We start from the raw sequence: 143,011 nt of genomic DNA on the forward strand, positions 1-143,011 counted from the left end.
ATAATCTTTTATCAGGGAGGTTGTTGCTTCATCTGCTCCATATTCTTTTAATTTCAAAACAATTAGTTCATGAGGTAAGGTGTCGAAAGCCTTGGACAAGTCCATGGAGACCAGACCGATCAATTTATTGTTATCAATTTCTTTTTTCCATTGTTCGGTTACACTAAGAGGTGCTAAGTCGCAGCCGTGATATTTCCTATAAGCAAACACATATCTGTGATAAATTTCTTCAAAATACGGGCTTATTCGGCAATGAACAATTTTTTCGAAAACCTTCGATAAAGCTGGCAGAATCGTTATCGGCCGATAGTTAGTTTTTAATTTTTAATAGGCTGCAGTCTTTTTTGAGAATTGGAGTGACCTCGCCAAGTTTTCACTGTTGTGGTATCTTAGTTGAAGTTAAAACATGATTAATCAGTGTACTAAGAGGGAAGCATAGGACATCCATCGATTCTTTAACTGCTAATGGAGGGATCCCATCACATCCAGAAGCCTTGTTTGGAGTAAGTTTCCTCATTACCTCGTAAACTTCTGTTGGATTAGTGTTGCTTAGCGACACATTCGGCCTGCTTATTAAGTTATTTGATATGTGCGATAAATCTACGGGATAGCCGTTTTGATTTTGTTCTTTGGTACTTTGAGTACAGCTTGTGAAGAAATTATTTAATGTCTCGGTCACCTCTTGAGGATTCCTGATGATTTTGTCACCCTCCTTTAATGTTATTCCGCTATTGTCTACATTCTTTCGGGAATTAACAGAAGGCTTGATGGCACGCCAAAACTTCTTTTGATCTGCATATTTTTCCGAACACAGCTTCTCAAAATGTCTACGTATGGATTTTCTTCTCATGCTAACTACTTTGTTGCGCACTAGACGGTAGCTCTCCCAATCACACTGATTACGTGATCTATTAAATTTTTTCTTAAGCCGTTTTCGTTCCACCATTTCTCCGAATTTCAGGAGTGATAAACTTCGATTCTACTGAAGATCGTCGTTTGAAAGATCGCATTGGTGCGTGGTCATCTAACACCTGATTATATAACGTCTCCCAGCACCAGTAAACATCGTCTATATCATCAAAAACGTATGCAGCATGAAAAGGAACTCGACTGAGATCTTTCTGAAAATCATCTCGGTTAAAGGTCTTGAATATCCGTTTCTTGACGACTTCGGCGTTAGCATGTAACATTGTAACATGAAATGTAAAGCTGTGGTCTAACAGGACGATTAACCCAAATAATTATGAATATTTTTTAACTTAGAGTCATTGAAATACCATACCACACAACCTTAAGAACATGCTAGGAACGTTTTCAGGCTCACATTGCAAAAAAATGAATAAATAAAAAAATAAGAATGTTTAGCCTCAGCCCCCAAATTAGACGTTCTTATATAAACAATTAAAGGGAACTCAATACCTTACGGCCAGTGATATTCTTCAAAGTCATCATATAGCGATTCGTTTTTGATGTTATTTGCAAAATTGCCTTCAATCCGACGGAGACTAAAACATGTCAGTAAAAATCTTAAAATGTTCAATCAATTGCAGAAATTGCAGTCCGATTGGCAACACAACGTGCGATCTATGGCGTGACAGATTGTTAGTAAAACGAGAGGCCAAAATAGCACAGTTTTTAACAAAATATTATTAAAACATGAACCGGTCTTATTGCTATTTTTGAAAGACTAATTAATTTACACCAAAATCACAAGAGGTTACTACCCCAAACTAAGTAGGGTGGCAGCGTCCAACTTCCCGTGGAAGGCTGAAGCCCATGTTTATCATACCCCTCGCTCATTTATGCTATTATTGTCATTATTACTGTCATTATTATTGTTATTATTGTTATCATTATCATTATTTTTATTATTATAATCATTATTATGGTTAAACAGGTGTTGCTTGCAGACAACTCTGCTGGAGGAGGGAGAATTGCGCAGTTGTAAGACTTTTACAAGTAATTGAGTAAAGAGGGAGAAAAGTTTGGATATCTCGTGAACGGGTCAAAGAGCTGGCTGATTGTTAAGTCTGAGGCACTTGCAGATGAAGCAATGAGGGTGTTTGGAAATGAAGTCAATATAACAACTGAAGGTCAGCGCCATCTAGGAGCAGTCATTGCGTCGCAAGAATAAAAAGATCAGTATTGTGAGGAGAAAACTCGCATATGGAAAGAGGAAATCGAACGGCTCTCCGAAATTGCAAAGAGTCAGCCTCACACAGCGTACATTGCCTTCACAAAAGGGTGCAAGTCAAAGTTCAGCTACTTCATGCGCTATATAGATTCGTTTGAGGATTACGTCGATCCAATCCAGGAGGCGATTGACGACCTACTTCTTCCAACTTTGTTCGGTCAATCAGAGCCTCTCCCTAACGAGGTGCGTCTACTTGTCACCTTAACAACGGCTTCAGGGGTCTGGGCATGCCAGATTTGAGAGCTGAGGCGCCACAACAGTTTGCTACCTCGAAGCCAATACTGCGCACGTAGATTCTATCACATCGCAGAGTACATTTATGGCGCCAGGCGAAAGCTCTACGGAGGAGCTTAAGAAACATCATCAGTCACTTAAGAGGGCGCGCGACAAAGAGAAAATGGAAAACATTGACTCAACTCTTTCCCCAGACCTGCTGCAACTAGTTAATCAATCGAGAGACAAGAGCGCAAGTTCTTGGTTAAATGCGATGCCTCTTGCAGATCAGGGTTTAGCCCTTAATAAGCAGGAGTTCAGAGACTCACTACGCATACGGTATAATTTGCCTCTAGTCGATCTACCAGGTCTATGTGTGTGTGGGGTTAAATTTACTGTAGGCCATACCCTCTCCTGTAAAAAGGGAGGCTTTATAGCGCAGAGAATGATGGTGTCCGTGATTTCTTAACGGCATTCATCAATAAGGTCTGCAACAATGTGGAAATTGAACCACGCCTTCAACCCCTCGACAACGAACGGCTATATTTGAGAAGTGCCGTCACAAGCTCTGAGGCAAGATTAGATATCAGGGCGGGAGGTTTCTGGTCAAGAGGAGTTACGGCATTTTTTGATGTAAGAGTTACGCACGTTAACTTCAAGTGTTACCAGAACAAGACAACATCTGAAGTATTCAAGGAGCAAGAGGACGAGAAGAAACGCAAGTACCAGCAGCGGGTGCTAGTTGTGGAGATGGGTTCATTCACACCTTATGTATTTGGAACCAATGGCGGAATGGGAAATGAGTGTCAGCGTTTTCTGAAGCATCTTGCAGATAAGATAGCTCAGAAGGACACCGAGCCGTAGAACACCGTTATCACATAGCTCAGGACACAAATCTCTTTCAAACTTCTAAGATCGGTTCACGCACGCGTGAGAGGTTCAAGAACGCCTTTTCACAGCAAGATAGAACACTCCTTAGACTGCAAAATAAACGTCGCCACTGCGGGAATCTAAAGTTTTTTTTTTTTAGGGCATTTTTCAAGCTAAATGCTTTTGTATTATACATGATTTTGAATTTTTTGAAATTTCGTATATTAATTTTATCAATTGTATTTTGTAAATAATCTTGAATTATTATCATTATTATTATTATCATTATTATTACTATTATTATTATTGTTATTATTATCATTATTGATATTATCAGTCAGGTTCACATTCTTAGCTTTGATGACAGGTCTTCCATTCTATTGACTATCCATCAGATCTCCGTGACCTCAGTTTAATTTCACCTTCCGTGAGATATCTGCGGCTTCGAGTAATGAAAATCTATGAAAGACCCCAATACTATACTTGGTCTTCAACTGATAAAAGAAACGTGGAATTTGGGAGAAATTGACCCTTATGCTCCTACTACTTCTGAGATTACAGGATTTTTTCCTGTTCACCATCCTTTCAATTTCCATCCTATTGCCCTATAATGATAACAATAATTATAATAATAATGATAATTATCATCATCATCAGAATCCTTATTATCACTATAATTATTAGATAGTATACTTTGAACAGTGTTTCATACTAGCTTCAACTATTGCTGCGAAGTCACCACTCACCAATGGAAATACGATTGTATGATAAATTTAATTCCTTAGGTTACCACTTGAAAACGCCAACTTTAAGATCGGTATAGTGAAGCTGCAACTCATAGCCAGGAAAGGTTTTTGAACAGTTAAAAATTGCTATTTCTGTTATTTTAAAACTACGTCGCGTTATCTGCGCGGTTTCATTTTAAGTGCTGAAGTTAAGAGTCGCATCAGCCCAACGGAGAAGATATCGTGATTTTCTAAAAAAGAAAACGCGGATCACTAAAAGTGCCAGGGCAACTTGAAGTTTGGTGTCCGAGTTACACTATAAACTCAAACTTACTTTAGCACTTCATAATTGCAGCGCTATTGAAGTGCATGCTTAAATACCTTTTCATGGATACAATTTTTGATACCTCTTAAACTAATGTCAAGTCGCTTGTGAAGTTTGGGGTTTCTTTGCGCAGCTCAACATAGCAGTTTAACATCGATAGCCCATACAAATGTTTCTCGTAACATTTTGCAGGTTTCAGCTATTTAACGAAAAACTAAAAAAGCTTATGAACATGAAGATCGCTACTATAATTTGTTCAATCGTTTAAGTGGCATTTCTAATTTTACTTTTTTTATCCCTTTGATACCATTGGATGATCGGATGACATAAAGTTTAATTTGTTTTGGTCAATATAGTGAGAGATAAGATCCATCTTAAAAAAAAAAAAACCAAAAGTGACCGTGCCGGAGTGTAAACACGTTAAAGGATATTACTAAGGTTAGTGGTTAACAAAATCAACTTTCACAGCCTTGATAAAAATCCAAATTATACGAGTACCTAAGAGTTGCTTTCTATTTTTTTAAATATCCTCCTTTTAGTCGTTTTGTTTGTTAAGTACGCCAGGTGCGCTTTGTTCTCAAATTTGAATGAAGAGCACAATTAATTTTTTTCCAACGGAGATCTCAGAGTGTCTACCAGGAAAGAGCAAGTTAAATTTCAAGAGATAAAATCCTCAGATCTTGGATGAAAAGGTATTTTTTTATCATGATGGCTTTTAACCTATGTACAGTTTTTATGCTTACAAATTCTCCGTCCACAATTGAACCTTTCTGAAACAGCTGATTCGACAAAACTGGCGCAAAAAATGTACTTCTAGAGGACTGTTTACATGGAGGAAGGTAAAGGTTGTTTTTAACTGATTTCAATTTCCCTGTTTGTGTAACCTAGCTTAGCAATAAACTACCTTACATGAAACAAGCAGATCCGAGAAACAATGATGTGAGAACTTAAATTCAATGAAGAAACCACGTGGTAAGTTCATGTAAGTAGCAAGTCAACGATGAATATAAATTTTTGTCGAAAACAGCTCAATCAAATCAACTCGAACATAATATGTGAGAAAACGTATCAGATAAGCTTTGGTACTCTCAGCTCGCCAATGGAAAGAAATCATGTACATAGTCTACAATCAGTCTTCACGTAACTTAACAGTTCCTGCACAGATCATTGGAACCAAAACCTGACCTGATTTGGTCTAGAATAATGTCATCGCGATATTTTTCGAAGAATGATGCAAAAATAACACTTTTCATTGAATACTGTAAAAGTGTTTGGATATTTTAAGTGTATGCCACTTATAATTATTACAGGGCAATCAGAACCCTCAGGTACATGTAACTGCAGACAATGCTACTTGATTACCTTAACCAGGCAACGAGTTAACGTTAAGAAGCTCGCGATTGTTTATTCAACCGGCCATGTTTGATTTGGAGATAGAGGCGGCGGTAGGGGAGGGTGCGGGGAAAGCCAAAAAAACCTTGCCCGAGGAGGCTGTTATCAAGCAAAACACCCCCAATCAATTGCCCGTCACTGCATTTCCGGAAATGAGAATGTTACCAATTAAAATGAGTTAAATTAAAAACCGGGGGTCTGTCATCCGACAAAGACAAACATACGTAGAGCCGATGAGTGAAACGGTGACGCAGTTTTTTCGGTTTTTTCTTCCATTTGATCGTAAACGATATTTTGAAGCAAACAAACAAATACGCTCACAGGTTTGCCTGCCATAATTTGTTTGATGCAAACCGGCATCTTCTGTTGAAGCGATGTGGCTGATGTGCTTCGCCAAAACCTCTCCTGCTGACGCAAATACATATATGTTATTCGCCAGCCGGGAGGTCCGTATCGAGACCTCTGGTACACTTTTTCCCAATACGGACCGACCTAGGCTGGTGAATGAAATTTTTATTTTTACCCTTAAACTTAATGGAATCCTTTCCATTTAGGGCTGTAACTACTTCAAGATCTTTCATAAACTGAACAATTCTTCGACGCCTAGGGACGTATAGCCCCAAAGGCAATTTCCGCCACAGATTTTCTCGTCCCAAGTCAAATTCGCCTCAGGTCGTCTCGCCTTGCAAGTCATTCTTGGGCAGTTTTGCCTCAAGTCGTCATGCCTCAGGTCAAATTCACCTCAGGTCGTCTCGCTTACCAAAAGAATATGCAAACAAAGGAATGAAAGCATACAACGTGAAGCAAATATAGTTTTACTCTTCTACTGTTCTTTATGTCTACACCGTAGTACAACAATGTTGAAATAACGGAACTGTGAGTTGAAAACTCAGACTCTGAGTTCAGCGCCGAGAGTCATTAAATATCCGCCCACGGTAAGACTAAGTAATAAGCCGTGAATGCTGCTTTAAGGCCAAAATTTAATAGAAATCAAAATCAAGAGAGTTTAATTTTGAAGCAAGCATCCCGTAGACGCAGATTAAAGGAAGCATGTTGAAAAGGTGCACAGATCGTAGACACCTCCAAAAGTCTACTATGATCTACTGATCTGCCAAAATCTTAAAATAGGGTTGTAATCATTCACATACACATTCCAAAATAAACTAACAAGGGGAAATCATTTCTCCTCTCTGTATACTCAGATTACAACCAGTTATGAACCAGTCTAATTTCAACGCAGAAGCTCATAGTATCATTCCACAGAGTTGCCTTTGACTCCATCCTGGGCTTATCACGAAGGCTATTTTGACAACTGCTTACGTCGTCTTATTAATCGCAGCCTGCACCGTAAATACCATAGTTATATACTTGGTGAGGACGTGCAAAGACTTACGACAATCTACATTCAATCATCTTATTATCAATATGGCTGTGGCAGACATTATGGATGTCTGTTTTTCAACGATCACGTCTCTTTTATTCATGTTTGTTGGTGTAAACTGGATTTCGGGCTACGGAGGTAAAATCTCTTGCAAACTTGTATGTTTCAGTGTGTCTGTTTCAATCGGTCTCTCAATCTCCACGCTCGTGATTATGTCAGTGGATCGATATATGGCAATTGTACACGTAATGACAAATCCAATATCCTCAGCAACAACGAAAAAATGTATAGCCTTGAGTTGGATAGTGTCAGTCCTAGTGGGTGTTCCCTGTCTCTACTAAATGGATACGACAGAGAGTGAGGGCGGAAGTACAATATGTCGGTCAGTATGTAGCCACGATCCAGAGGAGCATCTACTTTACAGCACGTTGGAGGAATGCGGCAAGGTTTTAATATTATATCTACTCCCTTTGATTTTGTTGGGAACGACAAGTGTTATGATCGGTCTTTCGCTTCGAAAAAGGAGACCGCTTGGTTACAGTGAGACACAAGAGAGGATTAGCGCGCAAAATCAAAGGATATTTAAATTTTTAGTTTCCATCGTTGTTCTGTTTACCTTCTGTTGGCTTTTCGCCCATGTAAACCATTTGATAAGCGTCCTTAGTCTCTCAAAGTATTGCGCTCTCCTAGCACCCGTTCCGCTCCTCTTCTTTTGGATCTCTCATACAAATGCTACGATTAATTCCATTATATATTTTATATTCAATAGCAAATTTCGGCAAGGACTGAGAGAAGTCTTTAGAGTAAGAGAAACAATACCCCTTCAAACAAGACACATTGTTCCTCACAAAAATTTTGCATTCGAAGGAATGGAGTTTGCAGAAAATATCGCCATCACGGAAATCCGTAGATTTGGAATTTGATAGAAAACTCTAGCTCAATAATCTGTAGCTTGAAACTAACATTGTCTTTTATGGCAATGTCTGTAAAAGCGTGTGGTGTTAGTTTCATATTCTTCTATATGTACATATAAATGTATGTGCTGTAGTTTTAGCTAGAGTCAACTGACGTCATCGTTCAATAATAATACTTAAAACATTCTTTAAAAAAAATGCGACGATTGCAACTCATTGGTTTAGCTAATTCCTCTTGACTCCTCTTTTAGCCATGACGTAAAAGAGAGAGACCCTTTTCAAAGACTCCGGGCCGACAATGAGACAGAGAACGCGTGGGAACGAGGCTTGGGCACGGGTTACACGATTTGTTAGAAATATCACAAAAACCTCCTTTGTATAAATCAGGTGCCAACTGGGCAAGAAACGATTGATTAGATTTGGTTCTTGGCATAAATAGAAGGTTAAATTTGGAACATTTAATGAACTAGCTGCGTTTAATACCTTGTTTTATTCTTGAAGTAAAATATGCTTCGATACTGAACTAAATTTTTACATGAGTTCTAAAACACAAACTGGCGCTAAGCATATGCAAGTCCATCGCCTTTATCATTAGCATAACTCACACTAGAGTGTAAAGAGTGACATTTACTAACTGATGAGTCATCACGTCACTAACCCTACAGGAAGTATTCTTTGTGTGACGTCATCATCTCGAGATTAGTCATCTTTTTGTTTATAAAATTGACTCGCACGCAATACACTCAAGGCTGAATAAATTACCCTAAAGAAATATAAACAAAAACAAAAAAATGCCTCGTCATGATTTTGCATCAGGACTTGGTTTGAAGGGCAGTTAGCATTATCGGTGCTGAATTTCGCAATTTTCGTTTCAGTCCTATATATGTTGCGCTAACCTCTGAACAAAAAATCTAACAAAAAGTGAAATAAGATATTGGACTTATAGACTGATAATGGCTTGAAATAGTAAAAGGAAGCGTGTGATGACAATGCTTTTGTTCGTTTGTTTTCGCTTCCATGACAATAGAAAATAATATAGGCATAGCCTTAAGACGGACTTATTTACGTTCAAAATAAATTCCTTGTACTTCGTCGTGAATGTGTTCGGCTGTTCGCACACAGTATACCGGAGGTATTTTTTTTTTGTGACTAGCTGGTGTCCTTAAAATCGCAGTACTAGAATAACAGAACTGTTCCGTTTCGAAGAAAGGCACGATCCCAAGAATGGTGATCTCAACCAAGGTAAGTAGAACAACACTTACATATTTCCAAGTGTTTTAAAGAGAAGGAAAGTTTTGCCGATCTCGATAATATAAAAAAAGTTCATCACCGACATTTGAATACGAGAAGTATTGAAGTCAATTCCAAACAGTAGTTTTCTTCGAATACGGTCATCAGATGTTACATGTCTTCAATCGCGTGATTTTCTCTTCGAAATAATTCTTAGCTTTATTAGTCATTGAAGTTGGGAAAAAATGTCAAATTTCAGTCCTTTAACGGTTTCGTGTTCACGGGTCAATATAAATATTTCCAAAGGAAAAAAATGCAAATTTTTCGACTTTATGCTCAACGAGCTTTGTCGACTAAACTTAATTTCATCATGCCACTTTCTTCAAAGTTTGATTGGGAAAACGAAGATGTTGGCACCTTTCAAAGATATCATATTTCAGTGTATGTAAATTGAAATTTGGATCGAAGATTTTAATTCACTCCCGGACAACAGTTGGATTGCCATAATTTTGACAGGATGAGCGCCGTAGTTTACATATACCGTAACTTTTAACGATTTTTAACGGTTCAGTGAATACGTTCCAGTTTTTGTTTCTTGTACCGACGCGATTTGAACGGAAAGTGAATAGCAACTCAGGGTAAGAACCTTCGCCAAACGAGATTTACTTCAAATATGGAGAATAGAACATTTTCACTCGCAGAGAGAATAATACATCCCTTCCCCATTGCCTAAAATTAATAAAAGTAAATAAATAGATAAAGTAACAAAGACTTTTTCTTTCAAAGTTACAGGGGCTTTCCTCTATTATTCTGTTTTCAAATGCGATCGAGCACTGCCATGAAAAACCATCAAAAGTTAATTAATTCGATCTCTTTAATCGCCAGCACCAGTTACTGATTTCGTCTCTACTCATTCTGCTGTCAAACAACCTGCATGCTCTGGAGGTAAGTAAATAAATATGCGTATATTCTAGTACACTTACTGATTATGATTAATGTGTACTCAAAGTAGCGTTAATTTGCTCGATATGGAAAATTTGTATTCGGAGGACATAACTGAGGGGAAACCCCTCTGATCCAGATAATGTGTATTCAGAATAGCGGCGTCCCTTCGCTGACTTTATAATATACTAAAGTTATAGTAGTATTGTTGCCCTCCGTCGGAACTGAAGGGGAGGTTACACTATTGTAAGGAAATGACTGTTGCGCGTGCTCTGGTACAGACGGTTCACTACAATTGCGGATAGGGAAAAATGTCTCCCGATTAATAACGGGTCCTTGTAATTGAAGAAAAAGATAAAGAGGTCATGTTAAATACATAAACCTGTTCCAATTTAAGAGGAGTCCTAAGTTAGAGTTGCTAAGCTCTTCAACACTATTGAGTGCATAGTCTGAGGCTAAACATACATTGATGCTCTCTCACTAGATTACCACAGATGACTGTGGATCTGGAAAAGGATGCTTTAGGTTTCCAGAATCCTGCACTGACGACTGTAACTTCCTTGTGACGTACAACGCAACGGGTGGGGATAAAGTGGAGTTCGAGCTGAGCGGCAAAGGGACCTGGGTGGCAGTTGGATTTAGTGATGACCGTGAAATGGTAATATTATCAGACAAGAGAGAATGGCTAGGATAAAAGTCCAGCGATAAACCAGCATAAGATACTGGACATAAGCGCCATGCAATCATGCGTGTTTCATTTATACTGAAAATTTTGAAAAAAAATGTTATGAAAGAAAATGAAAGGATGAGTTTTGCAAAGCTGCAATTAGAATGCATTGGAAGTCAGTCGTGAAATCTTGCAGCAAAATCATGACAACCACATATGTATCATATAGTTCATTGTGATTAATACGCCCAAAATTGTCATTGGTGTCATTGTCCGTCGTAAAGCCAAATCTTAACAAATAACTGAACCGAAAAGTTCAGTCAATCACAAGAGCAGGACAACACCGCTGGCCAAGTCAACGTATAACTGCGCTTAGTTTTGCCTATGATTGGCTTAGAGGATGGAGTAAGTTTTCTAATACAATCAAAGAGTCGGTGCCGAATAAGGAAACCCACAGAAACTCGAAATACTTTCGAAAATATTGAAAATCTTGCCAAAAGATTTCACAAGAATTACTGAGTAAACATCATTAAGAGTATCATTGAAATTAGCAAACGGAGAGTTCTGACGTGTGCATTCGCAATTCAGTGGTTCTTTTTTATTATTTTGACGCTTTGTACCTCTTCTTTTTTATATAGCCCGATACAGACATTCTTCTTTGCGAAAGTACTACTGCACTCAGTGGTCATTATTATGCTGAAGAGAAGAGTCGTCCTACAAAGACTAATCCAGTAAGTGCCAGCCTACACCTTATGCCTCTGTCGAATTTCAAAATGAATTCAAACACATAGAAATGGTTTTTGTTCCTCTAAATTGAATGTAGTTATTTTCTGCTGATGATACAATGAAATTTGCTCGTACTACAAATGACCATAAGATTCATCTCCAGATTATTCAGGAAAATTTTTGTTTCGTACAGGATCCTGCAGCAGTGACGTTTCTTGAACAAGCAAATGAAGGTGGAATGGTCAAGTGCAGGTAGCTCTTTCCTTTATTGATACTATAACGTTCAATTTTCTCGTTCGTATATTATTTAATTACGGTTTAATCTAGGTATCAAGAGACGTTTGAGAACAGAATAATTACCCGTCATAACGCATAAGAAAAAACTAGACAGTTTTGTTAAAAGTCTCTGCATGGTCGTAACAGTTTTTGTCTCCTAACACTTAAAGAAGACATCACGATAACGCCTGTTGCTTTAGTTTTGAATTACACCTCTTGAAATTTTTCGCAAACTATGTCTGCCTACAACCGGTTTAGACTAATCATAAAACAAACTTTATATGGATTGTAATATCTATGTCTGTAATCACTTTTGTTTTCCAGAATTTCCAGGGATATCAATCCAGGAATCGCAAACTTGAGAAATTTGACTCAGCTCTGGTTTCTTTTGGGAGCAGTTGGGGACGGCGGTAAGATCAAGCCCGGACTCTTATTTCACATTTGTAAATATAAGTTGGAAGCGGGTAGCAAACACTTCATTGAGCATAGTATGATAGTTTTATCCACGAAATAAAGAAAACGTGCGTATGGCTACGACAAAGTCCCCTGGCAAACAGTGATACTTGGTATGTGAAGCTACTTCATTCATTCATTCACTGTTTTCATGTTTTCCCTCTACCTTGCCCCGCTAAATTATTCGAAGTTTCCAAAACTGAGAATTTGTAGCCGTTGGGTAGTCATTAGTTGGTTACATTATCCAATCTTCTCTCACTCATTTAGATGGAGTAATTAACTATCATGGTACCTCTGCTAATGGTCGCCAGTCTACAGGTTCCAGGGTCAACGTCACAAGCTCATCTGCATCGGATGTATCAGGGGGGGATAGCGGCAGAAATAACTTAATTGTCCATGGTAAAGTACACAGTGAATGAGTCACTGAAAGTTAAGCAAAGATTGTTCACACCGTCCTGCCTTATTGCTTTGAAACTGATAAGCTTCTCGTGCCTGATTTGTTCGTTGAAAGTTGTGTCTTTAGTATAAAGTGTAATTTTTGTGTAACGTTTTAAATTATGATGGAATGAGTTCTAGATTAAAATGATAATTTACAACAGGTTAGCAATGGAATCCTGTATTTGAAAAGGATCTACTCCTATCTCAATGATCAAATCTGACGAAGAACCCTAAAGATAGAGTATATTTCGGTATCATTGAAGACAGGATTCATTGACTAATTTTAGTTAGAAGTAGACTTTCATTACCATTTTCCTCATTGTAGGCGCCCTCATGACACTTGCTTGGATTCTGTTTGCTTTTGTGGGTTTGTTCATCGCGCGATACATGCGACAGGCCTGGGAACCAAGGGAATTGTTAGGAAAGAAGGCTTGGTTTACGGTTGGTATACCACTCCATGCTTTTATATATGAAAAGGAAAATTTGAAATTTTTTAGGAATGAAACACTGAGCAAACTTCGAAGATCACTCAGCCTTTCTTCTCAGACTTAAAGTGACTCACTTCTCTCCAGAATGGTAAAGTCACATAGGGAATGATGTTGATTAATTGACAGCTACAATTTTCTAATGTTGAGAGTTCCCATTTACCTTTATAACACTTATAACTGCATGCCGCTTGATGTTAACCTTGTTGAGGCCCTTTTATATTCTGTAATCCGTTATTCAACTGATGAATGATCGGCTCTAAGTGCCAGTAACTTTGTAATGCAGCAGTGATAAGCCTTACAGATTCATCGGCATCGGAACAACTCTTATCTTGACCGAAAGTATAAAATATATTTCTAAACTTGTTGTGTTTTCCAGGCCGAAAATGCTATCGATTTCTTTTTCTTCCTCAACAGGTTCATCGAACACTGATGACGACAACAGTCCTGTTTACAATTGCGGGAATAATTGTCATATTTGTTCACAAAAAAGAGTGGTCTTCGGTAAGCAAAGTTATCAACTGCAAATCAAATTGTAATATTGATGTTATTAATCCATATAGATAGACCAGCTTAGTGAAAGCAGGTGTGCAAAAAAACATTTCGTTATTTGTTTTGAGCTCCATTTTGAAAATAACTCATGTAATAGTGCTGAAAGGAAAAATAGGACTGCATTGTAATCATGAGAGGATAAGATATGTAAACCATCTCTTCTTAGCACCTTAGCAAGCCCACAAAGCGAACACAATTTCAAATCAGGTGCGCCTCGATATGTCAGCTATTTCTAACCCTAACCCTAACCCTTAAGCAATTTTTTTAAAAATTTATTTTATGCTTGATTTTTTTCTTTTCATTTTTCTGTGTTTTAACAGACCGCTGGCGCACATCCATACCTTGGTATCATTGTCCTCGCTTTCGCAATTGCGCAGCCAATCATGGCAGCATTCAGACCACATCCTGGCGAGCCTAGGTACCTGTGTTCATCTTCAACTATTACATAAACAATCTGAATCCAAGGAAATTCATTCTGAAAAGCTGTAAATTATTTTTTGTTTTTAGCCTGAGACGCTACTATTTGACAAGCCAAAAGTAGTATACTCACGATACCTTTTCTTCAAAAATATTTGCGCGACTGTTAGCCAAGTCGACGGTCTCAATTGTTGTTTTTCAGGAAAAAGAGCCTACGTATGGTTATGCAGGCTCGGTAGTTTTATTGTTTTTTTAGTTAAGCGATCGAGAAACGTAAATATTATAACGAGTATCAGATAATCAAGCAATGTAATCGAAAATTTTGATATGTTAGACATTCTCGAAAAGTCGGGTCACCCACCGAAATTGCTGTGATTTGCAAACTTAAATCGTGTTCAGCTAATATCCCGTAGATATCTCAACTGAAATTTTACACAAAATATAATTTATGCCGATAAAGATGAAACATGACGTTTAATTTCTTAATTTTTTTTTAACGCAGGCGCAACATATTTAACTGGGCACATAGATGTGTTGGTTTCACTGCACTGATTCTTGGAGGTAATTTCCGGCTACACAGCTGTAAATCAGCTGTTGTAAATGATTTAACCAGTTCTTGAACATTAGAATTCTTTCCACGAATTCAGAAACTAGAGACGAAGAGACTGAGCAATATGCAGATGAGTTTTTAAGACAAAAAAATAATCGATAAGATAATTGTTAACGGTTTTTTTTAATGCAGTTGAAACTACCTAGTCAGAAATAAACAGCAACGTTTGCTCGATATATTGAACGTTACTGTCTCTGCAGGGTTTAAACGATCGGGACGTATCCAACTTTAATTTTCTGTTTGCAGTGGTTACCATTTATCTTGGATTAAAATTAGTCGACTTGGGTACGGAAGGACTCTATGCCGTGATTTCCTTCTACATTGGGGAGTTTCTTGTGTTCATGTTTGAGCTGTATCTCATACTGTCCAAAAGGAGTCGTGAAAAGAAGTCTGGCCCAATAAACAACGGAGGTGAGAATTTGCTCCCTTACCCTTCTTTTTCGGTCAGGGGGTAGTGATCTTAATGACAGGGTATCATTTGCACAAGGTTAATTAGAAGGGGTGGAGAAGGTGGAAGTAAAAAGTTGCTCTGAATTCATTTAATATGATTACAGGGAGGGGGGGGGGGAATTCGGGGTTCCGTTTAAGGATCGGACCTTATCATCTTCCGTAAAGCAGTCGCACATATGTTCTATACCCGTGGGTCAGGAAGGGACTATTGAAGGGCTGAAGGCCATGAACTACATTTTAAAGCAAAAAATTGTTAAGCTGGCATATACCTCTAGATAATGAATCAGCAATGTCAGAAGTTGAGTGTCCATAAAAATTTTAGCCTTGGTCGTTTAAAATTTAATTCATATTTGTGACAGCTTCCCACTTACCTACAAGCAGGTAATGTAATGATTTTTTTTTATTTTCAAACTACCCGGGAAAGTAACTCGTCAAACATATTTTAAACTTATTACATACAGATTTTCCCATGGACCAACCTGGACAAGCCAATCGAGCCCCACCCGAGCTTGAAATGCCAACCAAGGTGCGTGAGTTCTGTGCATCCTCATGATGGAACAGTCATTATTTGTCTCCTTGAACGGGGGGGGGGGCGGGGGGGCGGGCGGGTCACAAATGACAGGCACTAAGTAAGGGGGGAAGGAGGCATGAAAAATAAATAAATAAATAAAAATAAAAATATTTGAAGCGGTTGGATCATTTGATTACCGTTTTGATTATCTTGTACTTTCAGCTGAGTTTTCTTGTTCAAACAACAACAACAGAAGTAAGAAATATATCATATATCCACAAGAGTTTATTGTGACGGCTTCGTCCCCCAACGCGTCTTTAATTGGCATTCTCTTGGACGCATTCTTCCACCGACTCGTGAATAACATCCTCCAGTGACTCTGCTTTTTTCGTTTAAACTGGCTACTATTACCTGCACATTACGGGCACTGTTTGTATTAAAAAGGCCTTTGTCTAGCAGCCGTAGCAGAGGGTAGAGATGAAGAAGCCTGACCAATTTTCTGATTAACTCAGCATCTAATTGTGGTTGCGATGCTTGTAAAATTATTGTTATTTTTGATTGCAGCTAGCTCTCTTAGGGTGAGATTTTCGATAAGCAAGCATGCTCTCTGTTGTAAACTCTTCTCCTTTAATTTTTCACCTCTTTTTTTTCTCTTTTCTCCTGCACGATTGTAGATCTTTACAAATGCGTGATGGAGACTTCCTTTTCAGTTGTCAGCTTATTTGAGGCTTTTTGAAATTATTCGTGGAGCATCTTTTCTCGATCGTTCTTGAACTCCCTGAAAATATTTCACCTCGTCATTTCCAAAGGGTTTTGAACTATGGTCTTTTCTACAAAGGACTTTTCACTTGCTGTCGATGAATGATAACAAATCTGGAGTAATTTACAGTCATTTACAGTGGCCAAGCTGGACTCGCACTTGACAACGATATCACTACTTTTTCAACCATCCACGCCTACCATGAATTTTGTGGTGTTTTGGCAAACTCCCCACTTCTCGTTCCTCAGACGATTCTTTTCCCTATTTAACATATCTTTTATTTTTGTGTCTAACTGCCATCGTGTTTACTGCTTATAGGGAGATATCGTTTGAATCCGCCTCGTTTACTACAAAGTGCAGATTCATGAATCTGCTTAACAACACTGTAGTAAATTTTCAACCTATCGGTATGTGTGGATAGGGGGATAGGAATGAGATCGTGACATTGGCTTTTTGTAGTGGATGGGAGACAAGAAGAAGAAGGGGGCGGGGTTCATGAATTCCTCCTCATCCCCCCTTTCCCCCCCCCCCCCAGGCGATAGGTAATAAGTGGTCCCTAGTCCCTAAAAATTCCATGCAAGTGATTACAAAAAATTCATGTGCTTCCACTCACTGATGAAGACTATCAAACACGTGGCACGTGATGCTTTGTCCAAAGACTAAACCGTTTTTCCGTCGAGGTTTAGGGTATGGGAATCTACGGTCCAAGACCAGTGAGCCTACGAATTTTCCGACTGTCATTTTCCTCGAAAAATTGTCATTTGCTATCGATAGGCCTATTATCTATTTGCAGCTCTTGAAATTATAATAGAAATTAATGTCCATTTTTATCTATTTACAGGAAAAAATGATTCGTACCATGATGTTCGTTTTCGTTGTACTTCTTGGAATTAGCGTGGCATTAACCATAATCCTGCTCATGGTGCTTAAATAGTCTACATCACAGCTACTGTAAGTTTGCTTTCAATTATAAATAGCCATAATTTCAAGGTGTAGTAAGAGGATGATTCCTAGGAAGATAATTAGAATGCTGGAAAATTTCATTAAACTTTTATACTTATCAAGTAGTATAAACTCGTCATTCAATGCAATTACATAACTAATTTCGCGATTGGCACGACTTGGAACTCCGTTACGGGTCAACGGAGTAAAAGAGTGCCAACAAAAGTGTTAATAGCAATTGTGAGTGATGTAGATTTTTTCGCAGTTTACAGATCTGAAGACATATCTTTTCATCCAACCACAATACACGTCATGTTCCCTAATGAACCATTATCTGTTCTATCTTTTAAAATTTAATTTTGTTATACATGCACATATTTTTTGAGAAAAACAAAACTGCGATTTTATAACAAAGCTTTCCCTAAATCTAAAAGGAAGCACCAACACTAATAAAGAGTTAACAAAAATCGATTTAAAGAATTTCCTTAACGATGTTCATTACGTTTACTTTCCTTAGCGAAAGAGGTTTTCTGTCTTGATAGATGAACGCCTGAGCGACAAATAACGACGAAATTCTGTTGAAAATATGCATACAAATTATTACCACGGTTGGACTTTGTAACAGTTGTCGATCGAAAAGTAGTCAGTCTGTCTGAGTTCAGTTGCCTGTATAAATATCACAACAAATCTCTCCATGTCCTAATGAACCCGTGTCATCGACGATAAAAGATAAAAAAGCGCAGGGTAAACTTCACTTTGAATAAAACAAGATACAAAAAGATGTTGGCATATCATGTTTAAACAGGCGACTTCGAGTGAGTTAACCATGCTTTAATCACTAATCTTATCTTTTTCTTTTTTAACAGACTCTGAAAGCTTTATTTCGTGGACCTGGACGAAAACAAAAACCAGTCTCCTCATTTGAATGAATTTCAGACGCGAAAATTTACTTATTGTTGTAGAAATTAATTAAATTGGTTTGCCACCAAATTGTGAGATCATATTTTTTTCAGTCTTCATTTACCTCTGAATAATTGTGGGAAATCTAGTTTCAATACCTTTTTAAAGATTCACAGTTATATTTGCACTGCTGCCTTTCGCGCCTGACATCAACAGGTACCCAGACCACAACCAAATAATATTCCGTTAAAGTTTTTCCGCTCCGAAAGTTCTTCATTGACTGTTGATTGACAACAGGTATGAAATGAGGTCTACTTTTGCTAACTGGTATCGAACTAATACGTTGCAAAGGTAGTTTGCTGTAAATTTGAGCAAAGCAAAACTCTCCCCTGAATTCGAAGTCTGTCTAAAAGAAGTTTAGTTTTACATTTAATAGTTTTAATATAGACAGAACATCACATGAAAACATCTTAACGCCCGTGCTCAGTTTTTCTAAAGAAACGAAATCGCTCTCAACACATGCTCAGAGATCGCTTTTGATAAGTGAGAGCAGGTGTAGGTAAACAATTGTTTTCACATTGTCACGTCGTGTTCTTTATTTATTTTTACTTTTTTCAATTGTTAAGACTTGCTTCTTCGTGTAAAAATTAAATAATAGTAATTAAAAAGGACTTTACAGTTTCGTTTTCTTTACGTGTTGAACATAGGTTAATATACATTTGGTACCAGTACTAACAACGGAATCGAGAGGTTTCTGACGAATTCACTCTATAGTTCAACTTTACCGCACCGTGCTATGATTCAAATATGTTCCGCTAACATATTCGATTCTCGAACAGTCAAGCAGACTGACATAATATTCGAGTTGAGAGTTTGCCTCTACATTAGCGCTGTTTTTGAAGATTTCACCTGATAGGTGTCGTAACCTGCTAATCAATGGACCACCAAATTTCGCAGAACGACATGTCAGTAATAATTTTCTTATCTTTGGTCTTTTACCAATCCAATTTCACAAATTTTATTAATTAGTAGCATTGTGCATGGCTGATTTTAAATATGAGTAAACTGGAAGAGGACAGAACGTATTGTCAGATTGGTCTTGTTTAATAAAAAAAGCTTTTGATAAATGGCAAGTCCTTTTAGACGTCACACGATTTATTAATATTGTTTTGTTTTCCCGTGATAAATCGAATCTGCATTTATTTCCATTTAAAAGAAGATGCAAATATACACGCCCCAGTTTCACGATTTACTGGTGTACAATATAGTTATTAAGAGAACATTAGGCGACGAACTACTCGGGTCATGCTGAACGAAACTGTAAATAACGGTAAGTAAAACTTGGGATAAAAGAGAAATATTTAAGAAGGGAATTTCTATTTTTTTTGTGATTCTTTGGCGAGAAATCCCAAATACAAAATATAATCGGATAGGGAATGACACCTTAGACTCAAAAGATATCATAGCGCGTTTTAATTTTTGAAACTTATTTTGTTTTGAATCGTGGTTAATTTTACTTTCTAAAAAGGATGACCGTGGATGATGAATAACGCAGAGCTTTTTCGTCTCGCATAGTCACTTTATAGATATGTTACTAAAAACGCATGGTAACTCAGTGAGCCAGAACAACAAAATTTTAATTTAGTAAAATTAAATGATGATGGTCCAAGTTAATTTTTTTTCCAAAAAACTTTGGTTGAGCACTCTTCGTTTCCGGCTTTCAAGTTAAATCTGAATGAAAGCTGTGAGAAATTGTTTTGATCGGATATTTATCTTAGTCGGATCCTTTGAGGATAGCCAAGAAAACAGATTACTACGTAAGGAATGGAAAGGCTGTCAAGACATAAACATGGCTGTGAGAGTAAACATTGGGATGAAATTATATTTCCTCCATATAAACTGCACATGTACAATAATTCCCGTTGAAAGAGTTGCTTTGCATTTTACTCATTTTATTTATCTTTTTAGCGGATATTGTTTTCAAGATACGCGATTACCTTTTCTCAGTCAAGGATGTGTTAATTTCTAAAACAGGTTTTTGTAACTGAATTTATTCAATTCAGTACATTTAATTCTTTCATTACACTCTTCAGGGAGTCAAAATGCTTCCTTGGAGGCCCCTTGGTATGGATATGACGTTGGTGAAGTTCTACAGATAAGTCTCACGGTCGTGTATTCTGTCACGTTAATAACCGCTCTGCTGGGAAACCTGATTCTACTCCGCATAATTAGGTTGCGACGTCCTCCGACTACCGTATCGATTCTTTTATCCAGTATGGCAGTTTCGGATCTTCTTACCGCCCTATTTGTGATGCCCTATACCATCTGTTACTTATACGTGCAACAAGAATGGTTCCCAGGTGTCACTGGCGTTATAACTTGCAAATTTATTAATTTTGTCGTTGGTACTACAATTGCTGTATCCATATTTGCATTGTTGACGATTTCCTTGGAAAGATACATGGCTGTTGTGAGGCCCATGTTGTATCCGTCGTTCATAAAGAGACCTATTTTGTTATCCGCTGCCATATGGGTTTTCTCCGCCTTGTTCATGAGTTTTTATCTTTATATTCACGATACATACACTATAGACGGGGTTACTCTATGTGTCATGGACTGGGAACCTTTATTCAGCAACGAGTATGGTCCGAAATTCTTCTTCTCCTCAGTGGCCGCTATTCTTTATGTTGTTCCATTGTTTATCATTGCTATATTATCGTGCTTGATTATTAAAAAGCTCAACAGAACAAAGACAGCTCTTAGCAGTGATCAGCCGGCAGAACACCTGTCCGACACTTTCGGAAAGCGCCACCAGCGCGTCATGCGAATGTTAATCGTTATCGTAGTGCTGTTTATTGTGTGTTGGCTTCCGGTTCACGTAATACACATCTTGGTATACTTTTATGGAGAAATATACATGTCTCTGCCTCCATCTCTCCCACTATTCTTGTTTTGGGTCTCACATCTTAATAGTGCTCTAAATCCATGTGTGGTCATTCTGTTGAACGACTCATTTAGGAAATCTTTCTGGGTCATTTTTCACAGTCTGTGCAGAGGGAATCATATACCCTCTTCCAATATTAACAAGACCTGCAGGAATGGATGCTTACCACGCAGAAGGGCAAGGATGTACTCGGTTGTTCAGTGGAGCAAGAGGGATAACACGACGCCACTTACCGTTTTTGAGGTCAAACACGAATAGAATACTGTCAGTCAGGAACTTTATCACCTGAATGTATGGTTACCACTGAAATAAAAGCAACTCTCGAAATAGATAAAGTTATGAATCAAAATATATCAACGGAGATACAAATGGGTTAAATATAGGTTAAATTTAAAAAACTCTGTGAAAAAGCAAACAGTAAGTAGTACATTGGAGGGCAATGGAAATATTATTGATCACCCAGTTATCGTAGTTTCCACTAAATTTGTCAAGGGAGACGTGTGAATCGTAGCAACACAATTCGCTATTGATTTTCAACCATACCACTGAAAAAAATGACGGAAAAAAGACAACCAAACAACCCTACAAAACAATATCAGAGTTACACAATCTAGAAGAGAGTAGCTTTACCTCTCCTTTCGTTTTTCCACTTTAACTTTCGCATGGTCTTAGATAAAAGACGGCGATCAGAAATAAACCTCAAAGATAACATAGTTTGATATTAACAAACATGAAAATTGTACCATATTTAAATATACATCTATTAACTCTAGCGTAGGAATTACTTTTCGATGCATTTTTACATAATCTGTAAAGTTCTTGTACCAGATAAAGGTATGAGTGTATTTATCTGTATAGTAACTGAGTAGTAAGGGACCTCATCAGCGATGAACAATCAATTCGCACTTGATAATCAGCTTGGTTTTATTTACAGTTTCAATCACCTATTCTATAACATGTTTCAATAGATAATACTCATGTTTTTTTGTGCCTGACTCCTTATGAAACAGTTTTTTTTTTAAATTTACAATCAAGGTCCCTCGAGCATTTAACAATATATAATGAATCAGTATATGCTAATTAAACGGAAAAGTGTACAAATGCACTTATAGGTTACTGCTGTTAATTAGAAGCAAATCTGCTCATTCAATGTTCGAAAGAAAAAGCGAATAAAAAATTGAAATATGCTTCCACTTTACCCTTATTCTAGTCAATTAGGGGCAATGCTGGTGCTGAGTCAAACTAGAGTATCACTCTCATGATACATGTCCTCCCTTGTGCTTCCTCGTTTACTTCCAAGAAGTGTAATGCGAGAAGCGGTAGCACTTCCGCTTATGGCCTCTGCTCTTATGGAAGACAAGCGATCACTTCCACTTGAAAAACGTCCACTGAGCCTGTGATAAATCTGATGCTTAAATCCTTCACGAAAAATCTCATTGAATATGAAATAAAGGCACGGGTTGATAGCAGTGTTGGCATGCGTCATAAAAAAAAAGGTAAGAATCAACGAGGTCGGTAAACAACTGAAGGCTTCAAAGTTGAACGTCACCAGAAAGTGATTGACGTGCGCAGGAAGCCAACATAGGGCAAAAATTGTTACAATGGTGACCAACATAGAAATCACTTTGCGTTTCTGTATTTCGATTCGTTTTTGGTTTTTGTCGATGTGCTCGCCAGGTGCCTTTCTTCTCCACATATGCAGCACAATCTTTGAATAGAGTACGGCCATGGCGAGGAGTGGAATGAGGTAGAACAGGACAAACCGGACAATCATTTCGTACATTGTTATTTTATGAGAAGCGAGAAGATCTTCCACCCATCTTGGAGCACATATGACTTGACCTGACTCATTGTAAAGCTTGTACTTGTAAATTTCACTGGCAAACACCAAGCCCGAAATGAGCCAAGTCAAGGTAATCGCCACTAGAGTCAGTTTTAGAGACAATGGCCTCTTCATCACGTGCACAATCGCCAGATAGCGGTCAAAGGTCATAACTGTCAACGTAAGGACAGATGAACCAATAGAAATAAAGGCCAGGAATGGCAGACACTTGCAGAGGATAACACCAAATCTTCCTGGAAACCACTTTGCACTTTCATATAAGTACACTAGGGACAATGGGATAGCAGTAATGACGTCTAGAATGTCAGCGGCTGCCATGTTGACAATTAACATATTGAAGGTCGTTTTGCATTTTGGGTGACAGTGAATCACAAAAATTATCATTGAATTTCCTACCAACGCCACAAGGAACACGATGAAATAGGCGATGGTCAAACCAACCTGAGTTGAAAATGTGGCCGGTTTCGGAACACAGTGTAACATCGAGTCACCAGACCCGTTAAGTCTAGTTTCTAAAAAGATAGGAAATGGATCAGTTAGAGAGTATTAATGGGCATCTTTTTTCAGTTACGTTTGTGGTGAACGACATGTACCGGGACAATGAAGAAATAGTTAAACCTATCTTAACTTCACTTGTTATACTAAAGAATAACGCGCGACTTTAGTCATAAGTCACCAAAGGTCGCAACGTCCTCTTGAAGATAACGAAAGCGGTTAATCTTTTCGCCGAGCCTAGCAAGCAAGTGAAGCATATTGTGAGTAAGGGAGAGTAATAAATTACAAAAAAATGAGTTTCATTGAGTTTGTCCAAGGCCGCTTTCGAGGTCAGCAAAAAGAAGCTGCATTTCAACAAAAATCAATTAGCAAAATATCACTTTCAACGTAACGTCAGAATTATGAGGCGGCTTTTCTTTTCAAAGGGTGGCACTTCAATGGTCTTTATCTGAGCCTGTAAGCTAGTGTCTCGGTTTCTTTCTTTACAAAAGAGACATCCTGAGATCGATTATCACAGACTGACAGGTTGAATGAGATCTTATATTGTTCATTTGCTCTCAGCTGCGTAGCTTCGTCTTGATGAAAGTTTCTCTTTGTTAAGCTCTTAAGGGGCAATTCGAAATAGTAATCTACTCCGAACTGTTTTTAAAACAGTTCTTCCAAGTCTAACGACCGATCCAAAGAGGAGAGATTCCCACATGATATGCATTTATCAAAGGAGACGTCCACATTCTCAAAAACGAGCTATAAAGCTGTCTTATTGCACGATTCTGTTATATTTCCATTAAATACATACCAACAGAAATCTAATGAAAAACCCAAAATTTTACAAGAGATTGTAGTATAACCCCTTACATTTCGAACTCGATAAACACCTCATATGATTTTGCCTAGAAACAGAGATGCAATACATTTCACGCTCAATCCATTGCAACATCATTTTCTGTTAGTAAGTAATTCGGCGTTGTGATTCTCATTGCAGCAAAACTGAAAACAAAAAAAATTTGCTTCGTGTTCACAAAATAATATCTTCGGCCTACCGCTAACCCACAAAAAATTAATTCGATCCTAATTCTGCGGGAATGAAATTCATATCTGAAAGAGTGATATATTTATCGGCTGTTTAGATAAAAGATAAGGGATATCCACTTAAGTTGGTCTCTAGATGTGAAGGAGACAAACGTTCTGGAATACAACAACGGGAAAATCAACACGTAAGTGCTTACCAGTATAGTTGGTCGACATTGAGCGCTCGCTTACTTTCTTTGAAAAAGGAAGCTTTGCGTTTTGAAATGAAACACAAGGCAAATTGATTGGATTTTATATGCGTCGTAAACGTGATAAATGCTATCTTGGTACGTGTCACATTAAGTACTTAACTGTCAACAGCATCAGGATGCATCAGTGTTAGAAGTGTTTGGAAACAAAGGAGTAAAATATCAAAAAAGTAATTATTTCAGCCGGATTGTATCGGTTATTACTGCCAACAAAAGATTAAATTTTACGCCCTTAATTAAATTTTATTCAAACTGAAATGATGAATATGTCTCTTAAAAAAGAAAGGATACTGGTTCAAATGCTTTAACAATCTATGTCGTCCCTCTATGACTTGAAGCAGATTGTGAAAATACAAATGGCATCTGTGTAATGTTGAAAGTTTACTCTTCCTGTTCAATGTAGGTCGGTGACTTTTGAAAACGTAATTCATTATATTAAATATTTGTAAACTGTAGCAAAATTCAAAGGGCGGGAGTGTTGCCTGCAAGGCAAAATCTTTTTATCAATACAATGATAACTAATACCGCATTTATAAGAGGTCTTAAGGCACGACTTATTTCACAACTACTTACGCTGGTTTTCTTTTTAAGTGCAATGCTATTTATTAGACAACACTTTGGATGCAAAAGGAAAATTTGTATAAAAGGCAGAGCCAGGTTCTCTTGAAAGATCTCCCATGTACAAAAAGACGCAAAATTAGTTTTTCTTCATTTAATTCTAGAAGCAAATCCACGCATCAGCCTTTGAGAAATAATTGCTGTGTCTTGTTTTTGAAAATAGCCCAAAACTTTGAAGGGCGTAATTTAGTTTAGTGATTTTCGTTAGATCATTCCAAGTTTTCGAGGATTTCTTAACGTAGAAAACCACTAAAAGTTTACCGAAGAACGGCACATAAAAAAAGTAGATATTAAAATAGGTTAAAATGCATTATCTTTCTCTCGGAAATCTTTCACAATTTGCATTAATTTGTTCAACTTATGTATCACTTTAAAACATTGATAGTGCGGATGTCCTATAATTATTTCTTTTCAGTATCTACTTTTCGATTAAGGACACAATTGACTTCACGCTTCATTAAACTGATCCTTGACTAGAGAACTCGAGTATAAGACTGCTCAGTTGAAAGAGTTAAACTTCATATCTAAACGAAAATTATCGCAACTAAGTGTCACTCTAAGAATGTTAATGATTCTCTGAAAGTATTTTAATCATGGAGATAAAGCAATCACTGTGTTTTCTTAGGGTTTTCAACTTTATTACATTCTCGATATGTGAACATATTTACATTTGATTCAATGCTAGTTCTTTGAATACAAAATAAGATTATTGCATATATTTTAGAAGGTACAACGAAGTCAATTTTTTTATCACAAATTGGTCTCACTTAAACATAATGACAATGAAAAACGAAAACAGGTTTATAAGAGAGATCTTAAATATAAATTTATGCACGTAAGGCTTTTGCAACAAAAAAACAAATGCCTCTCATTGAGATTTCCTTCTATTTTTACTTAGCTGTGAAGTGCAGCCCACAAAATGGAAAGCTTTTGGTAAATTGCGACAGGATATTTTTTTTGAGTCAGGGAACAAACATTTTTACAAATATCGTCGAAAGCTTTCGGAAATGTGGCAGACCGCACTTAAGAAAGAATTTCTTGTTTAGGAAAACCCTAGCCTTGTAGGGACCAAAGTAAAAATGCTGATTATCAAATCATAAAGCAATAACCTCGGCTGTACTTAGCTCAATAGCCTTACAATAAGCAAGGGTCACTCATTAAAATTTTTCTTAGGATCCATTTCATTTCTTGCAATTTTTCACTAAAATATATATGTATGTGTAAATATATCAATTTCAACTTCATATTCTTCTCTTTCCTATTCTTTATTTCTTGATTTCCAAGTCATCTTAAATATCAGAATATCAGTGTTTTTTCACTGGTAAGGGCAATCTGGCCATGACATTTCCCGAAAAATCCGTCAGGGTTTTCATTTCTAGTTAGTTAAGAAGGCTTGAAAAAAAAAAAAACCAGGAGGGGAACTGGTAAAACACAAAACGTAAGGATTTCCTTCCAGAAGCCAATACCTGAACATGCTGCATTAACCCTTGGATCAAAGCGGCGTAGAAATGCTTTCCTTCGTAAGAATGCCCTAGATTTCCTTCCTTTCTATAGCTACCAAGATAAAGTAATGAAACTTTTTCGTTGAATGTGCGATGAGCATTGTCAGGAGCTATAACTGAGCCATCAGTATCCTGTTTTTATGCAAAACTGATGAAGGATACTTCAAACAAAGATCCTTTAGACATGTGCCTAAAAAAGGTGCCACTGGCGGAGAAGCAGTGTTAGTGTTTGAAAGTAATATTGAAATGATGATCACTTGAGCAGTCTTCGGAAAAGCCAGAGTACGATAATTTTACAAGAAATGGCTTCAATAATTGGACTCATCCAGGTCAGCCACACTAGTAACAGGTTACAGTAAGAATGAAATTATCCGGCAAATTCAGATCAGCCAATCACCCTTGGTCTTGTAAGATCGAAAGAGACTGCTGAAGCTACTTTGAACTGCGCACACGCTACAATTTCTTACTCATTGGCTATTAATGGAGGATATTATCAATGAACAAAAGGCTCACCCTTGGTACATGAGTATAGAGTACTTTGATAGTAAGATGGCTTGATCACCACAAACTGGCCGCTTAGATAATCCACCTGCAAGTTATACTGCAACATTCAATCACACGAATTTTCGGCCGCTGTTTGATGTTTTATTACATCCATCTTGAAATCACTAGCGATTCATTAAATCTGATTGGCTCTCATCGGTACGATTCATTCACGAATCGCACCATTTTTTTCTTTAAATGGCATCTTTGAAACCTTGATTAAACACAACATCCAATCATATTTCAAGACTTGTTTAAGGTAACCAATCAAATTAGAGGAAAATGAAAAACAACTTTCGCAACTTTTTATAAACAAGCTTAGTACTGGATCGATGAAACATTGACACAGACTAAAAAATACTATATTTGAGCTACAGGATTTTTGCGATTTCAAAATGGCTGTAAAAAAACTGGTAATTGAACTTCATGTTGTACAATTTTGGCCTGATTTCAAATCAAACTCGCACTGCGGTTTCGTTCAATTGTGAAATCACTCTTATGATTTCAGACCAAGATACACTCCACTCAGTTCAATTACCATTATGCGTGTGGTGTCTTAGCACGACTCCCTCTAAGGGGATGAATTCAAAACGTACGCGAGTGGTTTAAGAGCGAAGAAGTTACTCTTAACAATGTCTGTTCCAACTTACTCGCTCACCGCACGCGCGTTCTCGGCCATAGCTTGCTGATACGCATGCTCACAGGCTCCACTGGAAGTAAGCCGTTGATTGAGGACGAAAACTTACATTTCTCTTGTTTAAAGCGTTTTTCCTGAGGGACTTAATATTAGGAAAATTGAAAGGAAAACATTTAAATTTTCTCATTTAATGTAAAGTCAACAATTGACCTCCTGGCTAGCTTAATCGGTTTTTTTTTAAACAAACTAGCATAGAGAAAAGCAAACATTCTCTTATATTAAACGAGAAGAAGAATTTTGCTTAGCGGACAAAAGGTGAAATAACACACCAACATATAAAAAGTATGTAGAAAAAATGACAGGTCAGCTCTTAAATATTCACAATCGTCTTTTTCTGAACATTGGGATAAAGGTGTTTTTTTGCATCATATTTATTGCTCTATTGAGCCCTCTCACTTTCTGAACTGCGTTATTAGATTCTCAAAGGCGCTAATCTGTTGTCTCTCGAGCCAGGGGTCGTCACAAACAGGCAGCCGTCTATAATGGGATCATCGAAACTATGACAGAGCAGACTGAGAGTCGCCCGAGGTTAAAGCATTTGTTGTGGTTGTCCGAGAAACACAACTCGCCATCAAAGAATACTTTTAAATCGATAAGCATCTTTGACAACCATAGTTTGATTTTCTATAGATAAAAGATGAAAAGAAAAAATCAATGATCACTGCATTATGTCGTAATGTTAAAAACCATTTAATCCTTTGTATACATTATTTTCATCTTATTACAGCAGTCAGAAAGGAGGCTATTATTGAAGGCAGCTTAGGCACATTAAAGAGGAAACCCGACTGACCCCAGCGTCACTTACTTTCACAGTTAACAGTACTTTAACCTTGGTTCTGCCGCTTCAAAATCGTATCTCGTCGAAAATAACAGGTTAGTTTTTGAATAATCTGAAACATTTAATATCTGTGTTTGTTTGTTGCTTTAATTTTTTCCTTTTGTTTGTCGCTTTATTTCTTTGCCCTTCCCGCAAGAGAAGATATGTTCGCCATAAACTTACATCAATATCACCATCATCATCAGCTGTAGTCGTGGTATATATCTCATGACCAACAGTGTATTCTGAATCAAAGATCGATCTGTTTCGCTTTGGCTGGATAATGCAAATGTGGCGTAAAAGATATTCAGAGCCCGGCTGTCGACTACATTTCTCATTTCGTTTCGATTTAGCTAGTTGTAAAGTAGCTTAACTTCAAAAGTACCGCGTACATTGCACCCTCCAGTGACGTGTTTCGTTAACTTTTTTAATTTGGATCCAAACAAACTCGACCCGCCTATACCGGCCTCCTCACCCATCTTCATTTTCAAGTGAGCTTCTTTTTATTTTCTTTGAATTTCATTGACTCGGTACGAAGATGGAGAAAATTGTTTAATTCGCTGTTTACAATGTATTTCAGTTTAATAAAGTGGGGCATTTGAAAAATTGTGCCCCTGGAATATCTACCACTCAAACTCGGTTCAACGGATCACAGATATTGAACATTATCGTTTAAATTGTGCCTGGCTTCTGACATGATTTATGGAATTTGCACCTTGAAAAGAAGTAAAATATAAATATGTTGGAAGCAAGCATCGATGAACGACAGTGTTGTGATACCCTTCAATCTTCACTGTACTAAGACCCAATTATAACTAATTTACAGGTGTACAGCCAGTGCATTTATTTGGATTATCTTGAGACTAAGAAATTTAAAGGTAAATTAGTCAAGGTTAGGGTATGGACTCTGAGGTTTATAAAACGTCCCCGAAAGCAATAACTATGTGATATTATAAACATAAAAAAACATTGGTAATAGGATCTTGTATAATTTAGAGAAATTTATGATTAATAAGTAAGCAAATGGCTCCTCAATATAGAACGCAATACTTAAGATTAGCTTCCAGTTTTTTCCGCTTCGATCCCTTTTTGCCGGACTTGGCGGGCATGATAACAAACTTTACCGCTGCTTCAGATACGTCTGAGAGCTTTTTGTTTATGTAACCCTGCTTTAGGTACACTGCAGCAAATCGCATTTATTAATCTGTTTATCGTAACCATATTTTATTTTCTCTCAGTGATCACGTTGATTCAAATTGGATTTAAAATGGCTGAGGCATAGTTGGAGAATCAAAATTCAGCCTACATTTTTCAAGCTTACTATTTTCTTTCTTCTAAACTTTAATTTTTTTTAATCATCTGAGCTCCTTTTCGGTTTATTCATACCTAATTGACGTTTGCCGACCAAAGTGAAGGTTTTTATTTTAAGGTATTAACAAATACTGAAAAAAAATCTTGAATCGTGATTTGACTTTGACTTTGGCAAAGAGTCAAGTAGAGTTCAAAATGGAAGAGCCAGCTCCAATCAAACCGAGTGAGATAGGGAAGCAACCACACCATTTCAGACTGTCTCATACAACCACTTCCACAACGTGGCATTTTGCCAGTGTCCATGATGATGTCAGCAAAAGCTTTAAACCGTTCGACCATGGTACTATCCAGACCTAAAGCTTGAATTAGAGCTGAAGCTTTTGTTTCATTATATTTCCGCGATTAAAATATGCCTACTTCCTTGACTCTCCGTGAATTTATTTTTGGACATGTGATTTATAAAGTGGCTAACGTTCAGAAATAGCAGGATCACTGTTTTTCTTATCATGCTAACTTCCCCCCAACTCTTAATCTAATCTCAGTGCTAAGGAAATCCTGTTTTAGACGTGTTATAAGTTCGGACAACGGAGCAAGCTCAGCCTACTTGTCATGATTACGAACTCTGTCTTTGAGCGTTATAAAAATCAAAGTTCACCAGACACAGTCGTTAAGATAAGAATGTTCCTGACGAAAGTAGGACAATTTTCGCATGAAAACAAAATGGGGAAAGGCATACCACCAATGAGGCTCCAAATCGGATAGGAGTTACGAATATGTACAATGGAAGGTATCGTGTGTGATAAGCCTGAAGTAATCAACTCAAGGTATGGGCTCCATCTGTTTTTGTCACGTACGACCGTAAAAGCTGCGATACTCCCAGTTGTGGGTAACTATGCTGTGTGGCATTTCGAATTTACACCCACGCGAGAGTCAAATCTTTCAACCTGTCTACTTCCGATAACCCTTGCCAGATGCGAAAAAAACAGTTGTTTTCACAAAACTCCTATAAGCTTGGCAAGGAACTGAGGAAATATCTTAATGAAGAATCAAAACTGTCTCATGATTTTGGCCTGCACTTTAAGTAATCGTTTCGGAACCGGGAGCGTAATTTAGATGATGACTCATATTTCAGTATGATTGGTGGAAAGGCCTTTTAGCACTGCCTTAGATGAATCATCACTAGCTGTTGTCATCTATGGTTAAGCATGCGTTATTGAATTGTGTTGCTCAGTGTTATAGGTTGGAGGGAACAAGAAGTGTGAAAAACACGAGGTATCGGAGGTATAGCTTTTACTTAACATACATTTGTATAGCATCTATAATTTAAAGACAGATGAAATCTACTCGGTGAAGTGATTATAGTTAGCTACAGAACTTTAAGTTCATTGTCATGACATCAGTGAAGGACTGAGCATGTTTATAAATTCAAGACTGAAAGCCCACCGTACAGGCCCTCGCACAGGTGCATACAAGTAACTGGCACCGAATAATTTGAGCCTTATGTGACTCAAAACGATTTTTCAAAGTTTTTCTACCGATGGAAAAATATCTTTATTTCAGTTCAAGTTATGAAGAAAATTAAGCTCTCAAAATCACAAAATGCTCATAGGTTTAAGCGTAATTAAGTGTTCCGGATGTGGTTGCGTATTCTGGATGATGTGGGGATTAATATCAACCCAGACCGTGGTAAAAGTATTTTCGAATTGACGCGTACTTTATGAAACAAGTACGTTGAAGCTCCTTCTAGTAAAGAAAAATCCCGGTTTATATATATACTTATCTTTTAATCCACACTGGTTCAAAATATGTCTGTATTCGTTAAGTTGCCGATTACTTCTCATCGTCGGAATTGCTTGATAAGCTATTCAAAGATCCTAATCAAAATATAAATCCGCCACTTGTACCGGGTCACGCTATTTTGTTTAAATCAGGTCAGTTTTAGACGCAAAAATAAAGATTTACCTCAAAGATAAGGCGGGTGACAGGAACGAATACATTAGAAACCCTACTTTGGTAGGTCAGATAACAAATCAAAGCCAGTTTGTATGGCAGCTATGCTCATAAAAAGACGCAGAGTCACAAGTCGCACTTAAGTCATCTGGAGTATTTTATTGAATTTTTTTACTTTTCTTTGCATGCGGTAAATGTCGGAAATATCCACCGTCAGTTGTAAGAGCTTATTCTCCTAGCGTTACCCACGTGGAGTTTCCTAGAAATACGCGACAAATGAAAACTGGAGGTAGAACTGTAAACACGTTTGGGTCATTCCATCATGTCATTTTTGCGGTGCATTTTCTCTTTCGCCTTCGCTTGGGAAGAAAGCATAAAAGTTTAAAAAAAAATCTGCAAGTCAGTAGTTGATGTATTCAGACAATCTCAAGATGCTGAACGTTCAAAGCGGTGAGGCCAAATTGGCGCCCAAATTTTACAGGAAAACCTCTCTTATCGATTAAGTGCCCAACCAATTGATATTACTTCCTTACTAAATCTGCATCTCCGGTCTAGTTTCGCATGGCGGTTTAATCCTAATACATCAAAATTTGCATTACAAGGACAATTTCATTCCTCTGGTAGGATGAAGAAGTACCGCCTTCAACAGAAATCTTGTTTTCACAGCTCAGCAATCAACTTAGGACGTCCAACCCACATACTTGAATTGTTTATTCAGGAACGCTAGAAACTGGAATTTTGCATTTCGTGAGGTACAAAATGAAAGAAGCTTGATATGCGTGAATGGTCATAGCATGGAACGGTAGGAATTCACCTTGGAGATGCAAAACGATAACCCGAAGTAAATAGTTCCTAAAAGAGGGCTGTTAAGATCACGCATTCGTGTGTTATTCTTTAATACGATTATCACGTACATTGTACAAGATTATGGTTAGCTTCGCGCTTAGTACAAAGGCGAAACCATGATAGTTGATAATTCAGTGATTCGCGCGTCAATTTAAGTTCTTTTATATCTCCTAAACTCAATTTGAAAGGTTTTAAAAGAACAAAGCACCCTCTTTTTTTTAAAGCTTAGACGACCAAATGCGAGTGCCGCGAGAAAAAGAATTAACGTACGTCATTCAAATTTCGTTTGGTTTTGCTCAACTTCAAGAAAAGTTCGACTGCAAATGCATGAATCAGTTCATGGCTACCTACGTGATTACCTCTGTTTTGATAGTTCTGGCACGTGCGACCAACTGTTTGGATAAAAATTGAGGAAGAGTGTAAGCTCATTTCCGTTGGTTTTACTACAAAAAAAGATCACGTAAAAAAACTGAGGCAGCTCGCCCTGAGCTTTTGGAGTCTTATGTCAGTAGGCACTATGACGTCAGAGTGACATGGCTAGCGCCCGCAGTCGCCGAGGGCTTTTGAAAGAAAGTCTGGATGAGGCAAACAGAATTTGTTTTAGAATTCCGGGTATTCCCATACCATTTGTTAAAGAAGCTGCTTAGTTTAGTTTCCTTGTTAACTCCAATGGGAGTTAACAAGCCCCCCCCCCTCCCCACACACATACACACACACACACACCCCACTTGAAAACGCAGTGCCAGACCAACAACTGATGATACTTTTCCGTATTATCCTTTTCTGTTTTAGATTATTGAGACTAATTTCAGTGAACACGTAATTTTCTATGCAGAAATTCTTCTTACCATGTGTGATTTGAATTTATCTGAGTATTTTAGGACGTAATCTCTGAATTGCAGGTGCCTTTTCGGCAACACTTAACATACCTGCCTTGCGCTCTGTTGTTTCTAATTAGGGATCCTGAGCCTCTTACCATTGCTGAGACCACTAAACAAAAATAATAAACATGGTTTATTCTTTGGCTGTGCATTTGTGTGGTATGCTTTCCAAGTGAGGAAGACGATCTGCTTATTCAATAGCTAAATATGCATTTCTTGTTAGAAAGATCACGAAGGTAATGAGTCACGATGTCTGATGATGTCGTCACGTAAACACTCAATGTCTCGCACGTGTGATAATATTCAACATTATTAGCCTACGATAAGCTATCCGTAGATAAATCCTTTGAGTACCAATTGCTTGTTGTACATTAATTGTTGTAAATTAATTGTAATGTTCATCAAGTGTGTTCTTCCTCGACAAATTGCATATAACAATCACAAGCAGCGGTGAACTGAAAGGTTTTAACACCTTAAAACGTTTTCCACCTTTACGGTCGAGAGCCAAGGGGGCTTTTCAGGTACTTATTTTATATTGGCATTTTGATATCGAAGCATATTCTGTCGACAAAGGTCGTACTCAAGAACCTTAAACTTCTCTCTTAGTCAATACTGTTTGCTTAGTTAGAACGTTCTGATGGAAACAAAATCATTAAAACAAACATCAACTGAAATCGTTTACCTGAGAAACCCTACGCCTGAGGCTATAAATCATACCCTCGGATCAGAATTGACACTGCAGGTCACATTGGGTGACCCAATCTTACTTAAGAGCTACGTGCTTGTGGTGTTTCCGGACGTATACAGAAATTTTGCCTGGAATCCGAAATTGCTACCCTGTTTCATCTGAATGATTGAAACGATATGCCTTTTTAAAAAGCACGCAACCAAACGTATAGTCACTCGTAAAGTAACTTTATCCGCTCATCTGAGCACGATTCAGTACTGCGGCGAAATCAAGCAAGCCTGGTCAGCCTCTTATATTATGAAAGAAGCACAGTCCTCACGGGACACGATTTAATCCCTATCAGAGACAACATAGGGTAAACTGGTTGATAACTGAGTGGTGTGAATACAAGACAGTTTGTGGAGCAAATCCACTTATTTTCAAGAGGCTCTGCCCCTTGGTATTCGGTAACCTCATCCCAGGGAATGGTCTAACTGACGCCACAAGGAGACAACTGGGAGTATTCTTGCTATTGTTTTCGGTTGTTGGTCGCAGGGGCACACGTGGAAGGTTAGATATTTCATGGTTACCTTGTTATGCGTATCGTTTAGTGCATTTAGGCCGAGGAAAATACTTTCCTGACACTGACTTTAAGGAATGAGAGGGCTCTGAATAAGCGCAGATCGTATAATTGGAAGTGACAAGTGGCTCGTTCGTCAAGAGATCGAACAGCAGGCATAGTAATAAGGCGTATCACACTTAAAAGACGAAAATTATTGAGCTGTTTAGCAACCTTATCAATCTTCCACTCAAAAGCAAAAGTAAGTGATAACTTAATGGTCAATGCTCTAGAAATTTATATCGCTGAAGTTTACTGTGTGTTATACGTTTTCCTTGCATTTCATCACTGCCTCTATCAAATTTGCGAATGACTCGACTGTTTGGAATCTTATTTTGTGATCCGATTTTTGTTATTTCTTGATTGCTTAAAAAGCGGATGTGGCGGACTTGTTTGAGATACATATCATGACATTTTATTCATAATACATTACTTGTCAATCGGAACCGCTTATATGTTAAAATACCGTCGTAATTGCTATAGCCGCCGCGTGATGAGCTAAATGGGTCACAAATGAAAAAACAAACTAATGCCCTCCATGTGAATATTTTCTGACCTCAGGTTAATTACATTTACTTGAACATTGGAGGGCTAAAGTTTCAAGGTATATTATTGGTCGGCGAGTATAGGAATAACTGTTGAAACAAAAGCACCACAAGTGTTGTTTACATCGTGTTACTGTGATTACTGGAACTTAACGTAAAATGCGCAGATCATAAAAAACATTTGTTTTGGTTGTAGGTCAGTTCATTTTAAATATTCTTGAAACAAATACCTGTAAAAGCGCCTCAGTCATAGCCGAATGGAAATTCATAGTTTCTAAACGGGTTATAGCGTAACACGGATCAGTGCTATATGTTTATTGCACAGTATGATTTTCATGTTTTTGAGGCGGGAGGGAAATGGCGGTTCAGGTGTTTCAATAATCTCTTGATATAGAAAATACAAGTGTGGATAAGAGGGCTATTGGTTCAATAGGAACAGTGTAAATCGTCCTAACTAATGATACGCAGTTGGGACTAGAAATGTATGCAGCATTGTTTAAAACCCCTCAATGACAAAGACTAGTAATATCCCATAACAAGATTAGTTGCAGATATCAATTAAATGGTTATTTAATATATCATTTAGTACAGTGAAGAATGAAATTTTGAAATAGAGCTATGAATCCTTACCATCACTTGCTTCAATTATTTACATCTACAAAGAGAGGTTCGTGATTAAAAAAGTCAGTGAATTAATTAGCGAAATGACATTTCCTCTTTTTGCTGCTGTTGTTGTTTCAAGCAATGGCACATAAGCTGAAAGTGCTATACGAAACAAAGCCCCGTCCTTGGACTATTTAGTAGGATAATTATCGACAAATATTTGGCACAAGTAATGCATTTAGAAACAAACTATATCTGACGTTGATCGATCGATCAATTTTTGACATGCGCTTTTTAATCATTAGCACGACTGCCTAAAGGAACTGGCATTGTAATCCTTTGATCCCCCTTTTGAAAACGGAGCATGCAGATTTCGTCTCTTGTGCCGGAAACCTTTCTGAAATCTATGTATACATCGTACAGATTATATTTATGAAGAGATTGTCGATGAATATTTTCATAATGAAAATCTCATGAGGTTATTCTCTTGAGGTAGTTTCCCTTTGTAGTCACTGGTAAACAAGTTTAATTGCTCGCTAAACCTTTTGAAAAATATCGTCACCATAACAGAAGACTCCTTTTCACTCGCTGTGAATTCTTTTGTCGTGGCCGAAATCCTAATGGCTTTGGTGGTTTTTCAAACAAAAAAAATCATTTAACTCCAGAGTAATTGAAAGTCAATAAACCATGGATATGCTCGTCCATCTTAGCCGCACCGATAGCCACTAGATCGCAGAGTATGTACGCTATTTTTGGGTGATTCATTATGAACTCGAAACATTTAATAGTAAAAAAATTGCTCTTTTTTTTGCAGAGGTAGGACCTACATACTAAAGTGAAGCTAGAAGAAAAGGGAGTTAAAGAAAGGAAGAACCTCGACAGCACCAATATTCCCAGAAAATGACAAATTCCTCGTTAGAAAATGAAGGTAAGGAAGCTTTTACCTGTTTAAGAAGCTACATTTGTCATTTTTAGATGAAATCCGATTAAACTGGCTTAACGTGACGAAACTTTAACTGAGAATCTTTAACTATGACCAACTGACATGTGCAAGCGGGCATTTCATTTTACTTCACATAAAAACTCCCTTCTTTTGCAAGCGACATTAAAACACTAAAGTAGCTGATGTAAGTTTAACTTAGACTTGTTTCAGAAGATGCATGCATAAGAAACAGAATGACTGCTCAATCTCAGCAATCGAAAGTATGACCAGTGAATGATCGATGTCTTAAAGTATGCTATATTTTATCTCATTAAAGGCTTACAATAGCTGCCAAAAGAACTTTACGGAACTGAAATTGCGTTCATTCTTTATATCTATTTAAGTCTTCGATGGGAGCTGCAAATCTTTGAAATGTCAAACTTTGTACTCATGAAGATTCGGCTTGCTGAACTGGCCGATTTTAAGTTTGTCACAACGACAATGTCAAGATATTTTCAGAGTGATATAGACTGGTACGAATTGGTCGTAAAGACTGATTACTTTCAGCATGGGGCCATTGATTCCCCCATTTTGCGTCAGTAGGGATAAGTCCCAACTTTATAAAGTAATAAAGCTTACTAGATTCTCTAATTATCTCAACAAATATGTATGATGAAGCGAGTATTGCTGTCAAAGCTTTCGTCGATAAGTTCGCGTGCATGACGTTTGCAATATTGAAACCAGGACTGACCAAATGGACATCACAGAATAGCCTCAGGCTGATAAATGTAATATCATTCACATTTATCCACGCCGATTACTTACCAGCTACAGAGATAAAATAGTGACAAATGAGCAAACGCAACGGCGTGTTGTGCTGCAGGGGGATCGAATTGTCTTTCGTAAGCATGAATACTAAGTGGGTCAGAGGTCGTTTCGGCCGCTAGAAAACTTCAAAGTGTAATGAAATCCCGCTTGCTAAGGACCTAAAAAGTCCCTTTGTGCGTTTTGTTTTATTTACTCATAATTTTGGTGCTAATGATAACTATTACTGCAGCCATTAATCTTCTCCTGTCTGTTTTCTATTTTCTTTTCAAGAACTTTAAAGTATAAGAAATCAAAAAGAGACTCGATGAGCACCGCGGGGTAGCTTGGCTTAGCCTGAAAGGTTTAATAACGAGGTTCAGAGAAAATTATTCACTTTCTTACACAAAAATGCTGAACTCCACATTACAATAGAGGTAGAAATTATGAACATGATATCGATAGCTGTAATGCTCATGATTTTCAATTAAGCGTGAAATGTGTGCATTCTGTGAATGATGAGAAGACAGTTCTATAGTTTATCATGCTGATAATCTTCACTTGATGAGCCGTTTCTCAGCTTCAGCTGATACTAGCAATCCACAATTAATCATCAGTCTTACTCATTCAATACGACCGTTGCGTTGATAAGGAAGATCGTGATTGAAGCAAATAATTTGAAAATTCCAAACATTAAACCCTCAGGATAAGATCGCAGAAAGAGTTAATATATCATGCAGTGATAACAGTTGACGATAAATCCCAAAAAGAAAGTATAAGAGCAAAAATTACCTCTGGAATTTTCTTTTTTAGTCAATACGAGTTTGTATTCAGAGATATGGATTGCCTAGCCTGAAGATATGGGTCATATTTTGCTTATTGAAGGTTCAGCATAGCAATATTAATTATCTAGTGGGTTATAATTAGCCCCAGAAGGTTTAGTTAACATGCATGCTTTTTTCAATTTACGTCTATGGCGTTTAAGGAAGAAAGAAAATAAGCTTTTGTCGTATGCCGAAAGTAAAGGACGACAGATTTTATTCTAATCATGCCTAAACACAGGTGGTTAAAACACTATCATTGGTGCTGTATTCTAACGACCGCCAAAATTGAGAGGAAAGATCGTCCTCAATCAAAACAACATAAAGTTAGAACCATCTGTTGTACATGTCATGTTTGACGATTCCTATTTTTCTTTTCTTTATCCTATTATGTGTGCGATATTAATACACAAGCTGTGATTTATCAAATTGTGACGAATAGGCTGTGATGATGAGAGTGAAACAGTAGAGTGCTCAAGCAAATGAATTGATTGTCGTCGAACGCCAGTGACCACTCTTGCATTAGTAAAGTAATTATCCTTAGTGGGTAAGTGAACTAAGAGTGAAATTCTTACAACATTTGCTCGTTGCACATACACACGAGTTCACTTGATTCGGGGCAAGTTTTTTGTTGTTTCCTAAAATATTTCTCTTTAACATGACGAGAGAAACTGAAACGACCTCAGTGCCAACTTGTAACATTCTTTAGTTCAAGTACGAATTGAATGTCAAATGTAACTTTAGACATCTCTTAAACTGATAATATCGGACGAACTCTACGTGGAAACGTACTGAGAATTTTAGGGGGGAAAAATTTCTGCCGAGGGAAAAGGCTATGCGGCGGTATTGAAGTGAGTATTTCTTCATCATTTCATTTAGGCCAAGGTGGTAATTAACAATTAAGGACACCCAATCGTTAAATTTCTTCAAATGGTCGCGTGTGAATTATAATTAGCACTTTTCCTCAAGTCACGAATATAGCTCAATAGGGTATCACCTTTCGTCAGAACTACTCTGTTTCACTTCTTATCTTTCGTCGACATCCTTAAAGTGACGTAGTATGACAGGTTAGAACCTTTACGAAAGAGTATAACGTTATCGTTATTTTTTAGATCAAGGTTATAATGCATAATTATTACATACATCTTAACGAAGTGTGGGGAAATACGTCGTTTAGGTAGAAGTCATTCTTGTTTGAAAAGTGGTTATCAATGAAATATGGCATTATTCTCACACTCTCCACGGAATGATTTCGGATAGATATATTTCCTGAAGATGGTTTAGAAGTAGGCGTTTTTATACTTGAAGAAATGAAATACAAAAAGTTTTTAAATCTACTGTTATTGGACCCATAGAGAAGTCACCTTTTACATCTAAAAAATATCGTCTCAATTTTTGTCATACAATGTAGTTCGATTGTTTTGGTGTCGCAAAGTAATCCACAGGATCCAACTTGTTTTCCTCAAGCCTGTTTACTTTTAGGAACAAGCAAGGGAGAGAATGTTTGAAATTTGAACGTTAACTTCTGTTCATTCCAAACGGAAACAACATTTTAAATCCTCACGGTGTAAGGATGCAGGGGCATCATTGTCAATCGTAGGCATGTACCTTTTTTTGTGTCTCTGGAATATACTCTAATATACCAAGTTTTTACTTTATTCACTCTTCCGAGACATTTTCAGAAAAGAAAATCTCGCCACTCTTAATTACATGTTCAGCTAAATTGAACATTATTTGTCACAAAGTAGACTTTTGCGCTCTTCTGACTAACAAATCTTCTCAGTTTCGAGCGTTTGGTCACCTGAACTAATATCTTTTAGGATATTTGGTGTGAATTCTAACCTTAGAGGGTGAACAGTCAATCAGAAAAAAAACTTTATAAAGTGTTGATCTTCAATTTCTGTTTTCAAAATACAATATCCATCATAAGTAAGATAACATGGCGATTGATTCGTAACAAATGTTAATATGGACGGCTACGTGCATACTCTCACGTTCATTTTATTTGTTTACAAATACCCACAGCATCGATTCTCAGGTAACATATGACGCTTCGGTCGTGTCGAATTAGGTAATACCCTTGTTTGAGTTGCACAACATATCAAAATATATCCTGCCCCGCTAAAGGAAGTTTTCAACAAATCCTGACACGGAAATACGTGATGGTCTGCAGGAGGTAGGCCTAGAGCAAAGATCTTAATCATTTTTTCACCACTACGTGCAAGAAAATAGATGCAGCAATCGATTGGCTGTCTCCACCAGATAACTGACAAGTAAGCAAAATTAAAGGTTGATTTAAATTTCGATCCATCAACACCTTTGTATTTTGGGTTTTTTAAGACAACATGTGTGGACTTCAAAGGTTTTCCGAAAATTGCATTCCAGTCAAGGGCGCACGTCATGTAACTTTTTTACCTTAAAGCAGCATGGTAACAGTAACATCAAGGAAACTGAAGTGAATTGTGGTCTATGATGAAAAATAACTCTTGTGTTGCCGTCGTTCACGGCGAGTGACCACAAACCCAATAGCACCGACTCGTTGCTAGTCGTAAATGATGATTCCAAACTGATTTAAAAAACATATGATCTTCTCAGAAAGTTGTTGGGCTTACTTGGGTGCTACATGAACTATACAAACTGACAAAAGCTATCTATAGGGAAAAAAACATAATAATTGAAATTATGGGCAGCTATCATAGTTTATCCAAAGATGTATTTTTTTTTTTCATATTTACTGGTGTCAGCAAAACCTTCTATTAGGCTCATCTTGAACAAAAAACTTGAGACTTTGAATTATCGTATGAAAAAAATCTTATCATTCACCTTTTCCAATCCAAAATTCACACTTTTCGCAGATAATTGAAAAGACCTGACAAAGACAAAGATGACAAATTATGTAAGTTTTACGGCGCTTTGCGTAATATCGCGCTGAGCCATCTATGGATATAACTTCATGACAGTGCGCTTAGCCCTGTCTAGTTCTCTATCTCAGTAATGGCGTGCCTACATGCTTAGTCTATATACAATGTATGTATGCACGATGTGACGGCGTCACATTAAAGTAAGCTCTATATGTATGACATGTCGTGACTTCTGGCGTGGCACTCTATTTGTATGGCGTTACCGTTTGCTCAGTCACACAAATATACATGTACTGGCGCTCTCGCATTCTTCATGAATGTGGAAAACTTCATAGAGGGAATTTTTTATGCAGAATGGGTACCGGGATCATGCAGTATATCAAAGAGTCCAGACTCATATATAAAATTAATACCCTAAACTGATGCGTCCGGCAGGCAGAACGAGAGCCGTCTGGTTCTGGTTAGAGACATTGGTAGCAAATAGCTGAACAAGAATCTTGAAATTCATCGAAAACAATGCGATCAACAGTCATTCACGCCTTTCAAATTCATTACGATATGATGCTCGAATAAGCAGTCATTTTGCTGTTGAACTACAAGTTCATGAGTTACGGCAATATTCCCTACTGAACAAAAACGCGCGTAATCTCGCCGAATAAAACCCAACCGGTTCACACGTAGCCGCCAATACCATCCAATTAATTTTAGTACTGCAACATGAGGGGACGCAAATCGTCTGTACTGTAAGTATCCCGGAGAGTCCCCTACATGTTCTTAGACTTTTAGTCTAAGAAAATGTATGGGACTTTTTGAACGCTCCAGGCAGCTTTCCTGTAAGGTGTCATAATCCTGTTGCTGCTGACATCCATGTGACAGATAATTGCTTTTGCACTGTTTTCTTTGCCGGCTTATACTTGTCATCAAGTTTCAATAAGACGGCTATCATTTTTCACAAGAATAATGAAGTTTTCGTAAATTGTGATATGTACTTACAGTGCAGACGATTTGCGTCCACTCATGTAAAGTGTCGTAAGAACAATGGACAATTCTCAATTAGATTTTTAGTTAGCAAATCAACCTTGATTCTTTTCAAAAGCTTTAAAGTTGTTTTCTCATTCGTTTTTATGTTGGTTTTATCGCAGGCAACGACACCACTATGGCAATGTGCGGAGGCAGAGGGCAGGGGGATTCTACAGTGTCATTACAAGCAACCTTAACCCTACTGTATGCAATCATCTTTCCCATCGCTCTTTTGGGAAACTCGCTCGTTCTGTATGTCGTATTCAAAAGACAGAGCATGAGGAACGTGTTGAACCTTCTAATTGTCAATATGGCAGTTGCTGACCTTCTGGTAACGATCTTCGTTATACCTTGGTCTGTATCCTATCTCTTTGTGGGACTTCAATGGTTTGGAGGAATCTTCGGCAAGATTCTCTGCAAGACGATCCAGTTCTCTTTAACGACGTCGATCGCAGCGTCAGTGATCACACTTATGGTTATCACAGTGGATAGATTTCTGACCATCGTGTTTGTTTGGAAAACTTGTCTTAACCTGAGAACTTCAAAAGCCTCTTTGGCTATTATCTGGATTATATCGATTGCCATCATGGGACATTATCTTAAAGTGTTCACGGTCGACCAACCACTAAAGAACATGGGAGACGAAAACTATTACTGTCACCCCAACTGGCAGACAATGCCTGATGACTTCGACAAATACTTTAATGTTGTTGCCTTTGCGGCGCTGTACGCGTTTCCCTTAATTCTGATGGCAATTCTGTACTCCTTGATTATTCATAAATTATGGAGCGAAAGAATTGCAAGCGGAGGCGACTCAGATATTAATAGCTCCAAGAAACGAGTGGTAAAGATGCTGATAACAGTAACACTTGCCTTTGCGGTGTGTTGGCTTCCTATGCACATCATACACTATTACATACACTTTGAACTCGAGACATATACGTGCATGTCAAAGTATCTGATTTTGCTGTCGTTCTGGCTTGGACATGCCAATAGTGCCATCAATCCAGTACTTTACGTGATTTTCAATAAGACCTTCCGCCGGGCGTTTCTACATGCCTTGCACATCCAGTCGTTCAACAGTATCAACTTGAAGACTTCCATTGTACGGGTAACATCAAACAGAAGGCCTTCATCGCCCTTTACACCAACTAGGAGCTCTTTCATAACCGGAAATAATAATGAGGAAAGCCATCCCCATACTCCGCCTGTCTCACATTCGCGATCTCTTAAAGAGATTTATGCCTATGGCAAACTGATACAACGGAACGACAACTCTAAATCATCTAATTCCTGCTCTGATGACGGCAAGACAAATCGTCGCTCCATAATGGTTGTAATGGACAGAATGACAAGTGTCTGAAGTAAATATCATCAAAATCAGGACATAGTAAAACGGTGAAATGTCTGAAGTGCTGTAATTATTAAGATGAATTCGAAACCTGATCATTCAATCCTGGGTTTGAAGAACAGTAGGATTAGAAGTATCTAGCTGTAGTTTCTTGAAGGATTGGACTTTGTGTTGCAAATTTTCAGTGCCTTAGGTGGACCAGGTGTAACATTTTGAGAATGTATACAAAAAGGCTGGGTCATATAAACCAACTTAAAGAATAATCATCGACAGCTAAAGGCAGGAATAAGATTGGCTAATCATAGGGGTACTCTGCATCTTATTCAAACATTAGTTCAATTAACTAGCATAAAGTACTGTTTACTTTTGACATTAGAAGAGTGCTTTAAATAACAGGTGATTTTTAGGGATACAAGTAAATACATCGAAAAAGTTAAGTGTCGCTAGGTTGACATTTTGCGACTACTAGTCTAAAGAAATAAAACACTTGAATATATAGAGCTAGATTGTACTTAAACAACTCCATTAAAATAATAGAGAGCTGTTTAATTTCGAACCATTTGTAAATTGACCATGCTCCGAAGCCCAGATATGCTTCTCCCTGTTTCAACAGTGGCATGAGTACTGATGGTGCGCATGCGGACTGAATGGCAAGTTAACAATAGCGGGCACATTGATATGAGAACCAAGGTGCTATTTAGTAAATCAACGGAACACTTCTTTCTTACCAGGTTGTTGGTCGGTTCGTGTTCGTCTTATTTTAGCATTTTTTTCCGCGTTACATTTCAGGGCCGGGTCGTTCAAAGCTGGGTTAAGATCGATAACCCAAGATTAGTGTGAAATTTGATTTCAGATCTGAAAGCTTAAAAAAAGATCTAGCGTAATTTTTTATTGTCTACAATGTTATGACTGCATGCTCTAAAGAGTATCGAGAAAATTACTCCAAACTGGCTATTGCACAAAGGAATTAAAGAAAAGGAGAATAAACTTTAACCTTGGGTTAGCGCTAATCAGCTGTGGAACAACTGGGCCCAGAATATCCAGTATTTGAGGTTAACAATTTCACTTAGTCTGATCCCAAATCTAATAATCCCAAAGTGTAAGGCAACAAATTTGAACTCTGCGACTGGATTAGGGACCAGGTTGAAAGATAGGGACCAGGCTGAAATCACCGACTTCATTTATTGATGGCGTAAGATACATTGCTAGTTACCTTGCTCGTTGAAATTTTTCGATTTTCGAGTTGCATCTGAGGAGTTGCTTGTTGTTGAGATGTTAATCTAATGTTTAGCTGTGACAATTAATAGACCAGCTAAGGTTGTGTGGAACGTTTCGCCATTCATAACATCTTTGAGATATGAAAGAGGAAAAGATGACAACTTTTTCTATTATTCGAGACAATGGAAATTCTTTCAGCCTTTCACTGTACGTAATACCTGACCTAACAATGGCTTGGATCTTTGATGCTCATAGAACGTAAATTTTGAAGCGCTTTTAAGGTTAAAATATAATTTTGCCGTTGTCAACGGAGCTAAAACAAAAACAACAAAAAAACAAACAAAAAAAAGAGAAAGAAAGAATAACCTTTCAAATAATTTTTAATCCATGTTCTCTCCCAAAATCAAAGTAAGAAGTATATTTGAGCAAGATTCGGCACATTAAGTGGTCAACCTGGTATAAAGTGGCGTTGTATATCATTTCATTCGAATACTCCTAATTTGTGGAACCCGTTTTAAGTGGTCACCCCACCTTTTCCCGTGGGTGACGGCTTAATACAGGTTCAACTGTATATACCAATGATTGTTTTACCCTTTACGAGTGCCTATACCAGCTTTACCTATACCAACTTTTGACGTCCTTGTTACCGTTGCCCATTCTCTCGTAGAGTTGTAAAAGCAGCATCACCCAGAATCTGTCACGTTTATCAGCCGTGGTCACGGCCGGCCCGTAACCTTGGGAGAGCAGCGTGGTCGACGATCTCGAAATTTACATCTAGGTTATCTTGGTGTTTCAACCAGAAACTTGATTGTCAGCTTTTACACCAATGGAAACTTTTTTTCGCAAGAATGTCTACCGCACACTAAAACCAACAGCTCGATCGATAACGTTTGCGTTTATTGTGTGACTCGCTGCAAACCCCCTAAGGCCGACTTATTAACCTGTGTGGCTGTCCCGTAGAATATTTTTCTTTTACGTTTACTGTCAATGTTATAGAATAAAAAGCATTTTTTTGAGGTTATCAGGTGCTTATCTAATTTTGTGATTTTTAAGACCATTATTTACCATTACGGTTGGTTTACGGAGAGAATGTACCGACCAACAGCTTTGTTTACAATGCACCGATTAATAGCATTTCCTACGTAAATAAGATAATTGCAAAGACTTATTAGGATGAATGCCGACCACTGCCAAAAAAAATTCGATCAGTACTCTTTGTGAGATCAGTTTCAAACGGTGGAAAAGAAGCTGGGGGAATATCGTTTCCTCACTGATAAAAGTTTGTCCTTGAAAGTAGTTATTCAAGCAATGAAAAACGCTCTTGTGTCACGCGAATCTATCCAAAAACAAATCCATTACAAATGATTTTGTCGATAAAACGACGAGGAGGTCATCATTATGGGGTCATAATGTAGAGCCAAATTTTCCCTAAAAGTCGCAATTTAGAGGAGCGTGATTCCCTGTAATGACCTGAGTGTACAACATTCCCTTCCCCAGAGAGCATGATCTTCCTTTTTCTTTCGTCTCTGTCATGTGCAAAGATGAAAAACTTCTAGTTAAGTGTTTTTAACAATAATCTTCAAACTTTGAGAGCTAAATACAAAACTAAGTAAACTTAAGTATAAGAAATTTGTATAACAAAAAATGTCAGGGACAAAGAGTACCTAAAATTAACTCGTATTTTACGTAAGCCCTTATGATAACTAGCTTCGGATTTTTCACTTTGAGTTATAAATTATTTTAGAGCTGTCAGATATTACCTCAAACTGTAAAATCGTTGGGTAAGATAGATCGACCGTGGGAGATCAAGCATTACTCATTTTCTTAACCGCTTGAACAGATGAGGAATCGAGTGTGCGATAAACAGGACAAGCAGAAATACGTGTTTGATATGATTTATGGTGTCAAAGAAAGTGGTGATACAAAATTGGAAAGGGTTTTATTTACAATTAATAATCTCTTTCAAAGTGCATAGATATATCAAACGGAGAATTCAAACTTCACGCTAAAGCTAAACAAAGCGAAATACAATAATAATGCTGTTATTTACAAATTAATATCCCTCCCACATGCTATATTTCACTGTTGCACTAATCATCTCCAGGCTTTATGTGCAAGTGTCGAAAGGCAAGGTTCACTACCACTACATTACTTTAATACACGAGTGTTCCCTGATACATCTGCACTTTTCAAAAAATGAAAACAGGCTGACGTCGGTTATCAAGTAAAGCCAACATGTTATCATCAGTGTTATAGAACTCTGCGAGAAAAGTTGTCGCAAAGATCCAATATAAAATTTAGATTTCACCCTTCCTCATGTGAGGTCTCGGTTCCAGCGAAACCTTTCAATTTAGTTATAAATTATTAATTAAGAGGTGTTTCTTTCCAATATATGAAAATAAAAACAGATGATTGTAAAATTGGAATTTCGCTCGGCATTAGTAAGCGAACAAAATTTAATTTGTTTCATTCTTTTCTGTTCAATATCGCTGTGGAAATTGGAATCAGACTATATCTAAATGCTTTCAGCGGGGGTAATTTCCATAAACCCAAGTTGTCAACAAAATCACGGTAACATTTTATCATCTATAGTAAGACCAAGAATTAAACATGCCATCAATTTAAATACCGGAAGGATATTCATTCCTTCCTGCATCCTATTAAGTTCTTTACCCAAAAAAAGAAAGAGATTACGACAAAATTAGAAATAGTCGCGATTCCATGAAAACCACGGGTACGCCTGGCATTATTGTCTTTACTTTCTTCTTGACATATTTTTGAGGTTCAAGTGAAGGCACACTCCTTAATAAGGTTATCTCATAAAATCATCATGAATTGTTCGACTATTGACTAAAAAAACGGACGGTGTTTCCTTTAAGGCGGCTGATGCTGGATCCGGCTGGCCTTTCATCAGTTATCTTTTTACTGATCAAATAAATACAATCAATTTAAACTCAAATTTTGACTTTTCTTCTTCTAAGACAAGAATTTGATATCACGACGTTTCGAGGTCAGATTAACTTTTCAATTGAAATCTAAGTTACTCTTCAGTGTCAGCACTGTGTTCATCACAACCACATTTTACGCACCAATGAGATTAATTAATTATTCATTTAATTTCGGTGGTGCTCATGAATACGTGTTATTCATGTGTAGCACTAAGAGAGAACAGCGCAGGAATAGTCTTCCAAAACTTCGAAACGTTTCATATGTCACATTAGCATCGATTAAAACGATTTGTCAATTCATTTGGGCTTTTCAGCGACCTACAATCAGCTGTAGCTGTTCGCTGAAGCAAAAGAAAAAACGAAGCAACAGAAAAACGTGCTATTACAATCAGATATATACGCACAGCACAAGTTTTACCATGTACCACCATTTTCGGCGGCCCCCAGATTTTCTAACTGCTTTATCGTCGTTCGTTTTGTCAGTGGTATTTGTTCACTTTTATCATTCCAGAAATTTGCAACACATTGAATAGTTGCTTTTCTTAGTAATTCTCGAAAATGCCGACTATACATAAACCATACCCACGGATTTATGGCGCAGTTGACATGAGCCAACCAAAAGAAAGACAACGGAAGGGAGGCAGGGAGACGACAATAACTGTCTGGGTCGAATGATCTTAGCAAATGGTTGACATGGACAGGTAACCAGCAGATTGCAAAAATTGCAACTATTGCAATGATCATGCGTACAACACGTTGGTTCTGCTGAACAATTTTTGAACGAGTATTTTTCCCCACAGGCAGTTCACTTCGTCGATAAATTCTGTATGTAATAATAGTATAACAAAATACCATAAGAACTAAGGGAAGGAGGTAAAAGACGACAAACTTTGCCATCTCTTCGATCCCCAAGATCATAAGGTGCTTCTGTGGGTTTTTACTCCATTTCCTAATGCAATGACATTTGCCATCTGTGCCTTGTTCAATTCTAAAAATGTACAAATACGGGATACAAAATAGTCCCGCTAGAACCCAGATCAGCGCCATGGCGTATTTAATACCTTTCTTCGACAGTGGCCTTATAGTCGCGTGTGCTGCCATGAAGCGGTCTAATCCCATCACGACAACGGTCAAAATGGAGGCTGCTACGGAGAAACCCACAGCAAAGTATGTTATCTTGCAGGTTAGCTGTCCAACGATGCCCGAAATCCAGAGTCGTCCAACCGTCAAAAACGACATAAACACTAGAGAAGCCGATGAAGCATTCATGATATCTGCAATCGCCATGTTGATTATTAAGAAGTTGAAAGGAAATTTCCGCCTCGATTCTTTGTCACCGTATACAACTCGAATCAAGAGAGAATTGCCAAAAAGAGAAGAGAAGAGCACCAAGGCAAACCCCATGATCACCAGAGTTTTAGTGGTGTTGCTTGCGCTTTCAATGGCGCATTTGGTGTGTAATTTACCAGTGATATTCGTTGCGGAGTCATTCGTGGCGTTCATTTCGACCTGCATAAGGTAAAATCAAAAGCGATAATTGAAGAATCAATGGTAGACTCTGACAACTGACATGACGAACAAGTCCAAATTCACACATTCTTAATAAGAACATCAATATAGAAGCAATTAGTTACAGCTCTTTGGACGACAAAGTTATCTCCTAGGAGAAGAATTTACATTTTCTTTTTTTATCGCGTGCGATAAGTGGTTTACAGATTTGCCGTTCTATTACCATCCTTGCCTGATTACCAATCAAGAGCCTCCGCTCTGCAGAGATATCATTGTCGCTAATACGTCACAAAGTCGCAAAGTTAAAAATATCAGACCGGTTTACCTCTGTGAAAACTGTGCATGTCGTTTAATCGAGAAACTTCGGAACCTTTCAAAATTGACTGGTCCGCCAGTAAGTCATCTTGAGTTTTCGTTGTTTGGTAAACACTAAGAATGATCCACCTGACCCTGTCTTTTCACGATAGCGAACATCATTAATTAATTCTGCCGCTAATTCACAACCTGACAGACGGGACACGCTACGCTGGTATTAGAATATAAGAGAGAGTGAAATTAGGGAGGAAAATGTAAATTACGGTTGATGCAGTTCGCTAGCGATAAGATCTTTACTGACAAAAAAAAGCTTTTGGACCTATGTTGATCATTCTTTCTGAAAGACTTGTTTCAAATGGCCTCCGGTTAAAACCACTAGTATAAAACTCATTTGAACTGGACTGTGAAATGCTTCTCTTAGGCAACGTTACTTGCGATAATGCTTTTAAGAATACACATTTCTCTGAAGTCGCGAGCATGATTTAATGAGTTCCGACTTTTTTGACCTAAACAAGCAGCCGGGCGTAAAGCAATAATATCAGAACAATTCCTCCCACAAAGTGACAAACATGTAGCTATTATGAAACTGTTGCTACCCTCTTTTGTTTTGCTATCATGAGTGTTTGTCCACTCTTTTATCAGGAAAGATCCTGCTGAAGAAGACATTAATAAGATTGATTCAGTTGTTGTTTCGCTCTCAGTGCCTGATTTTTGTAATTATGAAGTTCACATTTGTTTTGTTTCGATCGATAGACGTCATCAGACTCACAGATGACAATTAAGTTACATTTTCTTGCGTTTGAATATATTTAGATATGGTCCAGTATTTTAAGCTGTGCATGACTAACTTGTACGAAAATCTAGCGCTAACGAAGCTGAATTAACTGAAGAAGAAAAACTTCTCACCAATTCAGACAAATCCGTTCTAAGATTAAGTTTAATTTTCTCCTTTCCGACCGAGAGGCTTCATAGAATTTACTATTAGTATTTCCATCAAGATCGGCGAAAATAAAACAAAACCCGTTTAATTTCTGAGACGTGGAACAAACATGCTTCTGGAAACAGAGCTTCATGGAGATTAAGTGTTTCCATCGCCAACAATTTGATGGGAGGATGTCGATTGTTATTGAATTTCATTGTTTGATAAAGTACTCTTTCAACTGCAGGATATAAATTGATTTTGATGCTTAAAGCACTGAAAGCCTCGATCAGCCATTTAGAACTTCTGTGTCAATGTGTGTAACAAGAATAAAAATTTGAGTGAAAAGAAAGGGATTAGAGAAGGAGATTTATTGAAAAGTGAGATAATAAAAAATACATTACTTACAGGGTTTGCGACTGCAATAATAACAAGGGAATATAAACCTCGCGATACAAACAAAGATGTCAGCTAAAATATCGATTTATCGTCATGCTTACGTAAGAAAACTAAGACTTCAGTGATATTTTGGCGAAAAGCTGTTAAGATCCTTGAAATTACAATTATTGCACACCTGACACTATATAGTTCAAGTTATAAACCAATTTTTAAATGTTCATCGTTTCCTGTCTCATAAAAACCTTGAAAAAATATGATCTGAATAAACAGGTTAATGTTAAGCAAGGATAGGCCCTTCCTGTGTAAAGACTACTTATCTTTCAAAGCATCTTGTCATAAAGATATTTCACCTAATTTTTTACAGTACCAAAAGCTAATTGATAAAATCGCGTTTTAAAAGCACCGCTTGACTTCCTTTAAAATTGAAATTTTACCTGACTAAGCATTTTGCTCCTTTTCCTAGCATTCATATGAAGACAAAGACTACGTCTAGCTTGTTCCAAAGACCAGTTAAGAGCGATGAAAGTAAATACAGAAGACAAAGAATAATCAACTAATTGTAAAAGCTCTGCTCAAAGGTATAGTGGAACGAGACATAATGAATAGTGCAGGCAAACTTTAATTATTTTTAGTTCATCTGTTTCTCCAAATAGTAATAATAATGATAATAATAATTTACATTTCTAAAGCGCTAAAATTATAAAAATATTCTAAAGCGCTTTACAAAATATTCTATAAAAATATTAAAATGATTAAACGATAAAATATGAAAAATATAGAAATGTTTAAAAGTATTAAAAATGTTAAAGCAAATTGTAAGCCAGCTTGAACAGATGTGTCCTAAGCTTGTGTCTTAAGCAAATCTGCTGTAGCTAAATATAGGTTTGCAAGTTCAGCTTACACATATAGACCATCGTTTGTAAGTTACGTAACAGGTTTGTGTCTTCAATTTTTCCAAGTTAAATTCAGTTCGGCCCATGGCTGAAAAAGCCCTCGAGGGACATTAAGTTAAGTGCCTGTGTGTGTATCTCTTTTCTTGCTTCAATTATAACTCCTGCAGTAAAAAATCCGGTTTGGAGGAAAGAAATCGATCCGGATGTCTTTTCACTCTCTGTCATTTCTAAAAATGAACTATTATCTTGTTTATTGTGCTAGGCTGTGCCAAACTTTTTGAGGTGTTGAATTTTACGAGCGACGATGAAACTTCTGGAAATGTTGCAATTAGACTGGATTGAATTAAAAGACGATAAACAAAAGTGTTTTTTTGAAGCACATCCAATACGCTCCTGAAATAAACGTTACTGGCAGCATTTGCAACAATGTCGGTGAAATATCGAAAAAGTTTCAAATTGCTTTATTTATGAGTTAATTAAGGCGTCGGTGGAAAGGAGGTAAATATATTTCAGAAATTCGGTAACTTTTCTTGTAAATTCTATAATGCAAGGTATAAAAATGGAAATTAGGAAGAAGAAATGCGTCACTTGAGGAAGCTGTATCTGGTTCGTTCCCATCACTTAATTTTGACATAAGGCTCTATGATTAAGTTCCATGAGAGAAGATGTCAAACAATTTGCATAAATATTGAAGTGACGCAGAGAAAAAGAGTAAAACCAAAGAGAAAAATTAGGATGTTTAAGGTGTCATACTCGAATTTTTAGCGAAAATGCCACTTACCACGCTTTTAAGGAGAGGAGTTCGGTGCATCGAGACAGGATCGACAGTTTTGCAAGTGATCTGTGGTTGAAACATTTTGAGCCCTTTGAAATTTTATAAACGAATACATAAGATAATAATTTATCGCAGAAATTAAATAGGATTTCCTGCTAAAAGATTTTTACACCCGCATCTTCTCTAAATTTGTTCAAAATTGACGGTGCACTCTCAGGAAGTTACAAGTACCATTTTGTTATCCTTTTGAACACGAAAATATCCACGTCATCTTGATGCATTAAGTGCACTTGCCTAAGAAAACTTTTTAACGACGTTTCAAAAAAACGAACCGTGTTCGCATCTTTAACCCTTTAACTCCCATGAGTGATCAAGACAGAATTTCTCCTTACATTATCAATACAATATCAAGCATAGAAGAGATGAGAATATATATATGTTATTTGCCGGCTTGGAGTTCCGTATGGTGAAAAACTGTGACCGAGGTCACAGTTTTTCACCATACGGACCGACCCTTAGCCGGTAAATAACATATTTATTTTTTTTGAAACTTGACGAAGTTCTTTCCAAAAGAACCCGAATGATTTGGGACTGTAAATACGGCAAGATCTTCCATAAACTGAACAGTTTTTGAGCGAGTAAATGGTAGTTGAAATAGAGGTGATGCAAACTCAAGAGAGATGCCTCAGCGAAACATTTCCGTAACGATAATTTAAAAGGCTTCCAAACAAACTTTGAAACATTATTTTTACAAGTATCTGTCACAATCTGACACCTGTCGATTAGAGAGCGCGTAAGTTAAAAAAAGCGTAAGAACATTTGAAAAACAACGGAACTAGTTTGGCAAAGACTGTCACGACAACGTTTTCTTCAAAAAAATTCAATGATCTAACGGAAAGTATTATTCACTCTCATCGATGATTCATTCATGTACGAAGATTTACCTCTATTCACTAAGTAAGCGGCGAGGAAAGTAATTGTGAGTAAATTCAAATTTTTTATTTTGAAGTTGTGAGAGTTTGCTCGTTTGTTTGCTGCAATGGCGTGTGTAAATCTGGTCTTTGCTTCACAAAAACTAAATTCGAATGGCACACTCCAACGAGACACAAGGCGATTTAATGCGGCCTTTTCTCAAAAAATTCCTTCAGTTTCTGTTGTGCAATTTACGGTACAAATGTTCAAATTGAACGGACTTGGAAAGACTCACCGAGAGCGTATATTTGTTGTATAACTTAAATTAAAACTTCACTCGCTCTTTAACTGTGAACAAATTGCTTGAGAAAATTCAGGTATTAAATGAATGACAGTTCCATCGTTCAGTTTAACTGTAACCAAATACCTCACGTTTTAACTTTTTAGGTACTTTTTGTAAACGATTAAAATTAATTGCAGACGGTCTTTAGGCCGCTTGTCAACCAACGTAATGACACTATTATTTATACAAATTCATTCTGAAACCAATATTTTTCTGTCAACCAAAGTGATTTGAGTGAGAGAAAAGAGAGGATTCATAAGTTATTCATCGGCTTGAGGTAGTGACCGACGTGTTTGCTTAAAAATACTGCCCAGCCGGAAAAACGAGATATATTTATAAAGTAAAAAAATCAATTAGGGGATAATTGAAATAATATGATAATTGTTTCAAATAGAATGTTTTATAGCCAGAAAGAATAATAAACTTGAGATCCATTACAACAAATGGAAACCCCTCCTTCAACTGATAGAACAATAGCTGAACTAATTTATTATTTATATCTATACGCGATGCCTTTTTTTATTTTTTTATTTTTTTTTTATTCTCGTAGTCCAGTGTAGTGGTATTTTCTTTGTGTAATAGAGTAGTGTACTGTAAATTTATGCATGTAGAAATTTGTGATGTATCTTGCGTACTTGTAAAAACCGTAAAAACCCAAAAACAAATAAAATACAAAAAAAAAAATTAGGGGATAATTGGCTGATCCAATACTAAATTCTCTGAACTAACATTATAGGAATTGTATGGCAGACAGTAAGGAGAATTGCTAATAAGATCTTGGGAGTTAAAGGGATAAAGACCATCCTTTGTAATTTTACCCTTGACAATCTTAGTTACAGCGAAACAAATATTACTTATCAATCAACCAAATGGGTTGCAAGCGTTTCTTTCTTTATATCCATTTTGGTTGTAAGAATGTTTTAATGATAACCTCATTAAAGGTTACATCTATTCAAATATTCCCAGCTTTGTATTAATTCAATTTAATATCATGTGCTTGGGAAAAACAAACAACACGACTTCTGGAAAAGACAAGATATTGGCATGTTTATCGTTTTTTAAATGCGTACCATTCCAAAAGCTGATATTAGGCAAAGGAAACAAACACACTTTTTGTGCTTCCGATTAAAATTGTCATTGTCATTACCGAAACGAAATCCTGTGCCTCCACTAGGGCTATCGCTAAATTAGCATTTGATATCAAATGCTAATTGATATAGGAGCTAAAATAACAAGAAGCCAAGAAACTTACTGAATGGTACACTGAAAGAGCACTCATTTTAGAAGATTTCCTGCGATAACTATTTCAAAATTTCGTAAATCCTTGTCCTGTTTTTTTTATTATAAAGATTCGAAAGTTGCTTCAAACTTTCCACTGCAGTTCGAACAAAACAATTGTAGTTGATTAATTATTAACTACAGTTAAAGCCTCTGCATGGGCGAAAAAAAATAAACTGAAGAGGTTAGCGTCATGTAATATACCTTGACCTGTACTTTCCACACTATTCGGTGCATCCTACTAAGTGCCTTTCCTCTACGAGGTGGCTTATTGTTTAACTTAGATCATGACCCTTTTATAAACCGACCTTCACGGAAAAGTTCCGGCTGACACAACTAAGAGCCATTGTATCAGTATTCAAAACGCCATTGGGCAATAAGACGAGACAACGGAGAGTGCAGGTTTCGAACTCTTCTTCGGTCGGGGCAATTATTTTTGAGATTCTGCAATAACATAGGCCTCCTCTCGACATTCAGTGCTGCTTAGTGACACATAAACCTTTATTCGTTTACTCAAAGAGTTGTTTGTTCACTTGGACCTGACAAGAAATTAAACAAATTGTTTTTATATGTAAAATTAACCTTCACCTGTGCCGTATCAAGAAAATGATTCAATAAAAGTTTCATATCCAGGGCTCGGTATCCTTTTGAAAATCGCTTAACATTGAAATGTTCGATAATATTTGGTCGACCGAATGATGAATAAAATCAGCATTACCGTCAAATTTTTAGATAGCATAAATCAGTAGCTCATTAAAAAATCCATAAGTCCATATAAAGGCAAAACTCTGACTGGCTTCAGTATACTAACATGAAGATACTACTCCCATGACATACATACAGCTGCATTCAAAAATTCAGTGATTGGTTTCTGCCAGCGATTGTTTCGAAGTATTAAAGCACGAGTGTTGCATTTGCATAGTCAACGCTGTGATGATAACAAAGATAAAAATTAACCAAAAAGAGAAATCTTTAAAGCCACTATCACGTAAAAAAAAAAAGTAATCGTTAAAAAAAAAGCTATTGATGTCAAGTGAATGCTATTTTCATTTTTCCATAATAATTTTGAGTATAGTTTACCTCACGCTTCAGTTTCATTTAATGTTTTCCTTTTATCGAGGTGATGTTTCCTCTCCTGGATATTTTCACGTAGCAGCTGTCGGGGTCTGAACAATATTTTTCTTTCTTATAACGTCCACAACCCAAAATTTACAAAAATTATAAAATTGTAATTGAAATATTGACATCGATTAAGATCGAACCATAGTAAAGGCCTTGTATGAATAAAGAATACTAAAAACTTTTGTCACCTTCAGTGCTAATGAAGTTCTGCTGGTAAAATGGCCGAGAGCGTAATAATAAGCATCTAACTAAGATAGAACATATTGCGTCGTACCTTCTGCAACGTTCCTCAGCCTGAATTTTGAACGGCGGGTGTTGCGACTGTAAACATAATGTCCACTCTAAGGGACTTTTCACGTTGAAAGATAATTGCGTTTGTTGTTAAGCAACTTACCTTCGATTTAAATCCTACCGCTGTTCCCTACAGCGACGCTCTTTTGTATCTCGAGCTTTGTTAATCACTGATTGCAGACAACCCATTCGTACCCTCTACGCATGTCCAAAACACTTAAACTTCTCTATTTTCTTATTTACATCACAAATCAGTCAAGCAAAGAAGTGAGAGAATTTTCGCGATAACTGTCAAACTGTCTGAATCCCCTTTTTAAACCCGATATTGTCGCAAATTCCTTTGGAATTTCGGCCGGCTGTAGCAATAGATGATCACTCTGAACAAAGTAAAACGGAAATCATTTAAATGTAAATTAAAAGATAATTATAACTACTCGCATTTTCAGAACAAGCTTACTTTTTTTCTAGAGCTCGTCATTATGTGAACTTTATTCTTCAGCTGTCATGGGAGTCTGTGTTGCTACTGTCAAGGAGCGCGTGCTCACACGTGACTGGAATCGAGCCTATGAGTGGTCAAGAAAGTATATCGCTGTATTACGTCGCTATGTCAAACCCGCTCTTAATCTTTAAATTAGTACTTTTTTTCTCCGTGCTCAAGTACATTGGTTTACATTTTTCAAATTTACTAGTTTCTTCGTGCAAAATTCACAAAGAAAATAAGTTTTGATCAGGTCAGAAGTAACTTTCTGCAAGTAATTGATGTTCTGTATTGATACCAACAACTGGTCATGCATGCAATGAAGACATATTGCATTTTTGTACAAACTAATTGCGATTTCGAGACGCTAATCCTGCACATTATTGGAAGCTGGTTGGGATAATATATATTTTCAACGTGGCAAGTGTCATGCGGTTTAGGAATAAGTTTTGTATCTCGATCCGGCCATTATGGGATAAGTGAAGGTGTAAACAAATTAGTTTATACCTAATGAAAATTTCTCTCAGCGAAGGTATCCATGGCGGCAGTTTCTCGAGTACAATGTTTTAGAGCCATATATGGCATTTAACCTCGAAAATTAGCAAATTTAGAAAGAAATACAAATTCACTAAAAGTCGATTCACCGTAAGCTTAAGGCCCGAGAACCAACTGAATCGTGTAGTATCCAGCTTGGATGTACTTTGTCGGACACCGCTTTGAGAGTAATTTTAGGATATTGAGGTGTGAGATGAACAAATTCGATCGATTCGAACGAGGGATACCGAGTTTCATTTCGCTTGTTTGAATGAGATGCGCGTTCATTCCAATGGTCAGAATTCAGGCTTCCTCATCTGCTAAGGTGATCTGTTGAATAAAATTTTGCCGAAATTACGAAAGTGATTCGCCTGCGAAAAAGTGCTAGCTGGAAAGTACAGTGTACAGCATTAAAAGATAAAAAAATGTAGAAGATAATCGTGTTCAATACTAGTGGAAGCAAAACACTCAGTAACACAATAAATGATAATTAGAAGTGTGAACATTATTTTCATCTTTGTTGGTACTATACTTTTTCTTGAATTCGGGAGTTTTTTAATTCGAAGTCGCTCAAAACTTCTTTACGATTGACTTAGAAATATAAAACGAAAAGATCGACCTCGGTTTCCCTTGTCAATGATATTATCACATAGAAATTATGTTTATTTGATCAAAGGTTCTTGGCTTCGTTTCAGTATAGTGAATTTGAAGCGATACCGGTAGATGTTGGAGATTAAGAGAGGAACTAATTTTGGTGCCTCGTAAATTTCCAAATTTTTGCCACTCACATGCGACAAAAGTGAGACGACAATACCGTGAAATATTTTCGTCTGCTTCTTCTACAAAACTATAGATGTGTGGATCGAGATACTGGTGTTTAATGCTGGTATTGTGTTTTGAAACAAGAAAATAAATGAGGAAAACGTTCCGTCCCTTCAGCATTTTGGAAGGTTTACATGTTGACGAATGTTTCAAATGACTTTAAAAAGGAATGGCTTTTCAAGGCTCAAATTACCTTCCGGTTCATTGCATTGATCTTAAAGTGATATGAATCTTTATGACTTTTTTGCTCAAATTATAAAGATTTTATTTACAAGAGATATCGCGCCCTCTTGACTTGCCGACAAACGATACCGCTTTGGTTAAGCTACGTTGACTGTACATTCACCATCAGGCACCAAGGCGAAATTGACGCATTCCTCCACCACCTCAACGAAGAAAACGCTGATAAGAATTTATCAGAGAAGCCGAAGAGGACTGTAGACTTTTTAAACAAAAATTTCCTAACAAGTCGTGACGAGAACACACAACGATCAGTTTTCAGGTCAGCCCAACACCATACAAAGCCAGACTATAAGAAGTCTAGCGAGAGGCATGCAACTAGTTTGCATCTCGCGAGACAGCTCATTCGACAAAAACAAATACCTTAACCACGTATTTTCTATGAACAACTACAACGACGACTTCATTAAACGAAAGAAGTATATGAAGGTTTCGCCCAACTGCACCTTCGACCCCTACCAGTTCGCCCCACCTCAACTAATGCAGCTCATCAAAATCAACGATTTCGCTCCCACCGACTCGCCCACAAAATCTCCCAATTTTTTTCGTTACGACAGAACTTGTTTTCATTTTCGGAAAAAATTAAAAGTTTCTTTTGATCAATATGCAAATCAGTTGACCGCGAATCCATAGTTAAAGGCTATCAAGTGCAAAATTCCCAGCTGTGTTTATTCAGATACGACCACACGACTTATTCAAAGCTCCTACTTTATACTGGTCTTCACGGCAGTGGCTTGACAATATTTTATGCTTATGTTCTATTTCACTCTTACCTTAACGGCAAATTTAGAGATTTTTTTACCTCGCCTTAGCCTGGAACTTTGCGCTGAACTAAAAACTTTAACATATTCCTAAAATAATACTACTGGTAACACCTCTCGAACAACTTAGACGCTCACGAGCTACGCCACTTGATTGGAAAGAGTTACAAGCGTCATAATTATTTTAATTATATTACTCATATCCATTAGTATGAAAACGTGTTTTGGTTACACCACCAGAGCCTTCACAGAAAATAATATCAAAAACAATCTGACAACAACTCTTTTATCGACTCTGCGGACCTCCGCTGAGGTTGTCGAAATGTCAGCCTCTGCCACCGTCAATAGTCTAACTCAGGACTTCTCTCAACTGAAACATCAACGGATTAACTACCTCACGTTACTCTTGGGCTCAGTTTATTCAATGAACCGAATTCAAATACATCTTCCTTCGCTCAACTCTTTCACCCATGACAGTGTTTGTCAGTTATAAATAAAAAGAACTTATCTTTCACATTCATTTTTTATTGAACCTCAATCCATAACTGATTCAATTGATACACCCTCCCTAAGACCACCCATGCGATTCAACACAATACCGAACTCTGAACACACAAGAGTCTGGAAATAGGGCCAAAATGTTTATCCATTCGTGATCTTTGGTTATTTAAAAATCAGCGAAAAGACAAAAAACTGTAATGTGTTAGTTTTTTTTTTTTTTGGCCAAAACTATACATCCACCGATAAAATGCAATTTAAGCTGAATTATTATCACTTTGTAGGGAAAGACGAATGTAAATTAGACTTAAATAATAATTATGGTTTATCAGAGCATTTTTCAAATTAAATTCGTTACTCTTGGAAACATATTACTTGAAAGAAAAAATAACTGTTTGATCTTGTTATCCAATGATGATAAATTTGCAACCCCTCCATGATCTGATGATTAAAATGTAAAATGATGTAGAGGCATCAGAAGTATACTTGAGCGTTAGTTTAAAGCTAATGCCTCTCGAAACTTGCTGAGAGTGTTTTTTTTTTTCTGAAATGTAAACAGCTGTAAAGCTGAGCATAAATTTCTTTTCACAAACAATGTGATGTGGTAAAAAGACTTGAAAATAAGCAAAAGAGTCTTAAGGTAAGAGGGGTTTGAAAATAGCCGAAGCCACAGATAAACACTTTATGAATACCATTATGTCAACCTGCCTCGCTGCAATTGTCGAAATTGACGGCTGAAACGTCAATTTTACGAGCAAATTAAAAATGAGGAAAGAACTCTGTTTGCTAACGTTAGTGATGAAACAAATAAGTAAGCGAGAAATTTAATCAAAATGGCTGAGTTTCCAATCAACTGCGTTTATCTGTTTGTTTTGATAAAGAGTTACCTGTCTTTGAAACAAATAAGAAGGATATAAATAACTAGGATAGTATAGATTGAGAGTAATATGTCAACTGAAATCTCAGGCACGTAGCAGAGGAAAATTTTCAGATTCATTTCCTAGGTTTCAATATGATATTCCTCTCTACAGATATCATCTTTAAATTAGCTCTAAACTTTGAAGCGAAAAAAGAAAAGGAAAGAATAAAGAGTTTTATCTGCTATAATTTGTGCCTAATGACTAACACATAGAAAAGCAATCATATGAATTTAAGCAAGATTGAAAGCATCATTTCAAACGAAAGCAAGAAACTGTCAGCTGCCGCAATTCCGATTGGCCACTCTTCATGGTACATAAACAAACACTACTGTCCCTTTTATCCAACATAAATCCAATTCCATTGTTCTTTCAACAAGAATATGAAATTCAATGCACTATTCGCACTTAACACCTAAAGAGATAACAATTCGAACAGTTGCAATCGGCAACAGCTTTTATAATCCTACCAAAACGAACGTAAACGAGGAATATGGATGACCAAAACATTTTGAAGAAATCGTTCATTGTTGGTCTTTGCAATTTAATTCTGGTTAGTTACATTAGTTAGTTTACACTATTCATGGTGCTATGTTTTTTTCGAATTTCCCATAAAAATGGATGAACCATACATCTTCCTAAGTGTTTTTTTACATGATATTCTTCTTCCTGTATGTATAGACTACCATAGATGTCAGAGGATTAGGGTCTTATTCAGGTAAGTCTCTTTAAAGTTAAGCCTCACTTGCGATTATTAATATCGACTTTTCAGATATCATCCCCAAAACTAACATCGCTTCTTATTGATTTCATTGTCTCAAGGCATTGAAAATCATTTTAGGACGAACCTAAGTCGGTCTAAATTAAATATTTTCTCCAAAATAAACTTTAATTGACATAATTACCAATTCCCTAAATTCTGTAATCTTCTTTCAAAGAGCGATACAAAACAGTTTGTGTTCAACTTCTAAAACTATATTTGCTCGAAGTGCAAAAATAAAGCAGGTGAACAGGTGTTGGGGTTTATTTCTCATCAAAACTGTATTTAAAATTCCACTTGTTTATCTATTCCGTTTTCGGCACAAGTCACACAAAGTACGTCCAAAGAGGTACTCTAAGGAACTTACAAATACATCCGAAAGGAAATTGGTAACGTTAAAAACAGCTAGACCAAAACAGGACACCAACAGGAATGAGAACATTTCTCAAATTGAAATATTTTGTTTCAACTAGAGTTGTTCCCAGTCTTATGTTCAAGTAAATATCAAGGTGTGAACTTCTAAAAATGCCGCAAGGTCTTCAAAATTTTTAAGGAAAGGGGATGTGAAAAGACTTAAAAGGAGATAAACCATAAAAACTGAAAAAAAAATAATTCCTCAAGAAAGTGCTACGGTTTCTTACTTCCTGGGTTTCCTTACTTCGTTAACTGCTTCTGAGAAGTGTCAGACTACAGTGCTGACAAGTTTCGCGCGCGATGGACAAACATGTCGAATTTACACGCTATTACTGGAATAAGAATCGGTTCAGATTAATGATATTTCCGATATGTTCAAACGCCCGGCGTCAGGTATTGTCACGTATCCTCTCGCGCTCTTACAGAATAGAATGGCGTGAGATGTTAATTACAAAATGTTACGTATCGTAAGTCGTTTGGCTTTAGTTCCACTTTTTCTTCAAGCTAAGGCTTGTTCAGCAATTGTATGTTTACCAAAAAAACAAGTCCAATTTTGTTATTTTTACTGATAATTCTTCATAAAAAATTCGTCGTACGTAAGTTCATCATTCTTATTCCACTCAGTTCTACCTCTTCGCATCCCTTCACGTTGACTCTGTTTCGATATAAGTGTCTTCACCCTGATTTCACAGTGCACATAGAACTGAGATAACAGAGCGAGAAAAATTTCTGTTTAAAAGATTAATTTGGCCGTCGAGTCTCGTTTTTCTCACGTGCATATAATCGCCATAATATTTTGTACTGAAAAACATGCCATTGTTTGTCGATTATATTTTGCCTTGATGTTACAAGTTGCGTTTTAAAATTTAGCGATGTTGAGATCAGAGTAATATATAGATTTAGCCAAGCCTAAAAGCGGAGCTCGCATTTTTTTCCCCGCACGTCTCAAGGGCACAACGCCTTGCCCCGGCCAGGACTAGAACCTGGGTCGTCCGACTTGGAGCCCAGTGCATTGACCACTGGACTTCTGGACAAAGCCGTGGCGTTGGCGGGCCCGCGGTACAGTTGACCACACATGTTAAAAGTAGCACCTTGTACGGTCGTACGGTCGTACATCCAAATTTTTTCGGCTTGATGGGTTACTACTATTTTTTATAATTATGGGGCTACGCTCTGCGAGCTCCGCCATGAACCTGCGTGTAAGTGTTTAGTGTGTGTTTTCCTCTGTTTAATAGCTATTCACGACAACGTCGAGTTCATCTTCTACAACAATGATACTGCCAATTGGGCCGATGGTCAGGAAAGATGCAGTCAAGATGGAGGGCATCTTGTTACCTTGGAGACCATTAGAAAGTGGGAGTTCATTTCCCAAGAAATTCAAAATCTTTCTAATCCAAGAGATAACGAGTGGTATATTGGCTTACATTTGAATAATAAAACTTGGACATGGATTAATGGTAAGCCAATGAACAAATCAACTTTGCTCTGGCAGCCGAACGAGCCATCAGGTGATGGAACGTGTGTGGTCATTGCAAAGGATTATCCACCACAAACGTATGGGAAGTATAATGACTTGAGCTGCGAAACGATCAAAGGATTCATTTGCGAAGTGAGGTTTCCCACAGGTAAAAAAAAATTATACAGTTGATCTAAGAACTAACTGAATTGTTGAGATGTTATTAAATTCTTCCAGTGGGGGGGCCCGGAGGGTCTGGACACCCCTTCCCCTCTGAACTGTTTTTTTCGTTTTTTCACAACTTTTGTGGTACCAAAATTTTTGCAATGACAGGAGCGAACACTACTAATCCATCGACTGATTTCATTTTCTCTCTCTCCATCTCGCTTACGCGTTGAAGCTAAATTCTAGGTGTCTTTTGAGAAAGGGAGAGGGGTTACTCTCTATCGTGCAATCTTTTTACCATGGGCAAGAAATGGATGTTCCAAGCATGCATCCTTTACGAGTGGGAGTCAAGGGCCTAAATGCATAGTGATGTACACGCCGATATACACTCTATAATGCTGCGTACAAGTAGCGGACAGTTTACGTATCCAATATCAATAATTTTTCGATAGTTATGATTTCGTTTTATCTCATTTCATTTTCAAAAGAGAGGGATGTAAATGGACAATACTTCAGGTTTAAGTATAATTTTGAATATTGGAGTATCCACAGCAACTTGCGATCGTCTTTTCAACATTTTTAAATTGTCAAACGAGGCATACAACAGCGAAGGGATTCCAAGTAGATTATAAGCAGGGTAAACTATACCCTGTATATACTTGGCATCTTCCTTTAATCTTTACCTTACCACGTTAAATTTCGCTCCCTCGCAAAATAAACACAATTGATATTAGAGAGATTGCAGCTTGCGAAGCGGATTTGCTCATGAATTGAAGGGGTTGTGGAAATTCCTTGCCAAACGGATCCTGATTTTTTGTATCTGTCTCGTAAGCCTCGGTCAGTGTAACACATGAGTATTCCAAGGAAGGAAAGAAAAAAAAACAAAAACAAACTTTGTGTTTGATGATTTGCCGGTATGGAAATTAACTAATTTAGCCACAGCTGACCCAAGCTTTGACGGAAAAGAGCATGTGCGTAAGTAGTATGTGTCACGACTTATATAGATTCGCCCTTGTTTCGCATCAACAACCTGTACATCATTCCAAAAAGCTTTCCAAAAATTTTAAACTCCACGATTCCAGGAAGAGTGTGATCGACTGGATCAAAATTAACGTATTTAGCCACAGCTCTTCAGGCTCGTGGCATATACATCTCCGTCCAAGGTTTACGTTACGCAACAATCAATATTCTTCTCTTGCTTTGCCTTAGTTAGGATTATCATTCAAGTTGTTTATTTATGTTAAAAGAGCTTCATACCCTCTAAATCGATTTTTGGATTTTTTGGCACTTTCGTGTTTAAAGTCATCAGTTCTCAGCATGAGTGGAAACGCGATTGTAAAAGGCTACGTGATGAAAATTTTCCTCCATTGAAAAGGGATTTGAGTCTGATTTATCTCATCGAATATTATACGATCTGTACCATTATCATATCACGTAAACGAGCCGTCATTGAAACAATGCAATTAATTTAGATATGAGTATACCAAGCTGACTTACAGACAGTGCATGCAACACTAACGAGAGCCGAAAAAGAGTTTGAATAACCTCATGATAGTTTTGACAAAAACATTTTGACTTCTTAAATAAGCACATTAATTCAAAATGAACAAGTAAAGATTGAAAAAAAAAAAAAGAACTGGCAGGAATATTTACTTTGCACAATATTTTTGTTGAACCGTCAAACTAGGTGATAAACGGTATCTAAGTGTAATCTATGTCCGTTGTGCTTTGCAATATTCCCATTATAACTTTGCAAGGGATTATCACTCCTCATTGTGTATTATATTTTGAACACGAACGAAAAGTCATGCAAAATACATTCATGGATTAGAAACTCGTTGGAAAAACTTCAAGAACAAGTGATTACACAAAACATTACCACATTTACAGAAAACACACAAAATCAGCAAGATCTTGATACGCGATTGTAATTTCCGAGTTGCACTTTTGAGCTTAAGTTTTGTGTTCCTTTTTATTTATCTCAATTTGCCTGCCTATTGTTATTGTCTCCTCTGTACGTAACTAGCCTTTTCTACGATTCCAACGGCTTTCCATGGCAAGATAAAGGGTCTGAAGAGTCTTTTCTGTAACAATCTGTCATTGTTAGTCAATAGACGCAAGTCAAGCCAGCTTTATTTATTTTTTCTATAGCTTTACTCGTCAATAACCCCTAGGACAATGAAGGCGATTGTTAGCTTTTCTTCTGCGCCCTGAAAACCATTACCGATCAGAAAAAGTAACCGCGACTCATATTTCAGTTCTTCCATCTAATAGTAGTGGTATTGCTGGTCTCAAAGGTAGAGTAGTTAAGAAGAAAATCAACATGCGACAAGAGAGCCGTAATGGACAGTTCATTAGTATACACTACTTGCTTCGCTGATGAAAAGCTAACACCTTGTCACATTCGCAGTAATCGGATTGGCTGATGGGCAGATTGGCGCACGCTTAATACAAATATCTAAAAATTCTGACAGGCAGATGGAAGAACAAGACAACGGGAAGCGAAGCCTTCTTGCTGATGAGAAAATTTGTATCAATGATAAAAGAAGAAACTAGAAATGAAATTTGGAGTTAAAATCCAAGTATAAAAAATGAAAAGCCGCGATTTCCTTTTCATTATCTTGGCTCAGGTCAGTAGATAATACTTATGAGAAGTAACAAAATGAGCAAAGACTTTACCTCATCCTGCAGAGATCGACTTAACTTTCTTTTGTAATCTCTGATAGGTAATTTTACCTTTCTCGTCTTCGACAGAAGGTAAGTGCTTTATTTAAGAACCGCGAATACACATTCTCGCAGGCCACCTTTTTGTACTTTGCCACGGCGGCCATTGTACCTATCCTAAAACTCGTCAAATTATCATTTCCTTCGCACTGTTCGGACGGAATATTGGTGACTTTAAACAGAATGTTATAAGTCTAGTAGATCCACGGTGAAGAGCAGTCAAGAAGAAGAATAACAAGCATAAAATTAGTCCAAATCTATCGAAAATTAATCTGTTTTTCACGGTCGCATTTAAAAAAGTAACTGCACCTCCAATTTTGTTCGAGTCAAATTTTCTTAATAAACGTAATTTAACAGATTAAAGACTACGAGATAATGAGCGGGTTTTTTAGTGTAGCTTCTCTTAGCACTGAATTGGATCTTTTCAGAGGACACGAGTCAGGCAACAAAACCAACAAAATTTTATTTTTCTTTGGAAAATTGTCGACATGAATCATCCGTTTTGCTTGCTGACAGTTAGGACTTAAGGATATTTAATTACTACACTGAAAAACAAAATTAGAATCGGAAGCGAACTACGATAGCAATTTCAATTTATCATAAATTGGTTTTAGCTTAAAGCTTGTGAACAGATCGCATAACCTACTGAAAATTCTAGCATCATTTGCGAATTTCGTTTCAACTTTAAGTTTAAACCACGCTTTTCAGTACCGTGCTTACAGATCTCCTTTGAGGAGATCTGCATCACCAAATGAAAAAAAAATATAAAAAAAACAGACCTTACTAATCTATCTAAAAAATGGACGAAACTTTGGTGATGGTTCTTGTAGACTTGAAGTTTGAAACGTCTTTAGACCGGAATCTTCCATCATCTCCTGTCGCTCGAATCTAAACATGTCAAGCTAAGCAATGTCTGAGTAATTAAGTTTACACTATCAAAAAGTATCTGGTAAATTAAAATTTCGAAAATTACCGTTCGGAGATCACACTATATATTAATCTTGGACACGCAAAAAAAAAAGCGAAATGAGGTCATGTCGTGCTTCTTTTATTTACAATCAACAAGCTCTTAATTCCGAATAAATTGTTTTTTATTTCAAATTTTCAGAGGATGGAGGATTAAAATCCGTTGCTCATGGTCGTTTAAATTATGGCGGCCAAGTCTAAATTAATTGAGTTCTTCATTACGTCTTATCTTTTAATTGAATATTTCCGGATCTTACAATTTATAAGTCGATTCTAACAAGTTAAATATAAAGATGCCTTTTTATCCTATCACAATCGGCTCGTTTTGTAAATAAAAATGATTTATGCATCACGAAGCTCGTGGGTTAAATAAAACGACGCAGAAATGAAGTGACATAAATAAGCAGAAAATATTCTTCAAGTTATCTAATGGCAAACAACGTACGCACGATAACTAGGTTTTTCATTAATTCTTCTTTTTGTGGAACAAAAATGATTGCTTCTAGCTACCAATATTACAATGGACGTATTGACTTGAGTTAGATTCTCAAGACTGATGTATAATCTTATAATTCTGCTAGTTTGCTTTTTTCCGCTTTGTTGCGAAAAGCGCGGAAAAATTTTTCGGATTGTAGTTCGTATTGCAGAAAGCTGGACCGGTTCACAAACGCACGATTAGCCAATCACATTCTAGCATTTAAGATTCCGGCCCGCCGAGATGTTTCAGAGAAAAATTAAGAGACATTTCATCGTTATTAATTCTTCCTTAGAATAATTCTTTATGTTGACCCCAGGTCCTGACCTAATTTTGGACGAAAAATGGCTGAACATTAGTGGCGTCAAGATCACTGCCCTGACTTCTAATCCTCGCTACCCTGACAACGCCACAGAAAGTGGATATCTTTCTCTCTTCAAGGATTATAATCCGAAAGACGTTTACCTCAACCATGGAGCACGATACCGTTCATATTTTCAAGCACAGGAGACTGGAAACTACACCTTTTATACGTTTTGTGACGACCGCTGCCGCCTGTATCTAAGTAGCGACGTCAATCCCAGACATAAAAAAACGATTATTAATCAAACCCAACATGTATCCCACGTAAACGAGAGCAACTGTTGCAGGTATAACTACCTTTGTCTTTTTATTAAATCTACGGCTGGAGAACTAGGGCTAGATAACTAGCCCTAGAATTATAACCAGTTTATAACCTTTTTTCTGAATACATATACTAAAAGTGAAACACGACATGAAAGATAAACAACGATCTCGAAGTGATTCCCAAATGAATGTACCTTATTTTTTGTGTACTCACATCTGCTTTAGCTATCGAAAGCTTGTAATGAATGCTGATAGGAGATGTAAACAAAAACAAAACAAGAAAAACAATTAACTTTTCAAGAATGAATTTAATGCTCTCTCGCATAATCTTAACATCAGTTTCATTTTGTTTCATTCGAAGTCAAGTAACTTGAAAGAATTAGTTTGATTACATTCGTTGTTTCTCAATTCGTTTCATACAGAGTCAAGTGAATTGAATGAATTAGTTTCACGGCATTCGGTGTAAATTTAAAATCATTTGTACTGAGCTTCGTTTTCTTACACGACATTTGCAGCGATTTAAATGATGTGCAAATATCTCCTCCTCAATATCTAGAGGAGTCACGACTCCACTACATAGAACTTTTGTTTAAGCAAGGCGAAGGGAATTCGAGGATGTATGTAGCCATGAGAACACCTAGTGGCCAGATGGTATTGCCAATTAAAAGCGGACATTTGGTGAAACAGGTACCCCTGTACGGTAAGTACTACTAAATTGAAATGTTTATCTTCCTTTTCATAGGCTTTTATTATAAGGTCGTCAACCCAGAGAAAACAAACATATCATTAAGTTTACTTCCAAATATCCTATTATTTATTAACTAATGCTATAATCAGAGTTCAAATGTTTCTCAATTTGAAAGCAATTGGTGAATGTAACACAAAATATCTTGACATTAAGAGCTCTTGAGAAGATAAGGCGCACCACTTAGACAGGAGCGACATGCCCCTCCCCTCCCCCAAAGAAAAGACTCAAGGATCGGTATGATATTTTAACAATGTACACGCTTACCAATAAGAGGGATCCATGAGAGGACAATATTATTATGCAAAAACATTTAAGCTGAGTTGACTCATAATCCAGCCAACTTTCCTAGATATTCCTGGGGATGGTTGTAAGACAGAAGGAGATCCGAGGTATCCCGATTACGTACATTGCAAGGCACTTTCGGATACGCAAAAGGTATGAAGAATCAAAAATTTAACTCAGTGATCCACCTCACAAATATGAACTGAGAACCATCTATTACATCGCAGGTGGACCGTGCAATTTCTTTATTAAGAGATTTGAGGTCTCGTGTGAACGACAGAAGTCCTACTGCTGATTTTTTCCGTTCGGTGATGAAGGTAGGACAAAAAGGCATCATAATAGCATTTCAATTGCTCCTCAATTTCTGCTTTTCTCAAGAATGCCTCATGAGTATATTTACTTGTGTGCTTTTAAAGCAGTCCTTATGTCTTCTGTAATAAGTCTTACACTTGACTGTCTATTTTTATTTGCTTGTCAGAAGCCATTATTTGAAAGTGTGAATTTGCAACGTAATCTCGGAGATTTAAGAAAATAGTAATCGTCTTCATGGAGAAAAGTAATTATAGCTGATTGGGACGAGTTTCCATTTTTTAAATTTTCTCTTATGTATTTCTTATGTTTCTGCGAAAGTTAATTTACGTGTATTCTTTTCGTTTCTTCACTTATTCATTTATTCGCCATTACTTTCTTCACGAAACTTACGCCTCCCTACATTTTCCACATTTTACGTCCTTATAAGGAATTTACTTCTACTTCACACACTAAAATAAAATGGTTTAAACTCTGTGTGGCGTGGTTTCTTTACTTGTGTGATCTGGCCTCTAGACCTGTGTGACCTGGCTTAGGTTCTTCAACTATTTCAGATTGTAATAAACTTCTAATCATTATAATAAAATCAAACCCACACAGACCGCTGGAAAGAGGACAAGTGATCTGCTAGAAGATCTAGATAACATTGGTGTGAACCAGAACACTTCTGAATCAAACCTTGGCTTTACAATCGCCAGAGAGGTTGAACGTCTCGGAGAAAGCATCGCTTCTCGTGTGAGCAAAGATACACCAGTGATAGCTGTTAATTATTCAAGTTTAGGTACACACTACTGCATAGTTTTCTACGTTTTTTTAGACTTGTGTATTAATAGTTTGCTGATAAGGAATAAATATTGCATGGAAATCTGAAGCAAATTATTTAATGTCAACAGTAAACTAGCTCTATGAAAGATATATGATAATTAACTGAGAAAAACATATCTTTTCTTTGATTTCGATAAAATGTGGTGAATTTTGCTAAACTTTAAACACTGGCAGTATATCTCTGTGTTTAAGATATGAAAGCGGGTTATGGAAATCTGGACGCTTCCTTCAAAAGCTCTACACCTTCGAGTAATTCTGAAAGCGAAAACAGCATAACCATATCTCTGGGAAATTCAACACGAGGTAATTCAGTCATTACTGTAATCTTAAGTTTATTGTTCCTGAATGTTTATTGTTATAAAACAACAGCAGGGATTTTATTGTTTTAACAGCTACCACATCTCAAAGATTAAAAGCTATTAAAGGCTATATCGGCGCATTTAGGTTTCCATCAACAAAAGTTAAATTCTCAAAACGCTCATAAACACTTCTCTTACTACCTCTAAATAACAGTCCAAGTAAATTGTGACGTAACATTTGATGAAGAAATTGCTTTTCCTACTACGTGATTGAGAATTATCGTTTATTATTAAGAACACTTTGCAGTCAAACGACTGAATTACGTGAATATGTACAATACAATAAGACGAATATTAAAAAATATACATAAATATATATATAGGAAGTCTGCAAGTCGATTTTCGCGTGGAACAGTGCTCAATACGTTGAAGCAGAGCAGAATAAATATTATGAGAGGAAAAAAGGACGCAACTACATTTCCCGACAAGCCTGTTTCGTGAATCGCTTCACTCTTCAGGGGTTTAATCCTTAATCCTAAACCCCTGAAGAGTGAAGCGATTCACGAAACAGGCTTGTCGGGAAATGTAGTTGCGTCCTTTTTTTCTCTCATAATAAATATATATATATATATATAATGTACTGTGGCTAATAACAGAACTGTCTCTAAATCTGTTAGTCTTGCACACGGGTGCGGTAAAGGTGCGACCAGATCTTAAGTTGTACATCTGCAGGGAACGTGTTGTAATTCTCTTATCTAATCATTTTTATAGGACAAGATGGAACGCGATTCTTTGCTGCATTTTACAGATCATTGGAAACAGTTCTTCAAATGAATATCAGCCACGTATACAGGTGGGGCTTACTGACTCGAAATATTTTTGCATTTAGTGGATCATTTATCGAAAAGCATCAGTTAGTGCCTTTTCTTTCACGGATTTCCGGCATAAAGGTGGGAAACGCCTTTAGAAAGGCTAATTACTTTAAACTTATGATGTAAGAGTTAGTCATCAACCACATGCATAGACAGGTCTCACAGGACAACCCTTACACGGAAAGTAAAACTCACAAACTGTTTCCACTTAATGGAAAGTGCGAGAGGCCCCTTGTGTTTTAAAGTTTTCATATGAATCATACATAAACATAAATGAATTTTTTTTCCTTACGACAGCAATGAATCCAGCCAGCAAGTGCCCCACTTTTTGAACAGCAAAATCATATCAGGATTGATAATCCCTGATTCAAACAAGTCTTTCAATGGCCAAGTTACCATTCGATTGGAGCACACACAGGTTGATATTTCAAGCGTGTTACAAGTATTTTTGACGAACAGTTCTGTCGATACTGTTTAATTCCCATTCCTGATTCTAGTGCACGTGAAGCGTAAAAGCTAAGAGGTAAAGCGATAAGCTGCAACTTAAGTGATCTACGTTTTCTGTTAAAAAAGAGTACCAATGTAAATATGAGCTTAATATCAAAACAAATAGATCATTGTAACCGATTCATTCTAACCAAGAAATCAAAATTATAGATATTACAAATTAATCAAAGTTAGAAAGTTATTAATTTATATGGTTTTTTTTTTTAGGAAGTTCGATGGATGATAAGTAGAATGATTGGAAATTAATTTTGGTAAAACTTTAAACGAGAGAGAGTTGCCATTACTAACGCCTAAGAGAGAGACGAGAGTCACAAAATATCCTCTACAACTTACTGATTGCTCAAGACTTACTATTTCATTCTTGTTTTTATGATACAAGTTCAAAAGCTCGGAGCATATGTCTATGGAGTGTGCTTTTTGGAGATTTCCAAAGGGAAACTCAAGCAACTCATCGGGCTACTGGTCGATTGATGGATGTAACAAGGACGAGGGGCTTTCAGACGCTGAGGCCACAGTGTGTCGTTGTAACCACCTTACTCACTTTGGCATACTTATGAGAGTATCTGATGATACACAGGTATAATAACTTATTGTACTCCTTTATGCAGGAGCGTATATTATGTAGGTTGCCATGAAATCTCTCTGAGTGAATCAAAATCCCTATCAGAGTGAATGCTATCTACTATAAATGCTTACTGAGACGACATTTTAGCAATTCTACTTCGACTTCTCAGTTGTCCATTTAGTCGCTCGCTCGCTGTCTGTCATTCATTCATTTATTCATTCATCCTGTCAGTCAGTCCATTGGTCAGTTAGACTGCCCATTGGTTAGTTAGTCTATCCGTTGGTTAGTTAGTCTGTCATTCTGTATGTCTATCTGTCTGCCAATCTGCGTCTTTGTATTTGCTTGTCGGTCAGCCTAGATCTCGTGTGTGTCTGTGTCCATGTCTCTTTGTCTGTCGGTTGTTTTTGTGACATTTGGATGCTTCTTTTCTTAAATTGATCCAAACCTCAAAACATGAAAACTCTCCAAGGTGTATTAAGTATTCAGCGGTGTCTACTTGCACAGGTAACCCAGCCAGGTCAGCCTCACGTTCAAGCCTTGCAACTTATCACATATATTGGTTGTGGCTTATCACTTTTAGGAGAAATTCTCACAGTTGTTGCGATCATATGTCTCAAGTAAGTTAACGGATGCAACGTAAATAATTTAGTTAGTAAATTGTCTTTCACTTTGTGTTCCGTGACAGAATTCTGACTTTCGAAAAAAAATTGGCACCACGTAATATGCTGGCGAGATAACAATTTGATTGCTGTACATATTTTGGCAGGCTGACTAAATCCGAAACAAGTATAATTCATCTGAACCTCGTCGTGGCGCTGGCAGTTTCCCAGATCACTTTCCTGACAGGAATCGAGGCCACACAGAACAAGGTGATAGCGATACTGGTTTTCTTAATAATACGCTTAATGATCTGCATAACGACTTACCATCTAATAGGATGAAAGGACAGAGGAAATTTAAGAGGACAAAAGTGACATAGAAATCTAAATGATTAAACAAAGAGCGATGCTCTGTTGCACTCCGATGTCCTATTCAGCACTGATTTCTAATTGTATAAAACATTACTCAGTGAACTTTTCGAGTCCTTATTAATATCTCATTATTCACACTACCAACCTAAATTAAACCTAACATAATTTTTATTGCTGGTATTAGGCAGCTTGCAAGATCGTGGCCGTCCTTCTTCACTATTTTAACATTGTCTCGTTCTGCTGGATGTTGGTCGAGGGGGTTTGGCTCTACCTGATGATAGTAAGAGTGTTTGAGACGGGACACAGCAGAATAAAGAAATACTGCGCTTGTGCATGGGGTAGGCCAATTATTGTTTGTAAACCGCTCGCCTCATCGTTCTGTTAGCTTTCTTTATCTCTAGTCATCAAACTCTTTCTTTCTTTTTATATTTTTACTGTTGTCATTTTTTCCTTGTATGGTAAGTATGTGGTTATCGGACCTCTTTATCACCACTCGATTGCATGCACTTCTTCAAAGATTAAAGGCAGGTCAGTTTTTTTCAAAGCCTTTCTCGTGTTTAATTGCCAACTTTATATTAATTTGTTTTAACTCACAACAGAAATTGATGAATATAGATACCTTTTTTAAAGTAGAAGCACGTACTGGATCTCTTTTCAAGTGAGACGGTAGTTCAGAAAACCGACCATTATGAAATGAATCAAACAGCCTATTTAACTGAGCTTTGAACTGATTTAAACAGGATTTCCATTTGTATTTGTTGTGATCACATTATCTGCAAGTTTTGACGGATATGGCACAGAAACAAGGTAAGTAAGCTTTCATTAATTTATCAATCAACGTCGGAAATAACCAGCACGCCGTTTGAATGAACAGAAAAACGAAGAATTGACACGATGAACCTCATATCCATAAACCTGCATCTCATACAGCGCCAATTAGCAAAACGATCATGCTCGAAATACGTTGCTTCTGAAGTAAAAAGTTTACATCAGCTATCGTTTTTATTTGCCAAATTTGGCACTTCATACATATCTCTTCTCTACATTCGTTTCTTTCTTTTTTTGCAGTTGCTGGTTATCTGTTCAGAAAGGAACCATTTGGAGTTTCGTCGTACCCGTTATCCTCATTGCTTTGGTATGAAAATTTCCAATTTACCTTTTCCCTTTCCTTCGACATATGGTGATAATGGGCTCACTTTTCTGTCTTTGTTTCCATAGGCAAATTCGATCATACTTGGGATGGTTGTTAAGGAGATTCTCAGGTTGAATCATCCAACAACAGAAAATAGTACAAAATATCAGTCTGCAAGGTAGGATGAACACACGTTGAGTGACACGGTAAGAGAGTTTTCAGTTTCCTGAAACTTTAAATTAGAAATGGACTACGTCAGGTAATTTCCACCATCTCACATCAGGTATCTACGTCTTATGTCTGTTCAATATCGTAAACCTTTCCTTTGTCACTGCTACCCTATTCCTTGTAAATTGTTGTCACTTGGACAAGGCCAGACTCATGCGCTGTCGTCACCCTTTTCGTATATCTGCAGAGGAATCTGGGAAGGGGATCAAGGCCCGTAAAGGCGCTTGATGCAATGCAAGCTCGCTAGATCCTTCTCATCAATCACTTCCCGAATAAGGAGAAGGGACTGGATACAAGTGTGGGGAGTGCTAAGCACACCAATTTTATCGTAACAGGTCAGGTGTTCAGTCGGCCATTGTACTCCTACCTTTGTTGGGGATTACATGGTTATTTGGAGTATTGACATTCAACAGCGATACTTTGGCATTTCAGTATCTATTCGCCATTTTTAACTCGATACAGGTTTGTAATAAGTTTTGTTTCATAGTTTAACACCAAATTCAAGGATATACCCTCAGAACAGGCAAGAATAACTTTAAAAAAAGGTCAAAATGATGGTAACGGATAAAGAAGATTACCCCAGTGAACAAATGGAACACTTTTCCCGAAACAAAAAGGCTACTTCTGATAACTGGACGAAAGTTGGCGAAGCAGCGTAAGACCGTCAAATCATGTTTCAACCTATGGTATTCTGCAAACTGTTCATGTAAATCTGTGATATATTTACTTCGTGTTCTCATCACAAGGTTCATCGCCGTGCTCCATTCTTAAATATGCCCTCTGGGCCTGAATTTGTATCGAGATAAAGAGGAAAATATTTTTTTTCATTTTTCCAGGGATTTTTCATCTTCTTGTTTCACTGTCTTCTCAACTCTGAGGTGAGTATGCCTCCCCACTGAAGTAGTAGAAGATACTGATAAACCATCCTTAATACTTAAAAAATGATCAAGATTAAGACAGGGAGGTTATGTTCTGTTGCTTATGATAGGTGAGAAGAGCCTTTCACAGGAAAAAGAAGGTATGGTCCGAGTCGCATGACGCGTTCCAAACACATTCACTGACTCCACAAAACTACAATGACATCTCCAAGGAGACCCTCTCCACTGGAAACGACGTCAGGGTAAATGACAAAAAAATAATTCATTTAAGTACAGCGAGACCACTAAGTGCATATCGTGAGGTATGTCAGCTACACAGGCTTGAGACCCGATATTTACCGCGCGAAGCGGCGGTAAAAGTCTAATTTTAAAACACAAAATGCAGAACTGTTTGGCAACGAGAAGTTGAACCTTTCACCTATTCAACTAATAGCAAAAAAATTCGTTGATTGATTGACTTAAAGATACTATGAATACGCTTATCGACTGGCAATAGGAACATACTATTACCATGACTCTTCTTCTCTCATTACAAACAACTGTTCTCATCATAGTAAAAAGGAAAATTTAAATTCTCCAACACCTTGATCTATTTCTACGTAGTCCCAATTCCCACTTGTAGTAAATACCTTCAGAACGTGCAAAGATCTATCGGCCCCACATTGGATTTCAATCGCTTTCATGTTTTTCGTTTTAGCGACCCGGGTCAGCGATCTCTGCTACGTCCGATTTGTCTAACAAACCATGACAGGTTGAGTGTCTAAGTTGCAGACTATCGTTGCTGGATGACTGGCTTGTAAAGTAGTTCAAACTATATAATTCTTAAGATTTGATTGGAAATTTCCCCCTCCAGCGGCTATACATTGTTTTTTAAAATCAGTTCAAGGAATTTTGCTTTAGATCAAGGTAAAACTGGCCAATTTCTTCGTCTTAATGCTCCTAATATCATTTCCAGTTTTTCGAGAGGTCATGTGTGCTTACGAGCTTATCCCGTCTACAAGTGTCACAAACACAATCATGGATCATTAATCAGGCAAAAACAGTTTATCATATACGCACTTACACATATCATGATAATAATGAAACTCTCACCCCTGATTTACTATCGATATGAATGTTGTGCGGTAGCCACACCACTTCGACCGAAGTAATCAAATTGACAGAGATAAATGTTAAATTTGCTGACATAGTTATTGTTTGTATATTTACACAGCTGCGTGTATTTCTACCAATAAATCATTTAAGTGTTCGAATTATTTGTCAAAGGAATTGAGCTCACCCCTTAATGTGTAATAAATAAGGCAACAAAGGTATAGCTAGCCATATTGAGAAATAAATAGATCAGCATCATTAAATAAGTAGTTTAGCTCTCATTCGCGTCGAGACACCAATTGTGAACTTTACTACTTTGAGTTAAAAGGTAATAATTAGGTGACATAGCAGCGTAACATGTGGTCACATTAGTCACATGGTTTCGATGATTCTATCCGCAGATCTTTCTGAATAGTTTAAGACTTCAGTCGCGTTTTTCACTTGTTTATCGAACTTGTGCTCTATTCCAACGTAGCTGGTACGCTGGGAGACTAAAACTGTCTTACTTTGCTGGTTGCGTATTCTACTGGTTTAGCAAATTGTCCTTTTTCTTCTACAGTGAAAAAGGCATTTCATATTTTTTTGGTCTTCTGTAAGATCACAATCTTTCAAGATAACCTGGGTTTTAATAAGACATTATTGCAGAAGATTTAAATAAAACGATCAAACTTAATCCTCTATTCTCTTCATCGTACCAATAATCATTTAATAACGTATATTTATCTGTAGTTTATGTATAGTTAACGTTTATCATTGTTTTATATATTATCAAATATTTCCCATCTTAATCTTATCTTAAGATCTTTGCCCAGGATCATGCTCGTGCGCAATCCTGGGGTGTATTACTCATTAATATTGAATAAATATTATTTACAAACAGCACATTGTGAGTTTTTCCATCATATAAATAGTAAGTATAGAGATTATTGCGGTCATTTCTCTCCTTCGTAACAGTATGGGTCAACTAGGGTGAGAAGAATACAACACAAAATGCCACCGCATTACAGCGCTGCCGTAGTAAACGTTCGAAAAATTCCACCCTTCAAATATTTCCAAAATCAAAGCAACCAAACCAGAAGGTAAAAGTCATGAATGCGCAAAAACTGTATGCGGCGAGTGCCTCGAGAATAGCGACTCTAAAGTTTATCCGTATCGTCCTCAATTGTGACTGCTTCCATAGTACCAGTTCCTCCAACTCAAAGGTGCACCATGCCGCCTTAACAGAGGTGTCAATCAAACAATAATAAACTACCAATGTTGTAAAAGGGCACAATACTACCTTATGAAACAGGCCAATAAATATCGATATCAACAATTAATACCAAATGCAGATATATAAATACGAATCGCGGAAAACTTTGAGTGAGAGCTTGCTCTTAAAATGCCAGCGAAACCCCTGTTGAACAATAAAGTGAAGCATTAATAAGTTAATTGAATTGCTCTGAAGAACAATGTAATTTAGTTCATTTTGAACGCTTTCCTCCAATTTTTCCCAAGTGTCAATTGACTCTTGTTGGATGCAATTGGAGCTCTGTTATACATGGACTGTAGATTTGTTAATTTAACTACAACATTAATCACATTTTCGTGACTCTAATTTTTCCCCAAATTTTAAAACAATTGATGCATGGTTAAAATTGCATCTTTCATATTTTCATCAACGACGGTTGCGACTATCATTCTGTGTTCTGCGTATAAAAAATCGCAGACGAAGCGCACGCCTGCTCAATTGTACGTGAACGTGCTGTCCACGTGATTCTCCGGGTTGTAAATTGGGTTTCTACGAGCTATCCCGTCATTCTGCGGGGCGTGTGAATCGAGAACACCATTAGGTTGTTGGCCATTTGTGGTGCGTTCCTTTTTCATCATCATGATATTAGCCCGCCATTTATCTGTTGTCTTCTTGGCCAGCTCTTTTTGTTCTTCTTTCCACCCACGGTGCTTGTGATAGAGGATTTCTAAGATAATGATCACGATTCCAGCTCCTATTCCAGCAGCAACCATGATAAATACCCCTGTTTACCAACAGAAATTTGAACTTTATTTCCAAGACCACTAATAACCAACATAATATGACTGTCATCTGGGTACTAATGGCATCACAAGGCAAGTGAAAGAATAGCATTATCCTCGACAATATTGGAATACTTCACCTTCCAGGTGGCCGCTTTTTTTGTTGTTGTTGTTGTTGGACAAAACACGTCAATTGAACAAACTAAAACACGTAACACTACCACACGTATGATGACGGTAACGGTTGAAAATGTATGCTTATTGCGAGAATTAAAAGTTCGATTTGTTTACCACTTCATGTCACCAGCAACAGCTCGAACGTCAATACTTTCAATCAAAGAACAAAAACTTTGCAATCATAAATTCAACTAAAAGTACGATTTAATTCAAATGAGTTTCAGTTTGCAAGCACACTTACCAAGCATGTGATTTAGCCCTAACGTAGCAGGCGAATTATTCTGTTCATCGCATTGCTTGGTGTCGATCCACGTGGTTTCCAATTCCTCCATAACCCCGCTCTCGTGAAAGTTTAGAATAGCAAGTGAAATTGCGTTACTCCACTGAGAACCCTGTTGAAAGAAATAAGGGAAGGGTTAACTAATCTCACAACACACTTTTGTAAAAGCTTCTTAGTTGAAATCTAATTCATGAAGACTGCACGTCTTTCTCATTAACAACCACTGGAGAATTGTTTCAGAGCCCCACTGACGGCTATGTTTCATAACTTGCTCTTGCTTTAATCTACCCTGTAATTGATCTTGAAAACTCGCAACACTCTGATTTGATCAGATGCAAAAACTCAACGCTACTGCGACTTGGTTACCCCTTTTCTGATTTGAGATCTCAAAGCGGCCTTCTGAGCTCGTATTGTTGATGATTTTTCGGACTGGTTGTGGTTCTGGCTTTTACAACACTCAATCGAAAAGCGCTCAACATTTCATGAACTGACTATCCCATACAGTATCATACTTCTTTCTGTTCTCGTTCCATTCAAACAGGAAACCAATACAGGCACCTCTTGGTGTGTTTAGATTTCGATAGAACAGTTTAAGAGTTTAATAATCAAGACTGGAAAGAAACTCCAACACACATAAACTCACTTTAGGCATGCCAACGCCATAACCGGACCGCCCGAACAGTTCACCAGCAGTAGTAAGGTCACAGTTTACAGAGGCTTCGTAATAAAGGACGGGTGAGTCCCAGATGAACGCCTTTAATTCCCTGCAACAAGGAAAATCGCATGACCATTCATACTTCATGAGAAACGGATTAAAAGTACACGATACAAAGTGAATAATTTCCACAATCTATCCACGTTTCTAGTTTCTTAAAGACGCTGATCATCAGCATCTGTCTACAAAGGTAAACTATAACTGTGACGATTTTCTAAAAATTGTCCTGCAATTATTACCGCTGAAAACAATAACCTAACACTCAAGTATTGCCTCTTGTAATAATGTTGCAAAAAAGAAAGACAATGTGGCCAGTTGACATACACACAAGAGCCTCTCGCTCAAATATCAATTGTATGCACTCTGAGACTAGTTGATTGTTGTAAGATCGACTTGAATCGACTTCTCAAAGCGGGTATCTGTAGTATTCACAAATAGGAATGCCGCGCAACAAATGTTGCACAATTTCTCATAACAATAAATAAATTTGACGGAGCACACTTACCCATCGTTCACTTTCTGTATGGCCTCCTTCGCTGTCTTTACATTGTATTTTTCCATAAAAGTATACATGGATGACAGCTCAACCTGCCGCCTGAAATACGCGTCAACACTGCTGTTTGCTACAGTAGCGTACTTGAAATTCACAGACGGGTTACGCAGCTGAGTTGGAAAAAATGAACATGAAACGCTGTAAGTCCTTTCGATTATCCCTTGTATTTCTTCTTACGGCTTCTTCAACTGCATATTTTAACACCTCTTATTGTTTGTTTTTTACTGGCTTTGACAAGCTGTAGAGTATGATAAGGGTTTCCTGGCCCACATATCTCGAGACACTCCTTGCGGGTCTTGCCAGTCTTACAATTCTAATACTTAAAATAATTCATCATCCCCTACACAACATATCATGTGGGTAAGTTGTTACGCTGCCTGATTACAACAGCGAAAGGTTAACATAAAAATGTACACACATGTTCTGCAAGAACAGGAAGGAAATTTTTTATGTTGCCCTCAGAGGTAAAAGGGATTTCGGGTATATATGCAGGTTCAATAACAATAACTTGTGACCTCGCCTCAAGCTACGATGTTAATGCAACTACTTTGACTCACGTTTGGATCTTCTATGCCGCTGACCACAGCCTTTGGCCGATCAAGAACAAGAAAGGCTGCCAGATTAGCAGTGTAGCTGGCGACAATGATCATTGCAAAGCCTGCCCATACCATGCCCAGCACCCGAGCACTGAAACTACGTGGAGTACCTGAAATACGGCACACAAAAAATTGATAAGTAAGATATAATCAGCCTGTTGAACAGAAGAATGTGTTAAAATCAACGTACTGATGATGAAACTGCCACATCCACATATATGATGTCTGTAAGCAAACGTGACAAAACTACCTTGAGCGCTTCTCAAGTAATTATCAAAATGTAAATGACCAACTCCCGTTTTTTTCAGGAATAGTTTTAGGTTTGATTGATGGGCAACATGACCCAAGTATGAAGTTACTGCTCTATTCAATCACCGAGAGTGTACAACCAAGGTCAAATAGGAAATAAAAGACTATTTAACTCTGTACCACATGTGAATCTATAGCTAACCTTCTCCGATGCCACTGTTCAGTAACACTCCCCATGAAAACCACATAGCACTGGACAAATTAAGAGCTGTCTCCTCCTTTTCTTTCCGAGCTAGTTTGAACCGGCCAAACGGGCTAAACCGGTCAAGCAGGTAGAGTATAACTGCCACTATGTGCACTGAGAGTAGAACCAGCAGCCACAAGTTTATCTGGAAAGGCCGCAAAAATGAGTCCAGTCTGTTCCTACTTTGATCCTGGTAAGAATAAAATGTGACACTGGTTAGTTTCAAGGGACTGCAGTGCATTGAGACTTGAAAGTAATTCATTCAGTATATGACTAAAATGTAATACACACCTGCTGCACAAACTGCGCACTGGTAAATGGTGACTGACTACCTCACTAAAGAACTCACAACTGGATCGATAACAGATCATATCACGTTCACATCAGCGCGGAATGAATTGAGGGTGTCGCACACAAACTATCGATGGTTATAAGGGCAGACTCAACAAAATTCTGACAAATACAACGACGAACGTGCTGCCGAACATAATTAACCTTGTGGAAGATATGGACGACAGCTTGATAATATGGAGAGCGGAGATGACACGGGACGAGCGCTGTAATGGCAGGATGTATAATTATGTACGCATGGACAGACGGAGTAACAAACGAACGTAACGAGCAAGGGGCAAACGTAGAAAGTGCGGGTGTGTGGACGTGCAGACGTACAAATGTGTAGACGTGCGGACTTGCAGAAGAGCGGACGGACAGACGGACGGACGGACAAACTGAAAATCTGACAGATTGATGTGAACTGACGGACTGGACGCCACGACGAGTGACTGGACAGGATGACACGTAAACCGAGAGACTCGCTGACCAACCAACTGACTGACTGTCTACCTTAGACGCTGCCGATTTTCCAAGACAGTCATAAACCATAAAACACGATCTTACCTTTCTGACAAGTATGGTAAGTCCTTGATACTTAAAAGGTTTGGAAAACTCGATCCACTCAGCTCTTTCATTATTGATTGTCAAGGCAGCCACAATAAGATCAGCTCTACCATCGATCACTTCGCCTACCATACCATTCCAGCGCTTCATGTCCGTGCCATTTACCTTTGGAATAAAAATATTTTATTCGTTCTAATTAATGATTGTTAAGAGCGCTTTTTAACTGGTATAAGTGTCACTCTTAATATACCCGTATCTCTTCTTGATATTTTTTTTCATGCTTCCCATCGAATTGATCAACGTATGTACGCTATACCAGTAGGTTTGTTTGACGCCGTCCCCTTGATGAAATCACCCATAAGAGAGATACAAACTCACTCTTCGCAGAGAGCCATAGCTCCCGTCTTCAGACAAATGAACATCGAAGGTAAAATTAACTTTCTCTCCCAGTCGATATAACAAATCCATACAAAAACCTACAAGAAAAAGTAAAATAATAGGTAATGTTAGGGGCACTGTAATTAAGAGCATTTCTAATGCCATCTTCTTTTTGAAATCACAAACCGTGACAAACTGATGTTCAATTGTATATGAAATAAAGAACTAGTAATGGTTGGACTGGGAACTAGTAAGAGTCTCTTGAATTTAACTTCCAGAGTTATTGCTGCCCTACCTCTGTACCAAGAAATTGAAAAACATCTATGTCGGAAAGCAACGAGTAATATTACCATTTCTCTCAGAACAGAGAACGCTCACCCATTTGAAGCATTTCCCAGAAAGTCCTCGTCTACCCAGAAGGTAGAGCCCAGACCTCTCAATCTGGACCCAGTACCCTGTTGTGCTGTGTCCCGCAAGTTGAGTCTCCCATAGCAAGTACAAAAATCAACCTTAATATCTGTGTACTGCTGAACTGTCACGGATAATAGTACATCATAGTACTGTTACACACAAGTTTATGCAGAAATATATTTTTTTTGGCTTGAATCACTCATCCAGGCTTACCATAGCAGCAGTGGTCATCCTTATCAGTTGCCACCAGTTTGGTGTGTTCACCATATACTTTCCCACTACATTTAATATGCCTCTTTTTCTTTTGTGCATCATCAAGATCCTCACACCTGCCACTTTCTGGTAAAGCCTTGATAAACACAAATGGCTCCCCAACTAAAGTCACAACCTGCAACAAGTATGAAAAAAACTGTGCACCTCACACATGATGGACATGACCCATGAAAAAGTCATCATAGAGCTAGATGCATGTCTTCTTAAGGTTCATGAAACTACTGTTTTTACACTTTTAGGGGGCAAAAATGACAGTCTGATAGTAAAAAAGGTGTATGCCTAATGTTAGAGTCATTCAGAGGACCCTGACTGCTTCACTTAGGGCTCCAAGCAAATGTTGCTGCTTAGTGCAGCAAGTTGAGGGTAAAATGACTAAACCAGAAACAAACACTGGTCAATATATTTCTTTCATCGGATAGCTGTTGACGAACACTTGGAGAAGGAACCAGCAACTACTTCATTTTATTACTTGCACACATGCATGATCCCTACCCTTAAATGAGTGGAAACAAAGATTCCTTTTGGCTTTTCCTCTAAGCCTCCTGGCCAAAAGACTTTGTCAGAGATTGACACCTGCCAATCACGATACTCTCCAACAATTCTCAGCTTTTTATCTCCCTTTTTTCTGAGGTTAACAATCTGGTAAGCAGTGTTGATACGATCACCTTTCCTGTTCAGTACGATATCACCTGTCTTGCCATTGATGATGGTTGTGTTAACCAGCTCACTAGGAATCCAACCAAACAAAAATACCACACAATTAACATTTTGTTTATGTTGAGTCAGTTTCTCTGTGCATGGCCTTTGCAGTTTTAATTTCCTAAAGCTGTCAAGTGTACAACTTACAGCACATAAATTACTGCCCTCCCCCATACCCATGCCCCCGCCCCTTGAACAAAATGCCCTTTTAGGATGATGTTCTTTTCTATTAGCCAATTATTTTATGACAAATTTCACACAAATTTAAAAAAGAGCACAGAATATGAAATCCACTGCACATAAATTTCAGCTTGCAAAAAGGGCTGCTTCAACCCTCAACATTATAAACAATAAAAAAATACCCCCCAGTATAAAAAAAGGCTCCTTAAATTCATTAATATCAATAATAATTGATACTAAATCGAGGATAAGTTTTAATACTGATACATAAATTTTTAATATGTGAACAAATTTGATTCACTAATAAAACTACCTTATAGTACCAAAAACCCTGCTACTTAAGGATCAGTGTTGATTTCCAAAATACATTTCAAGAAAATGTGACCCTCCATGGGAAAAGGACACTAACACTTTTCCGTTAAACGGTCTAGAAAAACAGAGGCAGATGTTGTTTTAACAGAAACAATCTTATCTGGCCATGATTTGGAAAAGATAAATAAATCAACATTTATAAATAGGTGCCTCAATTTTGTACCCTCTTAGCTTAGTATTTCTTGAGAAAACATTGAGTGCGCTGTGTGTTGATGACAGAACAATTATTACAACACAATATCATCAAATGTTATGATGTTCATAATGTTGCCCATGCTTTTGGAAAATACTCACTTGAATAAAGTTTGACCACTCTCCCATTGGGTAGTTTCTCGGCAGCTGGCAGGTGGAGAAGTCAAATTATTTCCAGAAGTGATCAGTCTGTCCAAGGCTGTGGCCACAAGGGTAACAGCATCCTGAATCTGAGCAGACTCGTTATAACCATGAAGTAACTGCATTCCAATCACACCTGTACAACAAATTTGCATGAACATTTAAATTTTCAGTTCAAATAAAGATGTTACAGTTTACAATGTCACAGGTATGTAAACATGTAATATTCATGCAGACTGAGGAATGAACTTGGCAAAGAGAGAAAAAGTTAGTTATGATCAATAAACTTTTATTACTGGTAATAAGTAACATGTACTGTACATTGATCATGTTTTTTCCCAACATATGAGAATTTAAACTGATGTTATGAGCATGTAATTGGCCACAATTTGAAATTTGATAAATAACAACAAGAAGGGTGGACAACAAATAATCAAAAATAATTAAACCTTCTTAAACAATTTCAGACCAGGTTAACCCAGCATTCAGTATAAAATTTCTGTGTTCTCAATGTCATGTAAGGACTGCTGCATCTGATATTTGCCAATGCCTCTTTATAAACCTTAAAGCTGGTAGTCTCTTTTAAATATGGAAAATATATTTGTCTCCTTTAATTAAATCTGAGTTGCAATAAATACCCAAGTTATAAAAATAACAGCTCCGAGAAATTTTAAATGATTTTGAGTTGCTGCTTGCCATAAGATTCTGATGAATTTTTAAGTATGTGTAGGCATTGGTGTCACTTTTTAATAAACTAAATAACTGATTTGAAGTTTTTTTGTTGTGTCACCTTGAGGCAAATAACTCTCAGCTCTCCCTGACAAGGTTTGTTGGGTCACCAGCCACACAAAGCCCTCCCCAGTCATCTTTAGATATGTGGCATTTTGATAAACAATAGCTGCATCCTCCTCACTATCAGAATAAAGGAAAAATAATCTGTCTAACCCTTCTGCATCATGAAATTCAAGTAAAACTTCATTTTAATTCAAATACCATCCACTGTACACTGAGGCAAACTATATTTATTTAAAATCCAGTAATGATCAAGTGAATTAAGTGAAATGCATTTGTTCAGATATAGAAAAACTACTCTTTCATTGTGTAGACTATCCATTGTCTTGGCAGGTTTCTTTACCTTACATCTTAAAATTGTTAAGCAAAGGACCTGCTATCAATAAAACTAACTATTTGTAGAAATATATATCTATAAGCCACTTTGAAACATTACACCCCATTTAAACAGTTATGATAGTAAAATGATAATTTCAACTATCACGCACACTGGAACACGAACTCTCATGCACTATCATTGACTATCCTTGACTACCATGTACTCTGGACATGTTCAAATTTGCCATGATAGTTTACAATAGTTTTTACCGTTTGAATTGAGCAGATGATGGTGAATGATAGTTTTTCAGTCAGCAGTTTTGCCAAAAATGGGCTCAAACCAAAATGTCAAATGGTAAAATGACTAAAGTAGTTGCAAAAATTCTGCAGGATATCTTGCAGTTCATTCTCTTCATCTCCTGGTAGGCTTCATGAGTATCTTTAACTCGCAACTTTTTAGCTAAAATTTCAAATACCACCGAAATTGCTGACCTCAGCTCACGCCATATTTGTTTACAATTACACAATCTCATTGCATGATTTTGTCAATTATCACCATCCATCATGAACCATTTGAATTCAAACATGATAGCCAATGATAGTGAATGAAAGTTGAAACAATCATGGCCTATCATCAACTATCATGACCATTTGAATGGGACTTTAGTAAGCTTTAAAACAAGAGCAGTAAGGTAACAAACCTAGCACTGAAGAGAATGACTCTTGATTGCAATTTCTTTATCTTCATTAAATGAGATGTGACATTCACACATCCAGTAGGGAACATGATGGTTTTCTCAATCTAATAAATATAACCCATAACAAATTCCAATTACAAGAGCCTCAAAATACCATTTAAAATGAAGGATTCAGTTAACCTGAAAAATTAATACTTTGATAAAAGCATGAAAAACTACAACTACAAGACTATCATGGAGGTTGAGAGGCAACAATCAGAACTGAATGCTGTTATAAAAAGCTAATGGTCATTTGACAATGTATATACCAAACAACATTCAGTTATCTCTGCTCATCTTTGGGCAGTCAGCTTGCCAATTTGCAACATAGATGAGGTTACCAAGTGGTTAGGTGAATTTACATTGAACCTTGCACATCAATTGCAGGTTTCAAATTTCTTTTGGTGTATTTCTGACATAAAGTACTGAGCACTAGAGCTTGTTAGGGTATTATCTTACAAAAAAAAAATTGCAAGATGGACTTGCATCCTATACAGGGAAGGAGGTATAACATGTTCACAACATATACATGCTACACAAACCTGAACACTCTCAGAGGAGGCCTGACTCACAGTAAGACTAACAAACATATTTTGCCACATCATCAGTACATTTTTGTATTGGGGTTCTGAAGAACAAGAACAGGTTATATGTGTATGCACTATACCTTAATATTATATTCTGCAGCTAGGCCTGTGAACCTGGTTGCAATCATACGGCTGTCCTGGTCATTGCTTGTTAGTAGAACAACACTCTTCCATTCATAGTGCTTCAGCAGTCCCATCCAAACATTAGCCTGATCTGAATATGATGGTACAGTGCGCAAGAAAGACTCATGGATTGACTGCAGAAAGAAAAAATTGAATTATATTGTGGGTAAATAATTAAAATAAAATCCTCCTTGAAGTCTGAATCATATTTTAAAGTTAGAGTGGTTGTTTCTTGATAACATATTTCAAGCACAAACACATCCTAGTGGTCCAAAACACTTAATTCAACATAAACTTCTACTAGTAAATAGAAAAGCTTTTATTCCATCTCTGCTTAAGTCCATGCATAAATTAGAACAGTATTATTGTAGCTTATAACCAAATACTGCTATTGCAGGCCAGTAAGATGTCTAATAAGGTCAGATCATGAGGTAGTTGGTTTTTAAGCAAGGTTTAAAACAATTCAACAATTGACATTCTTACATTTCAATGCTAAAAATAAGTAGTTGTTTAAATGAAAAGGTAACTTACTAGGTTTGGTTTGGCTGCAAATATTACTTTTGCATAATATAGTCTATACATTGGTTTGCACTTAATCATGTATATATATATGTGCCAGTTTGTGATTAATTCGGGTTGGCAAAAATTAAAAAATCAAATGTGTTACAAAATACAATTTTCAAAAGGCAGACACTTATACACATTTGCATATAATTTGAAAAGGAAAAGATTCTTTAATAATTAACGAATTTTTACGGATTTTGAAGATTATGTCACAAAAAAATTACTGGTTGCCCCTAGCCTCTGAGTACACCAAAAATATCACAAAGAAAAATTAGTATATAGTTAAGTTCTTTTAAGTTTTAATAAGAAAGTTACAAGGCAAAAAAAAAACGCAATATAAGTACATGCACAGCTTGAGGTGTTGATGTTTGTACCACAGCATTCTCCTTTGGATTTTATGCAAAACCGAAGATATTTTTGTCAAATCAACTCAGCATTAAACCCTTGTTCAAGTTCATCCTCATAAAAATCTTGATGATGTGAATAAAAAGTACCATTTCTACTTTTTCATCAAATATTGCCTTCAGCTTCGCATGTTCACAATAAAATTATTTTGCATTAAAATGCAATAAATGAAGTTTATCTTCTTCCACATCTCATTTGACCAACGGTAACTTAAGGCACTTAACGAATTTCTATGAGCAATATCTAGTTCAGATAGCTTTTAAAACTTCAACAAGTGTTCCCATGTTTTGCCTTAGATGCAGCATGTTAAAAAACAAAACAATATCTTTCCTGTTACCAATTCTCGTTCAAAATTTCCTCTTTTTCTGTGAGTGTTAAGCAAATTATATTAGGTACAAACTTTTCCTTGGTTTTAAGTGTTCACACCGGCAAAAAATTTGCCGGTCTCGTGGCTCTTTTACTGCAAAACGAGACAGTGGGATTCAGGTAAATTACCCTGATTCAAGAATTATAAACCAGGAGAAATTTTAACCACATAATATTTACGTACATTTATATTGCCAAATAAAATTAAAGTTTTTTAAGCACGTCTTCGACATCGCTAAATACTTCACCGAGTCATCTTCACAGAAATTGGTCAACCTCACTTGTTGAGTTTTACGAGTATCAAAAATGGTCGCGTCGACTGCAAAATGTCATTTTGCAAATTGATAATACAGATTGTGTGGCAATTCAAAGTAATTCCTTTGAAAAAACGAGACCAGTAAAACACAATATATTTGTTCATTTGAGTCCAAAAAATATAACTGGTAACTTTCAATTAGAGCAAAATACTTACGCTAGAACATAAACTTCAGAATGTATTTTATCTAATTCAAATTCCCGTCTTACCTTGTCCGAGAAGATAGTTTGTCGCGCTGAAATTCCAATGACAGGAATTTGGTAGAAACCGCAGGCATACGAGATTGAAATTGGCGGCGAAAAGTCGTCTTTTGGGTGGCTGACTATAACAGTAACGACTCCATTGGCGACCAAATTCTCGCAAACATCAAGAGCCGAGCGAATAGGGTTTGAACTCAAAACATAAGAGCTTCCATTCAATTTTACTGTCCTTAGTAAACCACTTGAATTGTCGTTTATTTTTCCAACGGCTTCCTCGAAGATTTTCTCATGGCCTGGAGAGGATAACATTGCTCCTATGCCGAAGAATTTTGCAGTGTTTCCTTCGATCAAAGGAAGGAAAGCGGCATACAAAAACAAAAATCTCCAAAAATTAAAGCGAGGTCTGTCATCCATTGTTGCCAATTTTACATGGAGAAGACTTTCCTTTCCCTGAGATGACTGTCAAAGCTAACAGTTCAGCTTCATGCGAAACCCTAACATAGCAAATATCTATTACAAATTCTTGTCAAAATTGTCAGGTATGTGAATGTTCCGAAATTCAGCGCATTCAGAATTTGTTTTTTCGCAGAGTTCTTTGTGATGAAATAGATTGGTGAAGCACTTGTTCCATAGCAATTCTTTCCCACTGTGTAAACGTTACAGGTAATTGATTGTGGAAGGTTGTCTTGGCTTTTCTGAATGATTTTACATCTCATTTCCTCCCGCCATTTTGACCGTGTGTTTACTGAAGGACAAGGAGCATGAACCTAGTGGGTAGCTAGGTATGATGGGTAAAATATTCTGACATTGGATTGATCGAAGTCAGGCGGAACCTGCTTGGACGGAAACGTCTGAAATCGCACGTTACCGTCCAAAATAAGACAGGATCCTCCGGGCCTGTTGCATCAGACGGAATCCCAAATAAAATGACATCCTCAACGGTAAGCCGAAATCGTCCAAAATGAAACCGAATCTTCTGAAAGACAGAATCGCCCGAGCACAGACAAAGTGGTCAGTCCAAGACCGAAAAACCAACTAAAAATTGAACAGAACCATTTGAAACCAAGCAGAACCACTGTGAATCAGACGGAATCGACAGAATCCTTCCAAATAACATAATACTGAAATGTTCCAGCAAAGTTCCCAGATTCAAGGGACAGGGAAGTCCGAAATTGCAGGTGACTACATTCATTCCCCAAAATGGGACCTAGAATTAGGAAGAAAGAAGAAACGTTGTTGCTATGGTTTAAGCCCGTTCTCGGTTGTTTAAGATCTTGGAAGACCCTTAAATGAGGGCCCTGAAGTGTCGCCCACTTCAAGCAATCCATCAATTCATCCTTTCACTTCAAGCAATTCATCCTATCTCACTCACTATTTTGATTTAATTTTCTGACAATAGGCATTGGCTCACGGTAGCGAATGATATAGCAGCTGATGAACAATAGCCAGACACTTCTTAAGTTTACTAATACCAGCATTGTGCGTAAACTAAACTGAGAGAGAGGTATAAATTGCTATAGTATTTGTGATAACAAAGTGGCTTTATCCGGAAAGTGAATCTTTAAATACTGTAGGCGAGAGATCGCAGCTTTAGGGAGAGAACAGAAGGCGAGACAGAAGGAATCCCAGTGATACAAAAGAGAAAAAAACATTTTGTAAAAAGTGTACCTGACCGTCCTTTGGGGCGCCTATTGTTTTGATAACAACACCAAAGTAAATGGTACTGATTGAAAATTGCATAACGGCGGCTTAACAGAGATAATTAATGTTCACCAAAGAGCGTCCGAAGAGTGTGTTGACTGCAAAGAAGACAGCGCGCCACCGAAAAATCCCGCGATAATGCCGGATAGTAGAGATGGTCAAGTTGTGAAGTTGCCGCAAATTGCCGCCAGGGAACGTGGTCCTGGACCGGCAAGATATATGTTGAAAAGCCTGTGCAGATCCGATAGCCATGACATAACCAAACATCGTAATCCTGCATATAGCTTAGGCCCAAGGTTGCAAACTGTCAAATCTTTCAACAGCCCTGGGCCGTGTTATCTTCCTGCCCCTGGAGTGACCAGCGTGGGACCCGACGGAACCCCTAAATGGTCCATGCTAGGAGCTGCGAGCAAAACGACAAAATTTAACCCGCCAGGTCCAGGTAGGAATGATATCTGGGTTGGTAACTTGTGGTAACCAGTGTCGCTGAAGTGTAAACATATAATTTAAGTGTAAAGTGTAAAGACAAAGCATTTGATCACGTTGCACCAATCAAGTCTAATATGATCATAGTAAGTAATTTACCTTCAAGTGAACATCTTTGGCAAGACATAAGAAGCTTCACAATAAAGTTTGCGGAGAGAGAAATCGTTTACTATAAAGCAAAAACCAACAGAATGCGGTGTTAGCGCTTTTGTGTGGATTTCACTGGACAATGTTGAGCAGCTTAACACATTTGTATCTCAAAGTCGGTATAATCACACGTATAAAACTTTCTCTAGACGTTTCTTTACCAGTTTTTCTGTAAGGTTCTAATTTTTAAAAGGATTTATTGGGTGAGATTTGAAAACAGAGGTAATTTACTACTTTAACCTCCGAACCTGAGAGAGCCTGTGTCCGAAAACAATCGGACAAACGTTTAACTCTTAAATCCAAAAGGAAACAAACTTCCAAACTGAGACTCCACCAAAACTGAAGAAGTTCCTCACGCGAAAATCGTACGCGTAACAAATGCTCCAGCAGATGAAGATGTGTTTTCGTATTTCACACGTCAGTCTAAAAGCGTGCGCGCGCTGATCGCGCGTCACACCAGTTCGATTCTCACTTCTCAGCTGCATTATTTTTTTATCTTGAATATAATCAAAACCAGAATATTATTTCAAATTATTCCAAACGTTCTAGAAATCTTGATCATTTCAAATCTTCTCTTAGCGGCCGCTTCTCTCAAAACTGTATGACCATTCAATATCAGTTTAACTCATAGACTCCATTCAGTGTTTTTTATGGGTCTATTTAGTTGTAGATCACAGACAACCTTAAAACAATTGCAGTATGAGAGCAAAACAAAACGTGGCACACGAGCCACAGGCCAAACCAAAGGAAAAGAAATTAATGTGTATCGCCAGCCTTGCAGGGTACTTTGATAGATCGCAGCCAACAACCAATAACAGTGGGTGTTGCATTCAGTTCATCGTTTAAGTAAGGTATACTTTTCAGCGTCGTTACCATCGAGGTTTTTCCGAATGGAATCACTGTTTGAAAGAGCTTCGTCGTGGTTTGTGTCTCCTAAAAAGATTTTCAGGAATCTTACACCGTTCCTCAAGTTTTTTTTCACAATTTGTTCCGATCGTCTTTATCTCTAGCCGCATTCTCGTCAGTTTTCCCTTTGATTATCATTATCTCTTTTATGTCCTTAAATTGAACAAGGCTAATGTCTTGTCGACCTCCTCAACTTGAAGATAGTTTTTAATATCGCAAAACAAAATCTTAACAAGAACGACGCAGCCTCGAATTGTATTTCCACTTGCATTAGAAAGTGTTTATACCCCGCCTACAGCTGATTCGTCCGGAAGAAAGTCACCAATACCCTCCCTCAGAATACAAAGGGTGCTTTTTCCAGAGAAACAGTCATTCGGGATGTGCGCGGTTTCTTGATTTTCGTCAAATTCTTTTGGCTGTAATGATTTCCGATGTCTTCCATCTGTTGGTTTTAATTTTTCCTTTTTACCATTTTTGTTTTTCTTGCGAGTTTCAGTTGTTCGGTTTTTATGGCTCTTTGGTTCCAGTCGAACCCCATGACATTATAATTCGGATGTAATATTCAATATGTGACGTCACCCATTACAAATTAGGTTCGCGTTAATTCAATTTTCCATTGTTTGATAAACGATCAGTGTTATTGCTTGGCCAACATGTTCTTTCGGCCAGGATAAACAGATAAAAAGACAAACAGGCTGTGAAATACAACCGTCTGTTGAAAACAAATGGCGCAACAAAATGAGGCAAATAAGGAAGACAGAGACGAAAGTCAAAAAGAGGTTGAAATCGGTGCGAAATGTCGGGGACCTGGGCCGGCGAAATATCTTCTTCCCGGAACCATTGGAGTTAAAGGCCATGATATTCGCAAGCACCGATGTCCCGCATTTAGTTTTGGCCAACGACATAAGGAATTTTCGTCTAGCATTAGTCCTGGTCCAAAGTACATGTTCACCGCCTATGTAACACGAAATGGAAGGGAAGCAGCCCCAGCGTTTTCACTTTACAGTCGCACAACAGATAAGGTCAACCTTTACACACCCGGCCCAGGTAATCGGGAAAAACCATTTGATGACTATTATTTTTGATACAAAGGAAGTAGGGTTTTACGCTTCTGTTGCCATAAACAGATAAATTGAGGTTCTTGTGTGAAAGTAAAGGATGAAAAGTATTTTTGCCGGAAGTGATTGTTTGAAAAGCGGAGATGACATGTATTTTGGCGCCCTCTGCGTCGTTTCTTACGACAAAAGCTCTTTAGGTTTGAAAGGACTACCATTGACTATGAACGAAGAAAAGTAAAATCTTTTTTTGAACAAGTCAATCCTGCTGAATATTAACTTAACTCAAATTAGCCACGATTACTGTTTCCCGCACTTGTGGTCAGTTGTTCCTCCATGGTGACCTCTATTTGTTTGTTCGCTTGTTTATTTTACCTGGCTAAAATGTACAACACTCAGATTCGTTTTTTTGTTTTTTTTTTTTCAGGACAATACTCTCCAGAAAAATTCCATCCACCCCACGAACGAAGCGAGCCAAGCTTTACCTTTGGGAAACGTACCAAAATATTATTTAAGGACCCCACCCCCTCACCAAATTCCTACTCCCTCCCACCCCTCATAGGACCAAAGGGTGTTAACAAGGCCTCAGCCCCGGCTTACTCGTTAAGCGGACGCTCTGCTATTGGCGGATTCAGTGAAGATCTCAAAAAGGTTAATCAATTATTGTTTATTGAGAAGTACCCATATATCGCAGATAATTATTTTGTCGTTGTAATTTAATGTAAAAGTAACGCACAGTACCAAGTGGCAGTGGCAAGGGGTCGAATGACCAGAGTGACCTTTATTAGATATTTTAGTCTATTCTTGAGCGAGACACTAGATGGATAGATCGAATGATTGTCAGATGGCGCAGTTTAGATTCGATTCAGAAGCCCATCAGTTCGGAAATGATAAGTAAGAACTGGTCCATGTCCATGTCCATATCAATGTTCATGTGTGTGCACGAGATATGCTGTTAGTAAAATGAGCAGGAGTGCGATTTAAAACGCCAGACGAGGCATAACTTTTTCCCTGACAACCGCAACATCCGCCTGCGCTTGCTTGCCATTTTTCCGGGCGGTTCTTTTTCGTTCGTCTCCACTTCCTGAGAGCCTACCACAGGCTGTTTTTTAGCCTCTCAACTATCAATTACACCGTTCCGTGATGCAAATTTTTCTTTTTTTGTTTGTTTGTTTGTTTCATTGTCTGTTTATCTCGACGAAGACACCCGGCCCAGGAACTTACGAGGTAACTCATCCTAATACAAGTAGAAAGAGAATGCCAGCATACACTATGAATGGACGAAACTACATGCCAACAGATACAACATTAAAACCAGGACCGGGACAACACAGCCCTGAAAAGGTAGGCTTGCATAACTTAGGACTGACTGTGGTAAGTATTTAACTTAGCCACTGATCTCTCGCACCTCGACATCTTCACCCGTGTACCTATACTAAAATCATTTGTGTGTGCAAATGATCCGCTTAGATGATGCATACTTTTAACTTTAAGATACGAATGAAATACTAGAATCTATCCTGCTCCTTAAACATTGCACGATGTGAACATACTATTTGTATCTGTTACATCTGGAGATGAGAATTTCATCAAGCAGGGGAACCAATTCAACTTCGGCATGGCGTTTTCGCCTCGGCTCGGGATTTGCTAACTTTTCTTGTGTTCGCCAAACATCCCGAGTGGGCTACCACGACGGTAAATCGATAGAAAGAAAGATATGATGAAGAGGCTTTCCAAAGCGTGGATATGATTAATATTGTTAGGCTACTGATAACGGGTATTTTCATAGCGAATAAATGTCGTATTGGGCATATTAAATTATTACAACTGTTCGCCAACTACCCTAAGTTTTGGGTTCCAATGCACAGCATTAGTAACTCATGTATCATGTATCCTGAGAAGCTAGAACTCCTTCTGCATTCCAGAACGCAACGATATGAGTTTAGAACAAAGGTGATGTTTGGGAGCGGGAGTGTCCAGGTGATCGAAATGTAGAGACCAGTTCGTAGGCATGATCAAGCACAATGGACCTATGCGATATGCCACTTTGCGCGTTTTTTTAGGCACTATACGAGGTGTACCAATGCGCGAAATTTTTAGATGCGTGTTCTTGGATACTGCAAGGTATGTGTAACTGCGCGCATTTAGACACTGTGCGACATCTATGAACGTGCGCTTTTAGACGGCGCGTGATATGTGTAGTGGCCCGAATAGACATTGCTAGATGCAAGCCTTTGGACAAGGCGCGATATGTGCACACTTTTTGAAACTGATTTTTTTATTGTTATTGCGACTATCATTGCTCATTAATGTTTTTAAGATCACTTTTATCATCATCATCATTATTATCACTAGCTATTCTTTCTGAACTGTTCGGCGTTGAGTCCCTTTGGTGAGAAATCGTTTAACGCGTCCTTGAAATTATCGAGCTTAGGTCCTAAATCAAACGTTAACAAAGGCTGACTTACTCGAGAATTATAAGATTCGACTAAATTTTAATGCATGGCTCAATCCAGAATTACTTGTGGTGCGACATCATCATGAACACTGTTGCTGACTTGCTTGCGTTTCTGTTGAGCTTGACGGCGATTGACTACCTCTGTGATGCTGAGGTATTTCTCCACACTTCGTCTGGTCCTGGTCACAGATGAAAGTAACGAAAATAATGATGATATGGTTGCATTTGTTACTCCACAGGCTGTAGATCCCACGGCAGGCCCAAGCTTTTCATTCCGCATCAGACATTCTGAATATATGCTACCTATTCAAGAAGATCCATTACGATAACCTGACTAGTTACGAGGTAAACGCGACTAAAAATCACCCTCAAAAGTGCGGTATTCAGGGCGTTTATCACACCAAGTCTACACCATCAACTTCTCACAATCTCATATCTGGTTGTTAGCACCAAACGTAATTTTAACACTCAACTTTTTACATTCTTCTTTTTAATTCGTAATCGCTTGTATCCAGCAGAACCTGTCCCCAGATCTTGCTCATGCGACACTCCTCCCCAGTATTTCTACAGCTTTGTTACACTCTGTTCCATTCTCAACACATTCGTCTGTCTTGAATTCTTCTAACTTGCTTTTAAAATAACCAAACACTGTGTCATCAATGCATCAGTCACAACGAACCTCTTCCTTTTATTCAGTAAGCATTCCCTGCGAATGTCACAGCACGCCCACCCAACGTCCTAACCATGTATCACGAGCGATAACACTCCTTGGCTGGTAATAGCATGTACTCTTCTAACTAATAACTCACTCTTTTCTCAAATAAAACACATCATTACTGCTTTAAAGGGATAATATCATTCCGCAAGCCGAAAGAGTGTTAACTTTAGTCACCGATTTCGTTCACTTTGTAATCAGAGGTAGCTAGTCAACTTAAATTACTGGGCGCTTACCTCGCTAAGTTCCTATCAGCTAAGTTAGGTAGGAGTACATATGACGGCCTCGAGATCTGTCAGTACTTATTTCCTTAGTCAGTTAGGCTAGATTATGAGCCATATAGGTTACTTAAAAGAGGAATAAAAATTTTATGAAATCATGTACTGAAACGTATTTAGTGTTGTCTTGTCTATTGTTTGTTTGATTGATATCAAGTTACTGCAGGCTGAATATAATTGAAGCAAGTGAAAGAAGCTCACAAAGACTTTAACTGACGGGATACATTTACACTCAAAATAACTTTATAGTTCTGAGCTTAGTATAATGGTGGTTTAACTAAGTTAATTGGATCTGCCACTAGTCCAATGTCTGAAAGATAACTTCCATAAATTTGTTTAAACCCAGTATTGCCTGGCACCATGGATAGAAATGGACCCTTTCTACTTCGCAATAGTTCGATAGTCGCAAGAGTTAACAAATATCACAGGAGAGACAACTCTACTTTTCTAACGCCGCCTTTCTGTGCACATCTATCTTACTGTAAATAAACTCACTTATGGTCACTGGTTCCCTATCAACAAAAAGACTAACAGAGAGTAATTCGTGGTCAATCGAATTAATTAACTATGGGATAGATTCGCGGACTCAGGGTCAGACTACCCGCCTTAGCTATTAAATCTTTTGAAGAGGAAATCATGAATTGTCTCCTTACAATTTCAATAAAACCATTGAGAAAACTAGTGAATTAGGGAGAGTTTAGGTAAGAATTTAGGAAGCTAGTGTTATAGTTATCTGAATTGAATACGACTGACTGAGGTGTTACCGCTAGAGCGCATTTCGATTGAGCGCGATAAGAACTTAAAGAAAAAACAGGCAAACTGCCAGGAGAGCGGAAAGCGCGAGCGACCAAGTTGCGATGAGTTTTAGTTTTGAACTTAATTGGTTTAGAAAGTGTCGCGAGATTTCTTGACAAGTCATACAGCAACGTAAGGTAAAGCCATCCCGGACACTCAATTGAACAATCGATCTGCTGTCTAGATTGAATAAAATGTCTCTTGACTCACGTAACGCAGGTAGAAAGGAGAATTATGATTCAGGTGTTGAAAGTTAAGAAGGTTTTAACTTCTACTAAGATTGCTGTTTGTTTCGTTTTTCAGGTTGTGTATAACAAACCAACTGCACCAAAATTCAGCTTTGGTATACGACACAGTGATTACATGACTGTTCCCCTATTAGCACGTGATTAATACGCCAATCAAAGAAGTGACGTTATAATTACGAGTTCAGTAAAAATGTACAGAATATTTACCGAAATACTGCATGAGAGTTATGTTTCATTGACTTGTAATGCTATTTCTAAGAGAGGGAAACATCTTCCATATCGGAAGTTCAAATGCCTTTTACTGAGTTGACAGATCCTTTCCAGCAGAATTTCTTATAAAGTCTGTCGCCAGAAAATTAAAGCACCAGTGATCATTGATATACGCAATTTGTAAAATATCTTGTCAAAAGTTTTGAAGAAATGGCCATCATGAAGCTGTGGACGATGCCAACTGCAAATAAAAATACTCCATAAAAGTAAATCATTCCGCCACTCAACCGATGCCTTTGACTTTGCAAGCGTCGACGACAGACGTTTACCGCTAACTTGCGTTATCCACCCTGACTGGTTGGATGTGTACGAAATAAATTAATTTCCGTCAACATCTCGAAAAAGTATCTGGCTATTGCCTAAAATAAACCAGGTTATTTTCGTCCACATCTCGAAAAAGTCTCTGGCTATTGCCTTAATAACTACGTTATTTTCGTCGTTTTCTCTTCTTCTTCTTCTTTGAATGCCCGCTGCTCATCGAGGCACCAAGGCTCAAAGCTGCCATGGCTTCAGCCGCTGTCTCGTCTTCCATGGGCTCAGGGCTTACTTCCTCCACTGATTCCACAGGCTCAGGAACCTGAAAAGAAATGAACGAATTTACATCTACAAGTACAACGATCCAGGAGAAAAGGCAAATAACAAAGTTCATACCTCGGGCACAGGCTCTACGGTTTCTGCCCTTGGTGCTTTGTTAGTTGTGGGTACCAGTCTCTGTCTTGATGCAAACTGCCGACGAACTACGACACAATCAGACTTGTTTAAGCGAGATTATGCACAGAGCAAATAAAGGAAAATACTTCACAAACTTAGAATGCCTTGATTAAGTTTTCAGCTTCGACACTGATCAGCTTTTGAAGCAATAATGAAAAAAAAAGTACATAAATTATACATGGGGTTGCCATAGCAAAACAAATGACTGGCCCCTACTATACATAATAATAGACATGAAAAAAATACGCGCTTCTGATTGGCTGAAAACGAGTGCATTCTCATAAACGCGAGTGAAAAATTACAAATGGCGCGCTCACGCTTTCAAAACTTCGTCTGTCTTGACTTTCGGTCACATCCTCTTTCGTGTACATTACTAACAGGTAAGAACATGACTTCTCTGCAATTTGGGGTAATAAGCTCTTGTAAATTTTTCACAGACTACAAATTGCACTTGCCCAACGGGTTCGTGCAATTTTGTTCTCTTTGAAAAATTTACTCGTGCCAATTAACACCAAATTTCACTTGAAGTCATGTTCTTACCTATACAAAAAACTCTTGATTCATTATCTTGGTGTCAAAAGTGCAAAAATAGAAGAGTTTTTCTTATGACAAAAGCGATGCTCATCAGAGGTGACTACACTGCAAAACGTTTAGTGTCAGCACACAAGTAGATATCGTGAGCTGCAGCTGAGGCCTTTGTGGTCTTGATATAATGGTCATGTTTAAAAGGACGGAAATCATGTCTGTGTTGACATAAACTAAGTGAAGTCATCAAGTCACACAATTACTGTTCTGGGCCAGTTATTTACACGACAACCTGTGGGCCTCCGTTTTTCTCCATAAGAGGGTTGATTTCATCAAATAAAAGTCTTTCCACTGTTAGCTTTCGGCCTTCTTCGCACTGTTCACTTAAATAAGTATTCAGATGAAAAGGTTCAGCTAAATTGAAAATTGTTTAAATGGCAGGACGCAGTTTTGTAAAACAACGGCTAAACTTTGTTTAAATAACCGGCCCTTTAAGACTGTCCAAGAGATCGCTTGACTGGCTAAATATAAGTTAGATTATAATGTATGTAATAAGCGCCCGGGAACCACAATTGCTAATGAATAAACTCGAGTAACACTTGTATAAAACAGAAAATGTTAGATAATTACCTAAGTTGCTCTCAGTAAAATCAACAACTCTTAAACCTTGTTTCTCGCCACCAAAACTGAAGACAAATGGGGAGTCAGGACAACATTGGGTATGAAGAATTCCTCCCTGAAAAAAATGAAAGAAGTCTTACCCTACAAGTAGTTTTCCGATTATCAATTTAACTTCAATATTACGGAATGAATAATCTTTAGATCTACAACTTTACTTACAATTTGAAGATTTCTGGAAGCCACAAATGATGGTTTGTTATCCTAAAAAATATTGGGAAATATAGAGAAAGAAAAAATAAGAAAGACGAAGTAAGAAAAGGTATTGAAAGACAGGAATGACTCATTGTGAATGACAGAAAGCGACATTTCAAGTAAAACGCTTGACCAACACCTTGACCTAACATCTTCCACTGTTACTTATTATAGTATGGGCGAAGCATTTAGATACAGCTGTTTCGAGAAAGGTTGTCGGAAAAAAGCATAAAGATGCACGAGAAAACCCAAAAGGTAATGTCAGTAGTTTTCAGGTCACGGATTTCCTTGACCTCAGGATTTTAGGGAAATCTGAGAAAACGAAAGGACGTTAGGACAAGGCATCGCGAGTTTGATAAATTTATTAATTTATTTCACTTATTAGAATTCACTGATTACCGGGTAACCAAATTATCTTTCGAGATTGTTGCGTTCGCTTTTGCCCTTTTTTTTTGAAACAGCTGGATACCTACTTGTGTTCGCATGACTTTGTATTCCAAAAATGTTTCATTTTTGATCAATAATTACTTTAGTTAGTTCCTTTGATTGTTATTTATTGCCAAGCGTCCTTCAAATGAACTTTTGGCTCTGAGGAAACTAATGGGGATAAAATATTGCGATCTACAATTGCAAGCATTGCAATCTAAATCGCGAAACAAACCAATTAACTCTCACTTATCACCCGACCTGTATGTCCCAGACTTTGACAGTCTCATCAGCTGACGCAGTGACAAGACATCCGGGTACCTGGCTGCTTAGTGCGAGACCTTGAAACGCAATGAGAAAGAATATAAATTGCTCAAATGAGTGACTTTGCATGTAGAGTTTGTTCAAATACAGCACATATCAATTGGGCGTAGTAAAAAATAACAAATGATTTAAAAAACATCTGAAGGAGTCAATGAAAAGTCAAGTAACACCCCAAAACGCAACCAGTAACGCAGGTAAACACGGTACCGGAACTGGGACTGAGGATCAGTCATTAATTATCGCCAGGGGAGGGGATGGGGAGGGGGTTGGAGGATCCATTTTGGGGGGAGGAACACATGATTTTCAAGGGAACAGAGGGAGAATCAGTCGTCGCTAACAGAGTATAAAGGGAACTGTAGTAAATTGACTGCCAAAGAGGGGGGATCGTTTCAATACTACAAAGCCTTAGGGATGGTTTGGCAAATTTTATTGTGACAAAACCAAAATCCAACGATCCCCTCGAGGAGGGGGGGGGAGGAATAATGACCAGTCCCCTAGTTTTGTCTTTGATTTTGACAACAAACATCAAAGTTTCCTATCAAAATAGTTAAACAAGTCTACAGACCCTGACCGCTTAAAGCGCAAAACAGGAAAACTACTTTTGTTTTCAACAAAAAGGCCTAGAAATTGCTACAGGATAACATCTCTCATCGTGTCATAGTAATTTTACAGAACCATGAGTACTTCACCTGGTATCGCATTATCATGCGCTTTGAGAGTAAACACTGGGCCGTCCGCCCTGACGTCACAGCAAAACACGTGACCATCTTCCGTGCTGATCTGTACAAACACCATGATACCGATCAAGTAGAACAAGGAAATTGTGGAAACTGTTTAGACTGTTCTGTTAGTCTGAGCGCAATAGTATCTCAGAGAAAAAGAAGGCGGGAGGACAAGGCGGCTTCTACGTAACACATTCCCAAACCTCGCCTTTGTTTGCTTTGTGCTACCAAGTCGCCCTGTCTAGTAACTGAAAGTCTGGAAAAATTGACAGCTAGCTCGTACTACTCGAGAACACGACAACAACCTCAGAACAGAGCGCAATGCTAAAGAAGCAACTCTTAAAGTACTCATTATTTGCGCTATCAGTTTCAGTCTAGAGAATATGGCGTGAAAAATTACACGGGATAAGGAAAACTAGGTTATGATTCAAGTAGTGCAGCTCACAAAGAACCCTTTGGTATGATATAATATCTATGAAATTGTAAGGTTACTTACTAAAAAATTGTACGGTGAGAAATGATTCCACAGAACTCTTTCCACCTCCGCACCAAATTTCCAAGATTTAATGTTACTCTGGGAAAAGAAATAGTTTCTCAATATTAGGAGAAAACCTTCCGTAAGTTGCAAAGTTTGGTTAATTTTAAACAAATGGCTCTAAGAAAAAGTCCTTCCTTTTGCTATGAAGATCGTCTTTCTGAGTTATCCAAGCTCTACTTCCGCCTCAGATTCTTTCGAAAAGGTGAATGACAGGAGTTGTCAACAACACCAATGAAACTATACCAACTGTAGGTCTATGGCAGAACTTACCTCAGGACTTCTGCAGTCAACCACTTTGGCCTTTCTGTGAACACAAGAGCACCAAATAATTTATTTGCCAACATGAAAGCCTCTCTGGTAATTGATAAATTGTACTACAAGTAATGTACATTATCTCTCATGTACGATCACTATTTTGGCTTCCTCTCAGCTACTTATTCCAGAAGAAACTGTGCAACATAACAATGACATGACAGACATACACACTAGTACTAGAAAACGCGCTAACTGGTACATGCACCAGAGGAAATCACGACTCATCCCCACTCTTTAAATTCAATCCTTTAAAACTCTGAACGTTCCATGAGATAATACTCACTTATCAAAGGAACCTGTAAGTAATGATTGTGACTCATATGGATGCCACTGTAATGACTGCACCTACATGTACAACAAAATAGTCACATGATATTGTAACACATTTGAATGGAAGAGTTTTCAGCATCATATTGGTTTAGGAGGTGACTGCAAAAGAATTGAAGCCTATATACATAAACATGTGTGCAAGGCAGCAAATCAGTGAAAGAGGTGAATGCAAATAAATAACACCATGCAAAAATGTTTCAATTTTCTTCCTCTATAAACCAAAATTCCATATTCTGACTAATTTTCATTCTCTAACTATTTCCTAGCAATCCTCCATGTTACTTGAATAAACAAATGTATAGACACCAAGAAATCAACGTTCACACTAACTCAAAACTATCCAGTGATTGTCCCAAACTATTTTCAAGCAAAGTCAAATATTTTTTCACAGCAAAGTCAATTGACCAGCAACTACATTTCATGTAAAATCCACAAATTAAAAAATCTGATCACCACTTTAACTGATATTCTCCTCATCAATAGTCAACTCTGGTTTGTACAGTAATTTACAAAAAGAAAACATCTAACCTTGTCTTTGTGATGTCTCAATGCGTGGACAGGTTTTGGCTGGGAGAGGTCCCACAAAATAGCAGAGTGATCAGCCGAGGCACTGGCCAAAACATTCCTACAGCATTCAAGTTGAAAATCACATTTTTAGAAATAGCTTTCACAACAAAAGCATCAAGTTTAATTTCCGTTGTGTATACCTTACAAGATGATTCCAAGATAAGTCAAGAACTGCATCAGAGTGTCCTTCCTCCGAATTTCTTGATTTCTAGTATAAAGTGGACAGACATATTTTGTCACATACACTAAGCATTTTACCCTGAATTGGTCAGTGGCTCTTCTCATAATGTTGCTGGACTGTTAGCACTCTGTTTTCTTGCAAGATTTGCATTGAACAAGTACATTTTACAAAACGCAACAATGCCTCTGTTAGGAAGAGACTAAATCCTTGCAAATTTTGAGTACAAATTAGACTCTGTTTCTCTCAATACAGTTGCTAAGAAGTTCAAACAGTTAAGAAAGCTTAATACAAACATTTTCATGTAACAAGAAAACCAAACTCTATGAAATGTCTCTACAACAAGTTTACAAAAAAAATAAAATAAAATAAACCTAGTCCATAAATTCAAGATTAATAAACATTTCAAAACTTCCATAAATGGTTTGATTATTCCTGTTGGTGATTGCTAACATCACTTCATTATGTTTTAATTCTAATAATCAATAATCAGCTCTAGACAATGACTCCTGACCTTCTTTGACTTTTTCCGTTTTCTCCTTCCCAGTGAAACCACAGGTTCCATGGTATCAACCAGGTCAATATCCCAGATATCTATATAAGGTTCCATTGTTCCAACAGCAACAAAGTTTGCTACAGGAGGACAACACTGATTAGTGGGTTGAAGCTTAATTAATAGGTTTCCTGACAACAACTTGCAAACAGCAATTATGAACTTTACCTTCATCCACTTTTCCTTTGAGCCTTAAATCAACCCCATAGGAAAAGGGCAATGAACTTTTATTTACAGTAAAACTCACAAAAAAAAAATTTGTCAAAAAATGGCTGAAAGCAGATGATGAGAGATTCAATTTTTGCAGTTCACTGTAATTTTCATGTTTTATCTCTTAATTAATTATATGAGATTATAAAAACAAACAACCACTTACATATGGGTAAACTGTAGTTCACTGATCATTTTAGAATTTAGACAACGCCTCTTTTCTAAAGCTTAGCGCATTCTCTACATTTTTTTTTTTTTCGAGAAAGCAAGTAATGATGCATGTCTAGTAAAGTCAAAGAAGTTGAAACTTCTCAGCAAAATCAGTGAACATACAGTACCATTCAAAAACAGTTGACAGTCTTGACTCAAAAATCAATCCTCAATACTCAAAATTATCCAGCATCGAGGACCAAGGATCAAGAACCCAGGCTGGAGTATTGAGTAACAAGAATTGAAGATCAAGAATTGAGGATCAAGTTGCTTCAAGAACTTTTTGAGGATCTTGAAATATTGTACTTTTGAGAAAACAATTTATTTCGCATGCCTTCATGACACATGTACCTGGCTTGTTGGTATCTTCAGGATCATAGTCCAACCATTCAATAGTGAGAGGAAATGCCTCAAGTATAATATCATGATGAACATACTGACTTCCCTCCTCCTCATTAAAAACTGGGAGAAAACACAAACCCAAATTAAAAACACTTTTAAAGGATGAATATAGATGACATTGAATGGAATTGATGTATGAACAAATAAACAATTATTGCAAAAATATAAAAATGAATACTAAAAATAATATTATAACAGACCAAGAAATGAAATTGAAAGAAAAAAAATCAAAGGAAATATGAATTTCTAAGTAAAAAAATAGACTGATTTGGTTAAATAAATTATTATTTTAAAATGTAAAGGAGGAAAAACAGATAAAAGTTAGAAGAAACACAAGGAAACTTTTTGCAGTAACAGTTATCACCTGAAATCTCTAGAGAACTTAAGTCTTCATCCACATGCCCAGCAACTAATAAATTGTCATCTGGTTTAATATTAAAATCTTCCTCTTCATCTTCATCCCGATCCTTTGAATGCAACAGAGATTAAAGTTATTAAAAACCTTGATGAAGAAAAAAAATTGATGAAAATACTGATTACATACCTACCCCAGGCCTAACAAAATTTGTGTTGTCAATTAACCACGACTACTGAGATGGTCAAGAACAAGTGATGCTATTAACACAACTACAGAAATATCAACAGATCAACGTTGTCAACTTTAATCACAAGATCATTTCATTCAGTTCAAAATAGAACTGCAAAGGCTTAAAAATCAATGTAATAAACTCAACCAGAATTTAATACAAGTTCCTTACTTATATTGCATTTCTTGATTTGGATACTCAATGCCTTAATTCATTTAATCTCCTCAAATAAGTTTAAAACAAATGTAATTGTATCTTTGGTGATACTGTATGATTTGCCTAAAACTGTTTTTTAGTATGTTATATCCCAAGTGTTATTACCTGTTTGGCAAGTAAAAGCAACTAAAGTTAGGTGTGAATTGATATAGCACTAGCAACCACCACCTACAAATGAACTTCTCTCCCACCATGCCTGGGTTTTTACATACAATTTGCCAATTGAGCCTCTGTCTCCATGTTTACTTCAAACACTATTACGAAAACTGTGTAATAAATGAGTGCTCATAACTGGCGAAACTAATTTAATAAATGTCTAAACCAGTTATAGAATTTTGACTCACTGGATCTGCCAGAGTAATATAGGGATCATCCTTGTTTGAAGCAAAGTATGTTACACCAGCCATTCCTGCCCCAGACATTAACTCCCCTAAGAAAAAACAAAGCATTCAACTGATATAAATGTCAGTTCATGTTATAATCAGGTGGCTTATTGAGACTAAATCTAAAAATCATAGTACGATTCTCCTGAAATACTAAAAAAAGGCTCTCATGAGGCAAAGCAAGAATTTCTATATCAATTACCTTCCACATCTTCATCACTGTCATAATGTGCTAGATCATACAAGTCTGAAATTTCTTCATCCTCATCATCCTTATCATCATCTCTGCTTTTCTTTGTTTTGTGCTTTGCCTTGCTGACCTCCTCATCCTGTTTCTCATCACTACCTTCTGTTCCATTCTCTTCTTCTTTTTCTCTGAGGATAGAAAAGTTCAGGTTGAAAAATTAAACATGGGAAGCACTCAAGATCAATAATTGAAATTAACAATAACTTAAGAGATGCAGTAATATCAAAGGTATATTTTGTGACAATGCTTCAGTTTACTATTTTAATTGTTGGTGATGACTGCTGATGAAGGGAGAGGCAAAAAGTGTAGGTCTTTAAATATCCTTTAAAGATTGTACTAGAAGTACCTCAACTTTTCTTTAGCTTCATCTATGATCTCCTGAATTTCTTCTTTAGACAAGGCAACCTGACAAACAAAAATAATAGATGTTAAACTTTCAATGCAGCACATATTGTAGAAGTCCATCAATGATAAATAAATGAATCACTGATTTCTCTTACTCAGAGTCAGTAAGCAAATGCAAAGTCATGTTTGATGTTGGTATTAAGTTATTTAGTCATATATACATAAATCACACGTAAGAATGACTGTTTATAAATAAAGGGTAACAATAAAAAGCAAAGTTGATGTGTGAAGAAAGACTGATTTTAATGATAAGATTTCCTTACAATGGTTTTACATAACCCAATAACCAATAAATGTTTGGCTCCCAGTGAAAAAAAGAGCTTTTTTCACTGACAATGTTCCCAAGGAGTTGATAACCTAAATTGGCCACCATAAAGAGTTAAAAGCTGACATTTCATGTGTTAGCCCTTCATAGGAGCGATTGGAGGAACTGTGGGTTGTGTGTGTGTGTTTTGATGCAGAAAATGGAGGAACACTATTAGTTAAAAAGTTATACTTTCGTGAAACAGGAAGACTATTGGGTGACTGATTCCAAAAACACCCTTGCGACATTGAGAGAGACAACAAAAATGCATCCAAACCAATCACTAGACAGTGTTTAATCTACCAAACCAATCTAAGCAGCATATGGCAGCTTGCAGCCTTTACCTACATCTAGGCAGTTCAAAACACCTCAAAACTCCAGAACAAAAATTTATCTTTCAAATTGGCACACTTAATCCCTGAGGTATCAACAAATGCTTTTCATTTGATTAACTTATTCTTGTTTTCTCGTCACCATATTCCCACCAATAACTACTCTTTACCGTGGCCAACTTACGTTATGAATTCAGTTGATAAAAATAAATTATCCCGTCAAAAAGAGAAACTGCATGAAAAAAATTTCTTGACGAGGGCTAGCACGTAAATTTGCCGTGGTTTCAAGGTACACGACCTCATCACAAGAGAATCAAAACTTAAAACTGCTGTTCCTTAAGGATGTGGTGAGTTCAGATCTATGGCCCATGAACCGTTTTCCTCTTATTGGAAAACGTATTGAAGTTGGCAGGTAAATAAAACTAACTTAATTACCTGTAAATGAACAGTTGAGCATCGACTGTAAAAAAGTTGACCAGATTCTACCGTTTGTGAATAGGAAAATCGAGTGGGTGCATATCCAGCAATGCAAACCAGGGTAATAAAACAATAACTAGATTCTCGTTAAAGTGATTCACCAACAAGAATGACCACAACCTTTTCCACAACGTGTCCAGCTATTATCACTTGGCAAATGAAGATAAATTGGAGATGCCTACCTTATCAGGGACTGCTTTCGCAACTCCTCTCCTGATCCAGCCAACACAAGTTATCATTTTTCAGATCAACTTAGAATTTTTTGTAATCAAAGCATATTTAGAAATATTCCTCGCTGATCTTCAATGAGTACATCGTGTTTGAGCTGTTTCTTGCAAGGCTTTACATGCTGATGAACGCGAACGATTGGGTACTAATAGATATCACTGCTGACCAAAATGATCATTGAAGACGAATGATCATTGATTGGCGAGGGTTGGGAGGGTAAGAGAGTGGTAAACTAAGAAATTACCTCATTTTTAAAAGATTTAGTCAGAAACTGTCTCTGTAAGGAAATAAATATGATTCTGATCTATGTGTTCTGAACTTATGGAGGAAATCGTACTTTTTCATTTGTATCTAAGTCTTAGCATTTCCACTTTTGTGGCGATTCGATCTGGGCTAAGGAAATTTTGTCCTTCCGTGAATGAGGAAATATCTACACCTCAACAATAAAAAAGCAGCTTTTTCATTATTTTATGCTTGCTTTTGTTTCGTCACCAGCTTTGATCTCTTTTCAGTATGTTTCCGGTCTCATTAATCTAACAGAATTCATAGCGTGACTTTTTCGACCACACCTCCCCTCAATATTCCCAAACATAGCGTGACCCGAAGCCTTCCAAACTTGGATATTAATTCCCTTGAAAACTCTGTATTTCTTTCCAAGGAGAATGGAGACCGTTTCAGGGATACCCCTGGTCGACTTTTCTGCCATGAGCGTTGAACACGAAATGGTATCATCATATTCAGATGACCAAGTGCTAGAGATAGCGAGGCAGATCCACCAAGCTTTCAGCACTGTTGGATTTGTTTACCTAAAAAATCATGGAATCTCGCAAAACACGGTGAGGAAGCACTTCTTAAGAGTTCAATTTTTGCAGAAATGTGATTTTCCCGAAATATTTTACAGGAAATGATAATGATGACACAAATCTGGAGAAAAAATATTAAAAGACTAGCACACAAGACACATACGGTCCCGGTTCTGCTCTACCAATACAGATAATTTGTGAGAAAGCATATTGATGTTGATAAAGTCTCTTGCCTCCGCAGCCAAAGAATTACACTGATACTGAATAATGAAGACGTGTTTACCTGAATTATAGTTTAATCTTGGGCCCATTTTTGCACCACAAACTGCAGCTGTTCATGAAATCCTTGTATTTGTTTTCCTAATACAGGTCGATGGAACGTTCGCTGTCATGGACAAATTTTTTACACTTAGTAAAAACCTCAAAAACAAGTATGGAAAGAAGGGCGAGTTGGACTCAAATGGATGGGAAGCTTTGGGAAGAGAAATGTAAGTAAAAATGTTTTATATGACCTAGAGATCATCAAATTAGCACCTGTTATGCAGCTAGAGCCACTTCTCAATCCTTGAGAAGGGGCATGGGGTAGGGAAGGGACGCCGAGACTGAAATCTTTTTAAGAGGTATTGTTTATTTTGATGCACATTGAGCTAACTCTACGGAAACTATACAGAACATAAACAGCACTTAATTGATTAAATCACCAAAAGAAAAAAACACACACATACACAATCCAAATTTGAGGGATCAGGAACAACAACCAACTACTAATAAATCCTATATAATCTAGATACACTTTGTGTCAATTTCTTAGGAATCTAATCTCCATATTGATTGCAAAATTATTGCGTTAATTAGATTAGTGATACAGCACTTATCAGTTATATATTTGATTATAATTTCAATTTGATACATTTTTATGCAATTCTAATCGATATCTGCCTGCTTCTTACCAGCACTGACCCAACAAAGCCAGGTGACCTAAAAGAATCTTTTGATATCAGTGCTTTTGACGACAAGAAATTTGTAAGTGCAACCCTTTGATAATTAATTTGTACAGATTAAACCAAACAATATCAATAAAATTAGGTCTCCTGGAAATTCATTAAAACAATCATAGTTTCAGGTCATTACAATTTTTCACTTTTTCTATCATTTTAATAAAAAAATTTTATTTGAGATATAAATCAAACAAAATTTATGTTTTTAATTTTTTCCTGTTACAGCATTGGCCAACAGAAGTTCCAGAGCTCCAATCAGCAGTTAAAAGCCTCTTTGATCTTCTTAGTCATCTTGGAGATAGGGTGCTGAGTGCAATGGCTATTGGCCTTGGTTTGGTAAGCACTTGTACAGTCAAATGATTTTTGTATATTGTGTATTTCCAGAAAATATCCATACCCCCACCACGGAGGGAATTTCATATAGGACCCCCCCCACCCCTTTGGATTTTCCATTTTGGGGTAGCAGTGGTAGCCCCCCCACCCCTCTGGAATTTCCAAAGAATTTTCTACCACCCCCTATACCCCCTGGAAATATATTTTTTTCTCATAGCAAACAACAAACAAGAGGGTATTTAATCATCTGAAACATACTGGTATGCTTTTGATTTCACCAAAGAAAGTAATGAATTAAAAGGGTATAACTCTCTTCCATGCTGAGCAAACAACAAGGTATAACAGACACCCAGTCATGAAACTGAAGGATGATAACAAAATAACTTGTTCATGATCCCCAACTTTAAAGCTGTTTGCAAGGAAAGTTCATTGTGTACACTTGTACTGATGTTAATTGTACTGAGTTCAAAGGAGGAAACTATCATTTCTTCTTCTGTAGAGTATGCTTAGTTCAAAACTATTTTGGGTTGTTCCACTGAAACAAAATTGATGAAAGAAAGATATAGTTTTAATCTTACTGCCCACTTGAGTTATCATACTTCTCTAAAAAATTTCTGACCAAATTCCATGAAAATAGCCCGCAGATGTCTTTAAGAGTTATTACAAAGATGTTGGAACACGCAATGGAACAGCTCTTCTGCGCTTCAATTATTACCCAAGAATAACTGACATTGAACACATAAAGCCTGGTCAAATACGATGTGGAGAGCACACTGACTATGGTGGAATAACTCTCCTATTCCAGGATGATGCAGGAGGACTGGAGGTTAAGTATTTATAAATGCCTCAGTTCATTTGAAATTTGGTATTTGAATATGAGAGTACAACTTGTGGAACTTTCAATTTTGTCATTGTTAGAGTCCCTTCTCACTGTTTTTGTATTTCAATACTAATCATTAGGTTGTCAACAGAGAGAAGAAGTTTGTCCCTGCAACTCCAATTCAGGGTACAATACTTGTCAACATTGCAGACTTGATGCAAAGATGGACTGCAGATAAATTTGTGTCAACGGTAATAGACTAGTGTATATAGTGAAGTTTTGTCCCACATGGGACCATTGTGCCCTAGTGGGAAAGAATGTTCAAGGTGCACTCGGAAGTTTTTGATAAAGGGTTTAAATCTAAAGCTTCTGAAAAGCGTATCTCCTAATCATGAGACTCAACACTTCCTCTCTTTATTATCAGTATAGAATTCAGGTCATCACTTCATCTTATATACAAAATGTACTAGTTCTTATAACCTACCATAGGTTAGAACTAATTTGATTCACAGGCATTGGTGAGGCTAACTATTATTTAGAGCAACATTGAAAAGTATCTGAACCCAAAGAGTTCACCCTAATCCAGACTGGGCTAGTCTCCTGATTAAAATTGTCTACAATCCCCCCTCAATTTTACAGGTTCACAGAGTCATAATTCCAGAGGAGGAGCTCAAGCGAAGAACCCCTAGACGTTCTGTTGCATTCTTTTATGATCCTGACTGGAATGCTAAGATTACTTGCTTGGATGGTTCAAACAAATATCCACCAATCAAATGTAGCAAATACGTCTCGCAAGTCATGACAGGCACTTTCAGCTTCTAATCATTTTAAGAGAACATTTTGTAACTGTAATTGACAAGTAAAGGTATAACTAGGAAACACATGTTTTTAAGTTGGCACTAAGTAGGAATTAAAAGACTCGCCACCTTTCAAATTATAGTTACAAACAGGCCAGTCAAAAAATATCGTAAATCAGTGAGAGTAGATTATTTTAGTTTCCAATGAACTCCTTCACACAACTATATAGAATCAACATTAATTAGGAGGAGTATATTAGGGGGGTTCTGAACACCACAATTCCACAAAAAAAATTGGCAAATACTACAATATTGCAAAAAAAATCATCAAATACCACAATACTTTAAGAACAAGTTGAACCTCCATGACATGCAAAAACCATTACTCTATATGTTACGTTTAGAGCAAATAACACAGAAATAACAATTAAGAATTGGTTAATGACTGTTATGTCTGGTAATTGTTAATTTCAGCCCATTTCCAAAACAGTTGGAAAATGGAAAAGGTACAGAAAACAGTTGATACTATTGTACACATTGCTGAAAAACCACATCCTACAGTATAGAGGATACTGCAATTCAAGACTAAAAATTACAGAAATACCACAGAAAAATTTGTCTAATACTGCAATACTGCAAACCCCAGTGTCCCCTTCAGTTAGCGAATATTATAATACTCTTCTTGAAAGTCAAACCATCCACTGTGTATATTAGATAAAATTTGCCTTAAAACATCTTGGTCCTTCAACTTTACTCAACTTTGGCTATGTGAACTTTCCTGTAATCATACTATAGCTAACAACAAATGTATTTATTAGAAGTTACCATTTCAAAATGTACTATATTTAAACTGAAACTTCTGAATAAAAGCAATAGTACATGTATAAATACCAACAATTGTATTCTGAGCAAAAAACCAATTCAAAACCAAAAACTACATTATACAACAGAGTGAGTATTTCCAACTCTATAACAGGTGGCATGGATGAACCAGAGAAGAGAAGACTGCATTGGGGATGCAACATAAGAATTTCATAGTTTTGCAATAAGGTAACAACAGAGGAAATTTGATTGGTTAAATCCTGCAGGACTCCTACAGCCCCCTACTAGTTTTCCTGAAAATTACTACTGAGTGCATAATCCTCTATCATTACATTGTATTCCATCACCAATAAATCTAACCTTGAATATGATAGCTATCTAATGAACACTACTTAAGCAGCAGTGATAAAAAAAGACCTCAAAAAATTCAGGCTTGTAAAGTATTTGAACCCACTGACCTCTGTGATAGCAGTGCAGTACTCTGCCAACTGAGCTAAAACACAGACTGAGAGATGGTCATTTTATTGGTTTATAATAAACCTGTGGAGTGATTAATAAATGACAGTGAATATAGGAAAATCATATATGTGAACTGCTGATTGCAACATAAATATCAGAGCGATCTTTGCAGTAACCCTACAAATATGCGTATATATAAAACACGTTATTGAAACAAACTTCTTTTAATGAGGAGGTATTGTTACTTATCAACAAACTCTTATAAATGACAGTGAATATATGAAAGTCATATATGTGAACTGCTGATTGCGACATGAATATCAGAGTGATCTTTGCAGTAACCCTACAAATATGCATATATATAAAACACGTTATTGAAAACAAACTTCTTTTAATGAGGAAGTATTGTTACTAATCCACAAACTCTTATTTCAAATGTCCAAGTTCATGATGCTCTCCATTTGAGACAAATAAGCTCCATAAGGTGTGCCCAAATTTTTTTCCATTTGAGACAGGAAAAAAAATGGGTAACTCCCCTGTCTTCCTTAATCCCAATGACAAAGTAATTCAAACTCTCACACAAAAGGAAGTAACACAAATCCTGTACGCATAAGTCAAATAAGAGTTTAGTCTACCTTACTAAAATGATACTTCTCTTTCTTCTTCTTGGATTACAAACAAAATATCAAACAGGGAATTGCATGATCCTGAGTTAATATACCAAATTACCAAACCAAATTAATAATATTAACCCTTCCACTCACAAGATCTCAAAATCAGTTTTGCTCACTGCCATTCATTTACTTCTTACAATATTTACCCTGACAATTCAGTGTTATATAAAACATCTCCTTATAGCTTTCATTCTCCTCTTCACTTTTCTGATTGACAGTGCATTAATTTTGTAAGGAAACATTTCTTATTTGTCGCTGTTTGGTGATAACAGGTTTAATCGCCTGAGTTTGTTATTCCAATACAATTCCACACTTCTCTGGAAGTCCTACTTTTGGTTCACTCTTTATATTCCAAATACTTTGGTAGATGTTGTAGGATGCTTCCTCTAATCTTGGAAAGGACATGGATACTCCGAAAAATAATTGCAAGAGAGTAAAAAATTCATATTGATTTCATAACTTGTATCAAAAATTTCAGTATCAGTAGGTGTTGAACAAATTAACTCTCCAGATCTTCTTCATTAGCTGGTGCTAATAATGTTTCTTGGAACAACTTGACTCTTTAATGTTTTATGACATAATTTGCATCTCTTTGCCACCACACTAATGATTTATCCTTCTAAAGTTATCAGAGATAATTCTCTCAAGCAAAGCACTTTTATTAATTCTACAGCATTACGGCATCCTTTTGTAACTTAGATCATCGCCACCTTAAAAATTATATTTAATTGAATAAACATCTGAATCATATTAAGTATGGAATAAAACTCCCGTGTCCACTGTAAACACAGTTTCAAACATAATGGTGGTTTTGCGGTTTCGTGTAAGCCATTGTCACTCCTGGGGTCTCTTAAATGGATTTTAGAATGTCCAGGAGAAAAGTTCTGTTTCTTGAATCGTCGACGTAATTTTAATGTTTCAACACCATTATTAAAGTCTGCCGAAAACGTGCTCCATCGTAGCCATCATATTTCTCTCCATGTCCACAAACTGATCAAACACCGTGTCGAAGTCTTCAAAGCTCGTGAAAGCGAAAGGGTCGTATAAGTTTGGAACGCTGTTCCGTTGAGATCCACGATCTTGTCTTCGACGCCTTTGTCTTCTATTACTTGAAGGGCTTTGGGAAAAAAGGTATTCGTTTCCGTATAAATTATCGGCAAATCTGTCGAAATCGGCAGATAAAGGATCATCGCTGGAAACATCCATTCCAAAGAAATCTGTATTCCTTCTTCTGTTTGACCTTCTTGAAGTGTTTCCTGTGTCAGAGTAGTCTTGAAAGCCACCAAAAGATTGGAAGACCATGTTGAAAATATCATGAAAAGAAGAAGAGCCGAAGAATTCCCTGAAGACTTCTTCCGGGCTGCGGAAGTTTTGCGAGGAATTGAACATGTCGAAGTCGAAGTCTGCGGCAAATTCTCCCCCTCCGTTCGTTGGCCTGGCGGAAAGTCCTTCTTTGCCATATCTATCGTATATTTGGCGTTTATCATTGTTAGAAAGAACTTCATATGCCTCAGAGACCAGCTTAAATTTCTCCTCGGCCTGTTCCTTGTTGTCGGGATTTTTGTCCGGATGCCATCGCAACGCCTGCTTTCGATAACCTTTCCTTATATCCTCTTCTGTTGCCGTTTTCGGGACTCCTAACACTTCATAGTAATCGTCGCACATTGTGGAAACCGAATAGGCGATAAGGATCAAACTCCGCAGGGCTTTTAAGAAACCAGTAGTTCAAAAATGGACTCATCAGCGCATATCGACTCAGAAGATATGCGCGTGAAGAACCTCGAGCAAACTGGGTAAACGTGAACAACTTAAACCGTGACGTCACAATTTTTCCATGTTTCTTGAAATCGCCCCACAATAATTTCGTTTTCGCGATAAAATTGGAAAAGTGTAAGTTATTTTTTCGAAATTACTATCGTTTTTCTAGTTGAGAAAAGGTATCTTTACCCGGAACATGATCATTATTGACGAAACCATTAGAAGTCCATGTCTCCATGTCCCCAACATCAACAACCTATGGCTTAGGGTCATGGAAAACATTTTAATTCAAACCTTCTTAGTATCAGCCGTGTGTCCATAAAGAATGTAATCCAGATAATTTTCATAATATAAATTTGTTATTTTCCATCGATTTCCTCTCCCACCCCTCCCAAACAATTGCAGCATCTCAAGGTACATTATTTTGCATCTACGGGAAACGATTCATCTGGAAGGATCCCGTCTGCTTCCTGAAAACCGTCGAATGGAAATCGTATCTGCAACCATATCTTCAGCTGATTTCAGTGGCATTTCTGGTCCATTAGAAGCTAATGAAACTTGTCAGACTTAGTTAGTGTTAGCAGTGACTCAACTGTGTATCTATGAACGTCCTTCGAGGACAAATCGATGGAAAACGGCAACAGAGAAGAACATGTTGATGGTCGCGGAGTCGAAGATGACTCCACTGACAGTGAGCTAGAAGAGTTAAACGCTTACGTACCTCTAGACATCCCTCCTCGAGATTTTTCAAGGCGTCTTGTAAGAAGCCACTCAGAACCCCAGAAGACCTCTACGAGAAACAGAATGGAACATTCGTTACGGAAAGGTGCCCACTCGCCTCCCATTATTCAGAAACAACGAAACAAAGTTGTCACTCAGATTTTACCAAGAAATGTTCAGGGTGGCGACGCCGCCGATAAAATTACGCTGGTAGTGGACGATACACGTTTTATCGTCGAAAGATCGCTATTTATTGCTCATCCAAACACCATGTTGGGAAGGTTGGTATACTTTCTTGTTGGTATACTTTCTTGTTGACATCCTTCCGTGTGTTTTCCATGTGTACAAGACATGTGAGTTTCGAGATTCGTTGCCGGACTCAGCTTTGTAAATAAACTTTTTCCCCGTTTTTAGGCTATCGCGATTTTCGTTTCCTCTTCGAAATAAAGCGAACATAATTGTTCGAATATTCTTAAATGTTACTCTATTATAGTGTCGATTATGTCTTTCTGGTGGTTCACAGTAGAGAGAGCTTATATTTTTAAATGAGCTGATCTAAAATTAGATCAATCGAGTTGACTTTAAGTATAATAAACGCTCTTCTTTCAAACACTAATGTTAGTGTTTGGAATGATAAATTCACCGGAAGTCTAGAAACTTATCTTCAATATTTCTATATTTGTGGGCAAATTTGTCTTTAAATTTAGGGTTATATACTCAGCTGGAGATTGTGAAGATTTATCTTGTACATTCACTTAACAGACTAGTATACTTGTTATAAAACTGGATAAGGAGGTTCTTTATAACAAGGCCCTTTTTCACGATATATAGGAATTTTTATATGTCTATTCAACACCTTTGGGCATCTTAATTGGCCTGCTTTGAGCTTTCTTTCTTTGAAGTTTCCCTAAAACAGGAGTTATGTTAAAGAGTGTCTGGTTTCTTTGCGACCCAAGTTATGAGGTAAAGGGACTCTGAGATTGCAATTGCAATACCACATAATATTGGCACCCAAGTGAGATAAAATACAGTTCCTCTCAATACAGCCAATATAGCGGAACATTTTTTTCTCAAAAATACAATTGGATAAGTTTGTTTGCAGTACTAATCCAGCCATAACAAAGATATTAAATCTGTAAACAGTCAGCTTCTCTATGATTGGTAGTTCTAAATCATTGTTCATAGTGTCTTTTGCCTTGGATAACTGGAATTTTCAGCAATATAGTGGACAAAATATAGCCATGAAGTTCAAAATATTACATTACAATAGTTATTTCTGCTATTTTCTGTAAAAAATTAGTCAAAGATCACACTCCTCTTAAGCCTTGCCAATTTAATAAGAGAACACTGGGGAGTGGCATGTTTCATTTCTCTTAGGAGTGCCTTGATAAAATCTCTTGTATCTTAGGTTGTGGGAATTAGTCATAGACAAAATATCTGGCATTCTTATGATAAAAATCTCATGCCTTTGGCTTTAAAAAAATGTTGGTATTGCATCATGACATCGTACTAAAATACTTGAAAGTCATGGACATTCACATGGATTTATTTTTACTTAAATGAATATATCTGTACTTTGCAGAATGTTTGGTTCAACAATGGAATACACAACCCGAAATGAAAAAGGGGAATATGAAGTTGCAAGAGGCATTTCTGCAAATGTCTTCAAGTGTATTCTGGTAAGATCTAATTTTTGCAGCATATGAAATTTGTCTGCGCAGTTAACATATGTGCAAGTGGTACTGTTAAATGTAAAGAGCAGATGATGATCAACATCTAGAAAGGGAATATGTATATTATGTCTACTAGCACCCTTTTATTTTGTCTGTGGCAAAGTTATAGTAACAAATAAAAGTTTCAAAAGATTTTATATGAAATAGCCAAAATTATTTTTGAAGTTTCAGCTTGTTCAGGTGGTCATGGTTCTCAATTTATTTTCAAAGAATGCACTCTCAATCTCAAATATGGCTAATAAAAATCTCCAATTTTTTTAGCTCCTATTCAGCTTTTTGGAGGCTTGTGTGACATATCAAGGTTTAATATTCACTTCACTTCACTTTTATTTTTCATTTTCTTACATATTTACAAGATAATCCTTTGACCCGCAGATAGCAAATGCTAATCAAAAATATTTGATATCGAAAATATTTTTAAAGAAATTAATGGCTTGAATTTATACCAAAACTTATCTCACTTTTCCCTAAGACCATAATTATACACAACTAATAACAAGGAGCATGTTATTGAAAGCCCGATACAAATCACCAAATTGGCAACTTTCATTGCAAGGTTTCTGGCAAACTGATTATGGTTGGATTGTAAGGTAAAGATCAGAGTTTAACATTACATGTATGTCTTTGATATATTTTGAAAAATGTATTATAATGTATTACAGGATTACTACAAAACAGGTCTGATCAACTGTCCACCAAGTGTACAAATCCCAGAACTTCGTGAAGCATGTGATTATCTGCTTATACCATTTAATGCTCAAGTGGTCAGATGTCAGAATTTAAGTAAGTTGTTCTCAAACTACTTTCAAATTGCAACAATCAATTTTTTTTGAGTGACCACCATTGAGAGCATAATTAAAAAAAAACTCACTTAAGGCACAGCATTATTAAAAAATTTTGTTCGAGGTCACCATCTTTGTACTTCAGATATTGGATTTAATAGGTCACAGTCATGATGGGTCTTTATCAATAATAAATAATATTATAATAATAAAGTTTGGGTATAATGCACGTTGTCATTTGTTGAAAGAGTATGCTCTATCCGAGTACAAAGCACAGAGTTGAGCTAAAGCTCAACGTCAGTTACTTCCAGTTACAGTGTATTCTCCTAGTACCTGTGGAATGAAATGACAAGGAGAATTACTAAAAAATTACCAAACAAGATACAAATACACCAAAATGATTCTTGAGTTTTCATGACAGTTTGCTCAAACTACTTTACATCCCATTCAGAAGAAAGGCACTGTGATGGTGTTGTACCTAAAAGTCACAACTCAGTGACCTCAGTCTCAAGCTGGAACCATTTTATCTAGAGTTAAGTGCTCTAGGCAGACACTTAAGCTGGTTTGTCACCCATAAGCAATTATAACTGAAAGTTAAATACAGTTAAAATAATTTTTCTTGCAGGGGATCTTCTTCATGAACTGTCAAATGATGGTGCTAAAAACCAGTTTCAATATTTTGTGGAGGAGTACATTCTACCTGTTATGGTTTCTTCTGCAAAGGTAAAATAACTCACTAACTTAAATATTGGTTCTGATAGGATATCACCTAAAGCACTATATATTCATTCAGTAGGAATGAAGAAACAATGCAAATAAAAGCTTAGAAGTAAGAGTCAGTTTTGCAAGTTTGGTTCTGGTAAACTGCTTTTGTGAATTATTTTACTTCAGTTGTAGCATTAACAAGGTACATGTATTGAGCATGTTTTGTCTCCTGAAAATGAAATAAATTAATACTTTTGATTTTGGAATGAACTCATTGATCATCAATGACAGTCGTTTCATTAAAGTAGCTTACCCTGTAAAGTGATAAAGCTTGAACAGTTGGGCATGTAATGCAAGCTTAGGTGACTACTCTCCAGGTATACTTATTGTGCTCACAAGACTTTGTCTGACACATTTCTATTATAAATTTATAAATTTCTTTACAGAAAGGTGACCGTGAATGTCATATAGTGATCCTTACTGATGACGATGTGGTGGATTGGGATGAAGAGTATCCCCCCAGTATGGGAGAGGAATACACTCACAGTAAGAAATAACTAAATTAAAATTTCTTTGGACTCATGCTTGACTCCAGGTTGTCTATAGACTATGTATCTGTAACTTTTGTCTTAAGGTTGTCTGGTATTAATTTTTTTTTTAATGAAAAACAAAATTAAATCGCACAATTCTGAGACTAGGATTCTCCATGACTGTATTTCAATGCACATGCTCATACTGCAGCAATCATTGATGGTTAAATCAGGAACAGTGTTGAATCTGATTGAACAAACCAGTCAACCATTTTCAGGCTAAAATGACCTCGAGGCTAAGTCATTGAGTGTCAACAGAAACATAGTGCACTCAAGGTCATGTATTCCATTCTTATTACAAGGTGTTACAGAGTACCTAAAATGGAATTGAATGAACTAAGTTAGATTTTTGCAGAATTAGAAAAACCTGTCATAATGCAAGTAGTGTACTAGCTGCCATTGATTATTTACATATTGCCATTTTATTTGTGACTTAGTTGTGTATTCAACATCTCTGTACCGATTCTTCAAGTACTTTGAAAACCGTGATGTGGCCAAAGAAGTACTGAAGGAAAGAGGCCTCAAGAAAATCAGGCTTGGAATAGAAGGTTCTTGTTTATAAACTATTCATACACTTAGGGGCAAAAATGTTCATTACACCCTGCTAAATCATAGTCACTGTGTAGAAGGAACTGACTGGTATATAGATGGTTTCTCTTGGAAAAAAGGGAATCCAGCCATTTGGAGTCAATTTCTTTGAGAGTATTCATACACTTATTTTGGAACCACTGCACTTGCAATTCTGATGACATAAAAAAATTCACTTGCATCTCATGAATATAAGTCATTATTTGACTTTTGAGGAACATATAATGAATATCTCACAATATCTTGCTTGCCCTTTATTTCTGCAGGTTATCCCACTCACAAGGAGAAAATCAAACAGAGGCCAAACGGAGGGAGGCCTGAAGGTAAGATTGATTTGCTTTGTACAACAGGCAATGAGATTGATCACATTTGTTGTTGTTGATAATAATATTTTCATTCCAAGCATTTGCAAAATAGACTCTAAGCTTTAGCTATGTGTGTTGTTGTTTTTTGTTTTTTGTTTTTTTTTTTGACTCAAGACCCAAATCAGTCACAGCATATTTGGGACTAAAGGTTTCATTCTTAGTTGGTGATATGTGCTTCATCTTCATCTGTTCTGCAGCATTTTGCTTGATATGCAGTGAGGGTTTTATACTTTGTAGTCTCATAACTCCATTTGCTCTATTTTGCAATAAATTCCTTTTATTCCATATTTGAGGAACCACCCACACTCTAATAACCGGCTTCCCTCAAATAAGCATCTGCTCTCTAGGCCTTAACGTCACCCTTCTTGAAAAAGTGCCCCTTCCTCCACCCTTACTTTCTTAAATAGAAGGGATACAAAGCAAACCTGCCTCTACTGCAACTTTAAATTGGTAACTTGTTAAGTTTCAACTACAGCCAAATTAGTGCAGGAGAATAGTGTCTGTTCTTATAATTGTAGCTATCTTTCAGTTGTTCACATCTCCATGTGCTTGCAGAGTTCTTTAGAGTGCATTATTTGTTCTTTTAATTTTTTGGTCAATTGCCATGCTAATGTAATAAGCATTATCAGTGAAGTTCCCTCCATCCATTATGTGTCCCTCCTTTCAGTCAATTTTCTGGGCTATTATTCAAGGAAATACAATATATGAATTTGTTAATATCACTCGTCAAGTATAGTTATTATAAAGTGTTCATTGAGTGCTTTGTGTAATCCTTTATTGGGCTGACCAAAACTGGTGATAATACTACATTTATTTCCAGATACTCAGTCCTTCTCCTTCATTTTTTAAATTTTTAAAAAATTTTTCAATCCACTTGTGTCTTGTATTTGTGTAGTTTGTGTTGGCCAGAATATCTTGCTAGTCTTTGTGCCTTTTAAACCTTCTTGCCCGAATACAACTAACTGTTCTTTACCATTGTGCTTTTTTCTCTTTTTAGTGATTTATAACTATGTTCAGCGACCATTTGTGCGTATGTCATGGGAGAAAGAAGAAAGCAAGAGTCGTCATGTTGACTTCCAGTGTGTTAAAACTAAGACTGGAACCCCAGGGCTGGTGGAGGCTGTAGATGAGCCTGCCGCCTTAGCAGCAGCTGGTGCTGGACCTCACCCCCCAGCTGCCATACTGGGTGCAGATCCTGAAGACATTGAGTAATATCCTGAGCATTATGTTATCAGGCATCAAGCATTGCTATACAGTAGCTGTTACACTGTTTATCAACAGCCAGCAGTTGAAATGTTGGCAAGCCAAGTTTTGTCTTGATTACAAAATATTGGCTGTTAACAAAGAATGGAGGGGTGACATGTAATGCTGCAAATTTTCAACGTATAGAAGTTGTGTGTAACCATGATATCAGTGTTCTCCAGAGATTTCTTAGTAAACAGACCTTATGGAAAAAAAAACACTAGGCATAAAAAATTAAAATTTGTTTCAGATCAAGATATGTATTTTACTGATTTGTCTAGTTGAAATAGCTGGTGCTTCTGAAACATGCAGTTGGGAAAAACACTAGTGAGCCACTTTTCTTTTGGAGAACACTTTGATATTGGTTAATTATTTGCAGGAAAATTCCATCATTGCTCTAAATGAATAGAGGCATAGAAAATTTAAGTCTGTTGCGCAAATGGCCTTTATGCTACAATTTTTGCTCTAATTGTGGTGTGAGAGGCAAATAAAAGACTTCATTTTTATAAAGCGAAACTACAAGATATCATAGTTATCCTGATAAATATTTGGAAATATGGACAACTGAAGGAATTCCTTTCAATTAAAAAAAATTCTTTATGAGAATTTTTATAATTGGTGATGTTGTAATTGTGGGACATTTCGAAATAGATGTGTTGTTGTAGTAATTCTTTTGGCTATGGGATTTTATTTTTAAGTGCTGCCGTCAATTTTATGAAAAAATAAAATCACACGTAGAACACATGATTATTTCCCAGAAGTTAATATATTGAATTTATTGTCTTTACCCAAAGTACATCTGCAGTGTCCTGTCGGTAAGCTGAGAGTATGTTACCAAGTTTCAATTCAGTTTGAGTTATTTTAAGCAAAACAAATTATCAACAATAGCATTGAGCTGATATGAAAATTGTCTGTCTTAAAATGTTTAGTACAAGTAAAAGCTACATTTAAACGGGAGGGATTGCAGTCATTGTAAGAATTCAAGTGGTGAAGAATGAAATATTCATATGGAAAACTCCTGTTAACCCTACTGTATGTTTATTTGTTAGATTATAACGCTTATTTTAGGACATTTTTTTGTTAGAATTTGATACCGGACGTTAAGATGATACTGTAAAAAGTGAAGTTTCGTTAATTTTTAAAGAAAGACCTTTGTTTTGCTTGTTAGTTTATAGAAAGCTCAATATTATTATAATAAAAGAAGGAATAACGTTTCAACAAGCCCAAAGGTGCGAGGGGGGATGTAGGAATCGGAGATGAAATGAGAAGAATAGAGGATGAATGAACCTGCCCCTGAATGACCTGTTTTGGAGAATGTTCTTGGCTGAAATTGTTTCACTTCATGCCCCTAATCGAATCAGCTTCAGTCTTCTATTTTGTCGTAGATGTGATCGTCACTCCCTGTACTGTTCAGAGTCTCGTAATCCTCGCTATGGTAAACAGAAACGTTTGCATGCGTGCTAACGGAAGAAGACTGGGTATGGCTTGATGTGATAGGCCTAATTTCTTCATAAATCGGGTCCAAGGATAATAAGTAATTATCCTCATCGAGGCTGTCTACAGCCTCGTCCAATGCCCCATGTGTCTCTGTACTTTCGATTTCTACGTTGTCTTTCTCTTTCTTGGAGCTAATGGCGGGAGGAAATTTCAAATTAACGAGGAAGTTCAGGGATGGCCATACTCTAAGATTAAAAAGTAAAGCGCTTACTGGGGAGGAAATAAATATTTTTTCTGAGACTCACCCACGACGGTATAATTCTACGGTGATATGAGTTTCACGAACTCTCGTCTTCTACTAGGCAGCTTTTGTGTGTGAGGTTACCCCCGGCCTCGAGGTCAAAGTTTTTAATTCTACAGATCTTAATTGCTCGGGGTGAAATGAATGCGGAGGGAATAGTTAAACCAAAGTAATACAACTAAACTAGCCCAATTGTGGAGCCGTCATGGTAATTTCAAGCCGGAAAATCCACAAATTTCTCATATAAGGTGGACTTACCTATAAATCGAAATTTAAAACAGTTTTTCGTAAAAAGTAAAACTCCTATAAAAGCACTGAGGCTTGCTATTAAAATAAAAGGAGACAAACCTTGCAAAGTAGACTAGAATAATGAGCTAAGGACGGATTTCACGATTGCAGTGTATCGTTTTTGTGATTTTCAATGACCTCATGTGCGATACAGCGAAATTATATACATGTGCACTCATGCAGACACAAATTTATTGTACGATGGTCTTCCTTTCAATAGGATTGCCTTATTCAGAATGAACCACAACGGCCAATGAGAACAAAGACACATTTCACAAGGATCCGAAGAGAGCCAAGCTCAAAATAAAACAGGCAAACTGTCTAAAGGGATAGAAAACACCATGTGTAAAATGATGACTTATTTCAGATGGAGAAGACGACGTGAGCGAAGTTAAAAAAACTACCGAGCAACCCTGGTTGGCCAGTAGGAGAACTTCAAGTGCTAGTTACCTTATGCCCCCGTAACATCGTCTTTTTCTCTTTTCTTTTTTCCTCTTGTATGTTTGTGTTTGTATCTTTGTGTATAATCGTTTTGCACCACTTGTTTATTATAACAACCGATAGACCTTAGAGTATTAGAACCGAGTTCTAGCCTGCAGAGCAGGCGTAATTTAGGCTAGCGAATGCTTATTTCATAACGAATATTATGGCCGCCATCTTTGATTTTAATGGCGGCGGAAGACTGGGGAGAGGAAAAATTTATACCAAGGGGGCGGTCGACGGTCAAAAATAAGGAGAGGGGTAGAGGTAGAGGAGTGAAGAGGCGTCTTTTCTCCCCTCCCCCGCCCCCTACCCCCACCGTCCACTCTGACTGCAAATCAAAAATAGCCGGTCGGACAAACGATTGCAAGCTTTTAGCGTTAGCTCGCACTAACAAGACGCCTGCACTGCAGGGTAACCGAGCTCAAGAGGAGCAAATATCTGTAGGCCACTTTAAATCGTTGCAAAATAAACAAAAAGAGTGAAAAAAAAGAGCAAAGGAAAAAGGTTTGATTACTTGCTGTTGTATAATGTAGGAGTGAAGAGGCGTCTTTAAAAGACTTTGTTTCAGGCCTAATGGCACTCAAATGTTTTTGCAATTGTGGCATATCTTTTTAATAACGTTTTGCAACAAAACTTAAACAAAAGAGTGCAAAAATCATAGCTTGCTTCTTAAAGTTCCGAGCTAGTCACTGTATTAAACAAGCTTATCGTCACTCTCGTCACTGCACGTTTCTCTTTCTCCTGAAAGCAGCGGTAAGGCTCTTGAAACGAGATTTAGAATTTTATGGGTAGGTCGGACAAGTTTATCTTTAGTTATTACAGAGTCTTCGTTCACTGACATGAATTCTTCACCGCCTATGTGCGGGTCGTCCGCGTACTTTGAGTGTGGTTGGTCAACGGCAGAATAGATGACTTTTTTTCGAGAGGTGTAAATGGGTTCGTTCAACACGACATGTTGGAAATTTACAACGGGAGATTCTTCATCATCATGGCTTTCGTATTTCTTGAAGTGATCATGGATGGATAAAAGAAAGTCCTTGAATTCTTCACCGCCTATGTGCGTGTGGTCGTCCGCGTACTCTGGGTATGGTTGGTCAACGGCAGAATAGATGACTTTTTCTCGTGAGGTGTAAATGGGTTCGTTCAACACGACATGTTGGAAACTTACACCGGGAGATTCTTCATCATTATGGCTTTCGTCTTCCTTGAAGCTATTAAGGATGGATTAAAGATAGTCCTTTACCTGACTTGCCCCCAATCTTTCCTATCTCCCAAACTACACTTCCCCGCCGCGCGCGTGATGAAAATGGCTGGGAATGAGCCTAGGTCGACCCTTACCATGTAATTGAAATATAAAAGCCAAAAAGTAAAAAAAATATATATATATATATGGCTGTCTATGATTCAGATAATGTCATAATTAAGAGCAGAATTCTTGTTAACCAAACATTGTTGAAATAATGCATAGAAACCTCATAGGATAAGCGTTTTTAGAAGGGGTCGATAATTCGAGGCCTGGGATCGAGATTCTCGTTAGCTCCTCATGATGTTTTTCTTAGTTGTGATTGGTCGTTGTGATTACTCTGGCTATGATTTTACAATAGGTGATAGAAAAGGGCTTAGTTGTATAGGAGGAGCATATCTGGTCGTTACATATTGAAAAATGATGAAAAAAAAAAAGGAAAAAAAAATTGGAAAAAGATTTGTTATATCAAAATTAATTTAACTAAAAAACTGTAACAGAACCTAAAAAATCACTAACGAAAGCAATCGATACACGCGAAATGCTGTTTAGTTTGTAATAGCTGACACTTCAGCCTCAATACTTAATTAACCTTTTTTTCCTCCTTGGTCGTCTTCGGAGCCACAATATAATCACAACAACGATAAGAGCCAATCCTCCAAGGACTGCGTGCACCACGATCCAACGCTCAGTAGTATCGCTGCTAACCTCATTGTCTTCTATTTGATAGAGCAAGACGGATATTCACAACTCTTTCTAATGATCTGTACACTGTTATGGTTAAAAAAAACTATTCAATGTAAAGATTAAAGGAATTGGTATTATAAGTTTGTTCTGTTGTCTCGCGACAAGGTCACTTGATGTAGAACGCAACGTTTCGACTGCTTACTGCAAGTCTACTTCAGGCGATGGGGTCGACTGGTTGTGGCAATTTTTCTTATGTAAATTGATTCTTTCACTTCCCTTGTGTACCAATGGTTTTCTCGGTCAATAAGCTTTGTTTCGCTCCACAGCGGCTTGTGTTCGGTTCCGTTAGCATGTTCTGAAACCGCGGAATTATGATTGCGTGTCGTGAGACAACAGAACAAACTTATAATATCATCCAACTATCACGATGAAAAACAACCTATTTCAAAACATTAAAGGAATTACCAGCAGATCGTGGTGTAAACTATATGAAGTCTAACTGATCATAATTGTGGTATATGTATTTTTAAAAGGGGTAAGTTTCTAGAAAAGATGTGGTGCTTTGTCCGTAGGGGGTCTTACAAGATACCGTAGTTTTGAATATAGAAGCGTTCCTCGCAGTTATGAACACTACTGAACTAGTAGTGAAAATAAGGCCTGAAAAAGCAGTGCACGTATACGATTTTCATATATTTACAGTCATAATGTAGTTTTATCAACTGAATTGATAATGTAATTTGACGACCGTAAAGAGTTTCTATAGCTGACGTTTCAAGGATTGGCCATTCGTCACAACGAATACTGTTGATTTGTTTGCTTTTGGGACGGTATGAGTTTTCTATATTTTCTTCATCATCATAATTGTCTTTCTCAACTTCATCATCATTAGTTCCGATTTCATACCACCCCCTCCTCCTCCCCCCGTATTCATCTGTCAATGCTCTGCCTCTTGATGAGCTTCCACTCAAGAACTGCTGTTTCACTATATTACAGTTCAGAATTCACAAATTGTCACTCATCCGAAGAAAATACCTATGTGCAGCTATATGGTGTTGTCAGATCGTTCAAATTAGTGATTGGAGAAATTCCAGTTTTACTACCCGAGCTTAGGGATTCACAACTACACCATTAGGTTCGCGAATTAGATTTTTACCGCACATTATTTCGCGGAAGCTCAAGATTACTATCCTGTTTGCATAATTCCACGAAACTAAGTGTGTTTTTGACAGTGGCCTCTTTGACATGTATTTGAGGAAAATACTAACAAATGTAACTACGTTTTGTCTTGAAATAACACGATGTTTTGCTCCTCAAAAATAATGCTCTGCAAAAATAATGTTCGAATTATACTTGATTAAACAATCAAAAACCGAAGAAAAACTACAAACCTTTTATCTGTACTTCAATTGCTTTACGTATCTCACAATTGCCCTGTTTCAGTAACACCTCATAAATTCCCGCCATCTCTGGGCTTGCTGCAACAATTTCCAACTCGGTTTTATCAGAATTTAAATAGATGTGGTGACTATCCTCTTCACCTCGAACAAAATATCCTTGATGAGTCCAAGTCAAAGAGCCTGAAGTTGATTTCTCAACGTTTAACAGGGCGTTATCACCTTGCTTTATTTCAACGGGACTTTTGACCAGAGTGTTTAAAAAGAGATCTGCAAAATTGATTTGTAACGATGTTATTAAATTATTTCCAAAATGTCTGCCCCTTTCAGTTTAGACAATAAAAAACACATCCTCAGTGATAGTCTCTTTTGGAAAAAATACAAATGTTTGAATTATTTGCAAATGTAATGTCAAGCAGTGCTGGATTTACTTTGTGGTAAAGAGCACAGAACATTTCTTATGAAATGAAAACACATAAAAGTTTATTACTGATAATTATAACAGTTCACAATATGATTTTATACCATCAGTACTCGATACGTGTAGGTGTGGGAGGAAGTTTGGAAATGTAATAATGCAGAGAAAGAAATAAAGTTGATAATTTTTACCAAGTCACATACAACTCATGTATAGTTTAATAGATAGTTCACTTACGGAGGAGAAAAATCTCAAAAAATAATTCTTTTCTTACCGTCAACCACCAATTCAAAAGTGGCGTTATCGGTGAAGACGTTTTTATCGTCATCGACAAAAGAGGCATACGCATCGTAAGATCCAACATGACAGGGTAGAGCACGGCGAACGGTTAGAGATGTCTCGTTCCACGTTTTTACTAGAGAAAAGTGCGAACCCTCTGTCACTACTTGGCCGTTGTGATTCCAAGATATAGTATGGCTAAGGTTGTTTAAGTCTTGGTCGGTGTGAATCTTCGCATTGAAAGTAACACTATCACCAGCACAGATGGTAACTTTGTGACTACCAACCGGGTCAAGCTCCCATTGGACACCTATGGCGATTAGAAATTCGCTTTCAGAGCATACAGGGGTGAGATGATGCTATGAATAAGGTGGAGGGGGAAAAGCAGGGAGGATATTGTCGTATTTATCTTGATCTCTGCCCTACAGCTAAAGCAAGGATTTGGTTGTCAAAGTATCGTTGAAATTGTGGTGAAGGTGGAGCGAGGTAGTCCACAATGGATCAAGTATGGGCTCCTGTGCCGACTCTCTGCTACGACAATTAGCACTTAGTATCCGAGACAGTTTAAATTGAATCACTTGCAATCGTGGGGTGTCTCGCGATTCAAACCAGAGATTTACTCTCGTTCATAATGAAATGGTAGGATCTAACTGCTATCTGAGTCGTGGAAAGTCGCAACACGGAAAAACAAAATGATGGTCGAGTCTTTCTCTGTTTTGTTCAAAGTCAGGCAGGCTATATTATCCCATAACCAAGTACACAAAGTTTAACAACTCTTACCTTTACATATAACAAGTAAGGCGAGAAGTGAAAATGTCTTGAAAAGTACCCCCATCATCATCAAATCGTTGATTGAAACTGCTCTTCTTTAAACCCTTCTCTAATTCCTTTGCGAAAAATTGATTGTGACGTAACCAGAAGTGTATTCAGTGCGCGCGCAGCTTATTACTTGAACGGTAATGCTTTAATGAATGACAAAACAATAGTCTAGAAAACAAACCAAACGCATTATCTTGCCAAAACTTAACTAACAGGGCTGGTCTTCCATCATTCTTCCAAGCTGGAGTTATACCATTTCCCGCTAACCTTCCAAAACAATTCAAGAACTAATTTAATTAAACTAAGAGGGTGCCAAACCGCTGATTGGAGCTTTTAGAAAAGAATGAATAGACTACTCACTCTCAGTGCAAGCAAGATTAGGAGATTCTCAAGTGTTGTAGAAAGAAGACTTCTGCGTCAATGACGCACATGAGAATAAATACTGAAATAAATTTCGGAACAAACCGAAGACGTCATAAAATTATTTCACAACCTAGGGAGCCTTATTGCATAAAACAATTGCTGGGTTTTCAAAACAGTCAAAATTGTGTAAGCCATGTTGCATGAAAGCGTTAATATCAAAGGTTCTTATTCTTTCATTGATTTTGATCCGTTCGCGAACTTAGAGAAGTTTACGTGATAATCGGTCTTATCAATAGCAAGCGACACCATTAAGCGATCACCCTGTATTCAGCGGTCGATTTCAAAGTTCCAAACTTTTCCCCCGCTAATTACTGTAATTTTCAATCTTATTAAGCGGTCGTGGTCACACTTGAATGAGTCCCGACGGCCATTTTGTATTGTTATCCATATGTATTGTACGAGAATTTGCAGCGGGATCGCTCAAATAAAATTAAAAATAATCTAAATCAAATCCGTGTTTTTTTTAGCGAGCTTGTGTTCATTAATTGGTCAAACACGGTTTAACAAAGTTTTTAATAAACTTTTTAATCGTTTGTCTCATGATAAGCTTGGTCACTTGAGTTGTAGATCGCGACGTTTCGATTGTTTACTGAATTTCGATTCCGTTATCCCTGTTGATGTTATTAGGGTGAATTCTTATGTAGATAGCTTCCTTGAATCTTCTGTTGTACAAGTGTGAGTTTCAATCAATAAACTTATCTTCGTTCAAAAGCGGGCAGTGGCCGGTCTTTTTGGCGTGCTCAGAAACGGCGGAGGTCTGGGTAATGGCTAAACGTATATCCCTCTCGTGTTCTTTCATCCTCTCTTGCTTAGGTCTTCCCGTTTCACCGATGTAGATTTTCAGCTTTCACAGGGAATTCTTTAAACCATGCTATCCTCTTTAGCTGCCTTGAAAGTGTCCTTTGGTCGTACCAAATGCGATCTAAGTGTAGTGTTGGACTTGAATACTGCGTGGAGGCCTTGCTGTTGTACGCAACAGTGAAGAGGCTCTGATACACTTTTCACATTGGGCAAAAGTGCTGTGGAGTTGAACTGTGTCACAGGCTCTCTGCTTAGGGAGGAGTTTCTTGTTTTCTTAGCCTTCTGCACAAAGGAGGAGGGATAACCGTTGGAAACAAGAACCGATGAGCAATGTTTCTTTTCCTCGGAGATGACTGATGGTTTTGCCACGTGACGCTTTGCCCGGTCAGACAAATACTTAACAATACCGCGCTTTAGTGATTGAGGGTGGTGTGAATCATACGCTAAGTACTGATCAGTGTGAATTGGTTTTTTGTAGACACTGGTGATCAAGCGTCTATCTGGTTCCCTCGTAACTGACGTGTCGAGAAAAGCGAAAGAAATGGTGCTGTCCATAGTGAAATATCCATCACACTCAAAGACATATCTAGGCGGTCAGGTTACACTCACTGAATTGAAAACTCTTTCGCATCCCTCCTAATGGTAGAGATAACCAAAATATGGTTTCCGAAGCATACCTCTCCTTTAAGGGCTAAGCCCCATGTTTCAGGAATTTCATTCCCGAGGTAAACACTAAGTACATCCAAGACACAGAACAGAACACATAAGCCTGCAATAGCGAGACAGGGAAGCAACGAAAGAATCATAGAGAGATTTCCTCAATAATGGTCGTTTAATAATGCTTCAGAAAACAATGGAAATTGCTTAACGTAAATATAACGAAAAAGATAAAAAAAAAACAAACAAACAAAAGAAAAAGGGACGAACGAGAAACAGAAGTAATTAGGGGCTGTTGTAATAAGATTCGCTCCTGGAACTGAGATTACTTTCAGCTCTTGGAGTCGGGGGTTGGACGGGAGGACCGATACGTGATTTATGAGTTGGTGAAGTATGAACATATTGCAATCTGCTTCCGTACGGGTCTAGACTAGGAGAATGAGGATGACTTGAAGTAATTGGTTGGATTTGCCCGTAAGTGTTATATGGTTGGCCAACGGATGCGTAGATAGGTTCATTTTGGACCATGTAAACGGGCTCCGTCAAAACAACATGCTGGACGGATTTTCCTCTTTCAACGTCACGGCGATCTTCCTTTTTCTTAGTCGTCTCAGAGCTGATAAGGATAGGTATAAGAGATACTTCTAAACGCTGTCATAAGAACATTTAATCGGATAAGACAATAAAAGAGGCACATATGAACGCTATCATCAGTACACGCGGTCGGAAAAGGGGGAAAAAGTTACCTCTAAACAACAATATTTGAACATATCATCTGAAATGGTTAAAAATATACAAATCTGTTTTAATCCGTTGTAAATGCTGTTTAGAACCTACATTTTATCCTAATGAAAGGTTCTTTGACTGAGTGTTGACAAAAAAAGGGAAAAACGTAAACAAACAGAAAATAAAACAAACGGAAAAATTTAAGGTGAAAGAAGACGCTCTAAATTAAAACGTAACTAACCTTTTTTCAGCCCTTCTCTTCCTGCATAAACAAACGATAGACAAAAGGACTACCAGAACCAATCCAAGAAGTGCAGCAGGTGCAACGTACCACCCACTACTAAAATCTCCTCTAAAGAATCCCAAAAGATTAGAATCTTCTACAACCGAAAAAAAAAAACACGCACGAATGTTTAAAACAATATATTACCTCGATGATTTTTACTCAATCGGATTGATTAATTTTAAAGAGAAAAAAATTAATCGACTTTCAGATCTGTGCTAATCACAGTTTGCCACCGTAATGTCTTGTTGTATCTACGGATGCCTAAGATTTTGGTTTCTCTGTCTTTATTGATGGTCAACAAAACGGTCGTTGGTGAGGAATCAACAAAGTACAATGAATAACGACAGTAAAGAAAAAAAGAAAAAGGTGCAATGCGGAACAGTTTGAAATTTCTTTTCATTTTCACTAACCTGTCGTTGCACCCTCACTGTCATCTCTCAAAAGTTCTGAAAAAGAGAGAGGTGCCCCGTATAGTTTTTCTGCCATTGTATTGTTTTCTTTTGTTTTGTTTTTTTTGGTTTTTGTTGTTGTCAATAAAGCACGCTTTACCGGCACACATAACTTTCGTCATGTTCTGCGGAAAGTTCACAACGGCTCTCAGATCCTAACATATCCTTAGAGACTTATCAGAAAAAGATCTATAAACTTCTGCTCGAATGTAACACTGTCCTTTAATGAAAACTCAAAATTTACGACCTAGGGTTTTTTGTTGAAGGAATTTGAGAGGGAAAAATAGTAATCTCAATTTCTGGTCATTGGTAGTCTGAGGACGTTTGTTTCTCGCCTATAAGAGTGCAGCTTTCATCGAGAAAGCAGCACTCTTTTAATTACGCGAAACTTGCAATGTCTAGGCTTCTTTATTTCTCGGATAAAAATGTTCACAAAATTTTTTTTATCACAGTAATTGCCAAAAAAGTACAAACCTTCTATCTGCACTTCAATTTTTAAACGTATCTCACATCCGCCCTCTTTAAGTAAAACTTCGTAGATTCCCGCCTGCTCTAAACTTGCGGCATTTATTTCCAGCTCGGTTTTATTTGAATTCACAAAGGTATAGTGAGGGTTTTTGCCATCAACGAGTTCTCCATCATGTGTCCAGATCAACGTGCCCAACTCTGATTTCTCGACTTTCAAGGTGGCTTTATTACCAAGCTTCATCACAACGGGACTCTCGACAAGAGTCTTTAAGTCGACATCTGCAAGAAAGATCCAAGAAAGAGTGAGGGAAAGAGTGAGGGAGATGCCTGGAGAGGAGATGACAGTGTATTTACTTTGACTGACGCTGGGCCATTCAATAAGCATGCCATAAAGCCTTCTGCGGTGCGTTTAAGAAAAATGCGCATAATATCTCATAATATTAAAATCTTACCGCGAACTTTCAGAAGAAATGAAGAATACTGAAACATGTCCGCAACTGACTGATCCTTTTTTGTAACAACGTAGGCGTAGTAGTCTCCAGCGAGGATAGGTAAAATGTTATGTACATCCAACACTGTGTTTTTTTCCTTCAGGGAATAATGTTCATTTTCCTGCGCAATGCTTTCGGAGCCATGTAACCAACGCAACTCAAGGCCATTAAAATCGCCGACAATGTCAATTTTAAAGGAAACCTTATCACCAACACAAGCGTCGTTAAAAGGGTTGATCGGCTGAATGTGGACGCGACTTCCTGCAGTGATAGGATGACATTTTTAAAAACACTTTTTTGGTTCTAAAACGCATAGTCCTGGACATTTGGCGTGGATTCTGCACTTTTATCATTGAAAGGAGCGAGTGTTGCACCTATATTCAATATTGTACATGCTTTTATAATACCAAGAGGGTCTCAATGGGTTAACTGTTCGTCGTAAAACGACAAGAAAATCCTAGCCGTTTGGCGTAAAAATTTACAATTTTTAACCATCAATCATAACCATCACAATTTCCTCAAATGCGATGGGTGGATGACCTGCTTTATTTTTCACTAATCACTCTGTACAGTTGTAATTGGACAGTTGGCTGTAATCGAACTCTTGTAATCGGACAGTCGAAGCAGCCAATCATACGAAGTCCACCCAGCAAAATCTATCAATCACAAAATTGATCACATTAGCCATAGCAACAACCACTTACCCTAAAAAAAAAAACTGGAAAATTTCCAAATTTTTTGCTTAGACATTGTCCCTAGCCTTGTGAAGATGTTTGTCCTAAATGTCTTTTTTTTTTTCGGAAATTGTAATGGTTACGATTGACAAATCGGACTCCCGCTTTGCGGTCGTCCATTTTGTTAATCACTCGTATGATTACAGACAGAATTGGACTCCACTCGGTCCTATTACCATTTTTAATCATAACCATTAGAATTTCCTCATAAACCAGTCACACGACTAAGGTGATCCAAAGGCCAATAACTAAACTCGACCAATCAGGCCACTTTATCTCCTGCTTCACGAGAGCTGAAACTCTTCCAACCACCTGCATGATTGATAAAACGTATATCGAGAAAGACAACCTTTAAAAACCGTCTTAGACCAAAGACAAGAACAACAATGCAAACCTAATATCCGCACTTCAATTTCTTTACGTATCTCACATTGACGCTTTCTGATGAAAACTTCGTAAATTCCTGCTTGCTCCGGGCCTGCATTATAAATTTTCAGCTCAGTTTTACTAGGATTCACAAAGGTGTAGTGCGGTTCAGACCCTAGCACTATTTCTCCATGATGCCTCCATTGTAAATCTCCTTCCTGGGATTTCTTAACTTTCAATATGGCTATGCCACCACGCACTATTACAACAGGGCTGTCGACCAGAACGTCGAGGTGCACATCTGTAAGGGGGATAAGAAAGAGTACTTTTCATGTCGTCGTCTGTGAAAGGTGTTGTGCTTTAGGTAACGAAGTGCACACTATTGGTAAAGTGAACGCTGACGTTTAAATCATGTTCTGGATGGAATAGCCCTAACTTATGATTTTTTTTCTGAGGAAGAATTTACGATATTGTCGACAGGAGGGCTAATGGAAAAGGGGGGAAAGAGTAGTAGGGAAAAGAGCATAAAAAAGGCCTAAAAAGAAAAGAGGTGGTGAGGATTTAGGGAAAGAAGCAAGCAAGGTAGCAAGGAATGAGGGAAGGATGGAGGGAGAGAAAGAATGAAGGAGGGAGAAGTAAATGGATGGGAGGAAGAGGGAGCTTAGGGTCGAGATGGCAGTTACATCGAGTCTCTGTTAAAGCGCAACAGAGCTCTTTGCGATGTTTTCCCTGAAAAAAGTTTTTGAACATACATTTTAAGTAACACTGATCTTACCAATAACTTTTAGATGAAAAATGGCGGTAGCCAGTGGCCAGGAAGCGTATTTTTTAAGGATAGAAACACGGTACTCTCCAGAGTGAATTGGTAAGGCGTTGAATACATAAAGTTCTGTAGCGTCCGGTGAAATTTGATAATGCTCGTTTTCGTACAAGGGTTCGAAATTTTTCTCCCATTGGATTTTTAAGTCAAAAATGTCGCCCAAAATCTTTGTCTCAAGGGAAGCTGTACGGCCAACGCAGACTTCAGGTGAGCTATCGATTGGCAAAATGTCGTAGTACCCTGTATTGAAAAAAAAAAAAACAACCAAAAAATTATGTGGCAGGATTTGTGGTCTTAAGAATGATTACTCTATGACCTTCGCATTTAACCCTGAAAGGGATGATTTGTTTGTTTGCGTAGTGCAAAAATATTTCTCTTTTTGTTTTAATCGGTTGTTTTGAATTAAGTGCCGGTGGTAAGAACTTTGCCAAGTTCATATTACTATGTCTAGTTACACGTTTATGTTGCTGACTGTTGAGTCATAAGTAGTCTTCAATATAGAAGGAAAATACACCCTTGATGCGTTTGTTTGTCACACAACATTTAGCTATTTTCACTACTTCCTGAGAAGGAAGCCACTGTAGACTATCAAAAAGCGTAACACTAGACGCCTGGTTATTAGCGTCGAAAATTACCCTCGCTGCTTTTTTTTGGTAGCTTAAAAGCAAGGCTTAAACTTTCCTTATCACAACTAGTCCAAATTGAACTGACATAATGTGGTACAGATCTTATCATAGTATTATAATACAACAGCCTTTGTTTCATGGGCAGGCAAGATCTTATCTTTTTCAATACGTCAATTCTCTGAGACAACTTTTTACAAAGTTTCTTCAAATGGGAAGTAAATGAGAGTTCAGAGTTAATTTCGAGACCTAGCAACTTAACACTGGTAACGAGTTTGAGTTCAGTTCCTTTAATAGTAAGAGTCATTTTTGCATTGATCTTTGAGGGGAGACGCTTGTCAGTGATGAGCCTTGGTTTTGCCTTCATTAATTGGAAGTTTGTTCGAAGCTGCCTAATCGACGATTTCGGCAATTGACGAGTTTAAGGTACCATTTAGCCCTCCATAAAATGTCTTTTTGTTTCCCAGATGAACACAACTCTAGCTTCACACTAAGCAGCGGTTTTGATAAAATCAACCTCCAGAATCCAAGCCTAATAGTGTTTTCCCGATTTACTGAGGGGCATGGTGAAGTTTAAAAATTCCTTATGTTAGTAGGGTTTACTAGCTCAAGCGAAAAGACGGTCTAAAGGTCAAATGCACGGCACATTTTAATGCAACATGTGTAAGATGTTTTAAAGGAGCTGCACAAACACGCGCCACATCTTGCAACATCCAAAAATTTAGCAACAAATATTTGAAAGTTTTTAAACTTTACCCAACACCATCCAACATGTTGCAACATGTTGCCACACTGGATGCCACAGGGTGGCCCAAAGTGTGCAATACGTTGCCTGCAACAATGTTGCAAGATGTTGCTTTGAAATTTTGCCTGTGTTTGGCCGCGCCTAAATGGTTTATGCTGTTGACTCTGCCCTTTATAAGCCATAGTAAGTAGTATCAACTGTTTTTCATTTTAAGGTGAATATTGTACAGGCGAATTGCAAAGAGTGGTCATCGAAATAGAAGTGAAGGTTGGGGGAGGGGTAATTTGCAACGTACATTTCAGAAGCCTTCCCGTTAGGGGGTAGATTCCTTGCAGTTTCCTCGTAGTTTCCTTGGTATTTTGTCATTATTATTATTATTATTATTAAATGAGTGCTCACAATGGTCGGTAATTTCTCGAGCACAGAGCAAATGAAGAATATCCGACTCTCACTTAAAGTCATTTATTCAAATAAAAATAAACTGCATCGCGTATAAAATGATGATTCATAGCGTAAGTAAAGTCTCTTCATAAAAGCCCAAGGATGATTGGACAAACTGACCTAAAATTAATAAGACGTCTCGCATCCTTTAAATTGGAAAGGAGATAATTACATAATGCTGTTTTCATCTCTCTGAAAAAGCATTCGTTGCATTCACCAGCAGTAATTTAAGTTCTGCCTGCAATTGAAAAGTGGTGATACCATTTCTAAAGTTACACTATTTACACTAACCTATAAGTAAGTACGAAAGGTTTTTTCTCACCTTTACACAAACCAAGAACAATGAATTGTGTAAGCGTCTTGAAAAGAAACTTCATTGTCTTGATTAATTTCGTGCGTTATACCATGGACTTTAAATTATCTCAAGCAAATAGTTACCAGTAATTGTGATGCAATGAATAGTATATCCGCACGCGCGTGTGCCTTTACATCATCGTTAGGTCAACTGAGTTGATAGTTAACAATCACTCGCCTCAGGCTCAGTGAGTATCGCTGAATAATCGCCGGGACGAAATCGAGAGCATTATTGTATTCAAAAATGGTACCTAAGCCTGAGGCGAACAACCGTGTTTGTATAACTGCTCAGGTGCTGTCGAATTTTGTTGTACATTCTGTAAATAGAGAAAGAGTTGCGTATATTATTTTGCGATTGTCTCAGAACAAGATTAACAGGCAGTTTTAATCGGTTAATTTAATTCAGTCAGCAAAAACTTCGCATCTTATCGAAAAAGATTCCGCCAGGCTTAGTAACATCTTTTGTGCACTTCGCAATTGAATTCTATGGCGTTTATCTTACCCCGATAACATTTGTTTGATTTAGCAAGAGGACCGGAACGCCAGTCGAGCACGGCGCGCACAGCTAAAGACCAGTAAGAAACTGGGTCGAGAACATGGCCCCGATGTCTTTCAGAGGGACTTAGCAGTCGTTGCGATGAGACGTCAACGTAACATATTTGTTCTTGAATAACCTTAGCTCGGCTCTTTAAAGATCGCCATCCCAATTTCTCGGTTTCACCGACATCATTAAGGAAAACGAGATTGTCTTCTTTGAGAGTCACGGAAGAAGCACTAGATATTAATAGCGGAGCTCCAGCGTAGCCCCATAACCATACAAAATAGTAGTAACCCATCAAGCCGAAAAAATTTGGTTGTACGACCGTACAAGTTGCTACTTTTAGTATGCGCGGCCAACTGTACCACGGGCACTATCTTAGCCTTTACGTAATGGACGGGCGAGGGAGAAGGTAAAGGCACAATTGAAATCAAGAAAGAAAGTTAGAAAGGACGCCAAAATAGGCAGAATACGGCGAAAGGAACGCGAAAGAGAACAATAAGGGGCATAAGTAAAAAGGCGTGTATCTAGCGAAGAGCAACGCGAGAAGGAACAAAGTCGCTCCGGAAAACAGACTGAAAGAGGTCATCAACAAAGAGAAGCGAACTATAAAGAGAGAAAGAAGAGGAGGTAAGTCGTGTCTTATCTGGGTTTTCTCTTACGCCAAGACCCAAAACAAATTCAAACTTTTTTTTTACCAACCGTCGTTTGATACTAGCTTCAGCTTTTAATTCAACTGATCGCGTTTCGGTTAAACATTGACTCTAGCATTCATCACCTAAAAACCCTCACGCCGGTTCATCGCTCGAATAATATTTCATAGTGTTCGTATTCTTCAAGTTATTTCTTTTCCTTTCGTTTAAAAGTTTAATACAGTCGTGGTGTTATGGGAAAAGAAGTTATCTTTCGTATTTTGTTTTGCCTAGAAAGTTTTCAAATGAAGGCGAAAGGCGAGCGCAAGTTTCTACTTTTTTTCTCTTTAGTTAATTACCGCAGGGTTTATTCTATTAATTTGAAAAATTCGTGCTTTGCCGAAGAGGTGTTGTCTTGATTAAGGTAATTTGATTTTGACAATATTGTCATGTGAGAACCCGTCAAACATCTGAGAATCAAATTACGGACCACAAATAAGTGGTGCAAACAAACTCACGGGTAAAATGGAGTTGGTTCTACAGTGGAATGAGTGAATTTAATTGTTTGGATGTGGTACTTTTCAGCGCTATGTTCAATAGGATTGCCTTATTCAGAATGAACCACAACGGCCAATGAGAACAAAGACACATTTCACAAGGATCCGAGAGAGCCAAGCTCAAAATAAAACAGGCAAACTGTCTAAAGGGATAGAAAACACCTTGTATAAAATAATGACTTATTTCAGATTGAGAAGACGACGTGAGCGAAGTTAAAAAAACTACCGAGCAACCCTGGTTGGCCAGTAGGAGAACTTCAAGTGCTAGTTACCTTATCCCCCCGTAACATCGTCTTTTTCTCTTTTCTTTTTTCCTCTTGTATGTTCGTGTTTGTATCTTTGTGTGTAATCGTTTTGCACCACTTGTATATTATAACAACCGATAGACCTTAGAGTATTAGAACCGAGTTCTAGCCTGCAGAGCAGGCGTAATTTAGGCTAGCGAATGCTTACTTCATAACGAATATTATGGCCGCCATCTTTGATTTTAATGGCGGCGGAAGACTGGGGAGAGGAAAAATTTATACCAAGGGGGCGGTCGACGGTCAAAAATAAGGAGAGGGGTGGAGGTAGAGGAGTGAAGAGGCGTCTTTAAAAGACTTTGTTTCAGGCCTAATGGCACTCAAATATTTTTGCAATTGTGGCATATCTTTTTAATAACGTTTTGCAACAAAACTTAAACAAAAGAGTGCAAAAATCATAGCTTGCTTCTTAAAGTTCCGAGCTAGTCACTGTATTAAACAAGCTTATCCTCACTCTCGTCACTGAACGTTTCTCTTTCTCCTGAAAGCAGCGATAAGACTCTTGAAACGAGATTTAGAATTTTATGGGTAGGTCGGACAAGTTTATCTTTAGTTATTACAGAGTCTTCGTTCACGGACATGAATTCTTCACCGTCTATGTGCGGGTCGTCCGCGTACTTTGAGTGTGGTTGGTCAACGGCAGAATAGATGACTTTTTTTCGAGAGGTGTAAATGGGTTCGTTCAACACGACATGTTGGAAATTTACAACGGGAGATTCTTCATCATCATGGCTTTCGTATTTCTTGAAGTGATCATGGATGGATAAAGGAAAGTCCTTAAATTCTTCACCGCCTATGTGCGTGTGGTCGTCCGCGTACTCTGGGTATGGTTGGTCAACGGCAGAATAGATGACTTTTTCTCAGAGCAAGACGGATATTCACAACTCTTTCTAATGATCTGTACACTGTTATGGTTAAAAAAAACTATTCAATGTAAAGATTAAAGGAATTGGTATTATAAGTTTGTTCTGTTGTCTCGCGACAAGGTCACTTGATGCAGAACGCAACGTTTCGACTGCTTACTGCAAGTCTGCTTCAGGCGATGGGGTCGACTGGTTGTGGCAATTTTTCTTATGTAAATTGATTCTTTCACTTTCCTTGTGTACCAATGGTTTTCTCGGTCAATAAGCTTTGTTTCGCTCCACAGCGGCTTGTGTTCGGTTCCGTTAGCATGTTCTGAAACCGCGGAATTATGATTGCGTGTCGTGAGACAACAGAACAAACTTATAATATCATCCAACTACCACAATGAAAAACAACCTATTTCAAAACATTAAAGGAATTACCAGCAGATCGTGGTGTAAACTATATGAAGTCTAACTGATCATAATTGTGGTATATGTATTTTTAAAAGGGGTAAGTTTCTAGAAAAGATGTGGTGCT

At 37.4% G+C, this 143,011-nt stretch overlaps 12 protein-coding genes and 2 pseudogenes across 19 annotated transcripts; 8 read left to right on the top strand and 6 right to left on the bottom strand.

Moving 5' to 3' along the window:
- Nucleotides 1-1,885: 1,885 nt before the first annotated feature.
- On the top strand, nt 1,886-3,421 carry LOC136278153 (uncharacterized; annotated as a pseudogene).
- A 5,442-nt stretch (nt 3,422-8,863) lies between these two features.
- LOC131769050 (putative ferric-chelate reductase 1) lies at nt 8,864-19,446 on the top strand. Its single transcript, XM_059084787.2, has 15 exons — nt 8,864-9,256; nt 10,130-10,189; nt 10,671-10,844; nt 11,492-11,584; nt 11,773-11,831; nt 12,180-12,265; nt 12,576-12,707; nt 13,072-13,187; nt 13,649-13,735; nt 14,104-14,201; nt 14,703-14,761; nt 15,057-15,221; nt 15,722-15,786; nt 17,373-17,482; nt 18,340-19,446. The coding sequence occupies exons 1-14, from the start codon at nt 9,239-9,241 to the stop codon at nt 17,463-17,465; spliced, it is 1,305 nt and encodes a 434-aa protein (XP_058940770.2). The 5' UTR covers nt 8,864-9,238; the 3' UTR covers nt 17,466-17,482; nt 18,340-19,446.
- A 146-nt stretch (nt 19,447-19,592) lies between these two features.
- On the top strand, nt 19,593-22,476 carry LOC131769013 (substance-P receptor-like; annotated as a pseudogene).
- On the bottom strand, nt 22,375-24,927 carry LOC131769014 (substance-P receptor-like). The gene is made up of 2 exons (XM_059084751.2): nt 24,882-24,927; nt 22,375-23,672 (listed from the first exon to the last, which is right to left on the bottom strand). Exons 1-2 carry the CDS (start codon nt 24,898-24,900, stop codon nt 22,555-22,557), a joined length of 1,137 nt encoding a protein of 378 aa, XP_058940734.2. The 5' UTR covers nt 24,901-24,927; the 3' UTR covers nt 22,375-22,554.
- Nucleotides 24,928-29,045: 4,118 nt separating this feature from the next.
- On the top strand, nt 29,046-45,201 carry LOC131769005 (QRFP-like peptide receptor). 7 transcript variants are annotated; one of them, XM_059084734.2, is made up of 3 exons: nt 29,046-29,165; nt 37,346-37,459; nt 43,082-45,201. In XM_059084734.2, exons 2-3 carry the CDS (start codon nt 37,432-37,434, stop codon nt 44,320-44,322), a joined length of 1,269 nt encoding a protein of 422 aa, XP_058940717.2. In that variant the 5' UTR covers nt 29,046-29,165; nt 37,346-37,431; the 3' UTR covers nt 44,323-45,201. The 7 variants fall into 7 exon arrangements, with proteins under 7 accessions (XP_058940717.2, XP_058940716.2, XP_058940718.2 ...); XM_059084733.2 differs by lacking the exon at nt 29,046-29,165 and adding an exon at nt 31,057-31,244; XM_059084735.2 differs by lacking the exon at nt 29,046-29,165 and adding an exon at nt 31,671-31,692.
- Nucleotides 45,202-47,456: 2,255 nt separating this feature from the next.
- Nucleotides 47,457-57,287, bottom strand: LOC131769044 (tachykinin-like peptides receptor 86C). 2 transcript variants are annotated; one of them, XM_066162032.1, is made up of 2 exons: nt 57,216-57,287; nt 47,457-49,985 (listed from the first exon to the last, which is right to left on the bottom strand). In XM_066162032.1, the coding sequence occupies exon 2, from the start codon at nt 49,977-49,979 to the stop codon at nt 48,891-48,893; it is 1,089 nt and encodes a 362-aa protein (XP_066018129.1). In that variant the 5' UTR covers nt 49,980-49,985; nt 57,216-57,287; the 3' UTR covers nt 47,457-48,890. The 2 variants fall into 2 exon arrangements, with proteins under 2 accessions (XP_066018129.1, XP_058940763.2); XM_059084780.2 differs by lacking the exon at nt 57,216-57,287 and adding an exon at nt 50,311-50,447.
- Nucleotides 57,288-61,874: 4,587 nt separating this feature from the next.
- Nucleotides 61,875-77,524, top strand: LOC131769048 (adhesion G protein-coupled receptor E5). Its single transcript, XM_059084783.2, has 22 exons — nt 61,875-62,035; nt 62,164-62,200; nt 63,892-64,281; nt 68,762-69,092; nt 69,585-69,769; nt 70,167-70,252; nt 70,327-70,416; nt 71,009-71,189; nt 71,426-71,536; nt 72,304-72,385; nt 72,702-72,822; nt 73,291-73,488; nt 73,981-74,093; nt 74,243-74,345; nt 74,632-74,785; nt 75,188-75,254; nt 75,516-75,582; nt 75,666-75,757; nt 76,143-76,269; nt 76,644-76,685; nt 76,796-76,927; nt 77,383-77,524. The coding sequence occupies exons 1-22, from the start codon at nt 61,976-61,978 to the stop codon at nt 77,431-77,433; spliced, it is 2,820 nt and encodes a 939-aa protein (XP_058940766.2). The 5' UTR covers nt 61,875-61,975; the 3' UTR covers nt 77,434-77,524.
- Nucleotides 77,525-78,638: 1,114 nt separating this feature from the next.
- LOC131769049 (glutamate receptor ionotropic, NMDA 1) lies at nt 78,639-91,280 on the bottom strand. Its single transcript, XM_059084786.2, has 15 exons — nt 90,565-91,280; nt 88,662-88,838; nt 87,959-88,059; nt 86,938-87,059; nt 86,109-86,283; nt 85,056-85,290; nt 84,504-84,678; nt 83,880-83,977; nt 83,502-83,666; nt 82,563-82,794; nt 82,073-82,221; nt 81,468-81,625; nt 80,891-81,011; nt 80,209-80,359; nt 78,639-79,792 (listed from the first exon to the last, which is right to left on the bottom strand). Exons 1-15 carry the CDS (start codon nt 90,967-90,969, stop codon nt 79,503-79,505), a joined length of 2,754 nt encoding a protein of 917 aa, XP_058940769.2. The 5' UTR covers nt 90,970-91,280; the 3' UTR covers nt 78,639-79,502.
- A 3,240-nt stretch (nt 91,281-94,520) lies between these two features.
- Nucleotides 94,521-99,489, top strand: LOC131769057 (ciliary microtubule associated protein 1A-like). Its single transcript, XM_059084794.2, has 4 exons — nt 94,521-94,842; nt 95,278-95,501; nt 96,054-96,194; nt 99,400-99,489. The coding sequence occupies exons 1-4, from the start codon at nt 94,521-94,523 to the stop codon at nt 99,487-99,489; spliced, it is 777 nt and encodes a 258-aa protein (XP_058940777.1).
- Nucleotides 99,475-109,795, bottom strand: LOC131769053 (periodic tryptophan protein 1 homolog). Its single transcript, XM_059084791.2, has 18 exons — nt 109,632-109,795; nt 108,278-108,336; nt 107,887-108,059; nt 107,646-107,731; nt 106,863-106,965; nt 106,448-106,558; nt 105,638-105,756; nt 105,086-105,153; nt 104,907-105,003; nt 104,332-104,393; nt 104,004-104,037; nt 103,692-103,769; nt 103,163-103,253; nt 102,411-102,490; nt 101,691-101,732; nt 101,481-101,586; nt 100,266-100,351; nt 99,475-100,191 (listed from the first exon to the last, which is right to left on the bottom strand). Exons 1-18 carry the CDS (start codon nt 109,686-109,688, stop codon nt 100,042-100,044), a joined length of 1,602 nt encoding a protein of 533 aa, XP_058940774.2. The 5' UTR covers nt 109,689-109,795; the 3' UTR covers nt 99,475-100,041.
- Nucleotides 109,796-110,252: 457 nt separating this feature from the next.
- LOC131769054 (uncharacterized) lies at nt 110,253-114,327 on the top strand. The gene is made up of 7 exons (XM_059084792.2): nt 110,253-110,513; nt 110,850-110,968; nt 111,434-111,503; nt 111,704-111,814; nt 112,449-112,637; nt 112,772-112,882; nt 113,271-114,327. Exons 1-7 carry the CDS (start codon nt 110,340-110,342, stop codon nt 113,451-113,453), a joined length of 957 nt encoding a protein of 318 aa, XP_058940775.2. The 5' UTR covers nt 110,253-110,339; the 3' UTR covers nt 113,454-114,327.
- Nucleotides 114,328-114,756: 429 nt separating this feature from the next.
- Nucleotides 114,757-117,161, bottom strand: LOC131769056 (dnaJ homolog subfamily B member 3). Its single transcript, XM_059084793.2, has one exon. The coding sequence runs from the start codon at nt 117,046-117,048 to the stop codon at nt 116,314-116,316; it is 735 nt and encodes a 244-aa protein (XP_058940776.2). The 5' UTR covers nt 117,049-117,161; the 3' UTR covers nt 114,757-116,313.
- A 424-nt stretch (nt 117,162-117,585) lies between these two features.
- On the top strand, nt 117,586-125,071 carry LOC131768998 (BTB/POZ domain-containing protein 10). The gene is made up of 8 exons (XM_059084713.2): nt 117,586-118,142; nt 119,444-119,540; nt 120,257-120,377; nt 121,002-121,099; nt 121,528-121,627; nt 122,109-122,219; nt 122,526-122,582; nt 123,622-125,071. Exons 1-8 carry the CDS (start codon nt 117,769-117,771, stop codon nt 123,834-123,836), a joined length of 1,173 nt encoding a protein of 390 aa, XP_058940696.1. The 5' UTR covers nt 117,586-117,768; the 3' UTR covers nt 123,837-125,071.
- Nucleotides 125,072-132,499: 7,428 nt separating this feature from the next.
- On the bottom strand, nt 132,500-132,994 carry LOC136278172 (uncharacterized). Its single transcript, XM_066161577.1, has one exon. The coding sequence runs from the start codon at nt 132,992-132,994 to the stop codon at nt 132,500-132,502; it is 495 nt and encodes a 164-aa protein (XP_066017674.1).
- Between the last annotated feature and the right edge of the window lie 10,017 nt (nt 132,995-143,011).

Source organism: Pocillopora verrucosa, chromosome 1, assembly GCF_036669915.1.
Source record: "Pocillopora verrucosa isolate sample1 chromosome 1, ASM3666991v2, whole genome shotgun sequence".
In the NCBI taxonomy this organism is placed as follows: domain Eukaryota; kingdom Metazoa; phylum Cnidaria; class Anthozoa; order Scleractinia; family Pocilloporidae; genus Pocillopora; species Pocillopora verrucosa.

Coding starts and splice junctions, on each gene's coding strand:
- LOC131769056 (XM_059084793.2), bottom strand. CDS start 117,048: ATGTGCGACGATTACTATGAAGTGTTAGGAGTCCCGAAAACGGCAACA.
- LOC131769057 (XM_059084794.2), top strand. CDS start 94,521: ATGGCGCAACAAAATGAGGCAAATAAGGAAGACAGAGACGAAAGTCAA. Junction 94,843..95,277: donor CCTTTACACACCCGGCCCAG/GTAATCGGGAAA, acceptor TTTTTTTTTCAG/GACAATACTCTCCAGAAAAA. Junction 96,195..99,399: donor GACAACACAGCCCTGAAAAG/GTAGGCTTGCAT, acceptor TTCGTTTTTCAG/GTTGTGTATAACAAACCAAC.
- LOC131769048 (XM_059084783.2), top strand. CDS start 61,976: ATGGATGACCAAAACATTTTGAAGAAATCGTTCATTGTTGGTCTTTGC. Junction 70,417..71,008: donor TTTTCCGTTCGGTGATGAAG/GTAGGACAAAAA, acceptor AAACCCACACAG/ACCGCTGGAAAGAGGACAAG. Junction 71,190..71,425: donor TGTTAATTATTCAAGTTTAG/GTACACACTACT, acceptor TCTGTGTTTAAG/ATATGAAAGCGGGTTATGGA.
- LOC131768998 (XM_059084713.2), top strand. CDS start 117,769: ATGGAAAACGGCAACAGAGAAGAACATGTTGATGGTCGCGGAGTCGAA. Junction 121,100..121,527: donor TTATGGTTTCTTCTGCAAAG/GTAAAATAACTC, acceptor ATTTCTTTACAG/AAAGGTGACCGTGAATGTCA. Junction 122,220..122,525: donor AATCAGGCTTGGAATAGAAG/GTTCTTGTTTAT, acceptor TTATTTCTGCAG/GTTATCCCACTCACAAGGAG.
- LOC136278172 (XM_066161577.1), bottom strand. CDS start 132,994: ATGGACAGCACCATTTCTTTCGCTTTTCTCGACACGTCAGTTACGAGG.
- LOC131769005 (XM_059084734.2), top strand. CDS start 37,432: ATGACAAATTCCTCGTTAGAAAATGAAG. Junction 37,460..43,081: donor TTCCTCGTTAGAAAATGAAG/GTAAGGAAGCTT, acceptor GTTTTATCGCAG/GCAACGACACCACTATGGCA.
- LOC131769050 (XM_059084787.2), top strand. Junction 11,585..11,772: donor GTCCTACAAAGACTAATCCA/GTAAGTGCCAGC, acceptor TGTTTCGTACAG/GATCCTGCAGCAGTGACGTT. Junction 13,188..13,648: donor GAAAGAAGGCTTGGTTTACG/GTTGGTATACCA, acceptor CTTCCTCAACAG/GTTCATCGAACACTGATGAC.
- LOC131769053 (XM_059084791.2), bottom strand. CDS start 109,688: ATGATAACTTGTGTTGGCTGGATCAGGAGAGGAGTTGCGAAAGCAGTC. Junction 103,770..104,003: donor TTGACTGCAGAAGTCCTGAG/GTAAGTTCTGCC, acceptor TTCTTTTCCCAG/AGTAACATTAAATCTTGGAA. Junction 103,254..103,691: donor TCTCACCGTACAATTTTTTA/GTAAGTAACCTT, acceptor GTGTTTGTACAG/ATCAGCACGGAAGATGGTCA.
- LOC131769049 (XM_059084786.2), bottom strand. CDS start 90,969: ATGGATGACAGACCTCGCTTTAATTTTTGGAGATTTTTGTTTTTGTAT. Junction 84,679..85,055: donor TTGTTTCCACTCATTTAAGG/GTAGGGATCATG, acceptor TACTTGTTGCAG/GTTGTGACTTTAGTTGGGGA. Junction 82,795..83,501: donor TTACCATACTTGTCAGAAAG/GTAAGATCGTGT, acceptor TATTCTTACCAG/GATCAAAGTAGGAACAGACT.
- LOC131769044 (XM_066162032.1), bottom strand. CDS start 49,979: ATGAACGCCACGAATGACTCCGCAACGAATATCACTGGTAAATTACAC.
- LOC131769054 (XM_059084792.2), top strand. CDS start 110,340: ATGGAGACCGTTTCAGGGATACCCCTGGTCGACTTTTCTGCCATGAGC. Junction 110,969..111,433: donor GAAGCTTTGGGAAGAGAAAT/GTAAGTAAAAAT, acceptor GCTTCTTACCAG/CACTGACCCAACAAAGCCAG. Junction 112,883..113,270: donor CAGATAAATTTGTGTCAACG/GTAATAGACTAG, acceptor TCAATTTTACAG/GTTCACAGAGTCATAATTCC.